This window comes from Oncorhynchus mykiss, chromosome Y, assembly GCF_013265735.2.
Source record: "Oncorhynchus mykiss isolate Arlee chromosome Y, USDA_OmykA_1.1, whole genome shotgun sequence".
Lineage (NCBI taxonomy): Eukaryota > Metazoa > Chordata > Actinopteri > Salmoniformes > Salmonidae > Oncorhynchus > Oncorhynchus mykiss.
This window is the reverse complement of record NC_048593.1, coordinates 37,797,877-37,942,055: the sequence shown is the minus strand read 5'-3', so window position 1 is coordinate 37,942,055 and position 144,179 is coordinate 37,797,877. Positions and strand designations below refer to the sequence as shown.

The 144,179-nt window shown below is 42.9% G+C and overlaps 3 protein-coding genes and 1 long non-coding RNA gene across 9 annotated transcripts; 1 reads left to right on the top strand and 3 right to left on the bottom strand.

The window, feature by feature from the left end:
• Positions 1 to 45,941: 45,941 nt before the first annotated feature.
• On the bottom strand, positions 45,942 to 78,337 carry LOC110510239 (globoside alpha-1,3-N-acetylgalactosaminyltransferase 1). 3 transcript variants are annotated; one of them, XM_036968217.1, is made up of 9 exons: positions 78,188 to 78,337; positions 59,786 to 59,857; positions 59,426 to 59,461; positions 54,141 to 54,275; positions 51,599 to 51,650; positions 48,909 to 49,064; positions 48,162 to 48,286; positions 46,765 to 46,927; positions 45,942 to 46,544 (listed from the first exon to the last, which is right to left on the bottom strand). In XM_036968217.1, exons 3-9 carry the CDS (start codon positions 59,434 to 59,436, stop codon positions 46,344 to 46,346), a joined length of 843 nt encoding a protein of 280 aa, XP_036824112.1. In that variant the 5' UTR covers positions 59,437 to 59,461; positions 59,786 to 59,857; positions 78,188 to 78,337; the 3' UTR covers positions 45,942 to 46,343. The 3 variants fall into 3 exon arrangements, with proteins under 3 accessions (XP_036824112.1, XP_036824111.1, XP_036824110.1); XM_036968216.1 differs by lacking the exon at positions 78,188 to 78,337 and adding an exon at positions 76,191 to 76,274; XM_036968215.1 differs by lacking the exon at positions 78,188 to 78,337 and adding an exon at positions 75,454 to 75,582.
• Positions 78,338 to 88,208: 9,871 nt separating this feature from the next.
• On the bottom strand, positions 88,209 to 95,045 carry LOC110510237 (zinc-binding protein A33). 3 transcript variants are annotated; one of them, XM_021591626.2, is made up of 6 exons: positions 93,785 to 95,045; positions 93,523 to 93,609; positions 91,299 to 91,529; positions 91,175 to 91,197; positions 90,699 to 90,817; positions 88,209 to 90,438 (listed from the first exon to the last, which is right to left on the bottom strand). In XM_021591626.2, exons 1-6 carry the CDS (start codon positions 94,172 to 94,174, stop codon positions 89,882 to 89,884), a joined length of 1,407 nt encoding a protein of 468 aa, XP_021447301.2. In that variant the 5' UTR covers positions 94,175 to 95,045; the 3' UTR covers positions 88,209 to 89,881. The 3 variants fall into 3 exon arrangements, 1 of the variants encoding a protein (XP_021447301.2); XR_005040411.1 differs by having other exon boundaries at positions 90,223 to 90,438; positions 90,699 to 90,845; XR_005040412.1 differs by having other exon boundaries at positions 90,223 to 90,438; positions 90,699 to 90,842.
• On the top strand, positions 94,104 to 96,009 carry LOC118945300. The gene is made up of 2 exons (XR_005040413.1): positions 94,104 to 94,237; positions 95,019 to 96,009. It is a non-coding gene; the product is annotated as an uncharacterized LOC118945300 (long non-coding RNA).
• ovca2 (OVCA2 serine hydrolase domain containing) lies at positions 95,838 to 99,510 on the bottom strand. Of its 2 annotated transcripts, none has more exons than XM_021591628.2 (2): positions 99,125 to 99,510; positions 95,838 to 96,675 (listed from the first exon to the last, which is right to left on the bottom strand). In XM_021591628.2, exons 1-2 carry the CDS (start codon positions 99,291 to 99,293, stop codon positions 96,155 to 96,157), a joined length of 690 nt encoding a protein of 229 aa, XP_021447303.2. In that variant the 5' UTR covers positions 99,294 to 99,510; the 3' UTR covers positions 95,838 to 96,154. The 2 variants fall into 2 exon arrangements, with proteins under 2 accessions (XP_021447303.2, XP_021447302.2); XM_021591627.2 differs by having other exon boundaries at positions 95,838 to 96,678; positions 99,125 to 99,505.
• Between the last annotated feature and the right edge of the window lie 44,669 nt (positions 99,511 to 144,179).

Here is a 144,179-nt window from a genome sequence, read left to right as displayed (position 1 = left end):
GTCTCTCTCTCTCTCATGTGTGTCTCTCTCTCTCTCATGTGTGTCTCTCTCTCTCATGTGTGTCTCTCTCTCTCATGTGTCTCTCTCTCTCTCTCTCGTGTCTCTCATCCCTCTCTCTCTCTCTCTCTCTCCCTCATATTCTATTCAAAGGGCTTTATTGGCATGGGAAAAGTATGTTTACATTTCCAAAGCAGGTGGAATAGAAAATAAACACAAATGAAATACACCATAAAAAAATTGCCGGTAATGAATGGAGACATTACACTCACAACAGTTCAAAATGAATGGAGACATTACACTCACAACAGTTCAAAATGAATGGAGACATTACACTCACAACAGTTCAAAATGAATGGAGACATTACACTCACAACAGTTCAAAATGAATGGAGACATTACACTCACAACAGTTCAAAATGAATGGAGACATTACACTCACAACAGTTCAAAATGAATGGAGACATTACACTCACAACAGTTCAAAATGAAATGGAGACATTTCACATGTTATATTATGGCTATATATAGTGTTGTAACAATGTGAAAATAGTTAAAGTACAAGAGGGAAAATACGTTAACATAAATATGGGTTGTATTTACAATGGTGTTTGTTATTTACCGGTTGCCCTTTTCTTGTGGCAACAGGTCACACATCTTGCAGCTGTGATGGCACACTGTGGAATTTCACCCAGTAGATATGGGAGTTTATCAAAATTGGGTTTGTTTTCAAATTCTTTGTGGATCTGCGTAATCTGAGGGAAATATGTGTCTCTAATATGGTCATACAGCCAGGTCTGCCTTTCTCAATAGCAAGGCTATGCTCACTGAGTCTGCATACAGTTGAAGTCAGAAGTTTACATACACCTTTGCCAAATACATTTATACTCAGTCAAAAGGCATGTGGGAGACTCCCCAAACATATTGAAGAAGGTACTCTGGTCAGATGAGACTATAATTGAGCTTTTTGGCCATCAAGGAAAACGCTATGTCTGGCGCAAACCCAACACCTCTCGTCACCCCGAGAACAACATCCCCACAGTGAAGCATGGTGGTGGCAGCATCATGCTGTGGGGATGTTTTTCATTGGCAGGGACTGGGAAACTGGTCAGAATTTAAGGAATGATGGATGGTGCTAAATACAGGGAAATTCTGGAGGGAAACCTGTTTCAGTCTTCCAGAGATTTGAGACTGGGATGGAGGTTCACCTTCCAGCGGGACAATGACCCTAAGCATGCTGCTAAAGCAACACTCGAGTGGTTTAAGGGGAACATTTAAATGTCTTGGAAGTGCTTAGTCAAAGCCCAGACCCCAATCCAATTGAGAATATGTGGTATGATTTAAAGATTGCTGTACACCAGCGGCACCTATCCAACTTGAAGGAGCTGGAACAGTTTTGCCTTGATGAATGGGCAAATGTCCCAGTGTGCCAAGCTTATAGAGACATACCACAAGAGATTTGGAGCTGTAATTGCTGCAAAAGTATTGAATTTGGGGGGCTGAATAGGTATGCACGCTCAAGTTTTCTGTTTTTTTGTCTTGTTTCTTATTTGTTTCACACAAAAAAATATTTTGCATCTTCAAAGTGTTGTGTAAATCAAATTATACAAACCCCCAAGCAAATAGGGTGCTGCCAGGGTTTGTTTAGGAGGGGGGGTCTTGGCTGGTTGGGGTGGGGATGTGGCTGGTGATGCTGTGGTCTGTGTGTAGGTCCTCTTGGTGCAGGTCTGGGAGGGTGTCTTGCTGGTCTGGCCGGGGTGTCCATTGCTCTGTTGCTCCTGTGTGAGGTGCTGGGGCTACGGTTGAGGGTGACTACCTTTAGGGTCCTGGTAAAAGTTGTAGAGGTGGACCTAGATGAAAGGCTGTTCAAGTCCAGGATGGAATGGTGGGCCAGGTAGAAATTAGGTTTTGAGGCACAGTCCCGGGAAATGCTTGCATCCACCCGCTGTATGGTGGCAGGGTGAAAGTATTTCCGTGGTATTGTCGTGGTAATTTCCTGTATTACTAAATGAGGAGAGTTTACAAACCACACACCAGTCAGAGTTATACTTAAACGTAATCTTTAATTATATGAGCTTCACCATAGCCCTTTGACTCTCAGATCAATTCAGTGTCTATAAATGAATTCTGAGAGTGTTTACAAAATAATTATAGTATATTTTATAGCCAAGATACACCCCTCTCAACTCACATGACGAACCACAGATCTTAGGAACTTCACAAAGGGCCTTTTACTTGAGAGAGGAGTATCCCATAGCCAGATAGCATTAGCTATACATTATCGTTCAGTTTGGTCTCTAAGACGAGGTTCTAATCTCGTTCTTGGTACTTCATAGTACCAAAACATTACCTCATCCAATGGCATATATCAATTGTCAATTCTAGATACTCCCCTCTCAAGAACAACCAACTCCTGGACAAGCTCACGGAGGCTAGGTCATATACTAGGTCAAGATAAGGGCAACATCAGAGGGGTAATACAATGGTTCCAGAGACTGCCATACTCCTTCCCCCAATGGGAAAAGGAGGGAGTGACTGGCGTCCAGACATTGTGGAGCCCTTCACATGGTTTAACAGATACATTCACATATGAAGACAATGTTAAATTCTGACTTCTACCTTTCTGATATTCTGCATATTACCAGACATGTAAAAGACAAGCCTGACCTCTCCCCTCTCTGGGCCCCAAGTGACATTTCCCTAGAGAAGAAAGGAAAAATGCAACTGCCAACAGTATAGTCCAAAAGGAGACATTCTAATGACAAGTATCTCACATAAGCATATTATGAAAGTAAATAAAACCTCTTATTATTCTATGTTATCCAACTAATTCTGATTCAGCTACGACAGTATCAGGGTAGAGATGACCACTTTGGGGAAACAGGAAGAAGCTTTTTCAATCACTCTCTTGAGTGCTGTGACCACCCTTTCCTGTTGGGCCCTGAGGCCATTTGTGCCGATGTCAATTATGATGTGGCTGAGGGACATTAGTCTGTCCTCTGACAACAGCTTCAGGGCACGCCTAGTGTTTGGCACCAGAGTTTAGCCACTTGGTGTTCCCTCTCTCGCTACCTCCTGCTTCACTCTCTCTCTCCATCTCTCTCTCTCCCCCTCTCTCTCAAATCAATGGGGTTTTATCAGGGGTGTGGCGTCAGGGGGGTTCTATGTACAGTGGACGAGGATGGGGGCTTGGTTCTAATTTAGGTCTGTTAAATGAAGTAAAGTTTGTGCTTTTAATGATGTAACTATCAGGTTAATAAAGGTATTTGTATTATCTCTCTCCCTCGGTCTCTCTCTCTCTCCCTCGGTCTCTCTCTCTCTCCCTCGGTCTCTCTCTCTCCCTCCCTCGGTCTCTCTCTCTCTCCCTCGGTCTCTCTCTCTCTCCCTCGGTCTCTCTCTCTCTCCCTCGGTTTCTCTCTCTCTCCCTCGGTCTCTCTCTCTCTCCCTCGGTCTCTCTCTCTCCCTCCATCGGTCTCTCTCTCTCTCCCTCGGTCTCTCTCTCTCCCTCGGTCTCTCTCTCTCTCCCTCGGTCTCTCTCTCTCTTTGGAGGTATAGGACTAGCTGCTGCAGTCCCCAGGCCTCAGAGGTTGAGCCTGAAAAACAGGTTGCGCACACACACACACACAGCAATAGAGCTTAGCCCTACTACGTTACCAGATCTCTCCCTCCATCTTCTGCCAGGCTGAAAGCATCTGCCTTGTGTATTACTCAATGTTTCCACCTCTGACATTTACTCCATTACTATTCCCCGGGTCCCCAACACACACACACAAACTCCATACAATACAGACCAAGACAACAGCTTCTCCCCTGAGTATCAAGCAACACACAAGCACACTCTCTACTTTCTCTCTCTCTCCCCTCTCCTCCCTCCCTCCGACCTCTCTCCCCCTCCCGCTCCTCCCTCCTCTCTGGTGCTGTACTGTGCAGTGTAATCAGAGGTGAAGTGGTTAAGCCTCTTTCACTCTCTTCATGGGGAGGAAACAGTAAAGCCATGTTTAATTGAGCTGCTCAACAACCGGCTATCAATAAGACTCTCTCTGTGTGTGTGTGTGTGTGTGTGTGTGTGTGTGTGTGTGTGTGTGTGTGTGTGTCAGCATGTGTGTGTGTGGGTGGGCCTGCATGTGTGTGTATCCTGCCTATGGAAGCAGTTTGACCAACGACCCACTATTGTGGAAAGGCTCCAGAAACACCCAAATAAACCTTTTTCAGGACCCTCTCTTTCAAAGATAATTTGTAAAAATCCAAATAACTTCACAGATCTTCATTGTAAAGGGTTTAAACACTGTTTCTCATGCTTGTTCAATGAATCATAAATAATTTATGAACATGCACCTGTGGAACGGTCGTTAAGACACTAACAGCTTACAGACGGCAGGCAATTAAGGTCACAGTTATAAAAACTTAGGACACTAAAGAGGCCTTTCTACTGACTCTGAAAAACACCAAAAGAAAGATGCCCAGGGTCCCTGCTCAACTGCGTGAACGTGCCTCAGGCATACTGCAAGGAGGCATGAGGACTACAGATGTGGCCAGGGCAATAAAAATGCCCGTACTGTGAGACGCCTAAGACAGGCTCCAGGGAGACAGAACGGACAGCTGATTTCCTATAAATCACATTGGCTATGTATGGTCTGTCTGCAAAGAACTTGCACATTGTATCAACTATTTATTTATTTATTTATTTTTTATTTAACCAGGTAGGCTAGTTGAGAACAAGTTCTCACTTGCAACTGCGACCTGGCCAAGATAAAGCAAAGCAGTGCGACACAGACTACAACACAGAGTTTAACATGGAATAAACAATAAACAAGCCAATAACACAATAAACAAGTCAAAAAAGAAAAAAGAGTCTATATACAGTGTGTGCAAAAGGCATGAGGAGGTAGGGAATAAATAGGCCATAGGAGTGAATAATTACTATTTAGCAGATTAACACTGGAGTGATAAATGATCAGATGATGATGTGCAAGTAGAGATACCGGTGTGCAAAAGAGCAGAAAAGTAAATAAAATAAAAACAGTATGGGGATGCGGTAGATTGGGTAGGCAGATGGCTAATTACAGATGGCTATGTACAGCTGCAGCGATCGGTTAGCAGCTCAGATAGTTGATGTTTAAAGTTGGTGAGGGAAATAAAAGTCTCCAACTTCAGCGATTTTTGCAATTCGTTCCAGTCACTGGCAGCAGAAAACTGTAAGGAAAGGTGGCCAAATGAGGTTTTGGCTTTGGGGATGATCAGTGAGATATACCTGCTGGCGGAGCTTTACCTAGCATAGACTTATAGATGACCTGGAGCCAGTGGGTCTGGCGACGAATATGTAGCGAGGGCCAGCCGACTAGAGCATACAGGTCGCAATGGTGGGTGGTATAAGGTGATTTGGTAACAAAACGGATGGCACTGTGATAGACTGCATCCAGTTTGCTGAGTAGAGTGTTGGAAGCTACTTTGTAGATGACATCACCGAATACCACTATCAACTGGGCCGAAACTTGCACTAGCAAACTAGCAAACTTCAAACATTGTTTAAATTATCCTGGGCCCACAGTGTTTCCCGCGCCAGACACAGCTGTAGGCTATTTGTGCAAGGGATAAGAAGTAATCAGGTATTTTATGACATTTACACTGGACCAGAGCACATATTTCCCTTTCATGCCAAATGGTTATCAAATATTTGAGGAACTATTGTCACTCTCAACTGATTCTAAAAACAGACTTAGTTTAATTGCTGTTTGAGGTGAAGAAAACCTTATTTGAGAAGCTCCACACTTCATTAGTGGTGGTGAGTTAAGACAATAAGAAATACTATCAGACATCCCCAAATGGAAACATTTTATAGGTCTACATTTGCATGCAGGCCAGGTAGACTAGTCCTACTGCTGTATGGTAATCAGGTGCGTGCCCTTACTCAACATTGACAGAAGCGTTTCAAACAAAACATGATGAATAAATTGACAAATCTCAGAAATGGAATGAAAAACAAAAACTTGGAGCTCACTAGTTTAGCATAGGTTGTGAGTTCTGCAAACAACGTGTCCACTCCAATAATGAAAACGACTGTAGTGGTAGTAATACATTGAATGCCTTAACATAAATTACCACAACCAAACAAACATTGCAGATTAGAAATGATTAGGGGCAAATGTAGGCTACTACTGGTGATGTATGCACTGGGCAATTGACAGACACAGCAAACAATGCACACAATGAAGTTATGAAACAATGAATATGCACAAAATGGCTGGAGAGAGCACATTCTGGAGAGAGACATGCCTTGTGCAGCTGAGCCACACTTCCTTTTTACTTGGACAGTGGCACCCCCGCGGCCTCCTCAATGGATTAGTCCACTGAGACAGGCACCAATCAGACAGGTGTCTCGGGTGCCATTAAAATATATATATAATCTTTGCCACTGCTCGCCCCCAAAAAAATCTTGTTCGACCAATAGCCTATGGACCAAACAATCAACTAAATGGGTTCAGCCCTACTTCCTAAGTAGCCAGCCTCACAAGTGTGTAGCTAGCTATTTTCAGGTTGTCTTGTGCTTTGCTATTGTTATATAATTCTACAAAACATGTATTTTCATAACATTAGATGGCTTATGGTGCTTACACGTAGCCCCTGTATGACTCAGATCCTCTAGCTTTGGTTTAGGTACCTGATCGGCAAGGTCTAGCTATAGCTAGGTCTATAAAGCATGAGTGAAATGCAATATTGTACCCAAACGTTGCTGCTACTATTGATTTTTTTATCCTGCTGCTCAGCCACTTTACCTCCTATCACCAGTATCACTGATATGGTTATTGATAATGTTCTTGCACAAACTGTATATTATTTTGTTCTTTCTCTACTAGCATTGACACTTTCTATTTTTGATATTGCTACTATTCAAGTATGCAAGTAAGCGTTTCACTGTACCGTTTACACCTTCTGTATCCCCTGCATGTGACAAATGAACGTTGATGTGATGTAGTGTGTATTTATCAGAGACAGTAATGTGAAGAACAACATGACCTGCACCAAAGTCAGATTAGTATATAGGCCAAGGACTAGATAAAGTGTATTCTAACCTGGAGTTTTTCCTTATTGTAAGCTACTACTTTTACCTCTTCTAGTCTTGAAATCTGTCGTTGTTTACTACACTACTCACTCTGTTTAAAACGTAGCTTCACATGTGAATCCTTAAAGAGATAGGTGGGGCTAAGGATTAAGGGCTAAGGCTAAAGAGGTTGTGGACGATGCTGAATGGGTGTAGACGAAGAAGAGTTATCCAGTAGGTTTACCAAAACATTCAAGGGATATTTTTTCAAAAGTGGGGTTACAAGTTGATAAACTTCCAAAGCAGAATTACTTTCCCATTGTTCGGAGGGCCTGTTGTACCTCCGGCAGTCTCTATGGGGGTGCCACAGGGTTCAATCCTCGGGTCGACACTTTTCTCTGAATACACTCTGTATACATCAATGATGTCGCTCTTGCTGCTGGAATTTCTCTGATACACCTCTATGCAGACGACACCATTCTGTATACTTCTGGCCCTTCATTGGACACTGTGATAACTAACCTCCAGACGAGCTTCAATGCCATACAACTCCCATTCCGTGGCCTCCAACTGCTCTTAAGTGCAAGTAAAACTAAATGCATGCCCTTCAACCGATCACTGCCCGCACCTGCCCGCCCGTCCAGCATCACTACTCTGGATGGCTCTGACTAAAAATGTGTGGATAACTACAAATACCTAGGTGTCTGGTTAGACTGTAAACTCTCCTTCCAGACTCACATTAAGCATCTCCAATCCAAAATTAAATCTAGAATCGGCTTCCTATTTCGCAACAAAGCATCCTTCACTCATGCCGCCAAACATACCCTCGTAAAACTGACTATGCTACCGATCCTCGACTTCGGCGATGACATTTATAAAATAGTCTCCAACACTCTACTCAACAAACTGGATGCGGTCTATCACAGTGCTATCCGTTCTGTCACCTAAGGCCCATATACCACCCACCACTGCGAACTGTACGCTCTCGTTGGCTGGCCCTCGCTCTACTCTCGTCGCCAAACCCACTGGCTCCAGGTCATCTACAAGTCTCTGCTAGGTAAAGCCCCGCCTTATCTCAGCTCACTGGTCACCATAGCAGCACCCACTCATAGCACGTGCTCCAGCAGGTATATCTCACTGGTCATCCCCAAAGCCAATTCATCCTTTGGCCGCCTTTCCTTCCAGTTCTCTGCTGCCAATGACTGGAACAAACTGCAAAAATCACTGAAGCTGGAGAAGTTGGAGACTCATATCCCTCAGTAGCTTTAAGCACCAGCTGTCAGAGCAGCTCACAGATCACTGCACCTGTACATAGCCAATCTGTAAACAGCCAATCCAACTACCTCATCCCCATTCTGTATTTATTTATTTATCTTGCTCCTTTGCACCCCAGTATCTCTACTTGCACATTAATCTTCTGCACATCTACCATTCCAGTGTTTAATTGCCATATTGTAATTACTTCTCCATCATGGACTATTTATTGCCTTAACTCCCTTATCCTACCTCATTTGCACTCACTGTATATAGACTTTTTGTTTTCCTTTTATTTCTACTGTAATATTGACTGTATGTTTGTTTATTCCATGTGTAACTCTGTGTTGTTGTATGTGTTGAACTGCTTTGCTTTATCTTGGCCAGGTCGCAGTTGTAAATGAGAACTTGTTCTCAACTAGCCTACCTGGTTAAATAAAGGTGTTCTCAACTAGCCAACCTGGATAAATAAAGATACAAAAATACATTTAAAAAACTGCAGTTTATGATATACTATCTCTACTTTTTTTCCAATGTAAAAAAAACACAATTTACAATTGTTCTACTTAAGAACAAATCGAGGCAGTGAGTCTTAAATGGTAATCAAAACCGGTTTAGGCCAATGTGGATTAATTTTTGTATTTACAGAATAGTAGCAAACTACTCAAGTCGATGTGGCACACATCAAGTTTCACGTTTTTAATGTCAAATGCACAAGTACAGTGAAAAGCCTATGTTATCCTAACAACGCATGAATCATTATCAATGTAGTACTATAAAATCAAATATGGTATGGTAGGTATGGTAGAAATATGGTAGAACAAAAACACAAGACCAATAGAAATAATAACACGAGTAGGTAAGCTTCATACAGCGTCAATTCCAATACCATATTTACAATGTGCAAGGATACTAAAGTGATGGAGGTAGATATGTAAAGAGGTAAGGTGACTAGGCATCAGGATATATGATAAACAGAGCAGCAGCAGCTTACATGATGATTGAAGTGATTGTGTGTGTGTTGCAGTGTCAGGGTGAGTGTGTTGTTCACAGGAGACTTGTTAACAAATATTGCCTTCTGTCAAGATGAAAGCTGTCTTTTTCCATACATCACACACACAACCAATGCTACTGCACCAATACCTACGCAACAACTACCTCTTACTTGACTCAACTGATGATGTGGAAACCGGTCACTAGGGGCAACAGTGAGTCCTGTTACCTTCAAGTAGGTTTCGGTTTTGCTAGGGTGTTGTGGACGGCAGCCTTAATGCCTAAACTTAACCATAACCTTAAAACTTTGTAGGTAATGCCTAAACCTAACCTTACACTTAGAAATTTGACATTTACCTTGTGGATTGGGATTGCAGTTGGGCATAAGCATCTGCCTCTGATTCCAAAGTTTGCAACTTAAAATCCAGTGATAGGAATGTGTTTAAGATTTATGTTTTAAGCCTATCCCAAACCTTAACTATTCTGAGTTAATGCCTAACCGTAAGAATTATCAGTTAATGCCTAAACTTAACCTTAAACACTGTGCTGCACTGACACTGCAGAGAATCCCCTCTGAACACTCTCTCTCTCTGACGCTGGGAGTGAGAGAGAGTTTGACTATCTCTGGAACTCTCCCAGAAGGCTCCCTAGTAACCTCCCTAACGATGGAGGTGTGAATTGCCCTCTACTGCAAGACAATAGTCAGGCTCCGGTTGGGGGATGGTAAGCTACTTGATGCAGCCTGATAATCCCAAACTCCCAGGGTCAGAGAGAGGGTTCAGAGAGGATTTGCAATAGATACTGTCAATATATTACTATGTATTTCATGTGTGAAATGAAATGAAACAAAGAAAACAACATTTCCGAATGAGAAAATAAGGGAAGGTGATGAGCCATCGGTGGAAGGTTGTTCGTCATCTGCCTCCTTAAATCCAGCGTGGACACATGTGGGTGAGCGGTACTTGTTGCGGACGTTGCTGACGACATAACTGGGTAACACTTGTCTCTGATCACGGCACATGTCGTTCGCATTTTAATCCCCATTCCATGACCGCTATGTAAGTTACAAATCTATATTGACAAGAAAATAAATGTAAAAAAAAACAAGGCAGCTCGCTGTGCGGAAGCAGAATTACACTGTGTCGCCCTACTGATTAACATGTGAGTGTTCTGATGACATATTTCACACAGCATATGAATACTGTAATGCTGGGGAGTGTATTTATCACACAAACTACCTGTACTTACTTTATTGACAGCTGGCCATTAGGTCGCTCTGGCCGAGGTCTCTTCTTCCAGTTTATTTTTGGCACATGGAAAAAAGTTTCTACAACTGCTGGGATTAGGGGGACTGGAAAATCATTGTCACTGGTTACACAGAGTAAGGTGGGCTCGTGGGTCAGCGGTGTCTTGACATCAGACATTTCTAGCTTTTCCAAGGTTAGCCAAGATAAGCAGGTCCCACTTCGCGCAACAAAGACACTGGTCTTCAGTGGGCATCGCTTGGTATTGCCCACAGGTACAGAACAAGTTCTGAGATGACCTGAGTCGGGTCTCATCTGCTGGTTGAATATCTGCCTCAGCCTCTGCCTGCTCCGTTTCTCTATCTCCTTTCTCTGTCTTCCTGTCTTCCTCCATCTATTGAAGCTCGACATCTGTGTATTCCGGTTCAGATCAATAAGGCTCGTCTGCAAATTCAAACATTTTCTCCTCGTATTCGTAGTCACACATGTTGGTTGCGTAGTTGTTCGAAATAAAAAACGAATTAGCTAGCTTGGAAGATTAGCGACCGGCAGCTAGCTAGCAGCTCTGTGTTTACAGTGGACACATTTGTTGTGGACTGACTAGTGTGCTTCTGAAGTATACACATGCAAGCCAATATACGCGCGTCAGAAGTTATCGCTCGAGTTCAAACAAAAACGTTGCAGATAAAGTTCGGTATGACAAAATGTCATGTGTCAACTTCTAAAGAACTGAATCATGATACTGAGAGCTTTGTCGTTTGTAAAAAGGATGCAATTGGATTATTTCTGGAGTCTTTGTTCACCTCTACGCACACGACACCATTCTGTATACATCTGTATACATCTGGCCCTACAACACTCCTTCCGTGGCCTCTAACTGCTCTTAAACGCTAGTAAAACCAAATGCATGCTTTTCAACCGTTTGCTGCCTGCACTCGCCCGCCCAATTAGCATCACTACACTGGACGGTTCTCACCTAGAATACGTGGACAACTACAAATTCCTAGGTGTCTGGCTAGACTGTAAACTCTCCTTCCAGACTCATATCAAACATCTCCAATCCAAAATCAAATCTGGAATCAGCTTTCTATTTTGCAACAAAGCCTCCTTCACTCGCCGCCAAACATACCCTAGTAAAGCCGACTATCCTTCCGATCCTCGACTATGGCATCTACAAAATAGCTTTTAATACTCTACTCAGCAAATTGGATGCAGTCTATCACAGTGGCATCCGTTTTGTTACCAAAGCCCCTTATACCACCCACCACAGCGACCTGTATGCTCTACTCTACTCTGCTCTACCCTCGCTACATTCGTCGCCAGACCCATTGGCTCCAGGTCATCTATAAGTCTATGCTAGGTAAAGCTTTGCCTTATCTCAGCTCACTGGTCACTATAACAACACCCACCCGTAGCACGCGCTCCAACAGGTATATCTCACTGGTCATCCCCAAAGCCAACGCCTCCTTTGGCCACCTTTCCTTCCAGGTCTCTGCTGCCAGTGACTGGAACAAATTGCAAAAATAGCTGAAACTGGAGACTTACATTTCCCTCACTAACTTTAAACATCAGCTATCTGAGCTGCTAACCGATCGCTGCAGGTGTACATAGTTCATCTGTACATAGTCCACCCAATCTACCTACCTCATCCCCATATTGTTTTTATTTACTTTCCTGCTCTTTTGCACACCAGTATCATTACTTACACATCATCATCTGCTCATCATCCTCTGCTCATCTATCACCCCAGTATTAATCTGCTAAATTGTAATTACTTCGCTACTATGGCCTATTCCTTGCCTTACCTCCTCACGCCATTTGCACAAACTGTATATAGCCGTTCTTGTGTTATAAATTGTACGCTTGTTTATTCCATGTGTAACTCTGTGTTGTTGTTTGTGTCGCACTGCTTTGCTTTATCTTGGCCAGGTCGCAGTTGTAAATAAGAACTTGTTCTCAACTATCTTACCTGGTTAAATAAAGGTGAAATAAAACAAATAAAAAAAACTTTATGGACGCCCTGGCTCTCCAGAATGAGACTCAGGAAATCCATTGTCGTTTGGGTGTAAGTTTCTCAAAAACAAGTGAAATAAAAAAAATAAAAACACTGCTTCTTGACACGCTGCCCACTCCGACCAATGTGTCGGAGGAAACACAGTAAAAAAAAACCATGCAATTCACATATATAAAAATAGAGATTAGGGCCTCCCGAGTGACGCAGCGATCTAACATACTGACCACACAGCTCCCGTCGCGTTGCAATATAAATACATGTAATTCACCCACGCTGCTCACACGCGTCAATGAGCGTCTGCATTGTCAAGCGCTAAAATAGAAGTTGCTTCCATTTGTGGCGCAGAACGCGCTGCAAGTCCTACCTCTCCCATCTCCTCATTGGCTTTTAGAAGCATACACCCACGTGCCATCTCCTCATTGGTTATACCCACGTGGGTGATTGAAAGATGAACTGAGGTCGGTTGGTCGTGGTAATACACCGTTTTGTGAAAGTTAGATGACAATCGCCATATAAAGTCCAAAAAAGAAAAAGCCTAGAAGGAGGAGAGATGACTAGAAAATATTATCTTGACTGTTTAATGTGTGGATGAATTGTCGGAGTAGAGGACCTTGTGCATTTCAGGTAAAATAACAACTCAACGTTTATATCCCAGGACAAATTAGCGAGCAACAGCAAGTTGGCTAAATAGGACAAATTAGCTAGAAACTGCAAGCTAGCCAGTTAAATTGCCATAAATATTTAATACTTTTTGACCGGTCCAAATTAATATAATTGGTTCAGAGTTTGTTTTGATATTTCAACCTGCATGTCGTGGTATGAGGGGACAAAATCTAGTTGCGCACAATGGCGCATGCGGACGGTTTGGGCATGCACGCGCGTCCGTTTTGGGCATGGTGTGAGGCACTGCATCACAGTGCCAGAGGTGTCATTACAGTCCAGCGTCGTCAGGGTTAGGGGAGGGTTTGACCGGATGGGATGTCCTTGTTCCATTGCGCTCAAGCGGTTCCTTGTGGCGGCCAGGCGCATGCACGCTGACTTCGGTCACCAGCTGTACTGTGTTTCCTCCGACACATTGGTCGGAGTGGGCAGCGTGTCAAGAAGCAGTGTGGCTTGGTTGGGTCGTGTTTTGGAGGACGCATGGTTCTCGACCTTTGCCTCTCCTGAGTCCGTATGGGAGTTGCAGCGATGGGACAAGACTGTAACTACCAATTGGATATCATGAAAAAGGGGTTAAAATCCCCCTCAAAACAAATATATACAGTATATATACAGTACCAGTCAAAGGTTTGGACACACCTACTAATTACAGGGTTTTTCTTTATTTTTACTATTTTCTACATTGTAGAATAATAGTGAAAACGTCAAAACTATGAAATAACACATATGGAATGCCAAGAGTGTGTAAAGCTGTCATCAAGGCAAAGGGTGGATACTTTGAAGAATCTCAAATATAAAATATACTGTATTGTACCACTTTTTTTGGTTACTACATGATTCCATTTGTTTTATTTCATAGTTGTAATTGATGTATTCTCTATTATTCTACAACACCCGTGCAAATATATCCTCCAAACACCGGCATGAATTATTACTTTCAGATTGTCCCTCCTCATGAGGGAGAGGAAATGAGAGAATATCTTAAAGATATGTGGTAACAGAATTACAAGGCAATGTTTTTTTAAACCTACAGAAGGCGAATCATTTCTGCAAAACTAAATATAAATGATGATATGTGTAGGGTGTAGGGGTAGGGGTCTTCAACATTACTGTGTTTCCATGTATTTGTTATACCTTTTCCATCAGTGTGACCAGAAATCAAAACCTTTGCTTATGTCTTATATTGTTTATGATGTAAAATGGTTGAAAAAAATGTATCTATGCCTTCATTTCCCCAAAATATATTCTCTTAGCTTTCATCTGACACCAAATTTGATATGCTCTTATGAACTTCACATGTTGGTGCTCATGGGTCATTTTACATGGAAATGACCTTGTCCCATCTCTCTTTCTCTACCCTCTCTCAATACAATTTCAAGTCAAGTTAAGGGCATTATTGGCATGGGAAACATATGTTAACATTTCCAAAGCAAGTGAAATAGATAATAAACAATAAACAATCAAAATTAACAGTAAACATTACACAGAAGTTCGAAAATAATAAAGACATTCCAGATGTCATATTATGAACATATACAGAGTTGTAAATGTGCAAATAGTTAAAGAAAAAAATAAATAACCGTTGTATTCTCTCTCTCCCTCATTATTTTTCTCCATTCATGCCTCCCTCCCTCTCTCTCTCATTATTTTTCTCCATCCATCCATCCATCCATCCATCCATCCCTCCATCTCTCATTATTTTGCTCCCTCTCTCTCCCCTCCCTCCCTTCCTCTCTCTCTCTCTCCCTTCCCCTCTCTCTCTCCCTTCTCTCTCCTCCCTCTCTCTCAGTTTTCTCCATCCATCCCTCCCTCCCTCTCTCTCTCATTATTTTGCTCCCTCTCTCTCTCCCCTCCCTCCCTCTCTTTCTCCTATCCCTCCCTCCCTCCCTCTCTCTCTCTCATTTTTTTCTCCCTCCCTCTCTCATTATTTTGCTCCCTCTCTCTCTCCTCCCTCTCTCTCATTATTTTTCTCTATCCATCCCTCCCTCTCTCTATCATTATTTTGCTCCCTCACCCCCCTCTCCCCTCCCTCTCTCTCATAATTTTTCTCTATCCATCCCTCCCTCTCTCTATAATTATTTTGCTCCCTCATCCCCCCCTCCCCTCCCCCTCCCTCTCTCCCTCTCTCTCTCTCTCTCCTGCCTCTCTCCTCCCTCTATCATTATTTTGCTCCCTCACAGCCCCCCTCTCTCCCTCTCTCTCTCTCTGTGTGTTAGTAGTGAAGTAAAGGTGACAGAGAACTGTATCATAGACAAACCACCTCAAACATTACACCACATTTCATCATTTCTACTGACAGACAGCATGCATATTCAGCAAACACACAGCTATACGGACATTTATCATATTTGTGTGTGTGTGTGTGTGTGTGTGTGTGTGTGTGTGTGTGTGGGCTGGAAGAAACTCAGCCGGAATTGTAAACAAACAAGCACACACACCAGCCCACACACACAGCCACCGCCCCCCCAGTCCAGTGCAGGCCCAGATGTTTTCATTAGTAATGAGGATAGAGTCCAGCTTGAAGATGGGACAAACCAAGTGGCCTAACCGATAATGATCTGTGTGTGTGTGTGTGTGTGTGTGTGTAGTGTGTGTAGTGTGTACAGTGTAGTGTGTGTGTGTGTGTGAGACCCAGGTTATTCTCTCCATCTACTGACGTTAAGCAGACCTTTTCCATTCCATTCAGTGCAGCTCATTCAGCAGTACAATACATTTGTCACCCAACAGCTTCTTTCTGAATAATTGCCTGTCAGTCTATTTCAGCATGAACATGATGATGACTCACCTAATTTATGTGCGCGTGTGTGTGTTTGTCTGTGACAGAGAGATATGGTTCCACAATTGCAAAGCTGCTGTTCATCCAGACAGACACACACGTGTACCCTTTAAATAGCGTGCTGAAGTTGGATTTGAACCGGATGTAGGCTGGCATTACAAATGTCAATTTCTTTCTAGCAACATTGGAGCTTTACAGAAACCTACATGCGTCTCTGTCTCTCCCTCTCTTCCGCTCTCTCTCTGTAAACAGTCCCGGCCCCCCGGACTATCTTGGCGCCTGTTCCTCGCGCCACTGTCTCATCACCCGCTGGAGAATGTAAGAAAACATGTCAGAAAGCTTCTGTTGAGGCGCACGCATGCCCACACGCACATACACACACACACCGATAACTGTAAACTGCAGTGCAGCAGCAGTCTTCTATTTTAAAGAATACTATAAAGTGATATGGATAAATATTTTATTTCCGCCGAACGGCGCCGAGTGGACCAGGCCTTGGGAGAGACAAGCTGAAGCTAGAGGTTTTACAGATGTAGGATCTTAATTTGAGCCAATTTGATACAGCAGGAAAATACTCCTACAGCAACAGGAAATGTGAATTATTATAAAGATTATAATGAATGGACATTTTTGTAGGAGTTGATACACGTCTGAAATTTCAAATTGAAAATTACAAACTTCAGATACCTTTTTAAACCTCAAATACACGACATGTTTTAAATGTCTTTCATTGCAGGAAAGTTATCATGCAACAGGGTGATCAAATGAATGTCCTACATCTGTATGTTAAAGGGATAGTTCTGGATTTAGCCAATGAGGCCCTTTTTCTACTTCTCCAGAGTCAGATGAACTTGAGGATACCATTTTTATGTCTCTGCCTCCAGTATGAAGGGAGTTCCTATCTAGAGTGTATGCAATTGTCTACTGGAGATTCCAGTCTTTGTGCTAAGCTGCAGCAGTTAGCATTTTCTCGTAAAACTACCTCTAACTTCCTTCGTCCTGGACGCAAATAAAAATGGTATTCACAAATTAATCTTACTCTAGGAATAAAGTCCAGAATTTCATTACCAAAATCCCAAACTATCCATTAAACTGGTATCTCATCTAATGACACTAAGACAGTCCAAAACGCTCCAGGAGTTGACGGTATATTTGGAACCCAGTCAGCACATAATGTTCTGAGAACCTTATGTTTCTTAGACCTTCACACAACTTTGTTGGAATGGTGTGCAGGATAATTGCTTGGCTTTGGAACATTCTCAGCACATTTAAGGAACTTTTCTTGGTATTTCATTACTTTCACATAACGTTTCCTAAAAGTTAAAACATGGTTTCCTTTGAAATGGGGTCTGTTTGAATAGACAAAACATTTACAGCTTTATATCTGTAAAATAATTGGCATGCTAGAGCCATCCTTGGAGGCGAAGTGGACTAATTCCATGGATAAAGAACAGAAGATTATAGATTGGAATCTCACTGATGCCGTGTCACAATAAAAAAAATACATGTTTGCGTGATTAATCTCAAGGAAATACATTTCTATGAGTCCTATCTGTGCTTGGAGTAAAAAATAAGTAAAAAATAAGTTTACCCAAAATAAAGCTATCAGTGTTACTAAAAGTTTTATTGAAACATTTAGCTAAAGTTTAATTAAGGAGGGTTTTTTTAGATTTTTTACTTGAAATATCCTGAAATTTCTCTTCTCAGAGCGTTAATAAAACCTCCCAGGAAAACCTTCAATGAGCCAGAGTGAAATGTTCTCAGAACCTCTCTGGTACCAGAGTAAAATGTTCTCAGAACCTCCCTGGAACCAGAGTAAAATGTTCTCAGAACCTCCCTGGAACCAGAGTAAAATGTTCTCAGAACCTCCCTGGAACCAGAGTAAAATGTTCTCAGAACCTCCCTGGAACCAGAGTAAAATGTTCTTAGACCCTCCCTGCAACCAGAGTAAAATGTTCTCAGAACCTCCTTGCAACCAGAGTAAAATGTTCTTAGACCCTCCCTGCAACCAAAGTAAAATGTTCTCAGAACCTCCCTGGATCCAGACTAAAAATGTTCTCAGAACCTCCCTGCAACCAGAGTAAAATGTTCTCAGAACCTCCCTGCAACCAGAGTAAAATGTTCTCAGAACCTCCCTGCAACCAGAGTAAAATGTTCTCAGAACCTCCTTGCAACCAGAGTAAAATGTTCTCAGAACCTCCCTGCAACCAGAGTAAAATGTTCTCAGAACCTCCTTGCAACCAGAGTAAAATGTTCTCAGAACCTCCCTGCAACCAGAGTAAAATGTTCTCAGAACCTCCCTGCAACCAGAGTAAAAATGTTCTCAGAATTTTCCTGCAACCAGAGTAAAATGTTCTCAGAACCTCCTTGCAACCAGAGTAAAATGTTCTCAGAACCTCCCTGCAACCAGAGTAAAATGTTCTCAGAACCTCCTTGCAACCAGAGTAAAATGTTCTCAGAACCTCCTTGCAACCAGAGTAAAATGTTCTCAGAACCTCCTTGCAACCAGAGTAAAATGTTCTCAGAACCTCCTTGCAACCAGAGTAAAATGTTCTCAGAACCTCCCTGCAACCTAAAAATAAACCTTCCTAGAACAGGCGACATTTTCACTTAAAATGTTTTTTAAACCTTGATTTAACTAGGTAAGTGAGCAACAAATTCTTATTTACAATAAGGCCTGCTGGGACGGGGGCTGGGATAAGAAAATAACAACATTAAAAAAATATATGGCAAAACACATCACGAAAAGAGAGACACCACAACAACACATAAAGAGAAACCAAACTTCTGTTCTCAGAATGTTTTAAAAACCTTCAGTTTTACTGGTCAGAAAATTTACTGGCTTCTTCCCACAACCAATGTGAAGCCAAAAACATGTTTCCCACAACTTCCAAGGAACCAAATGTGCTAGCTGGGAAGCTATACACACACCTCTATGCAGACCTTTCTGTGGACTAGACACAAGCGCGCAGGATATACACACACAAGCGCGCACATACACCTGGATATTCGAGAAACACTGTAGTCGACAGTAGAGCCTACACATATACCTACCACACAGAAGGGATACACATAATCCCAAATGCATATCGTGATAGAACGCTAGTCTACTGTAGGTTGGTCATCAACAACAGATATTCCCAAAACTGTCGTAATCCATGCAGCAACATATCATAGTCAAAGACATTCCCAATAACCCACTGTAAATGTGACAAATTCACAAGAAACAAAAAAACAAATGGCAGATTAAACACTACAGCGATATAGGCTCACAAAAAATATTTGTTTTACCTCTTCCAAACATGACGGCGAGTGTTCTACCGGTCTAGTATCCCAGTTTGAGTTCCATCCTGCTTGGACGTCTCGGGGAGAATGTAGGTTTCTCGTCTGGTACTCCGCAATAAAACTGCCAGTTTGATTTTTGAACCGTTTTGGATGAATCCTTTGATCGTTGGTGATTTCGTCGTCCCTCGCGAATCACTGTTACATTTCCTCTGGTCTGAAATGAACAGTGTTGACAGGCAGAGTTGAAAACACACCCGCAGATATTCCGATATAGACGAAGTTAAATCATCTGGAAGAATCTATTCAAGATGCCCTATCTATCCATAAACACACTGCAGGCGCTTCTGTTTTGCCGGTGTCGCACGCTGTAAACTCGGCTCTTTATGGACACCTGAGCTTTTTAATTCTAGCCCACTGTAGCCTAGTCTTTATTCAAGCAATTCGGTTGAAAAGAGAAAGCTATAACTTTCTCGCTGTCGTCTGAATGTTATGTGGCACAAATAGATGAATACCCGTTATGGAAGACCGTTTACCTTTGCCATTCCGAGCTTTTAGCTCTCGAAATTGACAAAACAATATATCCATTCCCCAAAAAGCACTTGTTATTGGACAAGGCAGGAAAGCGGAATGGGTCAGTGCCTTCTCCGGTCTCCGTTACTGGCTGGCTCGCGGCAGCCCTTTCAATCTCCCTTCTCTCGAGGAGATGATCTGACGGATGACGAGAACAGACCGTGGAGCGTGCGCCGCGTCTCTCCCCATAGCACTGAGATTTTCTCTCTCTCTCTCTCTCTCTCTCTCTCTCTCTCTCTCTCTCTCTCTCTCTCTCTCTCTCTCTCTCTAAATAAGCATAAATATGGGTTGTATTTACAATGGTGTTTGTTCTTCACTGGTTACCCTTTTCTTGTGGCAACAGGTCACAAATCTTGCTGCTGTGATGGCACACTGTGGTATTTCACCCAGTAGATATGGGAGTTTATCAAAATTTGATTTGTTTTCGAATTCTTTGTGGATCTGTGTAATCTGAGGGAAATATGTGTCTCTAATATGGTCATACGTTGGACAGGAGGTTAGGAAGTGCAGCTAAGTTTCCACCTCATTTTGTGGGCAGTGAGCACATAGCCTGTCTTCTCTTGAGAGCCAGGTCTGCTGACGGCGGCATTTCTCAATAGCAAGGCTATGCTCACTGAGTCTGTACATAGTCAAAGCTTTTCTTAAGTTTGGGTCAGTCACAGTGGTCAGGTATTCTGCCACTGTGTACTCTCTGTTTAGGGCCAAATAGCATTCTAGTTTGCTCCGTTTTTTTCGTTAATTCTTTCCAATGTGTCAAGTAATTATCTTTTTGTTTTCTCATGATTTGGTTGGGTCTAATTGTGCTGCTGTCCTGGGGCTCGTTCACAGCTTTGTGGAAGTTACCTGTGGTGCTGATGTTTAGGCCGATGTATGTATAGGTTTTTGTGTGTTCTTGTGTGTTCAATTTGTATTTGTGGTCCTGGCGACTGGACCTTTTTTGGAACGCCATTATTTTGGTCTTACTGAGATTTACTGTCAGGGCCCAGGTCTGACAGAATCTGTGCAGAAGATCTAGGTGCTGCTGTAGGCCCTCCTTGGTTGGTGACAGAAGCACCAAGCTGCATCCCTGTCTCACCCCACGACCCTGTGTGAAGAAATGTGTGTGAATTTTGCCCATTTTAACCGCACACTTGTTATTTGTGTACATGGATTTTATAATGTCGTATGTTTTACCCCCAACACCACTTTTTATCAATTTGTATAGCAGACCCTCATGCCAAATTGAGTCAAAGGCTTTTTTGAAATCAACAAAGCATGAGAAGACTTTGCCTTTGTTTTGGTTTGTTTGGTTGTCAATTAGGGTGTGCAGGGTGAATGCATGGTCTGTTGTACGGTAATTTGGTAAAAAGCAAATTTGACATTTGCGAAGTACATTGTTTTCATTGAGGAAATGTACGAGTCTGCTGTTAATGATAATGCAGAGGATTTTCCAAGGTTACTGTTGACGCATATTCCACGGTAGTTATTGGGGTCAAATTTGTCTCCACTTTTGTGGATTGGGGTGATCAGTCCTTGGTTCCAATTATTAGGGAAGATGTCAGAGCTAAGGATGATGTTAAAGAGTTTTAGTATAGCCAATTGGAATTTGTTGTCTGTATATTTGATCATTTCATTAAGGATACCATCAACACCACAGGCCTTTTTGGGTTGGAGGGTTTTATTTTGTCCTGTAACTCATTCAAGGTAATTGGAGAATCCAGTGGGTTCTGGTAGTCTTTAATAGTTGATTCTAAGATTTGTATTTGATCATGTATATGTTTTTGCTGTTTATTCTTTGTTATAGAGCCAAAAAGATTGGAGAAGTGGTTTACCCATGCATCTCCATTTTGGATAGATAATTCTTCGTGTTGTTGTTTGTTTCGTGTTTTCCCATTTTTCCAGAAGTGGTTAGAGTCTATGGATTCTTCATTTACGTTGAGCTGATTTCTGACGTGCTGTTCCTTCTTTTTCCGTAGTGTATTTCTGTATTGTTTTAGTGATTCACCATAGTGAAGGCATATACTCAGGTTTTCTGGGTCTCTATGTTTTTGGTTGGACAGGTTTCTCAATTTCTTTCTTGGATTTTTGCATTCTTCATCAAACCATTTGTCATTGTTGTTCATTTTCTTCGGTTTTCTATTTGAGATTTTTAGATTTGATAGGGAACCTGAGAGGTCAAATATACTGTTGAGATTTTCTACTGCCAAGTTTACACCTTCACTATTACAGTGGAACATTTTACCCAGGAAATTGTCTAAAAGGGATTGAATTTGTTGTTGCCTAATTGTTTTTTGGTAGGTTTCCAAACTGCATTCCTTCCATCTATAGCATGTCTTAATGTTACTCAGTTCCATTGACTTTGATGCCTCATGATTGAGTAGTGCTCTGTTCAAGTAGACTGTGATTTTGCTGTGGGCTGATAGGGGTGTCAGTGGGCTAACTGTGAACACTCTGAGAGACTGGGTTGAGGTCAGTGATAAAGTAGTCTACAGTACTACTGCCAAGAGAGGAGCTATAGGTGTACCTACCATAGGAGTCCCCTCGAAGCCTACCATTGACTATGTACATACCCAGCGTGCGACACAGCTGCAGGAGTTGTGACCCATTTTTGTTGGTTATGTTGTCATAGTTGTGCCTAGGGGGCATATGTGGGAGGGAATGCTGTCACCTGCAGGCAGGTGTTTGTCCCCGTGTGCTGAGGGTGTCAGGTTCTTGTCCGGTTCTGGCATTTAGGTCGCCACAGACTAATACATGTCCCTGGGCCTGGAAATGATTGATTTCCCCCTCCAGGATGGAGAAGCTGTCTTCATTAAAGTATGGGGATTCTAGTGTGGGGGATATAGGTAGTACACATGAGGACATTCTTCTCTGTTAAGATAATTTCCTTTTGAATTTCTATCCAAATGTAAAATGTTCCTGTTTTGATTAATTTAATGGAGTGAGTTAGGTCTGCTCTATACCAAATTAGCATACCCCCTGAGTCCCTTCCCTGTTTCACACCTGGTAGTTTGGTGGATGGGACTACCAGCTCTCTGTAACCTAGAGGGCAACCAGTGGGTCCATCTCTCTCTCTCTCTCTCTGCCTGCCTGTCTGTCTACCTGCCTCTTTGTCTTTCAGTGTATCTATCTAGATGTCTGCCTATCTAGATGTCTGCCTCTCTGTCTGACTATGTATCTGTCTGTCTGTCTGTCTGTCTGTCTGTCTGTCTGTCTGTCTGTCTGTCTGTCTGTCTGTCTGTCTGACTGCCTGTGTTTGTCTGGCTGTCTGACTCTCTGCCTCTCTGCCTCTCTGTCTGTGTGCCTATCTGCCTGTCTGTCTCCCTTTCTGGCTGTATATCTGCCTGTCTCTCTGCTCCTCTGTATGACTGTCAATTTGTCTATCTGTCTGTCTGTCTGCCTGTCCGTCTGTCTGTCTGCCTGCCTGCCTCTGCTCCTCTGTATGACTGTCTGTCTGTCCTTCTGTCTGTCTGTCTGTCTGTCCTTCTGTCTGTCTGTCTGTCTGTCTGTCTGTCTGTCTGTCTGTCTGTCTGTCTGCCTGTCTGTTTGTCTGGCTGTCTGACTCTCTGTCAGTCTCTCTGCCTCTCTGTCAGTCTGTCTGTCTGTCTGTCTGTCTGTCTGTCTGTCTGTCTGTCTGTCTGTCTGACTGCCTGTCTGACTGCCTGTCTGTTTGTCTGGCTGTCTGACTCTCTGTCAGTCTCTCTGCCTCTCTGTCAGTCTGTCTGTCTGTCTGTCAGTCTGTCTGTCTGCTCCTATCTGTCTTTCTGTCTGTGTGCCTATCTGCCTGTCTGTCTCCCTTTCTGGCTGTATATCTGCCTGTCTCTCTGCTCCTCTGTATGACTGTCAATTTGTCTGTCTGTCTGTCTGTCTGTCTGTCTGTCTGTCTGTCTGTCTGTCTGTCTGTCTGTCTGCCTCTCTGTGTATCTTTCTGCCTATCTGTCTACCTCACTCTGCCTGTCCGTCTGTCTGTCTGCCTGCCTGCCTCTTTGTCTGTCTGTCTGTTTGCCTGTCAGTCAGATTATCTGTTTGTCTTTATGCCTCTCTGTCTGCCTACCTGCCTGTCTGTCTGTCTACCTGTCTCTCTCTCTGTCTGTCTGTCTGTCTGTCTGTCTGTCTGTCTGGCTGGCTGGCTGGCTGTCTGTCTGTCTGTCTGTCTGTCTGGCTGTCTGTCTTTCTGCATCTCTGTCTGCCTACCTGTCTGTCTGTCTCTCTCTGTCTACCTGCCCACCTATCTGTCTGTCTGTCTGTCTGTCTGTTTGCCTGTCAGTCAGCCTACCTGTCTGTCTTTCTTCCTCTCTGTCTGCCTTTCTGTCTGTCTCTCTGCCTGTCTGTCTGTCTGCCTGCCTACCTATCTCTCGCTATCTGTCTGTCTTTCTGCTGCTCTGTCTGTTTATATGTATGCATGTCTTTCTGCCTGTCTATCTATCTAGCTGTCTGTCTGTCTACCTACCTACCTCTGTCTGCCTCACTGTCTTTGTCTGCCTGTCTGACAGCTTTCCTCTGTCTGCCTCTCTGTCTGTCTGTCTGTGTCTGCCTACCTATGTCTGTCTGTCTGTCTTTCTGTCTCTGTCTAGATATATATATATATATATATATAGTCTGTCTATCTGCCTCTCTGTCTGTCTGTGTATATATAGTCTGTCTTTCTGCCTGTCTATCTATCTCAATGTCTGTCAAATTCACGAGAATTTGTATCCCAATGGTTGAACTCAACTATCACCATAGCTTTGACCAATTCCCAGAAGTTTGTAAGACCCTGATTAATGAAGAATTAGACAAAGCCCACAGTCTGCAATAGATCAATCCTTTATTCAGAGAGTACTCTGAAGTCGAAAATGAGAACACAGTCATTTTATACTTCCCACACACACACACACACACACACACACACACACACACACACACACACACACACACACACACACACACACACACACACACACACACACAATCTTCTGCAAGTCTAGCCATTTCTAGCTGTTCCTCTCCTCCCTAGATTAAAGGGGCCTTGGAAGGGGCCTCTTTTCAGTTTTCAGAGTTGTCTCACCTACACTCACCTTGCTACATAGTAACACAATGTTTTTTGTCTTAACTTGCCTTACATACACATTATTGGATTATAGTCTTATAATTCTAATACAGTTCACACAGTTAAATACGTTTCAGGGGGGAATTCTCTAGTCATTACTTTAAACATACAAATTCCTTTATCAACCTGTCTGTCTGTCTGTCTGTCTGTCTGTCTGTCTGTCTGTCTGTCTGTCTGTCTGTCTGTCTGTCTGTCTGTCTGTCTGTCTGTCTGTCTGTCTGCATCTCTGTCTGCCTATCTGTCTGTTTTTCTGCCTCTGACTGCCAGTCAATATGTCTGTCAATATGTATGTCTTTCTGCCTGTAAATCTGTCTGTCAGCCTATCTGCCTGTCTGTCTGTCACTCTGGCTATCTGTCTGTCTGTCTGTCTAACTATCTGTCTTTGTGCCTCTTTCTAACTGTCTGGCTCTCTGTTTATCTATGTGTTTGTTTGTCTGCCTATCTGTCTGTCTGTCTGTCTGTCTGTCTGTCTGTCTGTCTGTCTGTCTGTCTGTCTGTCTGTCTGTCTGTCTGTCTGTCTGTATCTGTCTGTCTTTCTATCTGTCTGTGTGCCTATCTGCTTGTCTGACTGTCTAGCTGCCTTTCTAACTGCCTTTCTGAATAGCTGCCTGTCTGTCCACCTGTCAATTTGTCTGTCTGCCTATCTGTCTTTCTCCCACTGTCTCTCTGTCTGCCTGGCTGTCTCTGTCTGTTTTTCTGTCTCTCTCCCTGTCTGCCTATCTGTGTCTGCCTCTCTGTCTGTTAATATGTCTGTCTGTCTTTCTGCCTGTCTATCTGCCTCTCTGTCTGTCTGTCTGTCTGTCTGTCTGTCTGTCTGTCTGTCTGGCTGGCTGTCTATCTATCTAGCTGTATGTCTACCTACCTACAGTTGAAGTCGGAAGTTTACATACATCTTAGCCAAATACATTTAAACTCAGTTTTTCACAAATCCTGACATTTAATCATTTTAAAAATTCCCTGATTTAGGTCAGTTAGGATCACCACTTTATTTAAGAATGTGAAATGTCAGAATAACACTAGAGGGAATGATTTATTTCAGCTATTATTTCTTTCATCACATTCCCAGTGGGTCAGAAGTTTACATACACTCAATTAGTATTTGTTAGCATTGCCTTTAAATTGTTTAACTTGGGTCAAACGTTTCGGGTAGCCTTCTACAAGCTTCCCACAATAAGCTGGGTGAATTGTAGCCCATTCCTCCTGACAGAGCTGGTGTAACCGAGTCAGGTTTGTAGGCCTCCTTGCCTCCACATGCTTTTTTCAGTTCTGCCCACACATGTTCTATAGGATTGAGTTCAGGGCTTTGTGATGGCCACTCCAATACCTTGACTTTGTTGTCCTTAAGCCATTTTGTCACAACTTTGGAAGTATGCTTGAGGTCATTGTCCATTTGGAAGACCCATTTGTGACCAAGCTTTGACTTCCTGACTGATGTCTTGAGATGTTGCTTCAACATAATTTTCCTCTCTCATGATGCCATCTATTTTGTGAAGAGCACCTGTCCCTCCTGCAGCAAAGCACCCCCACAACTTGATGCTGCCACCCCCGTGCTTCACGGTTGGGATGGTGTTCTTCGGCTTGCACGCATTCCCCTTTTTCCTCCAAACATAACGATGGTCATTATGGCCAAACAGTTCCATTTTTGTTTCATCAGACCAGAGGACATTTCTCCAAAAAGTATGATCTTTGTCCCCATGTGTAGTTGCATAACGTAGTCTGGCCTTTTCTTTGCTTCCTTCCCGAGCGGCCTTTCAGGTTGTGTCAATATAGGACACGTTTTACTGTGGATATAGATTCTTTTGTACCTGTTTCCTCCAGTATCTTCACAAGGTCTTTTGCTGTTGTTCTGGGATTGATTTACACTTGTCGCGCCAAAGTACGTTCATCTCAAGGAGACAGAATGCGTCTCCCTCCTGAGCGGTATGACGGCTGCATGGTCCAATGGTGTTTAAGCTTGTGTACTATTGTTTGTACAGATGAATGTGGTACCTTCAGGCGTTTGGAAATTGCTCCCAAGGATGAACCAGGCTTGTGGAGGTCTACAATTTTTTTTCTAAAGGTCTTGGCTGATTTTCCTATGATGTCAAGCAAAAAGGCACTGAGTTTGAAGGTTGGCCTTGGTACACCTCCAATTGACTCACATGATGTCAATTAGCCTATCAGAAGCTTCTAAAGCCATGACATCATTTTATGGAATTTTCCAAGCTGTTTAAAGACACAGTCAACTTAGTGTATGTAAACTTCTGACCCACTGGAATTGTGATACAGTGAATTATAAGTGAAATAATCTGTCTGTAAACAATTGTTGGAGAAATTACTTGTGTCATCCGCAAAGTAGATGTCCTAACCGACTTGCCAAAACTATAGTTTGTTAACAAGAAATTTGTGGAGTGGTTGAAAAACGAGTTTTAATGACTCCAACCTAAGTGTATTTAAACTTCAGACTTCAACTGTATCTATCTGTCTGTATGTCTGTCTTTCTGCATGTCTATCTGCCTCTCTATTTAGATGTCTGTATGTCTACCTGTCTGTATGTCTACCTGCCTCTCTGTCTCCCTCTCTGTCTGATCACTCATTCACCAGTCAGCCAGGCGGGTAAACCAGTCGGTAGGACTGCAATAACCTGGCACACAGGACTAGTCCCCTAACAGCCTTAAAGTGGAGCTCCAGTCTCCTTTTCACCTCATTTACTTATTTACACATTTACTTACTTATGTCAGGTGTACACTACATAACTTTCAAAATCCTAACATAGCTGTTTTTTGTCTTGCCAACGTAGTGGTGTGCACACAAAACGATGTGGCACTTGGTCTTGAGGATTCTCGATACCACGCTATCTCGCCAAACAATGATGTGATGATGTGAATAGAGTAGCTGGAACTAGCTGTGGCTCAAAGCTGCCTCATAAATGTTTTCAGTCAGACATTCACACTTGCCATACAGCGTTGAAATATCTAGCCAACATTTTGAATTGAATAACGTTGCTTGTGAACTTCAGAGTTAAAACAATTTGACACTGGCTAATGGCAAGTACAAACGCATACTAGTAGTTGTGGCTCCTGCTCCAGAAAAACTAGTCAGGAAAAAGCTCAATAGGAGCGAAAATCAGCTTTTACAAACGGCACATCTCAATAGGTGGTCCAGGTAAGTCATGACATAACTCAAGTGGGGGGGTTAAGTCATGACATAACTCAAGTGGGGGGGGGGGGGGGGGGGAGTGAGTCATGACATAACTCAAGTGGGGGGTTAAGTCATGACATAACTCAAGTGTGGGGGGGGGGGGGGGGGGGTAAGTCATGACATAACTCAAGTGGGGGGGTTATGTGTATTTGCCATATGTAATAAATACATTGGAAATCTAATCTTACTCACGTGATTGCTAAGGGGGGTTAAAACTGTATCTTGCCCATGGTGCTGATTGGCTAAGAGGCATTGATGGGTCTTGTCCATGGTCCTGATTGGATAAGAGGAGTTGACTGGGTCTTGTCCATGGACCTGATTGACTAAAATGAGTTGATTGGTTCTTGTCCATGGTCGTGAAAAGGTACAGTATTTATTACAAATGGCAAATGAACTGGAACTATAATATCCTTGTCGTTATGGTCTTGTAAGACTAGGTACATCTGAGAGTTTGAATAACAGGTGATCTGACCGAGGCCATTGTGACCTGTTTAACCTTCAGATGACCTTTCAATTACCTTTTAATGACCTTCTGCCCAGGTGATTAGGGTCCAGTTGTGTCTCGCACTGATTGGTCGAAACGAAGGCCAATTGGGTCGACCTTTTCATTGGAAAGGTCCACTCCACACCCTCCTAACTCCATCATCCCTTCTTCCTCCGGCTCTTTTCTCCCTCTTCCCACATCCTGCTCTCTCTCCTTCTCCTCCATCTCTCCTTCCCTCCTCACCCCTCACCATTCTTCATCCTGCTTTCCCCTTTTCTCTCTCTCTCCCTTCTCTTCCTCTCTTGCTTCATCTTGCTCTTATCATACAGTACATCATTGCTAACATATATATTCCTCCCACTGATACTAACTCTAAATGGAGGACAGAATTTTGCTCTTTCTCTTCCTAAATATCAATTTTTTTCCCCCTCCAAATCTCTTTATTTTCCTCCATGTCTCTTGCTTCTTCTCTAGTAAATCTCTCTTTATCTCTCCATCTCTTTATCTCTCCATATCTTTGTCTCTTCATATTTGTATCTCTTTATCCCTCCATCTCTTTCTTTACATCTCTTTATCTCCCCTTATCTGTCGATCTTTCTCTCCATCTCTTTATCTCTCCATCTCTATATCTTTATCTCTTCATATTTGTATCTCTTTATCTCTGTATCTTTCCATATCTTTATCTGTCCATTTATTTCTGCCCATCTCTTTCTCTCCACCTATTTATCTCTCAATATCTATCTTTTAATCTCTTTATCTGTCCATCTCTTTATCTCGCCATATTTGTATCTCTATATCTCTTTATCTCTCCATATCTTTATCTCTTCAGATTTGTATCTTTCTCTCTTTCTTTCCATCTCTTCATCTCTCCATCTCTTTCTCTAAATCTCTCAATCTTTCCATATATTTCTCTGTCCATCTCTTTTTGTCCATCTCTCTCTCCACCTCTTTATCTTTCAATGTCTTTCTCTTAATCTTTCCATATCTTGTTCTCTCCATCTTTCTCTGTCTTTATCTCTCCATCTCTTTGTCTCTCATTACCTGTCCATCTCTTTCTGTCTACTCCCTTCTCTTTATCTTTCCATAACTCTTTCTGTCCATCTCTTTCTCTCCTTCTATTTACCTCTTTATCTTTCCATATCGTTATCTGTTCATCTCGTTCTGTCCATCTCCATCTCTTGATCTCTCCATCTCTTTATCTTTTATCTGTCCATCTCTATCTCTCAATCTCTTTATCTTTCCATTTCTTTATCTGTCCATCTCCTTATCTCTCCATCTCTTTATCTATCCATCTCTTTTTGTTCATCACTTTCTCTCTCCATCTATCTTTCCATATCTTTATCTGGCATCTCTTTTTCTCTCCATCTCTTTATCTTTTTATCTCTCAATCTCTTTATCTTTCCATCTCTTTCTCTCCATCTCTTATTCTCTTTGTCTCTCCTTACCTGTCCATCTCTTTCTGTCTACTCCCTTATCTCTTTATCTTTCCATAACTCTTTCTGTCCATCTATTTCTCTCCTATTTACCTATTTATCTTTCCATATCGTTATCTGTCCATCTCGTTCTGTCCATCTCCATCTCTTGATCTCTCCATCTCTTTCTTTTATCTATCCATCTCTTTTTGTTCATCACTTTCTCTCTCCATCTCTATCTTTCCATATCTTTATCTGTCATCTCTTTTTCTCTCCATCTCTTTATCTTTTTATCTTTCCATCTCTTTATCTCTCCATCTCTTATTCTCTTTGTCTCTCCTTATCTGGCCATATTTTTAAGTCCATCACTTTATATCTCCATCTCTTTATCTTTACATATCTTTTTCTGTCCATCTCTTTTTCTCTCCAACTCCTTATCTCTCCCTATCTGTCCATCGCTCTCTACATATCTTTCTCTCCATCTCTATTTCTCAATATCTTTAATCTCTCAATGTCTTTATCTCAATCGCCCTTTATCACTCTCCATCTTGTTGAGAGAGAGAGAGAGAGAGAGAGAGAGAGAGAGAGAGACACTATGTTATCTGTCCTCCCCAGCGCCTAAGGGAAAGGTGTGGCCACTGCTCCCAGATACACATTCTGGTACTGATGGTTTGGAAGCAGAGAGATAGCTATCAGGTAAGGATACGAAATACAGAGATAGATATTGGACAGATATATGAGTCCTGAAAATGATTTAGGAAATACAATGGGTATCAGTAAAGATGGGACAGATATAGATCTTAAAATGATATAGAAAAGGATTTAGATAATTTTTAGATCTGATTGCTGCTTGGGGGATATGGAATCTATAAAGAGTTTGGTGATCACAGACATGTCACATACATCATCTGCTTCTGTTTGTTATTTAAGCAATAAGGCCTGAGGAGGTGTGGTATATGGCCAATATACCATGGCTAAGGGCTGTTCTTGAGCACGATGCAATGTGGAGTGTTACGACACAGCCCTTAGCCGTGGCATGTTGGCCGTATATCACAAACCCCAGAGGTACCTTATTGCTATTATAAACTGGCTACCAACATAATTGCGTTGTGCTCTCAGCCATGGTATATTGGTCATATACCGCAACCCCTCGGGCCTTATTGCTTAACTATACAACACCACATACTGCAGGTTCCACTCATTGGTGGTGTTTGTTATCTCTTCGTGTGAATTAGATAGGGCAGATTTTTAAACTGACTGACTCTTGCCTTTTGGACCATGACATTTGATAGAGAGAGGACATAGAGAGAGTGGTGGGTCAGGGGGTGATGGAACGTTCCTATCACTATTTGTTGTGAGACAGAGTGACAGAAGGGATAGAGGGAGACAAGGTTGAGGTCAAAGCCATTTTAACGGCGCCAATTCAGAAAGGCAATTGAAATTCAATTCACTAATTGAAATACGCTTGTAGAAATCAATGGACTATTATTCATTCATTCATTGAATCTTAATTAATTTATTAGATTGACTGAATTGAGATAGCAGTGACCCCCAAACCCTGGTTGGAGAGACAGTGGAATTGAGAGGTGGAGATAGTGACTTCAGAGAGAGGGATGACAGAGGAATGGAGGAGTGGAGATGGTGACTTCAGAGAGTGGGATGACAGAGGAATGGAGGGGTGGAGATAGTGACTTCAGATAGAGGGATGACAGAGGAATGGAGGGGTGGAGATTGTGACTTCAGAGAGTGGGATGACAGAGGAATGGCGGGGTGGAGATAGTGATCTCAGAAAGGGATGATAGGAATGGAGATGGTGACTTCAGAGAGAGGGATGACAGAGGAATGGAGGAGTGGAGATGGTGACTTCAGAGAGTGGGATGACAGAGGAATGGAGGGGTGGAGATAGTGACTTCAGAGAGAGGGATAACAGAGGAAGAGAGAGGGCGAACTGAGGGGTGTGGACAGATAGATGACAGAAAGAGAGTCACGGGATGGAGAGAAAAGTGACAAGAATGAGAGCAAAGGAATTCCTAATTAACTCACAGTATAACAGATGTATAAAAACTTAACTTAGAAATTAAGAAAATTCACAATCTGAGGGATTTTTTGTGTCCTGCATATCCTTGTGTTGACACATACACTCACTCCATTCATGCACCTCCCTCTCCCTCTCTCCCTCCCCCTCTCCTCTATCCCGTTCTCCCTATCCCATTCTCTCTCCTCCATTTCACCCTCTCCTCTATCCCTCTCTCCCTCTCTCTGTAGATGTATTGTGGTGTTTGATCACGTGACACATGATTCTCCCTTTCCTCTTCTTTCAATGGTAGAATTTTTTTATGTATTACAGTATATCTTGTAAAATGTCACATTTAGATGCAATTACATTACAGAGAAGTTGACGAGAGGGCCTATCTGATAGGAATATCTAAAACAGGAGAGAATAGTATTTTTTCTGGTTTTCAGGGCTCTCTCTTCATGGTCATTTTTTTTTTCTGCCAGTATTTACAAAAAAAATCCGAATGGATTGTATGATTGCGGCATCCCTATGATGTTCGAAAGCCATTTTCATGAGTGGATAACACTTATAAATGATCTGTTGCTTTTTAGAGGGTTCAAACTTTTTCAAAATGTTCCTTCAACCTTTTATTTATTTGATTTATTTCACCTTTATTTAACCAGGTAGGCTAGTTGAGAACAAGTTCTCATTTACAACTGCGACCTGGCCAAGATAAAGCATAGCAGTGTGAACAGACAGCAACACAGAGTTAGTTACACATGGAGTAAACAACCTCTTCTGTTAATTGTACGCAGTTTTACAATGTTTTCTCATTTATTCTTGACTTTATAATAATTTCAAACTATGAGTCGTAGGTAACAGAGGCCTGTTGGATGTACCAAAAAATAGATATCATTTAATTGTCATGCTTTATCTGTTCATTAACTTTTTGTCAGAAATTACTAGACACATTCCATGTTCATGGCAACCAACTGTGGATATGTTATAATTTTTTTTAAACACTGAAGATAATCTTTAAAAACCTGACCCGTAACCCTGTTTTACAAAATGACCTCAAACTATATCTTAACAGTATCATTGTAGTCTAATATTGATGTATATGCTAGAACATGCTATTGCAAAGTATGTAAAGTATCAATGACAAATATTTGTTTGTTTTGTTTTAAGATAGTCATACATTTACATCCCAATAGGGCCTCTTTGAAACATTCTGACACATTGTCACTTAGCAACTACAAACTTCTATCTATAACCGCATTTTTACTGTGGAAATGTAAAATTATTGATACGGCAATTGGCCCTTTAAAAATGTTCCATTCATCCATATTGAACGACCACTGACCTCTGTGTAAAATATGAAGACTTACTGGTAGAGACATGTGCTTTGGATATGTCAACTGGGAACTAGTCCTGAAATGGTGTTTAAAGAAGCTTAACGGTATCTTTCTAAGCTCAAGATGTGTTCAAAAATCTACTAATTACTCATCGTCTCGTAGGGGATTTATTGCAGGAAATCGGGCAGTTTAAAGGACTGTATTTCTGGAGTGCATTAGTCCACAGCCAAATCCTTTTGCATGCACACTGTACCTAGAGTGATAACACCTTGCAAAGGAGAAGAGTGGAGGTCAAAGCCTTGGGCTGTAGTACTTTGAAGTGGTGTGGTGATTTGGACCAGTAATTAGTAGATATTTGAACATATCTTGATCTTTGAAAGAGATAGTTAAGCTACTTTGAACACAATTTCAGGATGAGTTCCTGGTTGACATGTCCAAACCACATGTCTCTACAACTAATTCTTCATTTTTTTTTATACAGAGGTCAGGGGTCATTCCATATGGATGAATGGAACATTTTGAGGGACCATTTGTCAAATCAATAACATGTTGACTTAAATTACGTTTTTCTAGCATTAATGGTTCACATGGGATTTGCAAATAGACATGAATAAATCACGTTACAAGGAAGCACTTTTGGTGAAAATGTTACAAGGAGGCCCTATAGAGTTATACGGCCCATAGATCTCAAGAGAACGCAAAATGCAAGGAGGCCCTATAGAGTTATATGGCCCATAGATCTCAAGAGAACGCAAAATGCAAGGAGGCCCTATAGAGTTATATGGCCCATAGATCTCAAGAGACCACAAAATGCAAGGAGGCCCTATAGAGTTATATGGCCCATAGATCAAAGGAATGCAAAATGCAAGGAGGCCCTATAGAGTTATATGGCCCATAGATCGAAGGAATGCAAAATGCAAGGAGGCCCTATAGAGTTATATGGCCCATAGATCTCAAGAGAACGCAAAATGCAAGGAGGCCCTATAATTCTTCAATTATCAAGACACCTTATCAAGTAGCAGAAAGGTCCTATCATGGTAGCAGAGAGGCCCTATCATGGTAGCAGAGAGGCCCTATCATGGTAGCAGAGAGTCCCTATCATGGTAGCAGAGAGGTCCTATCATGGTAGCAGAGAGGCGTTATCAAGTAGCAGAAAGGCCCTATCATGGTAGCAGAGGCCCTCTCTCTCTCTCTCCTCTAACCCAATCTGATAGCAGTTAATGAGAATGATTAGAGCTTGCTAATTCCTTTAGCTAAATCGCTGCTCTTCCCCCGTTCATTTCACTCCTTCACTCTCCCCTCAACTCACCAGCCACGGCTTTGTAGGAGGCATCAAGGCTGGGCCGTGAATGACCATGTGTCCACCTGCCTATCCATCCTCAAGAGCTGATATTTGGTTTGAAACTCTCAGTGTGTGTCTGTGTGTCTGTGGTGTGGTGTGTGGTGTGTGTCTGTGTGTGTGTACACTAGTGTGATGGCCACATACGTCCGCAACACAAATATCATCAATAATCAGCCAGGACCACCCCGTGATAGAAGCCAGTATTCGACATCCATGTCTGAGGACATCAGGAGATGCCGTGAAAACCGAGCACTAAGGGTAACAGTGAGCTCTGTAGATGTCGGTTTGATGAGATGACATGAAAACCGAGCACTAAGGGTAACAGTGAGCTCTGTCGGTTTGATGAGATGACATGAAAACTGAGCACTAAGGGTAACAGTGAGCTCTGTAGATGTCGGTTTTGCTAGGGTGTTGTGGATCGACGGGGATGGCAGATTGGTGTAAGCATGTCTCTGATTCCAAAGGTTGTAAGTTTGAATCCAGCTGTAAAACAAATAGTTTTTTAAGCCTATCCCAAACCTTACCAGTTCAGAGTTACACATCAACGTGCTTAAGGTTACGTGTGCAACAACCTGAAAATGGGATGTTTGAGAAACAGATGAACGTATAAATCTGACGTGAGACTGGGAGAGTTGGTTGTAGTTGTCAATAACATGCCTGTGTCTTAATGCAAAGCATCATTATAAGGGATACTAATAAACCAAAGTAATAAATATTGTAATATTTGTGTGTGTGTGTGTGTGTGTGTGTGTGTGTGTGTGTGTGTGTGAGAGATGAGGGCAAATTCTGATTGAACAACGAGGAAAGGAGAGTTGCTCCATGCAAACATTTTCTCTTTCCCCTCCCTCTCTTCCACCTTATTTCCCACTCTCCTCTCCTTCATGTGGCTCTACTGATAAAAGGTAATTAGGGCCATCATCAGCAACACACACACACACACACACACACACACACACACACACACACACACACAGGTCAGGACTTAGGCACTGTGTATGAGTGATGCATACTGGTTTGATTTACAGGGATTTGTGTTCGGTATTGGCCTAAATATTTTCAGCATTACCTCTGTTTTTCTTTTCCATTCCTTCTCTGCATCGACACCTCTCCCTCTCCCTCTCTGCATCGACACCTCTCCCTCTCTGCATCGACACCTCTCCCTCTCCGCATCGACACCTCTCTGCATCGACACCTCTCTGCATCGACACCTCTCTGCATTGACACCTCTCCCTCTCTGCATCGACACCTCTCCCTCTCCCTCTCTGCATCGACAACTCTCCCTATCGCCACCTCTCCCTCTCGGTCTCCGCATCGCCACCTCTCCCTCTCGGTCTCCGCATCGCCACCTCTCCCTCTCGGTCTCCTTTCCCTCTCCGCATCGCCACCTCTCCGCATCGACACCTCTCCGCATCGACACCTCTCCGCATCGACACCTCTCCGCATCGACACCTCTCCGCATCGACACCTCTCCGCATCGACACCTCTCCCTCTCGGTCTCCTTTCCCTCTCCGCATCGCCACCTCTCCGCATCGCCACCTCTCCCTCTCCCTCTCCGCATCGCCACCTCTCCCTCTCCACATCGCCACCTCTCCGCATCGCCACCTCTCCGCATCGCTCCCTCTCGGCATCGCCACCGCTCCGCATCGCCACCGCTCCCTCTCCCTCTCCGCATCGCCACCTCTCCCTCTCCACATCGCCACCTCTCCGCATCGCCACCTCTCCGCATCGCCACCTCTCCGCATCGCTCCCTCTCGGCATCGCCACCGCTCCGCATCGCCACCGCTCCCTCTCCGCATCGCCACCGCTCCGCATCGCCACCGCTCCCTCTCCGCATCGCCACCGCTCCCTCTCCGCATCGCCACCTCTCCCTCTCCGCATCGCCACCTCTCCGCATCGCCACCTCTCCCTCTCCGCATCACCACCTCTCCCTCTCCGCATCGCCACCTCTCCGCATCGCCACCGCTCCCTCTCCGCATCGCCACCGCTCCCTCTCCGCATCGCCACCTCTCCCTCTCCGCATCGCCACCTCTCCCTCGCCGCATCGCCACCTCTCCCTCGCCGCATCGCCACCTCTCCCTCTCCGCATCGCCACCTCTCCCTCTCCGCATCGCCACCTCTCCCTCTCCGCATCGCCACCTCTCCCTCTCCGCATCGCCACCTCTCCCTCTCCGCATCGCCACCCCTCCCTCTCCGCATCGCCACCTCTCCCTCTCCGCATCGCCACCGCTCCCTCTCCGCATCGCCACCGCTCCCTCTCCGCATCGCCACCGCTCCCTCTCCGCATCGCCACCGCTCCCTCTCCGCATCGCCACCGCTCCCTCTCCGCATCGCCACCGCTCCCTCTCCGCATCGCCACCGCTCCCTCTCCGCATCGCCACCTCTCCCTCTGTCTCGCCACCTCTCCCTCTGTCTCGCCACCTCTCCCTCTCCGCATCGCCACCTCTCCCTCTCCGCATCGCCACCTCTCCCTCTCCGCATCGCCACCTCTCCCTCTCCGCATCGCCACCTCTCCCTCTCCGCATCGCCACCTCTCCCTCCGCATCGCCACCTCTCCCTCCGCATCGCCACCTCTCCCTCCGCATCGCCACCTCTCCCTCCGTCTCGCCACCTCTCCCTCCGTCTCGCCACCTCTCCCTCCGTCTCGCCACCTCTCCCTCCGTCTCGCCACCTCTCCCTCTGTCTCGCCACCTCTCCCTCTGTCTCGCCACCTCTCCCTCTGTCTCGCCACCTCTCCCTCTGTCTCGCCACCTCTCCCTCTCTGCATCGCCACCTCTCCCTCTCTGCATCGCCACCTCTCCCTCTCTGCATCGCCACCTCTCTAACTCTCTAACTGCCAACTTTGTTTATCACATTTCCTCCCCCTTCGTCACCCCCTCCTCCTCTCCATTTCTTTCCCTTTCTCCCTTCTTGCTCTTCTCTTCTTCCTCCATCCTCTCCCTCAATGTATTAGATATGTTTTTCTCTACCTTGCTCAAACATGCATAAATAAACACACACAAATGCAATACAGTAACAAAAACATTGTCATTTCCAAAATGCAGTATTTTTGAACACTTGTGTTTTGTATGTAACACTTTCCAAACCCAACAGGAGAAAACCAGGAAAAAACATTCAGTCAGATAAAGGGTTTTCTGTACAAAAAAATAAAAATGAAACTGGCTCATTCTTTCAAAACTCTAAACACAAAAAGACAAACACACATGCAAAATGTAAGATAAAAGACATTAGGCTGCATCCTGCCTCCTATTTTGGTCTGGCCACAGCACCTCATCTACATCACAAGCCATGTTCTCCCTGGCTCAACAGCACCTCATCTACATCACAAGCCATGTTCTCCCTGGCTAAACAGCAGGGAAAGAATCTTCTGGAGTGACAGATCCAGCCGCCGAAAGCCCCACATCAACTTCACCACATGCATCTTCCATTGCCTGGAGAAGAGACAGGCGTGGGAGGGGATGGCGGTCATACACCTTCCATCGCCATGCCGGAAAAAAACTATTGAACCAGGTTTAGGAATGGGGAAAATGGTGGGAGGTATAGAACCAATCATTGTGGGTGGTCGATGAACCAGTTGCGGACCAGAGCAGCCCGGTGGAAACTCACGTTGTCCCAGATGACAACATACCTGGGCTGCTCTGGTCCACCCCTCTGCTCAGCTGGAAGGAGGAAGCCATGTAGTGTCCAGGAATGTGAAGAGAAAGCCGGTGTTGTAGGGACCAAGGTTGGCATGGTGAAGGAGGACGCCTCGCTGGCTAACGGCTGCGCACATGGTGATATTCCCTCCACGCTGTCCAGGGACATTCGCAATGGCACTGTGGCCAATAAGGTTCTGTCCTCGTCCCCTTCTTTTGGCAAGATTGAAGCCAGCCTCATCAATGTAAATATAAACGTGCTGAATTTCAGCGGCATCCAGCTCCAAGACTCTCTGAAACAGACAAGACAATATGTGACATAGACCCAGAGCAGTCAATATGGTGAGGCACAATACACTGGATTACAGTACTGTGATGTGTCTATACAGTGCTGATATGATAGTAGATTCACAGTATAGTACTTACTTGCACATATTCATAGTGCTGTTCTTTAACCCTCTCTGAGTTCAAATGGCACCCTGTACACCTGTTTCATCTGGCTTCGGTTGCGCTGTAACACACGGCCCAATGTAGACACGCTCACCTGGTGACTGTTATTGAATATTGTGTTGTCTGCAATTATGTGGTTCAGGATTTCTCCTAGTCTAATGGTATAGTTTGCCACCATCATGTTCACCATTAGCCGGTCTCCTGTTCTGGTGCGAACGGTGTCTTCCACCACGGCCTGGCCGTCTCTCAGTTCTGCAGAAGATCCACAATTAGGATATGATTGATTACTGTAAGCTAAAATAATCTATTTTCTTTCCATGTGAAATGACATTACTGTAACATTGGCCAACCATCACTGAGTAACAAAGGCCTACTGATATGTCAGACTGCAGTATACTACAGTACACATACATAAAGAGCATAGTGTAGATGGTAGGTAACTTACCGGTTCTCATTTCTGAATGTACAGACGATAGATGCAACCGTGTAGCGGCTCAGGTTGGGCTGAACTCTCTGCCCAGCCTCCCTCATACTCAATCCATGGTTGAGCACATGGTCAAACAATGTGGCCCTGATCTCATCTGAGACAACTGTCCTCGTCTCACTCCTTCACCTCTAGCTCTTGCTTCACCATTGACTTCCATTTTCCTCCAAAACAGGAGAGCTCATCTGTGGCCTTTTTATAGTGCTAAAACTCTGATTTCTAAGTGAACAATTCAGCAACTAGTGTTTACACCAGTGAGGAGTGGAGAGTTGGAATATGCAAGAAACACATTTTTTTAAAATACAAAACATACAAAGAAACAACAACATTATACAAACATCAACTACATCACACTTGCCCAGGCGCACGCGCACACACACACACACACACACACACACACACACCAGCTCCACTTTCAGCCACATGGCCTGAATCTTGAACCATTTTGTTTCTCTCCGTAGCCCACACACTTTCAATATTAAATCATTAGATTTTTCCATTGTGTTAATGATGGCAGATTGATTGATTTCCATTATTTAGTATACATTTTTTCAAGATGAGCCCATTGGGTATCTCATTACAACCCCCCACATGCCATGTCTTGGAATATGCAGACAGACGGATTAAAAGTATGTTTACATTGTAATACTTCTGACAGACAACATTCTAGCTCCGCCCACAACTTCAGGATTTTATAGTGTTCCCAGAAAGCATGGATTATGGAGTCTTTATTAGTTGTATACTGCCGTTGTGCTATAGAATGTGTGAATTTAGTCTCGTCTCATTAATTCTATACATTAGCTGATACTGGAAGAAACACATTTCCAATACACACTTTTACAAATATAACAACGCCACCAAATTATATTAAAAGCCTGTAGTGGTCAGTCTTGCCACAGTAGAGCAGGACAATGTCTCCCCCTGCTGTCTGTCTGCTTGAATTGCACTCCTGAACTCTCTTCTAACACACACACACACATACATACATATACATACATATACATATATACATATATACATATATACATATATATATATATACATACATACATACATACATATACATATATATATACATATATATATATATATATATATATATATATATATATATATATATATATATATATATTTAATTATAGGCAAGTCAGTTAAGAACAAATTCTTATTTTCAATGACGGCCTAGGAACAGTGGGTTAACTGCCTTGTTCAGGGGCAGAACAGATTTTTACTTTGTCAGCTTGGGGATTTGATCTTGCAACCTTTCGGTTACTAGTCCAACACGCTAACCACTAGGCTACCTGCCGCCCCAATAGGTCCACAGACGATGCAATCGCCATCACACTGCCCTATTCAACCTATATAGTCTACATTTCCATATAGTTGACATTTCCAGTAGCTAGCTCACAAAGGACATTTTCAATTAGTGTATTTCGAAAGTGAGTCATTTGCATGCACCGAGACGGTAGCGTTACAAGCTTACATCTGACTTGCTGTGGCTAATATTAGCATAGCTATCCTAAAAAAAATCATGGAACTACATTCTGCCACACTGATTCCAGACCTGCTCTCTTAGTTGTACATAGAGGATATGGGGAGGGACGGTAGGGTAAGTAACTGATCTTGACACAGGTCTTGGTTGTGGTGGTCAGCTAGTGAAGAGGTCCCTACATAATCACGTCACGTAGCCTAGTCGTCTCCCTACTGAATTTGAATCTTGGGAAAGACACAAAAATGGATAAGAAACTGCAATCGAGTTTGACATTTTTCAAGTCCAAAAATCCAGAGAAAGATGGTGAATCGAACCCAGAACGAGCCAGAGACTGTCAGTGACGGAGGAGAGGAGTGTGGGGCAAACTGTTCCTGATGGCAATGCCTTAGCTAGCAGCGCTGCTAATCCCACCAGTTCAACATCACCACCTCCACTAGCTAGTAGGTCTACTGGTGAGTCAGACTCAGCGGGAAGGAGTCGGGGAGCTGGGGGGGGGGGGGGGGGCAGTGCATCCACCAACAAAGTGCTCGGAGCAGGTGCAATTTGCAGTTCAAGAACAAGCAAACGTTTGGCTTGTCATGCAGAATTTAAAGTTGGGCTGTACAACATGTAAAAAGGTTGGGAGTTTGGGTCTAGAAACGACTGGAGGGATTAAACTAGCAAAAGAGTGGGTGGAATGTACATTAAATTAACATCCTATGATTGAGATGTAAAAAAACCAACAAAGAGCTCTCAGGAAAAAAAAAATGTTTTTTGAACATGCGTGAACCAAGGCGCATTTGGTGGCAACAAGCCTGGTAGACAAGGCTAAAGAAGACACCCAGGTTAACACTCAAAATGAAGAAAAACATAGATACTTTTTATTTTTTACACTACAGCCAGTCTTCAGAACAGCTTTAGAAGGAGGCTAATCACAGCCACATGCCCAGTCAGTCTTTAGAACAGCTTTAGAAGGAGGCTAATCACAGCCACATGCCCAGCCAGTCTTCAGAACAGCCTTAGAAGGAGGCTAATCACAGCCACATGCCCAGTCAGTCTTCAGAACAGCTTTAGAAGGAGGCTAAACATCACAGCCACATGCCCAGCCAGTCTTCAGAACAGCCTTAGAAGGAGGCTAATCACAGCCACATGCCCAGTCAGTCTTCAGAACAGCCTTAGAAGGATGATAATCACAGCCACATGCCTAGCCAGTCTTCAGAACAGCCTTAGAAGGATAATAATCACAGCCACATGCCTAGCCAGTCTTCAGAACAGCCTTAGGAGGCTAATCACAGCCACATGCCCAGTCAGTCTTCAGAACAGCCTTAGAAGGAGGCTAATCACAGCCACATGCCCAGTCAGTCTTCAGAACAGCCTTAGAAGGATGATAATCATAGCCACATGCCTAGCCAGTCTTCAGAACAGCCTTAGAAGGATAATAATCACAGCCACATGCCTAGCCAGTCTTCAGAACAGCCTTAGAAGGAGGCTAATCACAGCCACATGCCCAGTCAGTCTTCAGAACAACCTTAGAAGGAGGCTAATCACAGCCACATGCCCAGCCAGTCTTCAGAACAGCCTTAGAAGGAGGCTAATCACAGCCACATGCCCAGTCATGGCTTTGAGCAAGAAGTTGACTCTCAGGAGTTAAATTGACTTTACATGGGGAGAGTCATTGGGGGAGGTTTATTTTAGGACATTTTTTTCTTTCTTTACCTTCACAGAACAAGTTTGTAATCTGAAAATGTGCTTCATATTATCACATAGGCAGGAGGTTTATATATTCTCATGTGTGTGTTCTGCTGTAGCCTACATTGATTTATTTTATTTCAAGTTATATCCCGAAACTGTGATATTTGCTCTACTGTTACATTGTCTTGAAAATGACATAAAATGTGGGTCTTGTAAACCCCACAGCTGAGTATGTGTGCATATGGCAGGTGTTCTGCAGTGTCGTCTAAAATTGCTGTTGTACATTGATGTCTAGAAAATGAAGCTATGAGAAATTCAGACTTGTGTAAAGCCCTGCAGCTATACTTAAGCATGTGGGCATACTGCAGTGATGTCTAAAATGTTTTGAATTAATCAGCACCTTGGAGAGTGCTGTCCGGTTCACCACCATAGATGGTAGGCTACTGGGCTGTTATGTTGTGATGGACACTTTTTTTCCCCTCAATGTGTTCCGATATCTCAGAGCTCAGACCCCGGATAGACCCCCCCCCCCCCCCTCCCTCCCCCTCTCCCCTCCCTCCCCCTCTCCCGCCCATTGTGTGTTCCGGATGGATACACTTTCTGACTGTGGGCATGATTGTTCATGCCGTGAAACTGCAGGAGCAAACCAGCTGGGTACAGGAATATACATCATTTTTTTTACATGGTATTCTGATTGCATAGAGAGTTTGATTTTTGAAATCAGCCTAAATTTAACTTCCTAGTTGCTTTGTTCCTTCTGAGTGCTAATCAGGCACATTTCTGGGGTACAGCTCTAGCCAGGGAAAGGTCACCAGAAATCAGGGATGTCTGGTCACCTTACCCGCCTACCCAAAACTCGTGATTTGTTGGGAGAGTTGACTGTCTGAAAAGGACCCTCTCCAAACTGGCCACGGAAATCAGACATGATTCCCAGATCTAGTGTCGTTGCCCTCGGTCTGGGATTTCACCGTCATTCTAAAGCCCTAGTTATTTTTATGAAGATTGATTTATTTCATCTGATTAGTGATTCATTGACATCTGCCCCTCATTTTAAGGTCAACGCTTACATGAACTGAACTCTTCTTAATGGTGAAACTATTCCTTTTTTACATAATTTTTTTCAAAGGAAACAAACATCTAATTATCCAAATCCTAGTGTAAAAACAGATCAGCTCCTTCTACTTAGATATATATCTATCTATAAAGGCATTTACAAAATAAATCCTCAAAATACTTACTTTGGCACAACTCCCATTGTTAGGGTGGAGACAAGACCATTTCATCATTAAATATTGTAACGTTCGTCGTTGGGAGAAAGAGAGAAGGACCAAGGAGCAGCGTGGAAAGTGTTCATCTTGTTTTAATAAGAAATACTGAACAAAACAATAAAACGGCAAAACGAACAGTCCTGAACGGTGAAACAAAACACAGAACAGAAAATAAACACCTACGAAACAAAGGGTGGGAAAAGGCTACCTAAGTATGATTCTCAATCAGAGACAACTAACGACACCTGCCTCTGATTGAGAACCATACCAGGCCAAACACAAAACACAACATAGAAAACAGAACATAGACAACCCACCGAACTCACACCCTGACCATACTAAAACAAAGACACATCAAAACTAACTAAGGTCAGAACGTGACAAATATAGTATCTCTGGTTAAGGAAGGATCACATAATTCCACCCAGGTCATCAGGAGGGCTAAGCTAATGGGCTTGTTGGACATTGCAGCCGACAGAGCAGCCGATGTTTCAGCCGACAGAGCAGCCAATGTTTCACCCGACAGAGCATGCGACTGCCAACTGGCTGATCTTCAAATCACCTTACATCATCAATAAAGACTCGTTATAATTATTTGTAGATCAGTCAGCCACAATTTACCCATGATACATCACAGTTTTGATGCTCAAACATTCTATGGCTGCGGTTTAAACTCATTATTAAAGACACACCCTCGTCCACTTACCCTCGCCTTATGCCCTTGGGGAATCCCCATCACCATCTTGGAGGGAGGTCCAAATGATTAGCCAAGCAAGGGAAGTTTGCAACGTAAGGCCGTCAGCCCTCGTTTAGTCGGCGTTGCGAGTGTACAATTATGTTCACTTCGTGGCCTGAAACTCCCCCATGATTCAATTTGCGAGGATTGGCAGTAAGGATGCGTTCAGTTTGTTTACCAACTCATACAAGTAGTAGAAGAAGAAAATGGACTGCTTCAAAATGGCCGTGGCCTCAACACGGCTTCCAGTGTGCTCACAAACGCCATAATCTGACAGATGAATTTAGAATAAAGAAGAAGAAGAATTTATTAACTAGGAAGGTATCTTGGCTGCGTAGATAACCTTTTGATTTTGTAAAGCAAAGTTTGAAAAACATTCTACACATTTTTTCATTGAACTGAGAGAACATTTTGCATGTTTAAAGCTAATTTCCAGTAATTCTATGCATTTTGCCATGGCTAATGCTGTGTTCCTCGGCTCAAACATTAGAACAAAATCAATGGGCATGTTTCCTGAATACCCAGGAATGTTCTATTCTCCCTGACTGTCTAGCTTATATTTTTATTTGTATTATTAAAATTATTATTTATTATTATTGATTGTTAGTTCTCAAAGATGGAATTATTACAAAATATATAGTTAAATATATTTTCTGCATGCTATCTATCTGGTTATAGTTGTTCATGTTAACACAAACTGTTTTTCCATCCTGAAAATGACCACTTAGACGACCATGCCGAATTTTCTACACAGAGAACACCCTGTAATGGGCTCCAATGACTGTAATTTCCTCCGTATTAAAGAGATAGTTCAAGTTTTTGGCAATGAAGCCATTTAACACACAAAAGTATGTGGACACCTGCTCGTTGAATATCTCCTTCCATTTGACTACTTAAAAATGGTGGAAGCATGGTGGGAGCCCTCAATGGCGCTGCCGTTGCTACAATGGCTTTTTGGCCACTAGAGCTATCTATCATTCTCTATGGCTAGAACATAACTTTAGCACACAGGTGAAACAGGTATACCTTTTTACAGATGGTCCCTCCCTATTGGAGCTCTGCTCCCTGACCCTGACAGACCCCAACTCTATACATCAGGTTAGTGCCTGGTCTTTCATCAATAACTAGGGTATGGGCAGGGCATCACTAAATTGATCACTAACATTTTGAAGCCGAGCCATTTGCTCGTGCTCTGCTGCGCAGTACAGTCATGTCTGACTAAGATCATAACATGGTGTCAGAAGTGCTTCAACATTGCCAGAGTTAACAGGAGAGATTATTTCACAGACAATAATAACACTCCTTGAGTTGTTGGTGTTCACAGTGACGAAAAGTAGCTAGCTAACAGTTAACTGCTCTCCTAAGTCCATTGAGTAGCCCAAGACAAAGCCATTGATACGCATACTCACCTCATTAACATCAGGATAGAATTCCGTTGGCCATACATCATTTTCAAGCAGTCTTGCTCCGCTACTGGTTGGACAATGTGAGACACGACGACCACGATGCCAGAGAAATAAATGTAATTTCATGTATAAAATGTCAACTTAATAATAATAAACTTTATTTGTATAGCGCTTTTCAATACAAGTATTAAAGGGCTTCACATCATAATAATTGTAAAAACTGTTCACAGATCAGGGGATGCTAACATGTCGCTGTTAGGGTGGGCACCAACAACACGCTCAGTTGTCTTGAACATCATTATTTTGTTGTGGCAGATCTTAGAGATGAGGAAGACTCAAGAGCTTAAATATAGTTAGCTCTTGAGTCTTTAAAACTCTAGCGTCAATGTCATCACCTCTGGTGGAAGTCTAATTAGCATATTAAAACATTCCTGATCAAAACCTGTCTGTTTAAGCTATCGAAATCTGTCTGTTTAAGCTATCGAAATCTGTCTGTTTAAGCTAAAGATATCTATCTGGGTTTTGCATGGGCTGCATCTCATGGGTTCTCCCTGACCTCTGCCTTGTTCTTGATGACAGAGGAGAAGCGGACGAGTTTTATCTCCTTGGTGTCCCGTCCTCTAGCGTCGTCCCACACATATTCAGGTGACAGCAGCTTGGTGGGCTTATTCTTCACCAGGTACCAGTTCAGGTGACTCTCCTCCTGCCACACAGCCTCAACACCCACAGACTTATCCACCTAGAGGGGGGGTGGGGGTTGGGGGGGAGAAGGGCGGGTGGAGAGGAGGAGGAAGAGGGAGGGAGGGGTGGATATAGGGGGAGAGAGTGAGTGACTGCATGCCTGCCTGCATGCGTGCATCTGTCTGTGCGTACGTCTCGGAATGCATGCCTTTCTGTCTGCATGACTGTCTGTCAGGTATGAATGTGTGAGTGTGCGTTTTGCCTGCCTGAGTGCCTACCTCCAGGTGCTCCCTGCACGTCTTGGTCAGCCTATGAACATCCTCCAGCACTCCTCCGAATATGTTGGCCTGGTAGTAGAAGTCTCCCTGGTCCTGAGGTACAGAGGCTGTGGACACAGCCCGCCGCTCGTAGGGGTACTGGCTCCGGGGGTACATATAGAACCTGCAAGATACAAGACCATTTTGTATTGTTACTTTATTTAACCAGGAACATACCCTTACTAAGGTCACGGTAAAACTTTATTTGGATAGTCTGTAGAGCATCTACAAATGTACTATCAGTAACATTTAAACTAACTATCTACTAACCCTAACCCTGATCTTAGCCCTTACCCTCACCCTAAACATAACCCTTACCCTAACCTCAACCCTTGCTTAGCAACAGATTTTTTGATAGTTTGACCATCTGTAGAGCATCAACAGATCGAAAATCTTGTTGCCAATCCGTGTCACATTTTCTGGCCTTTTCCAGACAAAGAATCGATTTCAAACTGCCTCTGAGCGATGAGCCCAGCCTAGGAGACTGTATATTAAAGGGGACAGTCTAGCGAATTCAGCAATTGTGGTTCTATCTAGCTGTGGAATTCCCAGCTGGATTTAGAGCTCTCAACATGAAAAAAATCTGAAATAATTTAGTAGATTTGAAACACAACCACAATTCTCGTGGTCACAGAGGGACGAAAGCTGAAGTTGTAAGGAGTCTGCAGACATACAAATGGTGTTTCTGCGTCGCTCTGAGGACTCTGGGTAGAAAATGCTCTGTCGTCAGTTATATGAAATAGGGACTAATTTGTACTGTTACTAAATATGATCATATTTGTATATGCAGTTATAAGAATGATCTGAAGGGTTGTCCACATATGTTTGTATATACAGTCATAAGAATGATCTGAGGCGTTGTCCACATATGTTTGTATATACAGTACATTTGGAAATTATTCAGACCCCTTCCCTTTTTACACATTTTGTTACGTTACAGGGGGAAAAAATATATTTTTTAAATAAAATAAAAATTCCTCTTTAAGTAACTATTAAGTGTTTAAGTAAGTATTAACAGGTGTAGACGCTGGCCCTTTAAGTAAGTAAATAAGTAAGTAAGTAAGTACATTTTACCAGGGGTGGATGCTGGCCCTTTAAGTTATTAAATTAGTAAGTAAATAAGTAAGTAAGTAAGTAAGTAAGTTTTACCAGGAGTGGATGGCGGCCCTTTAAGTTATTAAATTAGTAAGTAAATAAGTAAGTAAGTAAGTAAGTAAGTTTTACCAGGAGTGGATGGCGGCCCTTTAAGTAAGTAAGTAAGTAAATAAGTAAGTAAGTAAGTAAGTAAGTAAGTAAGTAAGTAAGTAAGTAAGTATTACCAGGGGTGGATGCTGGCCCTTTAAGTAAGTAAGTATTACCAGGGGTGGATGGCAGCCACCAGTCTCCCCAGCGCCTCGGATCCCACACGGCCATGGAACCTCATGTCTACGTCCAGGCAGAAGATGTAGTGCGCCTCCTGGTGGATGTGATCCTCAATGGCAGTCTGCTTCCAAATAGATGGTTGGTGGATGTTCAGTAGAACTTCAAGCAATCAAACAAATCAATCAAAGTTGATTGTCCTCAGATGTAAATTTGGTTTGCAGGCAGGGTTAAAATTATTTAAAAAATACACAGTCCATACAATCTACTGTCAACAATATTTAAACTAACTGGTATGCACTAACCCTATAGGTATAACCTCTTAACTGTAACCCTAGAAATATGTTGCCTATTATCAACAGTTGATATTTTGTTGATAGTTGGGACATCTGTAGGGAGTTACTACTATATTTTCACATTTAGTCATTTAATGCCTAGTTAAATAAAGGTTCGAATTTTTATTAAAATAAACTTTAGCAGACGCTCTTATCCAGACCAACTTACAGGAGCAATTAGGGTTGTGTGCCTCGCTCAAAGGCACAGACAGATTTTTCATGTAGTCGGCTTGGGGATTCAAACCAGTGACCTTTCAGTTACTGGCCCAACGCTCTTAAACGCTAGGCTACCTGCCGCCCTACTACTACTAATAATAAATAATAATCTAATAATAATAATAATAATATTAATAGTTATTAATAATAAACTAAAGAACTCATAATGTAGTAATGATATGAATAAAGTGTGACCTGGATGAGCTCCATGCGGCGGAGGGATATCTCCTGCCAGCGGTCGAACTTCGGCACGCTCACGATGCTGAGCAGCCTGCCGACACCAAGAGTCACGTTGCTAGGCACATCGCCGGGCAGGTCGGTGAACACGTAGTAGTGCACATCCAGCCCCACCTGGAATCACATTTCACTTCAATTGAAAGGGATGGAATTTGTAATGAATTGAGTTACTTTTAGTACATTTAATGTAGTCAGCCAGCAATTGTACAAGTTCTCCCACTTAAAAAGATGAGGCCTGTAATTTTCATCATAGGTACCTTTCAACTATGACAGACAAAATGAGGGAAAAAAAATCCAGAAAAATCACATTGTAGGATTTTTAATGCATTTATTTGCAAATGATGGTGAAAAACCATTAATAACACAAGTCATGGATTAAAATCCTGCAGCGTATGCAAGGTCCCCCTGCTCAAGCCAGCGCATGTCCAGGCCCGTCTGAAGTTTGCCAATGACCATCTGGATGATATAGAGGAGGAATGGGAGAAGGTCATGTGGTCTGATGAGACAAAAATAGAGCTTTTTGGTCTAAACTCCACTCGCTGTGTTTGGAGGAAGAAGAAGGATGAGTACAGCCCCAAGAACACCATCCCAACCGTGAAGCATGGAGGTGGAAACATCATTCTTTGGGGATGCTTTTCTGCAAAGGGGACAGGACGACTGCACCGTATTGAGGGGAGGATGGATGGGGCCATGTATTGCGAGATCTTGGCCAACAACCTCCTTCCCTCAGTAAGAGCATTGAAGATGGGTCGTGGATGGGTCTTCCAGCATGACAACGACTAGAAACACAGCCAGGGCAACTAAGGAGTGGCTCCATAAGAAGCATCTCAAGGTCCTGGAGTGGCCTAGCCGCCAGGAGTGGCCTAGCCAATAGAAAATCTTTGGAGGGAGCTGAAAGTCCGTATTGCCCAGCAACAGCCCCGAAACATTTTGGAACACAGGAGTGATGGCTGCTGATAATGGGCCTATGTAGATACAGTGGGGTGAACAAGTATTTGATACACTGCCGATTTTGCAGGTTTTCCTACTTACAAACCATGTAGAGGTCTGTAATGTTTATCATAGGTACACTTCAACTGTGAGAGACGGAATCTAAAACAAAAATCAAGAAAATCACGTTTGATTTTTAAGTAATTAATTTGCATTTTATTGCATGACGTAGGTATTTGATACATCGGAAAAGCAGAACTTAATATTTGGTACAGAAACCTTTGTCTGCAATTACAGAGTTCATACCTGTAGTTCTTGACCAGGTTTGCACACACTGCAGCAGGGATTTTGGCCCACTCCTCCATACAGACCTTCTCCAGATCCTTCAGGTTTTGGGCGTGTCGCTGGGCAATACAGACTTTCAGCTCCCTCCAAAGATTTTCTATTGGGTTCAGGTCTGGAGACTGGCTAAGCCACTCCAGGACCTTGAGATGCTTCTTATGGAGCCACTCCTTAGTTGCCCTAGCTGTGTGTTTTGGGTAGTTGTCATGCTGGAAGACCCAGCCACAACCCATCTTCAATGCTCTTACTGAGGGAAGGAGGTTGTTGGCCAAGATCTCGCAACACATGGCCCCATCCATCCTCCCCTCAATACGGTGCAGTCGTCCTGTCCCCTTTGCAGAAATGCATCCCCAAAGAATGATGTTTCCACCTCCATGCTTCACGGTTGGGATGGTGTTCTTGGGGTTGTACTCATCCTTCTTCTTCCTCCAAACACAGCGAGTGGAGTTTAGACCAAAAAGCTCTATTTTTGTCTCATCAGACCACATGACCTTCTCCCATTTCTCCTCTAGATCATCCAGATGGTCATCGGCAAACTTCAGACGGGCCTGGACATGCGCCAGCTTGAGCAGGGCGACCTTGCGTGCGCTGCAGGATTTTAATCCATGACGGCGTAGTGTGTTACTAATGGTTTTCTTTGAGACTGTGGTCCCAGCTCTCTTCAGGTGATTGACCAGGTCCTGCCATGTAGTTCTGGGCTGATCCCTCACCTTCCTCATGATCATTGATGCCCCACAAGGTGAGATCTTGCATGGAGCCCGAGACCGAGGGTGATTGACCGTCAACTTAACCTTCTTCCATTTTCTAATAATTGCGCCAACAGTTGTTGCCTTCTCACCAAGCTGCTTGCCTATTGTCCTGTAGCCCATCCCAGCCTTGTGCAGGTCTACAATTGTATCCCTGATGTCCTTACACAGCTCTCTGGTCTTGGCCATTGTGGAGAGGTTGGAGTCTGTTTGATTGAATGTGTGGACAGGTGTCTTTTATACAGGTAACGAGTTCAAACAGGTGCAGTTAATATAGGTAATGAGTGGAGAACAGGAGGGATTCTTAGAGAAAAACTAACAGGTCTGTGAGAGCCGAAATTCTTACTGGTTGGTAGGTGATCAAATACTTATGTCATGCAATAAAATGCTAATTAATGACTTACAAATCATACAATGTGATTTTCTGGATTTTTCTCACGGTTGAAGTGTACCTATGATGAAAATTACAAACCTCTACATGCTTTGTAAGTAGGAAAACCTGCAAAATTGGCAGTGTATCAACTACTTCTCCCCACTGTATAAACACACACACACACAGACATTGTTATCCCTGGACCTTCTTTATATTATACCAGTCAATCCATTTGATAGATAGTTCTGGATTCTCACCATGAAGTGCTTCTCAGATGACTCTAAGAAGTCACGGAGAAAACGAGTGTATCTGTAAGGAAGAATAGAGATGAAATACATATACAGTACCAGTCAAAGGTTTGGACACACCTACTCTTTATTTGTACTATTTTCTACATTGTAGAATAACAGTGAAGACATCAAAACTATAAAATAACACATATGGAATCATGTAGTAACCAAAAACATTCCCAGGACATGGACATATCTGATATTGGCAGAAAGCTTAAATTCTTGTTAATCTATCTGCACTGTCCAATATACAGTAGCTATTACAGTGAAAGAATACCATGCTATTGTTTGAGGAAAGTGTACACTAATGAACTTGAAAAGTTATTAATAAGCCAATTATGCACATTTGGGCAGTCTTGATACAACAATGTGAACAGAAATACAATGGTTCATTTGATCAGTCTAAAACTTTGCACATACACTGCTACCATCTAGTGGCCCAAATCTAAATTGCGCCTGGGCTGGAATAATACATTATGGCCTTTCTCTTGCATTTCAAAAATGGTACAAAAAAAAATATTTAAAAAAAACATGTTTTTTTCTTTGTATTATCTTTTACCATATCTAATGTGTTATATTCTCCTACATTCATTTCACATTTCCACAAACTTTAAAGTGTTTCCTGTAAAATGGTATCAACAAAATGCATATCCTTATTTCAGGTCCTGAGCTACAGGCAGTTAGATTTGGATATGTCAATTTAGGTAAAAATTGAAAAAAGGGACAGATCCTTAGACATGAAGGTTTGTCAATCCGTAAAATTTCAAGAACTTTGAAAGTTTCTTCAAGTGCAGTCACAAAAACCATCAAACGCTATGATGAAACTGGCTCTCATGAGGACCGCCACAGGAAAAGGAAGACCGAGTTCTCTGCTGCAGAGGATAAGTTCATTAGAGTTACCAGCCTCAGAAATTGCAGCCAAAATAAATGCTTCACAGAGTTCAAGAAACAGACACATCTCAACATCAACTGTTCAGAGGAGACTGCGTGAATCAGGCCTTCATGGTCGAATTGCTGCAAGGAAACCACTACTAAAGGACACCATTAAGAAGAAGAGACTTGCTTGGGCCAAGAAACACGAGCAATGGACGTTAGACCGGTGGAAGTGTGCCCTTTGATCTGATGAGTCCAAACTTTAGGCTTTAGGTTCCAACCGCCGTGTCTTCGTGAGATGCAGAGTAGGTGAACGAATGATCTCTGCATGTGTGGTTCCCAATGTGAAGCGTGGAGGAGGAGGAGTGATGGTGTGGGGGTGCTTGTTGGTGACACTGTCAGGGATTTATTTAGAATTCAAGGCACACTTAACCAGCATGGCTACCACAGCATTCCGCAACGATACGCCATCCCATCTGGTTAGCACTTACTGGGACTGTCATTTGTTTTTCAACAGGACAATGACCCAACACACTTCCAGGCTGTGTAAGGGCAATTTGATTGAGAAGGAGAGTGATGGAGTGCTGCATCAGATGACCTGGCCTCCACAATCATCCAACCTCAATCCAAATCAGATGGTTTTGGATGAGTTGGACCGCAGAGTGATGGAGTGCTGCATCAGATGACCTGGCCTCCACAATCACCCAACCTCAACCCAAAATCAGATGGTTTGGGATGAGTTGGACCGCAGAGTGAAGGAAAAGCAGCCAACAAGTGCTCAGCATGTGTGAAACATTCAGGTTGTAAATAATTAATAATTTGAAAGGTTCAGGTAGGACAAGCAAGCGTGCCTGCAGGGGGAAATGTGTATGTAAAAAACACAGCTAGAGACAGACTGCATTCTTGTGACATGAGATGGCCTTATTCGGAAATATGAATTCCATGTTGAGTTGTAGTGTGTGTCCCAAACATTAACCTATTCTCTATATAGGACTTGGGTCAAAAGTAGTGCACTGCATAAGGAATAAGATGCCAGTTGAGACACAATCATAATCCCCACTTGCGAACGGTTTGAAAAATGGAGACAGGCAACATAAATGAGGTTATGATGTAGATAACATCAACCAAAGATATTAACACATGAGGTGAATGCATGTGGAGAGGTGCATGTTGAATATGCATGTGGAGAGGGAGGTGCATGTTGAATATGCATGTGGAGAGGGAGGTGCATGTTGAATATGCATGTGGAGAGGTGCATGGTGAAAGCATGTTGAATATGCATGTGGAGAGGTGCATGTTGAATGCATGTGGAGAGGTGCATGGTGAATGCATGTGGAGAGGTGCATGGTGAATGCATCTGGAGAGGTGCATGGTGAATGCATCTGGAGAGGTGCATGGTGAATGCATCTGGATAGGTGCATGGTGAACACTTGTGGATAGGTGCATGGTGAACACTTGTGGATAGGTGCATGGTGAACACTTGTGGAGAGGTGCATGGTGAACACTTGTGGAGAGGTGCATGCTTGTGTTAGTGGCAGCAGTCTTGACATTTCTTGTAGGTGATACATACACACAAAGGAAGTGATGTAAACATTGCCTTGGCAACAGGTTTCTACACATGGAATCTGTGACTTACTTCCCTACAGCAAACACAGTGGTGGCAATGGTGAGGTTGTGGGACCTGAAGGCCTCGTCTATGACCAGGGGGTCGAAGGTCCCCTCCCAGACTATAGGAGCCAGCCATGGGGTTACAGTCAGCACGTCAGTCCTCCTGAATAGTAATAATAATAATAATAATCATCATCATAGTAGTAGTAATAACAGTAATAATAACTAGAATATTACATTTCCTGAAGAAACTGTGCTTACTACCTTGTTTTAAAGTATTTATGGATTTGCAATAAGTTATAGTAGTGGTAGTGACTGCAGTAGAAATGATAGTTGAAAAAGTAGGTTAATGAAAACATTAGTTGATTGATTGATTGGTTGGTTGATCAGAAATTATAGCCTGAACATGTGAAAATTGGTTTGGTGTCTAGCTTCCCAGTTTAAGAGTGACAATTATTGATGGTGGGTTTATATGCTAATTTACGCACATTTAAATAGTTATAATTATATAGTTTTGAAAATGTTGAAGCAGTAGCATTCAAAATGTCTACCACTGTGTTCTTATGTTTAGCATTGAATCCATGAAATGACATGATCATTTATGAAAATGTACATTGTTTATAATATTTAAAGTTTAGGATAGCCTGGATATTTTAAAGTTGGTGTTGTAGCTTAAATGGCCAAGGAGCATTTTAAATGGTTATATTTGAAAAGGTATAGATAGATGGAACACTTGAACAGTGCAAGAGTTACCATTACCAGCGGGGTATTGAATGCAAATCTGAAGTTTGTTTGGAGCTTTTGGAGGTATAAAAATCTCATGCTTGATGTTTAGGTGGAGACTGGTTGAGCTGCTCAGTTAGATTGTATGGACAAAAACAAATTACCAGTTTCCCCCGCTTCAGATAATAACACATTCTTGACCAGGAACGGATGTCGCATTATCAAGGACCTCAGCCACCCGAGCCACGGCCTGTTCACCCCGCTATCATCCAGAAGGCGAGGTCAGTAAAGATGCATCAAAGCTGGGACCGAGAGACTGAGAGACTGGCCATCAGACTGTTAAATAGCCATCACTAGTCGGCATCCATCCAGTACCCTGCCCTGAACAAAGTCACTGTCACTAGCCGGCTACCACCCAGTTACTAAACACTGCACCTTAGGACAGGGTTCCCCAACTCGTGGCCCACGAGCCGAATTTGGCCCGCAGGTTTTCTGAGAAAAATAAATAAATAAATAATTTTTTACTTTCATTGTTGGACATAAAAAACAAGAAATCAGCTCGAAGTGATTTTAATTTAAGAAATCTGATCCCAGGTATTCCCATGCTTTAAACCTGTTGGGGCTAGGGGGCACAAGGAGTTCCCTAAAGGGAACACCCCCCTCCCATTCAGCTGAAAAAAATATTATTTTGAAATATTTAACTTTCACACATTAACAAGTCCAATACAGCAAATGAAAGAAACATCTCGTTAATCTACCCATCGTGTCCGAATTTTAAAATGTTTTACAGCGAAAACATGTATTTATGTTAGATGACCACCAAATTCAAAAACACACAGCGATTTTTCAGTCACAAAAGCATAAATATAGATAAAATGAATCACTAACCTTTGATTATAGGACATCATGTCATACATGTATTGTGTGTTTTGTTCGATAATGTGCATATATATATATATATAAAAAAAATCTCAGTTTACATTGGCGCATTACGTGCAGTAATGTTTTGATTCCAAAACATCCGGTGATTTTGCAGAAATACTCACAATAAACATTGATAAAAGATGCAAGTGTTATTCACAGAATTAAAGATAAATGTATCCTCTATGCAACCGCAGTGTCAGATTTTTTTTTTTAAACTTTACGGAAAAAGAAGCATCAATGGAAGCTACAAAAAAAACACTATAAATATTCACTTACCTTTGAATATCTTCATCAGAAGGCAGTTCCAGGAATCCAAGTTCGACAATAAATGACTGATTTGTTCCATAAAGCCCACCATTTAGCCACTTGTTGTTAGCTTGTTCAGCCCAGCATTCAATCCTCAAAAAGCACGAGCAATTCCTCCAGACAAACTCAAAAAGTTCCGTTACAGGTCGTAGAAACAAGTCAAATGATGTATGCAATCCATATTTAGGATGTTTTAAACATTAAATCAGCAATAAGGTTCCAACCGGAGAATTTCATTGTCTGAAGAAACGCATTGGAACGCAAGAACTCTCTCGTGACCACGCGCAATGAGACCGAGGCTTTCTGCCAGACCACCCACGCAAAGAGCTATTATGAGCCCCTCCTTTATAGTAGAATCATACAACCAGAATCTAAAGACGGTGACATCTTGTGGAAGCCCTAGGAAGTGCATGCTCATCCATATCTAAGATGGACATCAAATGGCACTGTTTTCAAAATTGAGTTCTCACTTCCTGTTTGGATTTCTTCGCAGGTTTTTGTCTGGCATGAGTTCTGTTATACTCACAGACATAATTCAAACAGTTTTAGAGACTTCAGAGTGTTTTCTATCCACCAGTAATAATAATATGCATATATTCCCATCTGGGAAAGAGTAGGAGGCAGTTTACTCTGGGCACGCCTTTCATCCAAAAGTGAAAATGCTGCCCCCTAGCCCCAACAGGTTTTAATAGAGAGACACGTGATTGTATACAAATGTAAGCAAGGTTTGAAATTATTGTGTTTTAGTCAAACATGATATCTGCTTGGGCTTCTTGCGGTCAATTTGCAGTCTACAAATGATTTATTCCACAGAAATCTACACACAATACCATATAACAAAGCAAAAACGTTTGTTTTTTTTGCAAATGTATAAAAAAAAATATTTTCAGCAGCAGGGATCGAGGGAAAGATCTCTCGTGACCACGCGCAATGAGACCGAGGCTTTCTGCCAGACCACCCACGCAAAGAGCTATTATGAGCCCCTCCTTTATAGTAGAATCATACAACCAGAATCTAAAGACGGTGACATCTTGTGGAAGCCCTAGGAAGTGCATGCTCATCCATATCTAAGATGGACATCAAATGGCACTGTTTTCAAAATTGAGTTCTCACTTCCTGTTTGGATTTCTTCGCAGGTTTTTGTCTGGCATGAGTTCTGTTATACTCACAGACATAATTCAAACAGTTTTAGAGACTTCAGAGTGTTTTCTATCCACCAGTAATAATAATATGCATATATTCCCATCTGGGAAAGAGTAGGAGGCAGTTTACTCTGGGCACGCCTTTCATCCAAAAGTGAAAATGCTGCCCCCTAGCCCCAACAGGTTTTAATAGAGAGACACGTGATTGTATACAAATGTAAGCAAGGTTTGAAATTATTGTGTTTTAGTCAAACATGATATCTGCTTGGGCTTCTTGCGGTCAATTTGCAGTCTACAAATGATTTATTCCACAGAAATCTACACACAATACCATATAACAAAGCAAAAACGTTTGTTTTTTTTGCAAATGTATAAAAAAAAATATTTTCAGCAGCAGGGATCGAGGGAAAGATGAACGCTTTCATCCTTGATGAAAACTTGCTCCAGAGCACTCAGGACCTCAGACCTTCCAACAGGACAACAACCCTAAGCACATTTTTATTTTACCTTTATTTTACATTTAATTTAACTAGGCAAGTCAGTTAAAAACAAATTCTTATTTACAATAAGAGCCTTGTTCAGGGGCAGAATGACAGGTTTTTACCTTGTCTGCACTGGGATTCGATCTAGCAACCTTTCGGTTACTGGCCCAACACTAACCACTAGGCTACCTGCTGCCCCCATAGGCAAGATCATGCAGGAGTGGCATCGAGATGAGTCTCTGCATGTGGCCCAGCCAGAGCCTGGACTTGAACCGGATCAAACATCTCTGGAGAGATTAAAAAAGTGAAGGGGTCTGAATACTTTCTGAATGCACTATATATACAGTCATGTGATAAAGTAACTACACCCCTGGAAAGTGGTGTTGTTGTTTTTTACATATTCCAAGCAATTCGAAGTACATCATTCCACTGTCTGACGGATCATCTATAAATTGAGAAAATTCCAGACCACACGCAATCTACCTAGGACAGGTCATCCTACCAAATTCAGCCCCAGAGCTGACCAAAAGATGCTCACAGTAGTCTCCAAGAACCCCAGGGTAGCATTAAGTGATCTATAGACTATCTCTTGCCACAATCAATGTCGAGTCAACTGTCAGAAAGAGACAAACTTGGCCTACATGGGAGGTCAGAAAGGAAGAAGCCTCTTCTCTTCAAAAATAATATCAAGACAACTGGCGTTTGCCAGACAACACCTGGGTAAAGACAAACTACTGGAACAATCTGGACAGATGAGACAAAGGTGGTGTTTGGTCACAATGCCAGATGCCATGTTTGACGAAAATGAAACACTGCCTTTGAACAGAAGAAACTCATACCAATCGTAAAGCATGAAGGTTGTAGCAATATAGTTTGGGGCTGCTTTGCTACCTCAGGGCCTGGCCAACTTCCCATCATTGAGTCAGCCATAAATTATATATTGATTGATATGAGCAACTTTTCTTACTCCAATGAAATGAAATGAAATGTTATTGGTCACATATACATGGTTAGCAGATGTTAATGTGAGTGCAGCAAATTGCTTCTGCTTCTAGTTCCGACAGTACAGCAATATCTAACAAGTAATCTAACAATTCCACAACAACTACCTAATACACACAAATATAAAAAGGGGTGAATGAGAATATGTACACTGCCGTTCAAAAATTTGGGGTCACTCAGAAATGTCCTTGTTTTTGAAAGAAAAGCACATTTTTTTGTCCATTAAAACAACATCAAAATGATCAGAAATACAGTGTAGACATTGTTAATGTTGTCAATGACTATTGTAGCTGGAAACGGCTGATTTTTAATGGAATATCTACATAGGCGTACAGAGGCCCATTATTAGCAACCATCACTCCTGAGTTCCACATGTGTTAGCTAATCCAAGTTTATCATTTTAAAAGGCTAATTGATCATTAGAAAACCCTTTTGCAATTATGTTAGCACAGCTGAAAACTGTTGTGGTAATTCAAGAAGCAATAAAACTGGCCTTCTATTTAATGAAGCTGCCAGTTGAGGACTTGTGAGGTGTCTGTTTCTCAAACTAGACACTAATGTACTTGTTCTCTTGCTCAGCTGTGGACTGGGGCCTCCCACTCCTCTTTCTATTCTGGTTATAGTCAGTTTGCACATTCAGGGCTCGAAGCACCCAGTTTATAATATAATATAGAATTCAAACAATAGAATACAGCTCTATTGTAATGCTGTATTCTGCATGTGCTGCCACTTACACTGGTTCCATAAGCTTGGCTTGATTGCTCTGTAATCTGAAAAACACGGAGAGCACGTTTACTTTTTGCAGAGAACAGACTGGCACTGATATAATAATAAAAATGTTGAAGGCTAAGACTCGTTTGGGGTACCAGTCTGTTTGTGCCATCATGCCACTTCTTGTCATGTTTGGGATGAAAAGGAGTGGCACGATTGCACAAACAGATCACGGACCAGGCTATGGTTGGTTGATGAAGTAAAGAAATGTTATTAATAGTATAAAGAGTACAGTGCAGTATGGTGCAGTATGGTGCAGTATGGTGCAGTATGGTGCAGGTTCAACAGGTGTTTACAGTCAGTATCCACACGTACTCACTCACCTGTGATTCAGCACAACCTGGTGATTCACCTGGCGCCATGTTAACCCCTCCACATACTCACCGAGACCCTCACTGAAAGACAGACAGCAGAGAAAGGAGAGAGAGAGAGAGTGGTTCAGTTAGTAGAGCATGGCACTTGCAACACCAGGGTTGTGGATTTCTCCCATTCATCTCTGCAGATCCTCTCAAGCTCTGTCAGGTTGGATGGAGAGCGTTGCTGCACAGCTATTTTCAGATCTATCCAGAGATGTTCGATTGGGTTCAAATCCGGGCTCTGGCTGGGCCACTCAAGGACATTGAGACTTGTCCCAAAGCCACTCCTGCTTTGGTCTTGGCTGTGTGCTTAGGGTCGTTGTCCTGTTTGAAGGTGAACTTTCAAACCAGTCTGAGGTCCTGAGCGCTCTGGATCAGGTTTCCATTAAGGATCTCTCTGTACTTTGCTCCGTTCATCTTTGAACGGAGGGTAATTACAATTACCCACCCTTGACATTGAGGGTTATGGTGTAGGGGTTACTGACCGACCATCATCAACATCGCTGCCTTTGGAGTCAAGCAAAAGTGACTGAATGGAGGTGGCGATGCGAGTCAATGCAATGGAGCCTGAGGTAACGCTAACCAGTCATGACTGTTGTTGACGAGGCTAGCGTTAGACACTGGACAACTTTGTTTCAACTCTAGTTGAAGGTAACTAGCTAATTGCGTCTGAGGTGTTTTGTGTAACACCTCCCAGCAAATAACGTTGCTAACTGCAACACAATTTATCCGTGTACCCCTGTTATTAGGTAACATTAGTTTACAGATGTTTTTTTGTATTGTTTTGTTAACTCCACCTCGTTTAGTTAGACTGAAGTTGACATAGCTGTTTGCTGAAAAATAAATGAGCCTGTATTTGCTGTGTGTTGTGTGTGTTGTGTGTGTGTGTGTGCAAAGCATACAACAGGTAGCCTGTTTATGACAACTGATATATTTGGGTTCAGTCGTCTTAACAAAACGTGTGTTTGTTTTCAGGATGACGTCTCCATCTCGGAAAATGTTTTCATCCTGGAGGAGACTGTGCAGGAGGCAGGTGATACATGCCAATCCATGTTATTTCTAAGACTATTGTTTATTTCAAGTATATGCCGTGATTATTGAATATAACTATAGCGTAATTGATGCCTTAATCGTGTTCTACCAACAGGAAAGAACGGTTAGTACAGCATGCCAAACTGACCCCTAGGTGCCAGAGTGTTCCTGTGCTGCAGTGGAGAAGAGGTCCACTTGGACCATCACTAAAGAGCTCAGGGCCCAGCTAGATTGCGCTCACGACCATCAGTATACAACCGAGTCCTGCCCCTATACGCCACAGATGGAGCTGACGGAGAGTGAGATCAGTGAAGACCAGAACTCGCTGTATGAACCTGAGAGCTCAGAATCACAATCATCACAGGTCGAGTCAAGATACACTATTGATCCCTTTGGGGGAGCGGGCTGGTGTTCCCAAAAATTGGAGAAGGAGCAGGTATTCAACAGCGAAATCAAAGATTCACCCTCCCATAAAGGGAATCGGAGTGGAATGGTTTTTCCATAGATTTGTTTTTTTACCTGTTTTAATGCATGTCCTACCTTGTCCGGGTTCTGCTGTTTTAATGGATGTTCTACCTTGTCCCGGTTCTGCTGTTTCAATGGATGTTCTACCTTGTCCCGGTCCTGGTGTTTTAACAGATGTGCTACCCTGTCCCGGTCCTGGTGTTTTAACAGATGTGCTACCCTGTCCCGGTCCTGGTGTTTTAACAGATGTGCTACCCTGTCCCGGTTCTGGTGTTTAAACAGATGTGCTACCCTGTCCCGGTTCTGGTGTTTAAACAGATGTGCTACCCTGTCCCGGTTCTGGTGTTTAAACAGATGTCCTACCCTGTCCCGGTCCTGGTGTTTTTCGAATCTCTCTCAACCTATTAATGCTCAGCTATGAAAGGACAACTGACATTTTCTCCTGAGGTGTTGAACTGTTGCATCCTCTATAACCACTGTGGTTATTATTGTGATGTAAAAAGGGCTTTTGTAAAATATGATTTATTGTTTGCTGTGCTGGATGCTGTGTATTCACTAACTTTCTGAATGTTGGAAATGTTTATAGTATCTGTAACATATTTAGGTGTGTATTTAATCTGCATCTTAACTTATTAAAGTGACAATCAGCAGTAGAAACAATAACAAGGTGTCTCCTTGCTCCTCTTTCGGTAAAAAGCTGAGGGATGGGCCTGGATAAATGTAACCACTCTCAAATTCATAGACTGAGATATAGATGCAAGGACTGACCATCCATAATATCAACATTGTAATCCTGTTTCTATGATCTGTTTCTGCTACCATGTACCCAATTCTCCTTGGATAAAGGTGTCTTCTAAATGGCATATTATTAAAGTCTACTTTGACTCTGCCAACTAGTTGCCCGTGTGTGTACCATTCCTTTCCAATAGATGGCAGCCAAAGCCAGTTGAAGTCACTACTCTAGCGACAGGGACATGGGATTAGTGCGCACCGAAAGTAGTTCACTTCGAAGCAAGTTTATCTGGTTACACTTGAACCTGTTGTAATAGTGGACAAGCTAACGAACACTGTTTTTTACATAGATCAAATGCCTGGGTTGTATGTTTTAGGCTAGGCTAGATTTACTAAATAACTTTTATTCAGTGCCTTTGCTTCTGGCTATCAGCGCCTTGTGGAAGAAACGGCACACGCAGTGATGAGACGCCGCACACCTCGTCCAATTATCCCTTGTGCCGATAGGTTGAACTAGCGATAAACTGTCAGCCTGGATGCTTTGCAAAAAAAATCATAAGAAAAATGTGTCTGATACCGAAACTAAATCACAATGTATTTATAATGAGCACGCCCCACTATTGTTTAAAATGAGATTTCATTAATCATGATGCTGTCTGCGATTCCAACTCTGGTAACACATTTACGTTTAGACGACCAAAGTGCCAAACAGCGCTGACGATAAACATCTTTATAGGATATATATAAAGATGTTTATGTTTGTACAAAATATATATATATCCTATAAAGATGTTTATCGTCAGCACTGTTTGGCACTTTGGTAACACATGTACGTTTAGACGACCAGAGTTGGAATCGCAGACAGCATCATGATTAATGAAATCTCATTTTAAACAATAATGGGGCGTGCTCATTATAAATACATTCCTAGGGCCTAGGAACAGTGGGTTAACTGCCTTGTTCAGGGACAGAACGACAGATTTGTACATTGTCAGCTCGGGGATTCAATCTAGCAACCTTTCGGTTACTAGTTCAAACAATAACATGTTCACCAATTATTTAACTGTCATATCATCTGCTGACTGGTTGTGTAACCTCTTCTGCCAGGAAGTCCTTCATAAGGATTAGTAACAATACATCGCAAAACAGACTGACAGGAACCTCTGACTGGATGTAATACGGCTACCATATCTCTCCAACACACACACATACTCTAGCCATTACCTGGCAGTATCCCCACTCACACCATTTTGTGTTTACCTATGCCAACCCTCTAGCTGAGGTGTTTCATGCGGCATATCTGTGTTGTGACTGCTAGGAGAACGAACTCTGATCTGGGGCAACGATCAAAAATGAACGGCTTCAGTAGGTTTATTGGCTCCCTAACTAACAATTATTTCATTCTCTGTAATAAACTCATTCTCAGACTTGGAGCTACTCTGTAAATTCAGCCATTTTGTGGTGTTCCAAAATGCTCTCTCCTGCCAGTGACGCAACAATGCCAATATGGCGATGTACACTTACAGTTAGCTGGCGTTCTATATCATAGTGTTTCCATTCCCCTTTAAAGACTGTTTGTACATAGTCCCCCATTTTAGGGGAGAAAAAAAATATTGGGACAAATTCACTTCTGTGTATTTAAGCAGTATAAAGTTATGTATTTGGTCCCATATTCATAGCATGCAATGATTACATCAAGCTTGTGACTGGTAGCATCCACATTAATGTAGAAGTGTTTAGAAACAAATTATACTCTTATTTATCATAAAAGTGACTCCAAAATGACACAGCACATTATTTACCATTCATTTCTATTGGGCACAAAATAATCTGAAACACAATTAAAACAGCTAATGCATCCAGCAAATGTGTAGAACTTTAGCCACGCCTTACAGCACAGCATCCACCCAGCTTTAGCCACACCTTACAGTACAGCATCCACCCAGCTTTAGCCACACCTTACAGCACAGCATCCACCCAGCCTTAGCCACACCTTACAGCACAGCATCCACCCAGCTTTAGCTACACCTTACAGCACAGCATCCACCCAGCTTTAGCCACACCTTACAGCACAGCATCCACCCAGCTTTAGCCACACCTTACAGTACAGCATCCACCCAGCCTTAGCCACACCTTACAGCACAGCATCCACCCAGCTTTAGCTACACCTTACAGCACAGCATCCACCCAGCTTTAGCTACACCTTACAGTACAGCATCCACCCAGCTTTAGCTACACCTTACAGTACAGCATCCACCCAGCTTTAGCTACACCTTACAGCACAGCATCCACCCAGCTTTAGCTACACCTTACAGTACAGCATCCACCCAGCTTTAGCTACACCTTACAGTACAGCATCCACCCAGCTTTAGCCACACCTTACAGTACAGCATCCACCCAGCTTTAGCCACACCTTACAGCACAGCATCCACCTAGCTTTAGCCACACCTTACAGCACAGCATCCACCCAGCCTTAGCCACACCTTACAGCACAGCATCCACCCAGCTTTAGCCACACCTTACAGCACAGCATCCACCCAGCTTTAGCCACACCTTACAGTACAGCATCCACCCAGCTTTAGCCACACCTTACAGTACAGCATCCATCCAGCTTTAGCTACACCTTACAGCACAGCATCCACCCAGCTTTAGCTACACCTTACAGCACAGCATCCACCCAGCTTTAGCTACACCTTACAGCACAGCATCCACCCAGCTTTAGCTACACCTTACAGCACAGCATCCACCCAGCTTTAGCTACACCTTACAGTACAGCATCCACCCAGCTTTAGCTACACCTTACAGCACAGCATCCACCCAGCTTTAGCCACACCTTACAGCACAGCATCCACCCAGCTTTAGCCACACCTTACAGCACAGCATCCACCTAGCTTTAGCCACACCTTACAGCACAGCATCCACCCAGCCTTAGCCACACCTTACAGCACAGCATCCACCCAGCTTTAGCTACACCTTACAGCACAGCATCCACCCAGCTTTAGCTACACCTTACAGCACAGCATCCACCCAGCTTTAGCCACACCTTACAGTACAGCATCCACCCAGCTTTAGCCACACCTTACAGCACAGCATCCACCCAGCTTTAGCCACACCTTACAGTACAGCATCCACCCAGCTTTAGCAACACCTTACAGCACAGCATCCACCCAGCATTGTAATACATGTTTTCTTACTTGACAGAGACAGATGCGCAGCGTGAGAAGACAAGCCTTTGATGAGGAGAATTAAAAAAATTAAACAACAACAATAGTGATGACAATAAAAACGTTTAAAAAGTTCAAATGTAGACTACAGCTTCTCAAATGTCATTACCAGCAGAGAACCATTCCCCCAGCAATTACTAAAGCAGGTAGCCAGTGTTCACGCTCTGGAGAAGAAAAAAATACTGTCATTAACAACCAACAATATTAATTTCTGCTAAATAAAAGTACTGTAACTACAGTACCAGTCAAAGTTTGGACACACCTACTCATTCCAGAGCTTTTCTTTATTTTTAATATTTCCTACATTGTAGAATAATAGTGAAGACATCAACTATAAAATAACACGTATGGAATCATGTAGGGAATCACATATGGAATCATGTAGGGAATCACATATGGAATCATGTATGGAATCACGTATGGAATCATGTATGGAATCACATATGGAATCATGTAGGGAATCACATATGGAATCATGTATGGAATCATGTATGGAATCACATATGGAATCATTTGACATTTTTCAAAGCAGCCACCCTTTGCCTTGATGACAGCTTTGCAGCTTTAATAGTGAATTGGTGGAATTTATTTTCTTATTAATGCGTTTGAGCCAATCAGTTGTGTTGTGACAAGGTAGGGGTGGTATACAGAAGATAGCCCTATTTGGTAAAAGTCCAAGTCCGTATTATAGCAAGAACAGCTCAAATAAGCAAAGAGAAACGACAGTCCATCATTACTTTAAGACCGGTGAAACTCTGTCCTTTGGTCTGATGGGTCCAAATTTGAGATTTTTGCTTGCAACCACCCTGTCTTTGTGAGATGCAGAGTAGGTGAACAGATGATCTCCACATTCACCACAGTCGAGAGTGGATGATGGATTAATGTTACATGTCAGTTACAATACTAGCTCAGCACTGCGAATATACCCTAATTTAGTTGTTTTCTGTTAAGTTAAACAGCATTTATCTTGCCAGTTACATCTGTCATCTAAATAGTAGCCAGTTTCTGCTCTGCTTGCTTTTACAACTCAGTGATCGAATGCACTGTATCTGTTGCTTTCTGAAAGTATTCAGACCCATTGACATCTCAAATTTACTTACAGCCTTCTTTGTTTTTCCCCCTCATCAATCTACACACAATACCCCATATTGACAAAGCAAAAGCAGGTTTTTCTAAATGTTTGCAATTTTTTATTTGATTTATAAAAACTGAAATATCACATTTACATATGAATTCAGACCCTTTACTCAGTACTTTGTTGAAGCACCTTTGGCAGCAATTACAACCTCAAGTCTTCTTGGGTATTTCCTATTTGTTTTATGTAACCTTTATTTAACTAGGCAAGTCAGTTAAGTACAAATTCTTATTTACAAAGACAGCCTACACCGGCCAATCCCGGACAACGCTGGGCCGGATGTGATGCAGCCTGGATTCTAACCAGGGTGTCTGTAGTGACGCCTCTAACACTGAGAGGCAGTGCCTTAGACCACTGCGCCACGCGGGGGCCCCATGACGCTACACGCTTGGCACACCTATGTGGGCTGTCATGTGCCTTTTACTGAGAAGTGGCTTCAGTCTTGCCACTCTACCATAAAGGCCTGATTGGTGGCGTGCTGCAAATATGGTTGTCCTGATGGAAGTTTCTCCCATCTCCACAGAGGCACTCTGGAGCTCTGTCAGAGTGACCATTGGGTTCTTGGTCACCTCCCTGACCAAGGACCTTCTCCCCCGATTGATCGGTTTGGCACGGGCAGCCAGCTCTAGGAAGAGTCTTGGTGGTTCCAAACTTCTTCAATTTAAGAATTATGGAGGCCACTGTGTTCTTGGGGACCTTCAATGCAGCAGAAATATTTTGGTACCCTTCCCCAGATCCTGCCACAGAGCTCTACGGACAATTCCTTCGCAACATGACTTGTTTTTTCTCTGACATGCACTGTCAACGGTGGAACATTTTATAGACAGGTGTGTATCATATCCAATCAATTGAATTTACCACAGGTGGACCAATCAAGTTGCAGGCACATCAAGGATGATCAATGGAAACAGGATGCACATGAGCTCAATTTTGAGTCTTATAGCAAAGGGTCTGAATACTTACAGTACCAGTCAAGAGTTTGGACACACCTACTCATTCAAGGGTTTTTGTTAATTTTTTTGTATGTTATACATTGTGCAATAATAGTGAAGACATCAAAACTATGAAATAACACATATGGAATCATGTAGTAACCCAAAAAAGGGTTAAAGAAATCACAATATATTTTAGATTTGAGATTCTTCAAAGTAGCCTCCCTTAGCTTTGATGACAGCTTTGCACACTCTTGGCATTCTCTCAACCAGCTTCACCTGGAATGCTTTTCCAACAGTCTTGACAGAGTTCCCACATATGCTGAGCACTTGTCTGCTTTTCCTTCACTCTGCAGCCCAACTCATCCCAAACAATATAAATTGGGTTGAAGTGGGGTGATTGTGGAGGCTAGGTCTTCTGATGGAGCACTCCATCACCCTCCTTCTTGGTCAAATAGCAAAGCCTTAGGTGTGTTGAGGTGTGTTGGGTCATTGTCCTGTTTGAAAAACAAAATGAACATCCCACTAAGCGCAAACCAGATGGGATGGTGTATCACTGCAGAATGCTGTGGTAGCCATGCTAGTTAAGTGTGCCTTATTCTATATAAATCACTGACAGGGTCGCAAACAAGCACCATCACCTCCATGCTTTACAGTGGGAACCACATATACGGAGTTCATCCGTTCACCTACTTTACGTCTCACAAAGACACGGCGGTTGTGACCCAAAATATCAAATTTGGACTCATCAGACCAAAGGACAGAATGTCCATTGCTTGTGTTTTTTGGCACAAGCAAGTCTCTTCTTATTATTGGTGTCCTTTAGAACTGTTTTTTTTTGCAGCAATCCGACCATCTATTCTTCCACCCTAGAAATCTGCTCATTTTACTCTCTATTCCGAACACACTAGACGACCAGTTCTTATAGCCTTTAGCCGTACCCTTATCCTACTCCTCCTCTGGTGATGTAGAGGTTAACCCAGGCCCTGAAGCCCCCAGTATTAATCCCATTCCCCAGGCGCTCTCATTTGTTGACTTCTGTAATGGTAAAAGTCTTGGGTTTCATGCATGTTAACTTCATTGGGATAGGGGGCAGCATTGGGAAGTTTGGATGAAAAGCGTGCCCAGAGTAAATTGCCTGTTACTCAGACACAGAAGCTAGGATATGCATATTCTTGGTAGATTTGGATAGAACACTCTAAAGTTTCCCAAACTGTTAAAATAATGTCTGAGTATAACAGAACTCATATGGCAGGCAAAAACCTGAGAAAAATCCAACCTGGAAGTGGGAAATCTGAGGTGTGTAGTTTTTTTGCCTATCCAATATCCTGTGTCTATGGGGTCAGATTGCACTTCCTAAGGCTTCCAGTAGATGTCAAGTCTTTAGCAGTTGTTTCAGGCTTGTATTGTGAAAGGGGTTCGAATAAGAGCTGTTTCAACAAGTGGTCAGGCTTAAAGCCTTTAGTCTCACACGACAGTCGTTTTCTTTCCTTTCTAATGACAGTGGAATTGTCCGGTTGGAATGTTATTGAAGACTTATGATAAAAACATCCTAAAGATTGATTGTATACATCGTTTGACATGTTTCTACGAACTTTAATGGAATTTTGACTTTGTGAGCGCTCTTTGTGCATTTGGATTACTGGACTAAACGCTCAAACAAACAGGAGGTATTTGGACATAAAGATTAACTTTATCGAACAAAAATAACATTTATTGTCTAACATGGAGACCTGGGAGTGCCATCAGATGAAGATCAAAGGTGATTCATTTTAACGCTATTTCTGACTTTTGTGACACCTCTCCTTGGTTGGAAAATGGCTGTATGGTTTTCTGTGGCTAAGCGCTGACCAAACATAATCGCATTGTGTGCTTTCACGGTAAAGCCTTTTTGAAATCGGACACTGTGGCTGGATTAACAAGAAGTTTGTCTTTAAAATGGTGTATCATACTTGTATGTTTGAGGAATTTAAAATTATGAGATTTCTGTTGTTTGAATTTGGCGCCCTGCAATTTCACTGGCTGTTGGCGAGGTGGGACGCTCACGTCCTGAACGATCTCAGAGAGGTTAACATTAGAAGCCTCCTACCTAAGTTTGCTTTATTCACTGCTTTAGCACACTCCGCCAACCTGGATGTCCTAGTCGTGTCTGAATCCTGGCTTAGGAAGGCCTGCACCCTCCCGCCCGCCTAACATCACTACTCTGGACGGTTCTGACTTAGAATATGTGGACAACTACAAATACCTAGGTGTCTGGTTAGACTGTAAACTCTCCTTCCAGACTCACGTTAAGCATCTCCAATCCAAAATTAAATCTAGAATCGGCTTCCTATTTCGCAACAAAGCCTCCTTCACTCATGTTGCCAAACATACCCTCGTAAAACTGACCATCCTACCGATCCTTTGTGTGTAACTCTGTGTTCTTGTTTTTGGTCGCACAGCTTTGCTTTATCTTGGTCAGGTCAAAGTTGTAAATGGGAACTTGTTCTCAACTGGCCTACCTGGTTAAATAAAGGTGAAATAAAATGAAATAATATATATATTTTTTTTTAAATGAAGGTCTAATTCACGCAGTCAAATCAAATTGTATTTGTCACAAGTGTAGACCTTACAGTGAAATGCTTACAAGCCCTTAACCAACAATGCTTTTAGAAGTTAAGATGTATTTATTTTTTAAATTAAGTAAAAAAATAGATAAGAAAACATTTTAAAATAAAAGTAACAAATAATTAAACAGCAGCAGTAAAATAAAAAGTGAGGCTATATACACGGGATACCGGTACAGAGTCAATGTGCGGGGGCATCGGTTAGTTGAGTTAATATGTACATGTAGGTAGAGTTAAAGTGACTATGCATAGATGATAAACAGAGAGTAGCAGCAGCGTAATAGAGGGGTCTGGGTATCCCTTTGATTAGCTGTTCAGGAGTCTGATGGCTTGTGGGTAGAAGCTGTTTAGAAGCCTTTTGGACCTCGACTTGGTGATCCGGTACCTCTTGCCGTGCGGTAGCAGAGAGAACAGTCTATGACCAGGGTGGCTGGAGTCTGACAATTTTTAGGGCCATCCTCTGATACAGCCTGATATTTTTTTTATTTTTTATTTCACCTTTATTTAACCAGGTAGGCTAGTTGAGAACAAGTTCTCATTTGCAACTGCGACCTGGCCAAGATAAGGCATAGCAGTGTGAACAGACAACACAGAGTTACACATGGAGTAAACAATTAACAAGTCAATAACACAGTAGAAAAAAGGGGAGTCTATATATACATTGTGTGCAAAAGGCATGAGAAGGTAGGCAAATAATTACAATTATGCAGATTAACACTGTAGTGATAAATGATCAGATGGTTATGTACAGGTAGAGATATTGGTGTGCAAAAGAGCAGAAAAATAAATAAATAAAAACAGTATGGGGATGAGGTAGGTGAAAATGGGTGGGCTATTTACCAATAGACTATGTACAGCTGCAGCGATCGGTTAGCTGCTCAGATAGCAGATGTTTGAAGTTGGTGAGGGAGATAAAAGTCTCCAACTTCAGCGATTTTTGCAATTCGTTCCAGTCACAGGCAGCAGAGAACTGGAACGAAAGGCGGCCAAATGAGGTGTTGGCTTTAGGGATGATCAGTGAGATACACCTGCTGGAGCGCGTGCTACGGATGGGTGTTGCCATCGTAACCAGTGAACTGAGATAAGGCGGAGCTTTACCTAGCATGGACTTGTAGATGACCTGGAGCCAGTGGGTCTGGCGACGAATACGTAGCGAGGGCCAGCCGACTAGAGCATACAAGTCGCAGTGGTGGGTGGTATAAGGTGCTTTAGTGACAAAACGGATGGCACTGTGATAAACTGCATCCAGTTTGCTGAGTAGAGTGTTGGAAGCGATTTTGTAGATGACATCGCCGAAGTCGAGGATGGGTAGGATAGTCAGTTTTACTAGGGTAAGTTTGGCGGCGTGAGTGAAGGAGGCTTTGTTGCGGAATAGAAAGCCGACTCTTGATTTGATTTTCGATTGGAGATGTTTGATATGGGTCTGGAAGGAGAGTTTAGAGTCTAGCCAGACACCTAGGTACTTATAGATGTCCACATATTCAAGGTCGGAACCATCCAGGGTGGTGATGCTGGTCAGGCGTGCGGGTGCAGGCAGCGAACGGTTGAAACGCATGCATTTGGTTTTACTGGCGTTTAAGAGCAGTTGGAGGCCACGGAAGGAGTGCTGTATGGCATTGAAGCTCGTTTGGAGGTTAGATAGCACAGTGTCCAAGGACGGGCCGGAAGTATATAGAATGGTGTCGTCTGCGTAGAGGTGGATCATAGATAGAGGTTCTGCATGGCAGGAAGCTTGGCCCCAGTGATGTACTGGCCTCTGTAATGCCTTGCGGTCGGAGGACGAGCAGTTGCCATACCAGGCAGTGATGCAACCAGTCAGAATGCTCTCAATGGTGCAGCTGTAGAACCTTTTGAGGATCTGAGGACCCATGCCAAATCTTTTCAGTCTTCTGAGGGGGAATAGCCTTTGTCGTTCCCTCTTCACGACGGTCTTGGTGTTGTTTTGGTGTGTTTGGACCATGATAGTTTGTTGGTGATGTAGACACCAAGGAACTTGAAGCTCTCAATCTTTTCCACTACAGCCTGATGAGAATGGGGGCGTGCTCGGTCCTCCTTGTAGGAAGCAGGAATCAGGAGAATATAATTATGGTCAGATTTGCCAAATGGAGGGCGAGGGAGAGCTTTGTACACATCTCTATGTGTGGAGTAAAGGTGGTCTAGAGTGTTATTCCCCTCTGGTTGCACATTTAAAATGGTGATAGAAATTAGGTAAAACTGATTGGAGTTTTCCTGCATTAAAGTCCCCGGCTGCTAGGAACGCCACCTCTGGATTAGCGTTTTCCTGTTTGCTTATGGCCGTATACAGCTCATTGAGTGCAGTCTTAGTGCCAGCATCGGTCTGCTGTGGTATACTGACAGCTACGAAAAATATAGATGTAAACTCTCTTGGTAAATAGTGTGGTCTACAGGTTATTATGAGATACTCTACCTCAGGTGAGCAAAACCTTGAGACATCCTTTGATTTCATGCACCAGTTGTTGTTTACAAATATACATAGACCCAGAAACGGGGACTGAAAAACTCCTTATACCCTGCCGCGTTCTGGATTACTGTGAGGTTCACTACATCGATTCAGAGACCCAAAGAAGTGTGTCGCGGACAGCAATGAGGCCAAACAATCTGAGTAGTGTGGTAGGCTATGGAGGATCCACATGATGGTGGTGGTTCATCACGGATAGACCATTTCTCTAAGCTAATAGAACTTCCTATGTTGTGAGTAACAGTCTCACGGAGTGTTTATGCTACAAATGTTGCCTACAATTTATCTTTCTGGTTTACAGTTAATATCATTATCGTCCTAGATTGAGCAGATTTATAGTCCAAGTTCATCATTCTGTTTTCACTTTTATAACCGCAATAGTTGGTCATTATAGGCCTCAACAGGTGTGTTCGTGCCATGCGTGATGGGCACAACCCAAAGTGTTACTTTGGTATAAATCATAATAATGATGACACAAGCTGTCTCCCTTTGGTGTTTATTCTCTGCGTATATTCCTGCTTTGTGGAATTAGACAGTTCATGAGAAAAGGTAATCTCTTCTCTTTACGAGTATAATGATCAGCCTGTCTTTGATGTTTTTTGTTGCTCTGTCATGTATGACATGTCATCGCTGTCGTATCAAAATGTATATGGTCATGGCTATATTTGGCGTTGGTAAAACGTTCTTATTCTGGTTGGAGCGTCAGTGCTCGGAAGGACCTCGGGACACTTCACACGGATGAAGGCCTGGTTTAGGGAGGAGGGAGATTTTATTATTTGATCAACTTTGTTCTAAAGTTTAGTGTTCTATTTGGGGTGCACTACCAGCCGTTCACTTTATTTGATTCGATAAGCCAAGACTATACGAAACGCATTGATTTAAAATATTCTGACAGTCGTCACGTTTTGGTCATAGTATATTTAAAAGATTTCAGACATAATGTAAGTAAAATGACCTAGTAGAATGTGAACGGATTGGGTTCATGGTCTAAAAGACGGAAGGTATTGAATTATCTTAAAAACACTCAAACGTAATTATGCTCCAAGATACCCGCCTGTTGGAAAAGGAGGCTTCGTGGGTGGGAGACAGATAGGTATGCCGTACTTTCTATAAAACATAACAAAAAAAATAGGTGTATTCTATTTTCCAAAAGTATACATGTTCAAGTTGAAAAAGACTTAAGACAAATAGGGACCAATCTTGATTTTACTTGGAAAGGTTTCGGGACAAAATATAATATTTGGAAATATTTATGCTCCGAATGAAGAGGACCCAGACTTCTTCCTTCAATTTAACAAAATAATATTGGATTTCGGTTATTTTCCTTTGATTCCTTTGGTCCCTGATGCAATTTTAGATATATCATAAAGACAAGTTTTGGATCTATGGACTGATCAATCCAACCGCTGGTTATTTTCGAATAGGCACACTGTTTATTCACGCATCGAATATTGATATAAAAACCATCATATCATTATAGGGGCGGCTGGTAGCCTAGTGGTTAGGGTGTTAGGCCAGTAAACGAAAGGTAAAAATCTGTCGTTCTGCCCCTAAACAAGGCAGTTAACTCGCTGTTCCTAGGCCATCATTGTAAATAAGAATTTGTTCTTGCCTAGTTAAATATAAATAAAATATCGAAGTAAACTTGGAGTCACGCGATGATACGGTATTTGCTCCTCCCTCTATGACTCGGGAAAACATGCAGTTTATTAGGCTACAGATCAAATAGTTATGATGAACTTTACAAGGCGGGAAAAGTGCACGGTGATCTTGATGCTCCTTTCCAATTAATATCGAGGGTGACATATTGTGACATGATGGTCAGTGCTTGACTGCCGTTTGACACTTAGCCATAATAATCTCATCATGTAGACTAGCCTACCCACACTGTATCTGCAAACTGTTGCACTCTAGTCATGTGCCAAGACCAGCGTGGGCACATTTGCTACTTAATTCAGTAGAAATTAAAATGCGACGGAAACCCATTGAATTTAAGATTTTTATTCGGTAGGCTACATGTTGTGTGCCACGTCATCAAGCTCTGATTTATATCCGCAACATGTCCATTTGGTGGAAACACACCACTAGTGGTATAATGGCAAGAACAACAAACGTATGCGGAATTTAGAATATTCGTATGAAAATATGTTGCCAATTGGATGGAAGCCTACCTACAGTCCCAATACTTTTGGAACTCACTGTATGACTCTGGTCGTGGCTAAATCTGGTGTAAACAATGCACGTTCATGAGATTTGATGCTTCATAATCATGGTTGCTTGCCAGCGACCTTTGCCAGGCTGTGTAGATTATTTTGCCCTTCTCACGTAGTAGCCTATCCCGACCAAAAGCCCTTCACCTGTCTAATCATCAATCAATGTGATTTTGTTTAACTGAATCAGTCTCCGTCGGTATATTTCGTTATTTGATCTCTGCCTGGGCAAATAAGTGAAAGTACGAGGTAGCTAATCTATTCGTTTGCTAATGCATCACTGATCAGACACATTTATCATGCTATATGTAGCATATATCAAGTGTATTATTTTACTATTGATTTGCGTATAGACAACTCGAAAAGCCCCGGAACAAAATACTTAAATACTTTTGAAAATATAGATTGCAATTATTTTCGGTGCCCGTCACCCTACGCCTGATCCCTACTAAGCGTAGAATAGGCTATACGCCCAGGTGTAGCTCATTGAAAAGAGTTTACACCCAGATGGTTCCTATTTGCACCAAACCTGAAATATATTTACTTGTATAATATCTCAATTGTATTATGTACATTTAATAATATTATACGTGTTATTGATACCTAATTAGCAGACAATAGGGTTAACAGACATGGATTTCTGAAATAAACTATTCACTGACCTCGATACATGAATGTAATATAGATTTAATAAAATACATTCAATTAAATAGATAAACACTCACTCATTAAACTTCTCTTCACTAACTTATCTACTCAAACGTATCATATCTACATGTAAGGACATTAAATATTTATTTTTCAATTAATTTGTACTCACTTCGCATCATTTTTACTGTCTCTCCTGAGAATCACCTGGTCCCAGTTGTCTGTATAGTATAAGGTGCAGATAGCCATCTATACCTCACTTTATACAAACTCTATATTTCCATTGAGCTCCCACCGTCTCCAGGAGTGTGCACTTGTTCACGCCCCGTTATGCATTTAGAAGCATTGGATTAGTGCAAGCATGGCTGGAGGAAGGTTCCACCATATTCCTCAACTCTCACACCATTCAGTTAATTTAAAATTCATGGGGGGGGGGGGGGGGGGGAGTGTGCAAAAGGATAGAATGTCGTTATAGAGCCTATGGTGCAAATAGTCACTTGTAGAGTTGTTTAATTTAGAATGTAGATCAACCACAGACAATGAGTTAAAGACTATGAATGAAATGACTGTTCCACTAAGATGTGCATATGAAAATCATAACTGGCACGCAGATTGGTAGAAGTGGTAAGATAAATTGGCACTAGGAATGGACAAAGTTTCCGAACCCTGGCTAATACCGGCAACTTCAGGAGCATAAAGGTAGAATCTGCGAAGGCCAGCAGAAGGAGGGTCAGGAACAGGTATTTTTCTTCTGGTTAGGCTCTCTTGAGCTCTGGCTCTGTAACGTGTACGCTAATAATCGGGAAGCAAGTACAAGGAGTGAATTTAATAAATAATGGAATGAAACACGAGTAGCAAACAGACAATGGCTGCGTTTCAAACTCATCGGACACAACCTCGTCCACTTACCCACGCCTTATGCCCTTGGGGGGGAATCCCCGCGGCCTCATTTGTCGACGGTCCAAATGATTAGCCACGCAAGGGAACTTTGCAACGTATATGCCCCCCAGCCCTGTTTTTTTTAATGGAGTTTGCGAGTGTACAATTATGTTCACTTCGGGCCTGACAAATTACTCAAGGGCTGCATTCCAAACACTTAAAATACACACACACCCTATCCCTTCAGCCCTCAAATTAAGTGGACACTTCTGATGAAGTATCATTACGTCTGACGAGTATATACTTGCAGGGCAAGGGAGGAATGAATGCATTTTAAATGGACCGCCCTTGCCCGGAAATTCATCACTCGTTCGTACCATGGCGATTGTGTTTTCAGGTACAGGTAGCATATTGTTGCTTTATATGCACTATACAGGCCACGAGGTGAACATAATTGTACAATCGTAAACGTTGCAAACGTTCCTTGCTTGGCTAATCATTTGGAACTTCGCCAAATACATTTAAACTACTTTTTTTTTTTTTTTTTTTTTTTTACAATTCCTGACATTTAATTCTAGTAAACATTCCCTGTCTTAGGTCCGTTAGGATCACCACTTTATTTTAAGAATGTGAAATGTCAGAATAATAGTGATTTATTTTATATTTTATTTCTTTCATCACATTCCCAGTAGGTCATAAGTTTATTTACACTCAATTAGTATTTGGTAGCATTGCCTTTAAAATGTTTAACTTGGGTCAAATGTTGTGTAGCCTTCCACAACAAGTTAGGTACATTTTTGGCCATTCCTCCTGACAGAGCTGGTGTAAGTAACTGAGTCAGGTTTGTAGGCCTCCTTGCTTGCACATGCTTTTTCAGTTCTGCCCACAGATTTTCTATAGGATTGAGGTCAGGGCTTTGTGATGGCCACTCAAATACCTTGACTTTGTTGTCCTTAAGCCATTTTGCCACAACTTTGGAAGTATGCTTGGGGTCATTGTCCATTTGGAAGACTCATTTGCGACCAAGCTTTAACTTCCTGACTGATGTCTTGACATATAGCTTTAGAAGCGCAAAAGATATGAGGGAGGACCCCCTGCCAGGTTAAGTTGGTTGCGCCCCTGTATTTTACATTCAGCAAACAAAGAGCAAGCCTACATCTCACCCCCAATAAGCTATTAGTAATTAAAATATGTCGAAATAAGTGTCCAACAAGTTTTTGTAGTATGGCTTTTCCTGGGACTGCACAACATTTAAGAGGAATAGCCGAGGCAGCGGAGAGACCAGGTTCCTATACAAAGTGGAAATGTAGTTTCCATCAACCTCACTCATGCTGCGCGCAATGTAATTTCAGAGAACAACGCCGTTCGTAGGCAGAGTAGTGAGTGAAACCATTCCATTCAGAAACGGGTGTGATGTTTATTTTCCTTATGTGTTTAATTTATAAAACAGATTTACTCCCATTGTACTAAGGTTGGCAATACCTAAAGTCTTCAGACATTTTTTTTAGATTATTTTCCCAATGATTCATTTGTAAATTGGTCGGTGCCGGAACAAAAAGTGAGCCGTTAAGGGGGTGACCTGGGAGGCTATGAGGTACACTACCTGAATGCATATAAAATATATATATTATAATAAAGCATTGCATGCATTATCATTGCTTTTGTGTACTGGCATAGAGCAGTAGAGTAGAGAAAGAGGCGCTTGCAGAAGTTGCGCGCGCACACACACAGGTGGGACATTTCTTTCAGCCTATGGTCCTGGAAGAAAATGTTCCCTTTAGAAACGCATTTCATGTAATTCTAAATACTTTTAGATGACTGGAGACTTTAGCAGAATAGTTTTAATACCTCACAAATTATCTAAATGACAGGCTATACTTTGACACTGACAAACTGAGATCAATAAACACGACCTTGTCTTGAATCCATCAATAGTCCAGGCCTAGGTGTGTGGAGAAACACATATTGTACAATATGAGGAGGAAGTTATAGTCCTAAAAAAAAGCTTTTCAGTTTCACTGACTCACCCAATGATGCCTTTCGGCGATGACCGATGCGCTCATGCAAAAACCTTTAAAAACAACGCTGTTCGCTCAATTGGTCTATTTGGAAGTTGATAGCTTCGTATCCTATAGACAGACTCGTGATCTCTTTTCAACAGGATCTGTGTTTTCCCACGATTGTATTTGAAACCACGCGAAAGGCCTGGATTGGCTGCATGCTGTTCGCTGACAGATTTGCCGCACCTTCATGACTGTAGCCATGCCTTGTGATTGGGCTACAGACAATCCACAGCTAGGCAATTAACAAAAACAAGGATAGGCCTACTCCAGGTGTATTATTCGGAATTATTTAATTTATTTCTAAACAGACAGCTGCAATTCTATAACTTTGGCAAATGTATTCACATTAATAAAGGATGCTGCGGCACCTCCATCACGCTTCACGCGGCTATGATTTTATAAGAAAATCCATGATGACGTGCAACGCTGGAGAGATGAAGGTTGCACGCTCATGTCTATCAGAGCCGGGAGCGAGAGAGATCATAGAAAGTGAACCCCATTCTAGTTCTGTGATAGTTACCGGCGCGCTTCTGGTTGGTCTATATAGGCTCAAATATTCCGCAAACCATTTACTCGGGCCAGTACAATACGAATACATTTTAAGAAAATCAGGCACTGTTTTCAAATTACGTTTTTTAAGGGGCAGCCAGGAGTAAAGAGGAGTCAACTTGAATTAACTCTGATTGATTGCTTTTATTATAATTTTTACATTGCAAACATTGACAATTCTTTTTCATGCCACTTTAAAATAACAATTAGTGGGTTCTGAGTGCTTCTCCCCTATGTGCACATTGGCCACAAAATGAGGTGGAAACTGAGCTGCACTTCCTAACCTCCTGCCAAATGTTACTATATTAGAGACATATATTTCCCTCAGATTACACAGATCCACAAAGAATTCGAAAACAAATCCAATGTTGATAAACTCCCATATCTACTGGGTGAAATACCACAGTGTGCCATCACAGCAGCAAGAATTGTTACCTGTTGCCACAAATGTGCAACCAGTGAAGAACAAACACCAGTGTAAAGACAACCGATATTTATTTTCCCTTGTTTTACTGTAACTATTTGCACATCCTTTACAACCCTGTATATATATGTAACGGATGTGAAACGGCTAGCGCGCTAAATAGCGTTTCAATCGGGACGTCACCTGCTCTGAGACCTTGAAGTAGTAGTTCCCCTTGCTCTGGAAGGGCCGCGGTTTTTGTGGAGCGATGGCTAACGATGCTTCGAGAGTGACTGTTGTTGATGTGTGCAGAGGGTCCCTGGTTCGCGCCCGGGTATGGGCGAGGGGACGGTCTAAAGTTATACTGTTACATATACATCCTGTCTTATTCTTTTGGACCTTTTGTGAGAGTAATGTTTACTATTCACTTGTTATTGTTTTCCACTTTTGTTTATCTATTTCACTTGCTTTGGCAATGTAAACATATGTTTTCCATGCCAATAAAGCCTGTTGAATTGATATTCTGAGAGCAGGCTCATGTCTCCTTTCTCTATACATAAAAACCGTATAACACAAGTGTCTTTTGAAAACTGGTTCATATATCCCAAAATTATTAGTGAAGGCTTTAAAGACATTAACGGCAACCTACTTCGGCAAGTTAATCAAGTGTTTGCTGGCTTAGCTAGCCATGTTAATGACGCCCTAACTAGCACCATCAGTCAGTGCACTTTAATGTCACGCTAGCTATTGCTAGCAGGTGATTTATTTGTAATTCAAGCCTTCTTTAATTAATTATTAAGTGAATGTTTATTTTCTTACTACCTTAAAAGGTTTATATAAAAAGGGTTGTACTTGAGCGCTGTGTTTATGGATTGATGTCACAGTATCATTACTGTTGCTCCTATCTAACCAGTGAACGTGTGGCTCTGACCATCCTGTCAATGCCTGTCGTCAGTTTTTGGTATTTTTTTACTGCGGGTATACTTTACTGTAATTTTGTTATTTTCTAAAATACAACGCATTTATACTATGACCTTGTGCATTGAGCCCGAAAGTGAGATTCTGAGACAAGTGAATGTCCTGTCAATGCCTGTCATCACTGTTTGATAGCTTTTACTGCAGATAACAAAACAACCAAGTCAACCTGAAGGGTGGGTGTCCGTGTGCCGTTCTTCTGGGTTGCTATAGGAAGTTGGTTACACGTCATTGCGCAACAGAACAATAAACATTTCTTCTTATCTACTAAATCATATCACTTATATGTACATGTAGTGACATTAAATTAGTATTTTTTTAATTGACTTGTAACCATTGTGTAGAGTTTTGACTGCTGTTTCTGAAAATCACCTGGTCCCAGTTGTCTGTACAGTATAATGTGCACCTACAGTAGCTGTCTATACCTGTCACTTTCTACAACATGTTTCCATTTAGCTCCAACACCCCTCTGCATGCAAAAGCACTGGAACAACAGCACAGTAACACCTGTCTGCCTATCCCTCTCCTGCTGCTGCTTTGTCTCTAAGGAAATATTACATCCACTGTGTTCCCAACCAACCACTCCCAGTCCCTGCATGCAAATCCACAAGATGCAATTCCTCCCCTACCAACCAACCACTCCCAGTCCCTGCATGCAAATCCGCAAGATGCAATTCCTCCCCTACCAACCAACCACGTCTCCTACCAACACAACAACAACACCCGCCTCCCTGATCTCAAAACCCAGAACCAAATCTTGCAGATGCTGGGAGTGGGCGACTACTGCCTCCCCAAGGACACGCTGCAGGCAGGGCCTCTGTTTATCAGTCTCATCTTCTTGTCTTCTACTTTTTGTTTCTTCTTTAAACTGCTCCAATGATTATTCCTCTATGGTGGTGTTCTCCATGCTGTACATCTGCATAGCCCTTGAAAGGGGTTCACCTAGGGGTCATGATAGGGGCTGTACCAAATGTTTGCTGTATTATAATAACTGATTATGCTTATGTGGATTAATAGAAGGGGAGGGGTTATAAGACCCCTCCCTCCTTACATTTATAGGGTCCTAGACTACAGGTGACCAATATATATACACTATGGGGTTTAATATTGTCCCACAGTACTTTTCTAGGCTCTCTGCCTCTTATGAAGAAACTGTCTGAGCAATGTGTGACTGTGAAGACAGAACTCTGCAGGGGAGTATAAGAGATAGGAGACTAGTTAGACATTCCACTACAAATCAACTTGAACATTTACTGCTAAGCGTTTAGATGACACAGTAAAAGCCTTACTCGGGAAAAATGCGTGCCATGTTCCTGTTGTCAACTTCTGTCTGCAATTGCATTAATAAAGGTTTTTGAATGATTTAATTAAAGATATTGTCATAATGCCAATTTCACCAAATGAGCCAATGATTGACAAGGAACAAGGAAACAAACACCAATACCCTTTATGTCATATTTCCTTGTGCTACAGGCTACTGCTGTATAAATAGACTATTGTTGATCTGTGTTACTTCCTCTACACTGAATGAATTTAGTCAACAATCAACATGTTCTGCGTTCCTTCATAAGACTGCGGTGTATTCACTAGGAACCAAACCGAAGCAAACAGCCAAAACAAGGAGGGATTCATCTAAACTTGTCCAATAAGAAACACTTGTTTTCGTTCCAAAAAATGTTTTACTACAGTGTGCACTAATGAATACACCCCTGCTGTAATATGACCCAAATATAGAGTTTGGATGACCTATTTCCCTTTAAAGATTTGTGGGGTTCAGTCTGAGTACAGCAGGACAACGTCTCCCCCTACTGTCGGTCTGTGTGAACTGCTTGCTCTCCTGGACTGTCCTCAACCACTGTTATCGTTATACCACTCTAGGACTAGGGCCAGTTTCCCCAGACACAGTCACAGGTTAAACCTAGTCCAGGTCAAAAAAGCATTCTCCATGGAGATTCTGTATTGAAAGAGCTATTTAGTCCAGGACTAGGCTTATTCTGTGTCTGGGAAACCGACCCATTGAGAATAAAACCCGGAATCATTTAAATGTCAGACGCCACGACCACAGATGTAAAAGAAGTATCATCATTTTAATGTATAAAATGTAAACTGATGTAAAACACGGCCAAGGTTTTAAACCGGGGATGGACAACTGGTGGACCGCGGGCCTCCTTTTGATTTCAACTAAATGTTTTTGATTTTTAGGAAGTCAGTAGGGGTCTCAAGTTACTGTTGTGAGTTAGAATAGTAGAATACACAAAGTGCAATTTCAAAATGTGGTTGTGCATCAGCAGTTTCTCCTCTTTATGTCAGTAACGGATAGTCAGTCAATTAGCCCATGTCAGCATATATATATTTTGTTATATTGCTATCTTAGCTGGACCCTAAACTATCTAAACTTGTTAACATGGTCAAATTAACAGCCCTGGGGTCCCAAGTGATTTTTGTTAGTCAATCACTCAGATATAATATTAAAAACTGCAAACATTTCTCTCTAAAATGTGTAGAGATGCAGGAAATTAGTCATGTGGGGCCACAGTTGCTTGGGTCTGCATGATGAGTGAATGTTTTGTGTCCCCCACCCCCATCAAAGTTGCCCTTCACTGTTTTAAACAACGCAGCAACACCGAATTACACTAGAATGCCATAGCACACTTTACAGACAGATACAGCAACCGTCTGAGCGGTTGGCTTCTGAGTCCTCACCCGCTACGGACTTATACCGACTCTACTTTAGTCTGACCCACTACAGGCGGTCAGGCAAGAACCAGGCAGACGTGTTCACATCCAGAGTTTTGTCCTCTGGTTTAATTCACACATTACCACACACATAGAGGAAGTGATCTTTGTGTTCCCTAGGATGGACTTGAGGTTCTAAAGGTATTAAACATATACACATGACAGTATTAATATACTTGTACATGCAATAGAAATATATATAACAGGAATGAAAAGGACATTCACATAGCAGCATATACACATCAACATATGTATATCACAGGAGATTGGGGAGAACGGCCTGGTGGTAATGATTGGAGCGGAATCAGTGGAATGGTATCCAATACAAACACATGGTTTAATGCCATTCCATACGCTCCGTTCCAGAGATTGTTATGAGCAGTCCTCCCCTCAGCAGCCTCCAGTGATGGAGAGAGAGAGAGACAGACTGACTAATTACTTTGACAGGCTAGCTGTATGATCCTCTCTCCAGCCTGGTGGTTATCTGATCTGTGTCTGGTGCCACCCAGGAGTACATCTTACTGTGCATGCTAGAGCTCAGAGGACCATCTCCAAGACTTCTAGCAGGTTCTAGACCGCACCATGTCATAACAGTAGAGGCTATACAAATAACCGTCTCCAAATAATATCTACTGTGCAAATAAATACTCATGCAATTAATTAAGGTAATGCTGACACAAGACAATATTAACAACATGCACAATCTAAAATATACACAAACCTGCAAGATAACAGTACCATCAACAATACAGTTACACTTGTAGGAAAGTAGCAACAAGTACTATTAGTAACTAAGCATCGTTTAGCAGCACAAACACCCCAACTGTAGACCCCACAACTCACACTCTTAGATGCATGCACAATCTTCCTAGTAAACACAATCAATTTGGTCACCAGCCAAAACTTGCGTCTTCTTCTTCTGACCAATAGGACACTCTGACCTGGGGTGGAAGGGTCAGAGTCCAAATGCCCATTTGGGCACGCTGGTTGGTGAAAACCAAGACGTTAATGAAACGGAAAATGGAAATAAAAAACATTAAGATGAGATATGGAAATCAGAATCAAAGCAGTTCTTTGCTTGGGAGGCAGTGGGATATTGTGTTACAGCCAGGTAGTAGATGTAATATGGTCCTGGTCAGTTCTTTACTTGGGAAGGAGTAGGATCTCTGTTACAGCCAGGTAGTAGATGTAATATGGTCCTGGTCAGTTCTTTACTTGGGAAGGAGTAGGATCTCTGTTACAGCCAGGTAGTAGATGTAATATGGTCCTGATCAGTTCTTTACTTGGGAAGGAGTAGGATCTCTGTTACAGCCAGGTAGTAGATGTAATATGGTCCTGATCAGTTCTTTACTTGGGAAGGAGTAGGATCTCTGTTACAGCCAGGTAGTAGATGTAATATGGTCCTGGTCAGTTCTTTACTTGGGAAGGAGTAGGATCTCTGTTACAGCCAGGTAGTGGATGTAATATGGTCCTGATCAGTTCTTTACTTGGGAAGGAGTAGGATCTCTGTTACAGCCAGGTAGTAGATGTAATATGGTCCTGGTCAGTTCTTTACTTGGGAAGGAGTAGGATCTCTGTTACAGCCAGGTAGTAGATGTAATATGGTCCTGGTCAACATTAGTGACCCCTCCTGTCTCAGCCTCCAGTATTTATGCTGCAGTAGTTTGTGTCGGGGGGCTAGGGTCAGTTTGTTATATCTGGAGTACTTCTCCTGTCCTATTCGGTGTCCTGTGTGAATTTAAGTGTGCTCTCGCTAATTCTCTCTTTCTCTCTTTCTTTCTCTCTCTCGGAGGACCTGAGCCCTAGGACCATGCCCCAGGACTACCTGACATGATGACTCCTTGCTGTCCCCAGTCCACCTGGCCGTGCTGCTGTTCCAGTTTCAACTGTTCTGCCTTATTATTATTCGACCATGCTGGTCATTTATGAACATTTGAACATCTTGGCCATGTTCTGTTATAATCTCCACCCGGCACAGCCAGAAGAGGACTGGCCACCCCACATAGCCTGGTTCCTCTCTAGGTTTCTTCCTAGGTTTTGGCCTTTCTAGGGAGTTTTTCCTAGCCACCGTGCTTCAACACCTACATTGCTTGCTGTTTGGGGTTTTAGGCTGGGTTTCTGTACAGCACTTTGAGATATCAGCTGATGTACGAAGGGCTATATAAATACATTTGATTTGATTAGTGCACTATATAGGGTGCCATTTGGGACACGGTAAAGTCTATATTTCTTCAGAAAGGCGTTGAAAGGATCATATATTTCCTGATGTAGTCATCGCAGTACAACGGTGCAAACAATGCAGCGATGACTCATTCACTAGACTGCCGTAGAACACTTCACAGACTACATGCGTGGAGGATCATCCATAGAAGATTTTCTCTTGCAGACTGGACATTCCCGATTTCCATTTTTTTCTCCAGTATTCCTTTAGACAGGCTTTACAGAAGCAGTGACCACAGGTCAGTTTGACAGCCTCCTTGAAGTTACAACGGCACAGAGTACAGTTTGCTTTAGTCTGTGGATGTGGGTAATTACAAAAGACTTGAGGTGGGTTTGAACGAGATTCTTCACCACCCATTTTCTCATCCAGTCACGATCTCTTCTCTATAATAGACTGAGGTTAGACGCAGTACTTTCACTTTCTAAAAATACAGCGTGTTCTCTTCAGCTACACTTTGGACGTACTGTTTTTCAGTCCTGAAATGCTATCAAACTTTCTTTTTAAGTATAATAACTTAAATGATTCAGGAGACACGTATTTTGTGCTATTGATTTCAAATCTAACCTTCTAAAAATCTTTGCCCGCACCCAAGTGTGTCTTACTTCCGCAAACAACTTCCTCTTTCGGTTTTATGGCGACAAAAGGTGTACTATCGCCACCAACTGGACGGAGGTAAACAAATATTTCAAAATAAAAATAAATTCCTTACAGGGAAGGGGAATTTAACATGAATCCCCAAACACTAAAAACACATTTTTATATATATACATGCCCACTCCCTCAGTCCTTCAAAACCTCAAATAACTTGCTCAGGCACTGGGGCTTTATTCTTTAGAGATATGTATACATATATATATAAAGAAATATGACATTTACATAAGTATTCAGACCCTTTACTCAGTACTTTGTTGAAGCACCTTTGGCAGCAATTACAGCCTCGAGTCTTCTTGGGTATGACTCTACAAATTACGTTTTTGCAAGAAGACTGATTTTTGGAATGTCCAATGGTCTGACAAACATCGCTCTAGCTCTGCCACCTTTCACCGCAGATGCGGAAGTGCGACATCGGCGGATGGGGTCGATTGAGAAGCATCCAAAGCAGATATCTTTATCTTAAACTGACAGACTTTGATGGCGATTGTTAAATAATGTGAATTCGATTGATGCTCCAATCGACTCTAGGTTGGGACCGCACGAGACAGTACTCCATGAAGCTCTTCAGATGTAAAGTATTTTAATCCCAGAAAGATCTTTCTTGACTTCCTTTCAATTTGTCCAGTTCCATTTATCACCATTGCTATAAAGGATACACTTTCTTCACATGCAGAATTTCTGTCCTGCTGTTGATACTCAGGCTGTGGTGGAGGCTACATTGTAGGACTACTGGTCTTCACTACCACTGGACCTTCAAAGCTATTCGATCGGTCTACCGACAGACAAACTCTTCTCCTTCCTGACATTTACCAAATGATTCATCCTTCGTGCATCGACCACTCCTCAAATTTCCTTTAATAGAGCAATGTCAACATCCTCAGAGACTCCAGAAATCTCACTTGACAGGGGCCCTGCTCTGTAGCTCAAAGCATGATACATTATATCATTCAACTCAACTCAACTTGATATCCAACACACATTTTTTCTGATCCGCAAACACAAGAAATCAGAACTATTGCACTTCTCGTGATTTTCACAGATTTTACTTTAGCCATAACTTTCTCCATAACTGTGGATGTTTCGAACGGGTTCCACAAGGGCTGTAAACATTTTGGCCAATTGTTTTCCAAAATAAACTTTAAAATATATATATATATATATATTGCAAAAACTGAAAAAAAAGCTTGCGTCATAGTTCTCGTTATTGCAAGTTAATCCAAAAAACAACTTCATATTTCGATTTTCAGAAGTAGGTGGGATTAAATGTGGAATGCCTGTGTCACGAGCTGGCTCAAAGCCCGTAACAAAAGGGAGACAACGTGGAGATAAGAAGTAACAAAATATATATTTATTAAATAAAGCAACTTAAATACAATAGTGCGTGTAATCAATAGTGAGTGTTTTGCATGAATGTGATAATGCAGGGTGTTGAAAGGGGCTAAAGCAAACAACCAAAAAGCCACCAAGAACCACAACATCTATAAAGGTGTCTGCATGGAGAGAGTCTCCTCCATGAATGGGGAAGTGGTGTATTTATCCTGGGACACAGCAGGCCCAGGTGTTTCCCATGTAGCTGACAACCCTCCCAACTCCACCAGCATCCTAATAAGGAAACAAGAACAAAGAGAGAATACGGCAGACAGAGTGGGAGGGTCGTCACACCTGTCATTGGCCAAATGCACAACCAACACTTCCTGTCCCTTCAAAGTAGGAGTTCACCATTCACACTTAATTGTATACTATGTTGTCTGTTAATAGCTATTAATTAATCTATTAATTCCCAGATGGTGATATTTTTCCACTTATACTTTATATTTTAAATTATAAGTGACAAAAAATATGTTTATTGACCTATTAATGAAATGTTCCTGTAAATTGCTAAACTGATATCCTAGCTCCCTAGTTAACCATTTGTAATCTGAGCATCGTAGACTATATATTTTCTGAAGAGTTGTCATTTCAGAATGAGGGGAGCTGTAGCTCTGCTGGTGTTGCTATTCTGTCTGTTGAAGGCATGAGCTCAGGAAAGGAGGAGTGGTCAGAGAACGACATCCTTCAACAGAGAGACAGTGAAGAGGTAGAGAGCAGGATGCGTTTCAGATTAAGAGCTAAAGGACTGAGGCTACAGAGACGCCCCACAAATGACTGGCCGGGCCACCACAAACACCTTCAGTACACTCCTCTCCCCACCCGCCACCTACTCACACACACACCTACAATTTAGGGAAGATCTAAACCCGTATTCACAGTGTCTCAGAGTAGCATTGCTGATCTAGGATTACTGATCAGGGCCCCCTTGTCCATGTGATTAGCAGCAAGCCTATCAGAGGGTTAGGTGGTGCCCTCACCATGTCACCACCCATCAATCACTCTCAGGCTAGGAGTTGTCTGGACAGGTCCTGGGTATCACGGCTACTCACTCATACATATCCATAAAACACACTCCTATCATAAACCATGGGGTAACATCAGAACTATATGTTTATTATATTTGCCCAGGGTCTGGCTATGACAGACGACATCCAAGCAGAATCCTAGATCTGTAACACAGAACAGACAATGACTCCCCCTGCTGCCTGTCTGTGTGAACTGAACTCAGTCCTCTACTACTGCTGCCTGTGTGTGAACTGAACTCAGTCCTCTACCATTGCTGCATGTCTGTATGAACTGAACTCAGTCCTCTACTACTGCTGCCTGTCTGTGTGAACTGAACTCAGTCCTCTACTATTGCTGCCTGTCTGTGTGAACTGAACTCAGTCCTCCACTACTGCTGCCTGTCTGTGTGAACTGAACTCAGTCCTCTACTACTGCTGCCTGTGTGTGAACTGAACTCAGTCCTCTACCATTGCTGCATGTCTGTATGAACTGAACTCAGTCCTCTACTATTGCTGCCTGTCTGTGTGAACTGAACTCAGTCCTCTACTATTGCTGCCTGTCTGTGTGAACTGATCTCAGTCCTCCACTACTGCTGCCGTTATACCGTTCTAAAGGGCTGGTTTCCCAGACACAGGTTAAACCTAGACCAGGACTAAAAGTCATTCTCCATGGAGATTCTTCACTGAAAGAGCGTTTTAGTCCAGGACTAGGGTTAATCTGTGCCCGGGACACCGACCCATTGAGCACAACAAACCGTTAGATTTAAATCTGGAAGTCCCATTTGGCTCCGTTGGTAAAGCAGGGCACTTGTCACGCCAGGGTTGGGGGGTTTCGATTCCCAGAGGACCAGCACAAAAAAAAAAGTTTGAATAATGATTAATTCACTACTGTAAGTTTCTCTGGATGAGGATGACTGAAATGTAATGTCAGACACACAGATTTAAATGTAATTTGATGTATAAAATGAAAACTGACTTAATACATGAGAGAGGCTGTAAAACATGACCATGGTATTAAACACAGCAGCAATTACTCAACTTACATTACATATAATTACACTAGAATGGAGAAGCACACTTCACAGACAGGAAGACCATTACTGATAGAGAAGAAACCTCAAAGCGCTTAAAAAGGCTAAATAACGAAACAGTAAATTAAAAAAACAGAAGGATGAATTCAGGAAGTGAGAGGGAGTCAGATCTTTGGAGAGGAAGTGGGAGAGAGAGGGGGAGTGGGATCTCAGTCACAGCCAGGCTGAGTCAAAGGTAGTGTTGCATCAACTAATTAATGCATGTCATTGACTGACAGATTGCTGTATCATACTTGGTTAGCGGATACTTCACTAGAAGATTAACTGAACAACAGTAACATTTCCCTAGACAAACTGTTCAAAAGGCCAACGAGGATATCTGTGTTCAATACACCTGGCATTCAAAATGGAACCCCCCCCCCCCCCGATATATTCCAAATCTGTCCCATTAAGTCGATGTTGAATGAGATTCAGCAGCAGGCACAATCACTGAAAAACAGCAAACAGAACTAAACCTGCAGTTCTCATGTCTATCAGACAAGGGTTTACTGATATTAAGACACATTAAAATTAACAAACTGATTCGTTTCAATTAATGCATTTTGAAATTGGTCAACAATGTTCCCACAGCAATCGTTTGTGTCCATTGCCTTTTAGCCTGTAGTTTTATTTTCACAGGAACCCCGACTTGTGTAATTATCAGCTCTCACTGTGCTATACTGTTACAGAGGCCTTCACTGGCATAACCCTGACATAGTCCCCACTGAGGAACGGAAAAATTCTCTCAGTGAAACTCAGTGAAAATATTTGAGTGTTTTTGAAGAAACACCCAATGCGTTGGTTATTGACAGGATCAGAAAGTGACAGTGTTTCTTTGTCCCAGTCCAGCTGCACTCGGATCCTCTGGGGTTTCACTTTAAAGGGTTCAAGACAGTAACATGCATTCGGTGACACTTGGTCAATATAGTCACTCCCTTCTCTTGAGAGTACATACCAGACTCCACTAATATGCCACCGAGACGTCTCCTTCCTATCGCAAGACTCTATGGCTACACCTACTGCCCACTCTTTGCTGTCCCCAACCTCTACGTCCCAACTGTGTGTTCCCGAGCTGAAGCCCTCGGAGCCCAGGACAGCATAGCGGTGTTTAAACCTCTCTGGGTTGTCAGGAAGCTGCTGTTGGTCATCACTGAGTCTGCATGTGAAGCTGGTCAGGTTACCAGACAGGATGAGATCTGGGTGAGCAGTGTTGGGATCCAGAATCACAGGAGCTGAGAGGAGAGAATACAGATTATTTTAAAGTGGGAACTCGTAGTAGTAGGAGCAGGTCATGTTTATACAAAACAGATGACTTTTTTTCCCCTTCAATGTTGAGTCCCGTGATTTACACATATTGAAATAAGTGTGATTGTTTATTTGTTGTTTTACCTTGTATATGTTATTCTATACAATTGTAAAGCGTCTTTGGGTCCTTGAAAAGCTCTATATAAGTCCTATGTATGTATTATTATCATCATAAAATGGTACTCACTGTACTCAACAATTTCCTGCATGTTCTCCCAGACTCTGAACTGCAGGTTGCCAAGGTGTCTGGCCACATCAATCAGCGCCCCTGAAACCCTCTCTGGATCTGGCAATATGCACTGAACTCTGGGAGAACATTAAGGAGTCAGTGCTGCTGTAGGGTTGGGTTCAGAACCACAGAGGGGAGAGAACATGAAATCAAATCAAACTTTATTTGTCAAGTGCACCGAATACAACAGGTGAAGACTTTACCATGAAATGCTGAATACAAGCCCTTAACCAACAGTGGTGTTCAATAAGAGTTAAGAAAATATTTACCAAATAAACTAAAGTAAAAAACTAAAAGTAACAATAACGAGGCTATGTACATGGGGTACCGGTACTGAATCAGTGAGCGGGGGTACAGGTTAGAGGTAGTCAGTGCTGCTGTAGGGTTGGGTTCAGAACCACAGAGAGGATAGAAACAAGAGGAAGATCCCTTACCTTTTCTTGATGACCTCGTAGTCCTGCAGGAGAACAAAGTGTCAGATTAGACATGACATTATCAAGATGTAGACGTTTCATCTCTACTTAAAACAGAGGGAGATATTTCTTTTTTGTTTGTTACCTGTAGCAAAGAAATGTTTTCAGCCCCTAGCTCTTCCTCTAGGGTTTGGATGGTGTCAGAAAGGGACGATATCTCTCTGTTCATCTCCTCAATCTTCCTCATCATCATTTGACTCTTGTTGTCTTCGTCCTGCTTCAGGGCAGCTATCCTGACTACCGTTTCATTCCGTAGAAACTGGTGAAGCTCCTCAAACTGTTCCCTTATTTTCCTCTCTGTGGACAGGGCCTGGCTCTGAAGACAAACATCCAGAGCTTGAATGAGTTTTAAAGTTTATTCACCATGTGCACAGGATACAACAGGTGTTATACAGCACAATGAAATTCGTACATTGAGAGCTCGTTCCCAACAATGCAGTGATGATGATAATAATAATAATTTAGATACTAATATAAAACTACTAATAAAATAGATAAGACAATAATTTAGATACTAATAATATAAATAAAGATAAAAGATAATAATTTAGATGCTAATAATAAAAATACAGATATGGAGATAAATAATTTAGATAATTCATAAAATACTAATAGATAATAATGAAGATGATTAGATATGCGAGTTAAAGAAACAAGAATGCAAGTATATACAGGTCAGTACCTTATTCAATGTTCAGGGGAACTGGAGTGGTTGTGTATACATACTGGTAGACTGGTGGGATATACATGTAAACAGGGCTGAATAGTGACTGGTAACAGGAATATATACACGCACACTTGAAGTTGGAGGTTTTCATTCACTAATTTTGGAGTCATTAAAACTCGTTTTTCAAACACTTCACAATTTTCTTGTTAACAAACTATAGTTTGGGCATGTCGGTTAGGACAATTTAATCTAATTTGTGTATAACAAGTTATTTTTCCAACAATTGCTTACAGACAGATCTTTTCACTGTATCACAATTCCAGTGGGTCAGAAGTTTACATACCCTATGTTTACTGCCTTTAAACAGCTTGGAAAACTCCAGAAAATCATGTCATTAAAAGTTTCTGATAGGCTAATTGACATCATTTGAGTCAATTGGCGGTGTACCTGTGGATGTATTTCAAGGCCTACCTTCAAACTCAGTGCCTCTTCGCTTGACATCATGGGAAAATCAAAAGAAATCAGCCAAGACCTCAGAAAACAAATGTAAAAAAGTAAAACGAGTCCTATATCGACATAACCCGAAAGGCCGCTCACAAGGAAGAAGCCATAGCTCCAAACCGCCATAAAAAAAGCCAGACTACGGTTTGCAACTGCACATGGGGACAAAGATCATACTTTTTGGAGAAATGTCCTCTGGTCTGATGAAACAAAAATAGAACTGTTTGGCCATAATGACCATCTTTATGTTTGGAGGAAAAAGTGGGAGGCTTGCAAGCCGAAGAACACCATCCCAACCGTGAAGCACATGGGAGGCAGCATCATGTTGTGGGGGTGCTTTGCTACAGGAGGGAGTGGTGCACTTCACAAAATAGATGGCTTCATGAAGCAGGAAAATTTGGTGGATATATTGAAGCAACATCTCAAAACATCAGTTAGTTAAGTTAAAGCTTGGTCGCAAGTCGGTCTTCCAAATGGACAATGACCCCAAGCATACTTCCAAAGTTGTGGCAAAATGACTTAAGGACAACAAAGTCAAGGTATTGGAGTGGCCATCACAAAGCCCTAACATCAATCCCATAGAAAATGTGTGGGCAGAACTGAAAAAGTGCGTGCGAGCAAGGAGGCCTACAAACCTGACTCAGTTACACCAGCTCTGTCAGGAGGAATGGGCCAAAGTTCACCTAACTAATTGTGGGAAACTTGTGGAAGGATACCCAAAACATTTGACCCAAGTTAAACAATTTAAAGGCAATGCTACCAAATACTAATTGAGTGTATGTAAACTTCTGACCCACTGGGAATATGATGAAAGTAATAAAAGCTGAAATAAATTGGTTGTGACACAGCCTGGGATCGACCCCGGGTCTGTAGTGACGCCTTAGACCGCTATGCCACTCGGGAGGCCTGGCTCTGCGGTGTCTTAATCTACACAGGAAGCCTGTCTGACCGTTGCACAGAAAGTCAGTTATTCAGTTATTTTTTTATTTGACCTTTATTTAACCAGGCAAGTCAGTTAAGAACAAATTCTTATTTTCAATAACGGCCTAGGAACAGTAGGTTAACTGCCTGTTCAGGGGCAGAACGACAGATTTGTACCTTGTCACTCTTACCGTGATAGTATCTGCCTCCCAGCTCTTACCGTGATAGTATCTACCGTTTGAACACAATTTCGACTGTCTGCCTCAAGGACCTCCAGTTTGTTCTGTAGGAGCTTCAGCACAGACTCCTGGAATGAAACGGTAACATTTTAAATATATCAGGTTACTGAGAGAACATTTTCTCTAAAGGGCATCAGCACCTACACTAAGCAGTGGTGTTCAGTAATTGTTGCTTGTTGTAGGAAAAAGCTAAATGTAACAGGCATTTATTCTATTGCCACACAGTTTTTATTTCTCACTCACCTTATATTCTTTGGCAGCTTCGTCCATGGGGCAGAACTTGTGGTTTGTGTGTAACTCAGAAGTCTGGCACACCAGGCAAGCAGGTTGTCCGTGGTCACGACAGAAAAGTTTGTATTTCTCCCCATGCAGACTGCAGAGGACACCTGCAGATGCTTTCTCCTTTGAGTAGGCCTCACAGAGGTTCTTCAAAGCCCGGTTGAGGGGTGCATCACTGAGTTTTGATCTTTTCCTACAAACTGGACATTCCTTCACTTCTCTCTCCCTCCAGTAGCCATGTATACAGTCTTTACAGAAGCTGTGGCTACACAACAGGATGACTGGGTCTCTGAAGATGTCTCGGCATACGGGACAAGTGAGGTCCTCCTCTGGAAGAGAAGATGTGGTGGCCATTTCCCCCCTCAAATCCCACGTCTTCCTTCGGGAAAAAGAACAACCGTCCTGGCAAACCTTCACGTGAGTTTCGCTGCTAACTCAAACAAGCACTTACTTGCTGCTTCGTTATTGTTTCTTGACGTATTGTTTATAACACATGTAGCTTACACTTGCAACGCATTGAGTAATACAATAAAGTGAACTTCTTTGCTGTGAAGGCAAGTAAGCTGTGTTGTTATTGTGACTCTTCTTCTATAATGTTATGGCCATAAGCAAACAAACGATAGGAGTGTTATCTCATACTGCCGTGACGCATGCAAGAATAACTAAGTACTTCCGGTTCACGGATTTTTGGAATCCTTCAGAATAAGACTTTTTCTTCTACGGTATATTGACGATCACACATCCCGCTATCTACTATGCGGGATAGAAACATGATTCACTCAAAAAAACGTACCTTCCAAAAACAACTAAAAATGTATGTTAAAAACAAATAAAACAGATCTGATCCATACACAGGCTCCAGTTGAACCTGGGAGTGCGGGTTTTCCGACGCCAGTACTCCTTGTAGGTCTTCATTTTCAAAAACGTTTCTGCCACAGCCACAATAATGTCCAGTTTCTTCGACCTCTTTGAGATTTGTGCTGTACAGTTTATAACTGTGGCAATGAACGCAACAAAATCCAACTTTTTAACACGCATGGTATTTTTTGTCTGGCGGCAAACATTTACTACAGGCTGTGGTGTATCCACCACCATATCTTCACTAGCATCACTTGTTTTCTCAAATATTTTAATTGCCTCGGCATAGGAGATTCGATTGACCGCGTTAACGTTTGCCTCCTCAATTTCACCCTTACAGGGCACTCCATGAACTCAGGATGATGATCCCCACCACAACTGCAACTGTCCTTCTACATACGGTTCTTCCGTGAACTCTGTTCGTCTTCAAATAGGCACATTCTTCTCTGCTTCCCTGGGTCCTTAAAGTGTACAAGACAGTGGTGCACTGTTTTCTGTCATTATACCTGCTAAAATAATGGTTAATAAACAACTAAGTGGGGGCTCTATAAAATGTGATTTCTTCCCCAAATTATGTTGAATATTTTCCCCCAATTTTCTTTTTTCTGTTTTTAGATTTTGGGGGGGTTTTCACTCTCAAATACCAATTGTTTGTAGATAAACAGCACAATTGGATGTCCTGAGTCAATGTCAATGCTTAAATCACATCAGAAGACCATGGAAGAAAAATAACACTTTTAGATTTTGGACTAATTCCCCTTTAATTGTGCATCTAGCAAGTGAGGAATTTTCCATCTAATGTGCAGGTCTAGTGATGGTTCTGTACTGCTGCTGCTCATTTCATAGCAAAGTTTGCAAGACAACTTTGCAGTTAACATTTACTTGAGAAGGTTTTAGGGAAAGTATTTCTGTCAACCCACAAGACAGTTATAACATCAACTGGCATCAGTCTTTACTGTGAGACGTCGATGAATCAAATGTTATTTGTCACAATGCAACAGGTATAGTACACTTTAGTTTGAAATGAACCACAGGACTTCATGCCATGCATTACATAACACTTAGATTTACATTTTGGTAAGTGATGGCAGGGTTGGTGTTGGTGAGCGGATACAATTATCAAGAATCTTGTCATAGAATGCAACACAATCAGGCAAAATAAATGTCAATGGTTATTGGAATTTATTTTTCAACAAAAATGTTATACCCCCCCTGAGAATGACAATAGAATTGTTATGGAGTCATTTTGTTACTGTGGTAGCCTTACTAACATTGTATGAAAATTAAAGACACTTTCCAATAAAATATTTTTACAATTTCTGGATACACAAGATAACTGTGTTAACTTAAATCAACATTTTCGTTACTTGCCGTCTTTGGATGAGCAACATTCACATGAAGTTATGCTCTCCATTTTCAGACATTTACCTCCTCTGAAACTTCTAGGATGGAATAGTTTCCATGCTTCTCCTTCCCCTACTGAAACCTCTTGAGAAACTCCTGATAGGTCTGTCTGTGTGCCGAGGCCGCTGGCACAAAATGGCCACCAGGATGAGTCAGCACCTGAGGCTCCTGGAACAGGGGAAGGAGCTCCCGGCTCATCCTATCAGAAATGACCTGGTCTTCCTGTCCGAAGACGTGCAGGGACGGGATGGCGAGAGGAGCAGGGCTGCCGTAGAACCCCTGGTGTTCTAAACAAGCACTCCGGAACCCGGCCACCAGGATAGCGAAGCGGAACTGGAATTGTGGTTCTAGATTCTGCTCCTGTATAGAACAGAGCATGGCAACTAGAGCAGCGCCCTGGCTGAACCCCAGCACACCGTCAAACGGGCCCAGGTCCTTCACTGCTGTCCTCACAGCCTCCACACTCTCCTCAAGCCCCAGGCTCGCCTGACACTGCTGCCCGGCGTCAAAGCTCCGAGCCTGGGTGTCAGAGAACCACCATCCCCTGGGGGCCTCGTCACCTCCAGGGCCCACTTCATTCTCCTTCCCTTGGGCTGCTGGAGTCAGAGAGAAGAGAGAGAGAAAAAAGAGAGAGGTAGAAGGGCGAGAAAGAGAGTATTAAACTAAGTTGATATTGCATTTAGTTGAAATCTGTATGTGATCACCCTGATAGGTACCAGTCAAAAAGCAAAGGTTGGTAACGCAACAATCCCTATCCTCACAGCACTGTTCAGGCAGAATGTTCACGGAGTATCCAAACATTAAGAACACCAGCTCTTTCCATGACATAGATTGACCAGTGAATCCAGGTGAAAGCTATGATTCCTTATTGATGTCACTTGTTAAATACACTTCAAATCAGTTTAGATGAAGGGGAGGAGACGGGTTAAAGAAGAATTGAGACAGTGTGTGTGTGCTGTTCAGAGGGTGAATGGGCAAGACAATAGATGCTGGGTTTTTCACGCTCAACAGTTTCCCGTGTGTATCAAGAATGGTCCACCACCCTAAGGACATCAAGGCAACTTGACACAACTTTGGGAAGCATTGGAGTCCACATGGGCCAGCATCCCCGTAGAATGCTTTCCACTCCTTGTAGAGTCCGTCCCCCTGATTAATTGAGGCTGTTCTGAGGGCAAATGGGGGGGTGCAACTCAATATTAGGAAGGTGTTCCTAATGTTTGGTTTACTCAGTGTGCTTTCAGAAACTATTCATACCCCTTGACTAAATGTTGTTGTGTAACAGATTGAATTTAAAATTGATTTAAGTGTTTTATTTATTTATTGTCACTGGCCTACACAATACCCCATAATGTTAAAGTGGAAACATATTGAGTCAATAAGTTCAGGAGTAAAAATGTCACATATGTTGGACACGTGCAATAATAGTGTTGAACATGATTGAATGACTACCTCATCTCTTATCACATGCGACTCAGTTGGCGATTGCAACGCCAGGGTTGTGGGTTCGATTCCCACGGGGGACCTGTACAAAAAGGTATGCACTCACTACTGCAAGTCGCTAAATGACTCAAATGTAAACATTATCAAGATTATCTGTAAGGTCCCTCAGTCGAGCAGTACATTTCAAACTCAGATTCAACCACAAAGACCACGCAAAGAAGGGCACCTATTGGTAGACGGGTAAAAAATAAATAAAAAAAGATATTGAAAATCCCATTGATAATGGTGAAGTTATTCATTCAAATTAATTGTTATTTGTCACATGCGCCGAATACAACCTTACATTGAAATGCTTACTTACAAGCCCTTAACCAGCAATGCAGTTAAGAAAATACCCCCCAAAAAAGTAAGAGATAAGAATAACAAATAGTTAAAGAGCAGCAGTAAATAACAATGTACTGAGGTAATATGTACATGTAGGTAGAGCTATTAAAGTGATTACGCATAGATAAGAGAATAGCAGCAGTGTAGAAGATTACACTTTGGTTGGTGTATCAATACACCCAGTCACTACAACGATACAGGCGTCCTTCCTAACTCAGATGCCAGAGAGGAAGGAAACCGCTCAGGGATTTCACCATGAGGCCAATGGTGACTGTAAAACAGTTACAGAGTGTAATGACTATGGTAGGAGAAAACTGAGGATGGATCAACAACATTGTAGTTAAGCCACAATAGTAACTAGTAATGCACAGATATCCAATATTTTCCCTGCCACTACAGTCCCTGGTTCGATGATTGGGAGTCCCATAGGGCAGCGCACAATTGGCCCAGTGTCGTCTGGGCCGCCATTGTAAATAAGAATTTCCTCTTAACCGACTTGCCTAGTTAAATAAAGGTTACACACACACCAAAAAGTTATTTTGTTGGCATTTACGCATGTCCCCACTACCAGTAAAACATCATCAAAACCTATTTATTGCAGTGCTGTTTCGGTGTTCATTTGTTCAGTCATTTCATTCTCAACCTGGATTTCTATGGATCGTGGTTAGGGTCTTTGCGTGTCAAATAACACTATTTGACATGTCAAATAACACAACATAATCTGTTTCAGTGGCTATATAGTTAGCTAGCTAAAGTTCTGTCAAATTGGTTATTGATCAAGACAACCATTTGCAGGACTCGCCAAAGATTTTCCAGCAGATTTAAGTCAAAACTGTAACTCGGCCACTCAGGAACATTCACTGTCTTCTTGTTAAGCAACTCCAGTGTAGATTTGGCCTTGTGTTTTAGGTTATTGTCCTGCTGAAAGGTGAATTCATCTCCCAGTGTCTGGTGAAAAGCAGACTGAACCAGGTTTTTCTCTAGGATTTTGCCTGTGCTTAGCTCCATTCCGTTTCTTTTTTTATCCTGAAAAACTCCCCAGGTCTTAACCATTACTGAATCACTGAAGCTGGAGACATATCTTCCTCACTAACTTTAAGCATCAGCTGTCAGAGCAGCTTACAGATCACTGCACCTGTACACAGCCCATCTGTAAATACCCCACCCAACTGTTAACTGTTATGTCATGTTGACATTGGGGATCAGAATGTGACCCACCGTCGCCTGTTTGCGGTACCCGGTGAGGCGCACTCATGTAAACCAGCTCCACATACTTCTTCAGGAGCTTCCGTAGGGCCCCAGTCTTCTCGCGAAACGAGCCGCTGTTCTGTCGGTAACCGTGTATGCACAGGATCCGGAGCGGTGCTGCCCGAGTTACAGTCGCCATGTTTGCAGGAAGTTAACGACAGCTAGTTAATTAAACTGACTGGTTAGGCATTATTATCTTACAAATATTGGTACTTTTACCAATTAAGTTAGCTCCACACTATGGCACTTTGATTTGTAGACTGAATTTATTTTTGGAGTTAGTTTCCTTGTCAAGTGAAAACTTGTTTCATCCGGTAGTACAGGTCCGTCTGAAAATAGTGGTCGTTGGAAACAGAAGCTAAGTTGATGGTTCCTAGGCATAGCATAGTTCCGAGCTAACACAGGAATCATCGTTGCATTGGCCAGGTGATACACCTCTGAAAAGCCAGATCTATCTGTGTCATTAAAGCGTCTGTGACAGCATGGGACGTACCATTGAGGCTATTTCCATTTTAAAGCAGTCAATTTTCTAAATCGTTGGCTGATTGCTCCCAACTCATAGGAAGCCCAGATGACTACTTTAAAATTATATCCACGATGAGTCCTCTATCTCTATGACAGCCACAACTTGTTTCAAAGTTACAGAAATGCCAAGTGCGTCCACTTACATCAGTGCATTCAGAACAACCTAACCATTCCGAAACTTCTATTCGAATAAAACAAGCCTCACGTAGCAAATTGGGAATAAAAAATGTTGTTGACCAAATTCGACACTGGACTGCCTTCCATACTAAAATTCCTCACTCCGGCGGCTTATTTTCGTGGATGGATTTTGGGCGTAGAAAAAGCTCTCGCTTCACCTCTTCGATATTCACTGGTAAGACATAGCAAAAGCCCGTGACTTCAAAATAAAAGTATCGCAATGAAGACGGTAAAAAACAATACTAATTGTTGAAATTCCTTCCATTTTATTAGGAAATGTTAGAGAACTTTGTTTAACAATATTACAAAAATAATAATAAATAATAGCCTTAATTGCACAAATAATATTATTAAAGGTAATGATTACTAGATAGTTATTATGGTAGCAACAGTAATACAAATAACAAAACATTATTTATGCTACTATTAAGAGGTAATAACTATATTAATATTATAACTATAATAATCAACTTTAGAAAATACATTTAAATCCTATTGTTATTTAGCCCATTTGTATTACACGGTGTTCATATGTTGTTCATATTGGACATGCACAATTTTCTCCACATTGTGTCACCCGGTAAAAGGGGGTCCATTTTTACTCAGGAGCACCTTTAGTTTCCAAATTCACAGAGTTTACTGCTCTTTTTGAAGGCCTTAAAGAGTGGCCCATCATCATAAATGCAATATTTTTTTCATATTGGACAGGCATATTGCACTGTTCATAAAATGAGCAATGACGCTCCACTGGGTGTAAACTCGATGGATTTGTACACGAGACGTGCTCCCGAGTAGAATGCGACATAACACACAGGCAATTATGTCTGCTGTAATATTTATGTCCAGTCTAAAAAACGTACTACATTTAAGCTGATGGGACACTCTTTAACGACCACAAAATGAGCAGTGACGCTCCTGTGGGTGTAAACTATAGAAAGTAGAATGGACCACCTTTTAATGTTACAAAACATACAGGACATTCTGTGTGGTGCAATAAATGATAGGGGTACCCACTCAAAAAAAACATTGTTTACTGTTTACCCATGACTGCATGGCCACGCACGACTCCAACAACATTAAGTTTGCAGACGACACAACAGTGGTAGGCCTGATCACTGACAACAACGAGACAGCCTCACTAGAAGCACAAGCATTTCGCTACACTCGCATTAACATCTGCTAGCTATGTGTATGTGACCAATAAAATTTGATTTGATTTAGTGCGTACTGCCCAGTACATCATCGGTGCCAAGCTTCCTGCCATCCAGGACCTCTATACCAGGTGATGGCAGCTGGAGGCCCCAAAAAATTGGCAAGGAGTTTTGATGTCTTCACTATAATTTTACAATGTAAAAAAAGCTCAAAATAAAGAAAAACCCTTGAATGAGTAGGTGTTCTAAAACTTTTGACCAGTTGTGAATGTCAATATTTTTTTTTCTTAAAGCTGCAGTGTTGGTTAAGGGCTTGTAAAAGTAAGCATTTCACTGTAAGGTCTACCTACACCTGTTGTATTCAACGCATGTGACAAATAACATTTGATTTGACCATTTAGGCTTGAGAAATGTTTTAAATATACACAAATATATCACAATATCTTATACTTTAAAGTATTCTTTCTATGATAACTAGTATAAATCAATAAATTCTAAATATTTTCCCATCATTTTCACCCTAATAATTAAATTACAAAGTATACAGGACAGGAGTCTTATTCTGATTTTATGGCGATGTGAAGATGGCGGAAATGGAGGCTCGAATTCAGCAACGCGTGGACCAAAGTTGGTGAAGACGATGTTCTGAATGGACAACGGTAGCATCGGAAACTGGAAAAAAGGAAATTGTCAAAAATTGTAGCCGGAGGATACGTGTGTAAATGATAATGAAGCGCTTCTTGTTGGCATGCATTTGCTGAGTAAGGATGCATATTGTATGTAGGATACCCGCTTGAGGTGTCGAAAAGTGTGAAGTATGCGCTTGTAAAAGTGGGAGGCTATCAGAGTGACCAGAAGTGGTCTTATTTTGATGAATTGTATTTCTGAACAGTAGAGTAAGATAGCAATGGGCCTCAAAATTATCCGGACAACAGAAATGTTGTGTTTTGAACGTCGAAGTAGAGCTCCCTGTCACGATCGTCGTAAGGAGCGGATCAAAATGCAGCGTGGTATGTGTTCATGATGATTTTTTAATTAAAGAAAATCACTGACCACTGAATACAAACTTTACAAAACAATAAACGACTGTGAAGCTATAATGAGAACTGTGCTGACACAAGCAACTAACATAGACAATCACCCATAACCCACAATGACAAAACAGGCTACCTAAATATGGCTCCCAAGCAGAGACAATGACTAACACCTGCCTCTGATTGAGAACCATATCAGGCCAAACACAGAAACAGACAAACTAGACATCCAACATAGAATGCCCACTCAGATCACACCCTGACCAAACAAAACATAGAAACATACAAAGCAAACTATGGTCAGGGTGTGACACTCCCGTCAAAGGAGTCATCTCAGCGTTAACGACGTCCAGGCTGAATACATGAAGAAAATTCCTGGTGTGGTTGGTGCCCGGCGTCGGACCCGCTGGGTGAAGGGAGGAAAAAAAGAAAGTGTCGGTCCTGTTGTTTTTTGATAAAGAGCCAATACCTACGCATGTGAAGCTTGGTTGTGTAAAATACGCCGTAAAGCGTGCATCCCCAAACCACTGCAGTGTAGGAATTGTAAAGAATTTGGCCATGTTTCAAGTGTGCGCAGTCTAGAAAAAAATGTGTTGCTCATGACATGTAGATTTTTTTTTTAAAGTAGCTCTCATGCTAGAAAAGTTGTCATATCTGTCACTGATTTCTGACTGCTCGTGTGCATGTGAGAGAGTATGTGTTTGTTGGAAGTGGGCAAGGACTCCGTGTTCTTTGGTAGTGAAAGCTTGTGCGTGTTACTCTCATCATGATTGCTTCCAGATAGGTTGAGAATATCAATCCCTCTTTATTTTCCCCTCCCTTCTCTCTCTTTCCTTCTCCCTCTCTCTTTCCTTCTCCCTCTCTCTTTCCCTCTCCCTCTCTTTTTCCTTCTCCCTCTCTCTTTCCCTCTCCCTCTCTCTTTCCTTCTCCCTCTTTATTTTCCCCTCCCTTCTCTCTCTTTCCTTCTCCCTCTCTCTTTCCCTCTCCTTCTCTCTTTCCTTCTCCCTCTCTCTTTCCCTCTCCCTCTCTCTTTCCTTCTCCCTCTCTCTTTCCTTCTCCCTCTCTCTTTCCCTCTCCCTCTCTCTTTCCTTCTCCCTCTTTATTTTCCCCTCCCTTCTCTCTCTTTCCTTCTCCCTCTCTCTTTCCCTCTCCCTCTCTTTTTCCTTCTCCCTCTCTCTTTCCCTCTTACTCTCTCTTTCATTCTCCCTCTTTATTTTCCCCTCCCTTCTCTCTCTTTCCCTCTCCCTCTCTCTTTCCTTCTCCCTCTCTCTTTCCTTCTCCCTCTCTCTTTCCCTCTCCCTCTCTCTTTCCTTCTCCCTCTCTCTTTCCCTCTCCCTCTCTCTTTCATTCTCCCTCTCTCTTTCCCTCTCCCTCTCTCTTTCCTTCTCCCTCTCTCTTTCCCTCTCCCTCTCTCTTTCCCTCTCCCTCTCTTTCCCTCTCCCTCTCTCTTTCACCTCTCCTTCTCTCTTTCACCTCTCCCTCTCTCTTTCCCTCTCCCTCTCTCTTTCCTTCTCCCTCTCTCTTTCCCTCTCCCTCTCTCTTTCCTTCTCACTCTCTCTTTCCTTCTCCCTCTCTCTTTCCTTCTCCCTCTCTCTTTCTCTCTCCCTCTCTCTTTCTCTCTCCCTCTCTCTTTCCCTCTCCCTCTCTCTTTCCTTCTCCCTCTCTCTTTCCTTCTCCCTCTCTCTTTCCCTCTCCCTCTCTATTTCCCTCTCCCTCTCTCTTTCTCTTTCCCTCTCTCTTTCCTCCCTCTCTCTTTCCCTCTTCCTCTCTCTTTCACCTCTCCCTCTCTCTTTCCCTCTCCCTCTCTCTTTCCTTCTCCCTATCTCTTTCCTTCTCCCTCTCTCTTTCCTTCTCCCTCTCTCTTTCCCTCTCCCTCTCTCTTTTCTTATCCCTCTCTCTTTCCCTCTCCCTCTCTCTTTCCTTCTCCCTCTCTCTTTCCTTCTCCCTCTCTCTTTCCCTCTCTCTTTCCCTCTCCCTCTCTCTTTCCCTCTTCCTCTCTCTTTCACCTCTCCCTCTCTGTTTCCCTCTCCCTCTCTCTTTCCCTCTCCCTCTCTCTTTCCCTCTACCTTTCCCTCTCCCTCTCTCTTTCCCTCTCTCTTTCCTTCTCCCTCTCTCTTTCCCTCTCCCTCTCCCTTTCCCCCTCCCCTGCTTTCATCTGAGAGTGGTCCAGAAGCCTATACTCAAAAGTATCAAAAGTAAATATAATTGCTAAAATATACTTAAGTATCAAAGTAAAAGTATAAATAATTAAATATTCCTTATATCGAGCCAACCAGATGGCACCATTTTCCTTTTTTCTGTTTGATTTATGGATAGTCTGGGGCACACTACAACACTCAGACTTCACTTCACAAATAAAATCATTTGTGTTTAGTGAGTCCGCCAGATCAAAGGCAGTAGGGATGAGCAGGGATGTTCTCTTGATAAGTATGTGAATTAGACCATTTTCCTGTCCTGCTAAGCATTCCAAATGTAATGAGCACTTTTGGGTGTCAGGGAAAATGTATGGAGTAAAAAGTAAATTGTTTTTTTAGGAATGTAGTGAAGTAAAAGTATATATAGTAAAGTCAAGTACAGATGCGCAAAAAAAACAACTTAAGAAGTACTTTAAAGTATTTTTGACTTAAGTTCTTTACACCACTGGTGTATGTAGATTGTGAGTGGGCGTAGATTGTGAGTGGGCGTAGATTGTGAGTGGGCGTAGATTGTGGGTGGGCGTAGATTGTGAGTGGGCGTAGATTGTGGGTGGGCGTAGATTGTGAGTGGGCGTAGATTGTGAGTGGGCGTAGATTGTGAGTGGGCGTAGATTGTGAGTGGGCGTAGATTGTGAGTGGGCGTAGATTGTGAGTGGGCGTAGATTGTGAGTGGGCGTAGATTGTGAGTGGGCGTAGATTGTGAGTGGGCGTAGATTGTGAGTGGGCGTAGATTGTGAGTGGGCGTAGATTGTGAGTGGGCGTAGATTGTGAGTGGGCGTAGATTGTGAGTGGGCGTAGATTGTGGGTGTAGTGGATTTGATTGTGGTGTGGGTTGGTGGTTGTTATATATGTAGGTGCTTATGTATTTATTTTGTTGTGTGTGTGTGTGTGTGTGTGTCCTTTCTCTTCAAGAAGTGGGGGCAGCTGCGTGATGTGGTTGACAGGAAGTACTAAACCATCCGATCCACACTACCTCTTTCCTGACCTCTCTCTCCCTCTCTCTTTCTCTGTCTCTCTCCCTGTCCCGCTTTCTCTCACACAGACACAACCTCCCTTTTGACCTTTCTCACACAAAAATGCTCTCTCTCTCTCCACTCATCCTCTCCATTCTCTTTGTATCTCCTTTCTACCCTGCCAAGCTCTTCTCCTATCCTCCCTCACTCTCATCTCTTCAATTATCCAATTTTTACCTGATGTATCTGCCTGCCTGTCTTTCTCCTCTCTTGTCCTCTCACCTCCCCTCCTTTTTTTCTCGTCTCCTCTCCTCTCTCGTCTCCTCTCCTCTCTCTATCTTTTTCTTTACCCTCTCCTGTCCTCCCATGTGTCCCTTCTGTCCTTCCTAGACCTTAACATGTGCACACACCCACACAGTCACCGACAGACACACACCCACACATGGTTTTGATAACAAGGAGAGAGGAAAAAGAAAAACAGAGAGTCATTGTTGCCAGTAGGTTTTACAACAGAGCTGTGACTCTCTGCTCTGGAATCTGTTCCTTCTCTGTTGCACAACAACCGAGAAATAACGTAGAGAGTGAGGGAGGAGGGAAAAGTTCCTCTCTATCTATCTCTGTATAGAGGTTATGTGGGGAATAGGGAGACAGTCAAGCAGGTTCTGAAAGCAGTAAGTATCAGTATGTTAGGGGGGACAGACCGACAGGCTGTATTTTGATTCTAGAAGCCATGTTGTCATGGGAGGCGCTCTAGAGGGAGGGGCCACAGAGAGAGTATATAAAAGAGGTCCTTCAACTCCAGACTCTTTGGTCATCCTGTTAACTAAAGCATCAGTCTTACCAGGATACTAGCAAACTTCTACTGCTGCTTCTGCTGCTACTACTACTACCATTATCACTACTACTACCATTACCACTACTACTACTATTACCACTACTACTACTACTACTACTACTACTGCTGCTGCTTCTGCTGCTACTACTACTGCTACTGCTGCTGCTACTACTGTTGCTGCTACTACTACTACTGCTGCTGCTACTACTACTATTACCACTACTACTACCATTACCACTACTACAACTACTACTGCTGCTTCTGCTGCTACTACTGCTACAACTACTACTACTACTACTACTACTGCTACTACTACTACTACTACTACTACTACTACTACTACTACTACTACTACCATTACCACTACTGCTGCTGCTACTACTACTAATACACCTACTACTACTACTACTACTACTGCTACTGCTGGTGCTGCTACAGTACTACTACTACTACTACTAATACACCTACTACTACTACCACTACTGCTGCTGCTACTGCTACTGCTACAGTACTACTACTACTGCTACTGCTGGTGCTGCTACAGTACTACTACTACTACTACTAATACACCTACTACTACTACCACTACTGCTACTGCTACTGCTACAGTACTACTACTACTACTACTAATACACCTACTACTACTACCACTACTGCTGCTGCTACTGCTACTGCTACAGTACTACTACTACTGCTACTGCTGGTGCTGCTACAGTACTACTACTACTACTACTAATACACCTACTACTACTACCACTACTGCTGCTGCTACTGCTACAGTACTACTACTACTACTACTACCACTACTGCTACTGCTACAGTACTACTACTACTACTACTACTACTACTACTACTACTACTACTACCACTACTGCTGCTGCTACTGCTACAGTACTACTACTACTACTACTACCACTACTGCTGCTGCTACTGCTACAGTACTACTACTACTACTACTACCACTACTGCTGCTGCTACTGCTACAGTACTACTACTACTACTACTACTACTACTACTACTACTACTACTACTACTACTACTACCACTACTGCTACTGCTACAGTACTACTACTACTACTACCACTACTGCTACTGCTACAGTACTACTACTACTACTACTACCACTACTGCTGCTGCTACTGCTACAGTACTACTACTACTACTACTACTACTACTACTACTACTACTACTACTACCACTACCACTACTGCTACTGCTACAGTACTACTACTACTACTACTACTACTACTACTACTACTACTACTACTACTACTACCACTACTGCTACTGCTACAGTACTACTACTACTACTACTACTACTACTACTACAGTCACTACTACTAGTGCTGCTGTCGCTGTTACTACAGTTACTGCTCCAGGTATTACTGTAACGACTACTACTACCAATACAGACTACTACTATGTTTCTACTGCCCGTACCAGACTGCCTCAGAGCCTCCTGAACCAAAGCATCACTCAATCTTCAACACGTCCTTTTCTCCTCAGCTCTATCTACCACCTTCATCAGCATAATCATCATCATCATATTTTGTGAACTGGGACATTTGGAATGGGATTTGTTTTGCCTTTTTGAACAAGGAGGTATAATCAATGTGAGCATGACTTTACATTTGTGGTGTATGTGTTTCTGAATACTACATGTTCCTGCTTGACAGTGTGTCTGTGTGATCGTGTGTCTGTGTGATCGTGTGTCTGTGTGATCGTGTGTCTGTGTGATCGTGTGGCTGTGATTGTGTGATCTTCTGTATTTGTGTGTATGTGTGTGTGCATTCCTGCATGCCAGCTTGTGTGTGTATATGTGTGGTGAAATCGGTATGCTGGTCGGGATGGCTGTGTTGTTTTGGATGCTGGTCGGGATGGTTGTGTTGTTTTGGATGCTGGTCGGGATGGTTGTGTTGTTTTGGATGCTGGTCGGGATGGCTGTGTTGTTTTGGATGCTGGTCGGGATGGCTGTGTTGTTTTGGATGCTGGTTGGGATGGCTGTGTTGTTTTGGATGCTGGGCGGGATGGCTGTGTTATTTTGGAGATATTTGGCTTCTGTCCAATAACATGTTTCAGTGCAGCACCCAGCTTCCTCTGTGTGTGGGTGTACGCCTGTGTGCATGTTCTGTCGGGCTGATAGAGGGGCTGATAGAGGGGCTGATAGAAGGGTTGATAGAGGGGCTGATAGAAGGGTTGATAGAGGGGCTGATAGAAGGGTTGATAGAGGGGCTGATAGAAGGGTTGATAGAGGGGCTGATAGACGGTTGATAGAGGGGCTGATAGACGGTTGATAGAGGGGCTGATAGACGGTTGATAAAGGGCTGATAGAGGGGCTGATAGAGGGCTGATAGACGGTTGATAGAGGGGCTCAAAGATGGTTGATAGAGGGTTGATAGAGGGGCAGATAGAGGAGCTGATAGAAGGGTTGATAGAGGGGCTGATAGACAGTTGATAGAGGGGCAGATAGAGGAGCTGATAGAAGGGTTGATAGAGGGGCTGATAGACAGTTGATAGAGGGGCAGATAGAGGGGCTGATAGAAGGGTTGATAGAGGGGCTGATAGAAGGGTTGATAGAGGGGCTGATAGAAGGGTTGATAGAGGGGCTGATAGAAGGGTTGATAGAGGGGCTGATAGAGGGTTGATAGAGGGGCTGATAGATGGTTGATAGAGGGGCTGATAGATGGTTGATAGAGGGGCTGATAGACGGTTGATAAAGGGCTGATAGAGGGGCTGATAGAGGGCTGATAGAGGGGCTGATAGACGGTTGATAAAGGGCTGATAGATGGTTGATAAAGGGCTGATAGAGGGGCTGATAGAGGGCTGATAGAGGGGCTGATAGACGGTTGATAAAGGGCTGATGGAGGGGCTGATAGAGGGCTGATAGAGGGGCTGATAGACGGTTGATAAAGGGCTAATAGATGGTTGATAAAGGGCTGATAGAGGGGCTGATAGAGGGCTGATAGAGGGGCTGATAGAGGGGCTGATAGACGGTTGATAAAGGGCTGATGGAAGGGCTGATAGATGGTTGATAAAGGGCTGATAGAGAGGGCTGATAGAGGGCTGATAGACGGTTGATAGAGGGGCTCATAGACGGTTGATAGAGGGGCAGACAGAGGAGCTGATAGACGGTTGATGGAGGGCTGATGGAGGGGCTGATATACGGTTGATAAAGGGCTGATAGAGGGGCTGAGGTGTCATGGTATCATGGAGGGCAGGTAGTTTGCCCTCGGTGATGCGTTGTGCAGATCCTAACTGACCCACCCTCTGGAGAGCCTTGCGGTTGAAGGCGGTGAGGTTGATGTACCAGCCCGACAGGATGCTCTCAATTGTGCATCTGAAAAAGTTTGTCAGGGTTTCAGGTGACTGCCTGTTCACCCCACTACCATCCAGAAGGAGAGGTAAGTACCTCTGTATCAAAGCTGGGACCGAGAGACTGAAAAATAGCTTCTACAGTTGAAGTTGGAAGTTTACATATACTATAATTACTAACAAACTATAATTTTGGCAAGTCAGTTAGGACATCTAATTTGTGCATGACACAAGTAATTTTTCCATCAATTGTTTACAGACAGATTATTTCACTTATAATCTATCACAATTCCAGTGGGTCAGAAGTTTACATACACTAAGTTGACTGTGCCTTTAAACAGCTTCGAAAATTCCATAAAATTATGTCATGGCTTTAGAAGCTTCTGACATCATTTGAGTCAATTGGAGGTGTACCTGTGGATGTATTTCAAGGCCTACCTTCAAACTCAGTGCCTCTTTGCTTGACATCATGGGAAAATCAAATTAAATCAACGAAGACCTAAAAAAAAAAGAAATGTATAGACCTCCACATGTCTGGTTCATACTTGGGAGCAATTTCCAAACGCCTGAAGGTACCACGTTCATCTGTACAAACAATAGTACGCAAGTATAAACACCATGGGACCACGCAGCCATCATACCGCTAAGGAAGGAGAAGCAATCTGTCTCCTAGAGATGAACGTATGTTGGTGCGACAAGTGCAAATCAATCCCAGAACAGCAGCAAAGGACCTTGTAAAGATGCTGGAGGAAACAGGTACAAAACTATCTATATCCACAGTAAAACGAGTCCTATATCGGCATAAACTGAAAGGCCGCTCAGCAAGGAAGAAGCCACTGCTCCAAAACCGCCATAAAAAAGCCAGACTACGGTTTGCAACTACACATGGGGACAAAGATTGTAGTTTTTGGAGAAATATCCTCTGGTCTGATGAAAAACAAATAGAACTGTTTGGCCATAATGACCATCATTATGTTTGGAGGAAAAAAGGGGGAGGCTTGCAAGCCGAAGAAATCGTAAAGAACGGGGGTGGCAGCATCATGGTGTGGGGGTGCTTTGCTGGTGCACTGCACAAAATAGATGGCATCATGAGGCAGGAAAATAATGTGGATATATTGAAGCAACATCTCAAGACATCAGTCAGGAAGTTAAAGCTTTGGTCGCAAATGAGTCTTCCAAATGGACAATGACCCCAAGCATACTTCCAAAGTTGTGGCAACAAAAAAAAAAAATATTGTGGGAAGCTTGTGAAAGGCTACCCAAAACGTTTGACCCAAGTTAATCAATTTAAAGGCAATGCTACCAAATACTAATTGATTGTATGTAAACTTCTGACCCACTGGGAATGTGATGAAAGAAATAAGATCTGAAATAAATCTTTCTCTCTACTATTATTCTGACATTTCACATTCTTAAGATGTAGTGGTGATCCCAACTGACCTCAGACAGGGTCTTGTTACTAGGATTAAATGTCAAGAATTGTGGAAAAACTGAGTTTAAATGTATTTGGCTAAGGTGTATGCAAACTTCCGACTTCAACTGTATCTCAAGGCCATCAGACTGCTAAACAGCCATCTCTAACTCAGAGATGCTGCTGCCTGCACTCACATCTAAGGCCACTTTAATAAATGGCTGACTAGTCACTTTAAACAATGACACTTAAATAATGTTAACATATCTTACATTACTCATCTCATAAGTATATACTGTACCTTATACCATCTGTGGCACCATGCCTATGCCGCTCATCCATATATTTATATGTACATATTCTTATTCCTCCCTTTAGATTTGTGAATTAGGTAGTTGTTGGGGAATTGTTAGAATACTTGTTAGATATTACTCTACTGTCGGAGCCAGAAGCACATGCATTTCGCTACACTCACATTAATATCTGCTAACCATGTGTATGGGACCAATAAAATTTGATTTGATTTACCTGCATTTACATATTCCGTCTAAATAAACATCTTAAACATTCCTGGCTCATACTAAAAACGGGATTTACTTTCCATTGATGAATACAGATTTCATAACAATAATTCTGCAGACCAACAGGCGGCAAAACGTATTACTTATGTAGCTCGCGCGGATTACGCACGGACATGACAGACATGGGGCTCGCGCAGATTACGCACGAACATGAGAGACATGGAGCTCCGAGACACACGAACTTCAAACACAGGCAAAATTACAATATGGAAATGAAGAAACGTATTTCTCGTCCGTGTGGCAAGTGTTCATGTGCACCTGGACATCGCATCCACTGGGAGGATTGCAAAATGGTAAATTACTGCATTTAAATATGAAACTGAAATGCGTCACAATGCAATTTGACTAAAGATTACCTCGACACGTAATTATCCTTTCGCACAGTAAATACCCATGATACTGGCAAGAGAGGAAAATAACAACAGTATACAATATACATGTAGGATAAATTCATTACTAGATATATGGGGAAACATGAACACTAAACAATTTCTAAGGGTAATTAAATAATGCGCGTTCTTGACGAGAACCAATGAGTCAGTTTTGTCACAGGGGCTGATAGAGGGGGTGAAAGATGGGTGATGAATGGAGTGAGATAGACTGTGGATCAGGGGTGTATTCACTAGGAACAAAACGGAACCAAATTAAACCTAACAGAATTAAATTAATCCAAACAGAACCAAATAAAACAGAACCACATGAAAGCCAACAGAACCAAACGGAACCAAATGGAAGCAAACTGAACCAAGTGGAAGCAAACAGAATGAAACAGGGATGTTTGCAACTGTTTGCTATGGTGTGCTAATGATTACACCCCAGATTACTGTGCCCCTTAATTTTGTGTTTGTGTGTGTTCACATTCTTTGCATGTTATGTCCTCTGTGCCAATATTGGTGTGATTTGTGTTTTAACATTATTCTCGCTCTCCTCCTCCATGGTTTTCCTGTTTGAGTGTACTATGGGTGAAGACAACATCCCTCTGTGTACCATTACTTCTGTGTCACCGTCTCTCTCTCCCCCCCATTTCCACTCCCCCTATCTCCCCCTCCTTTATTTCTCTCTCCCTCTCTCTCGATCAGAGGAAATGGTATGAAGCGAGGGCAGAGAGCAGGTCACATGACTGCTGTATGTCAGCATCCACGAGGGTCCTGAGGGAGTCCTGGCAGACACAGCTGTGGTTTGGCCATCCTCACAGATGCTTGTCTGACTCTGACACATCTGACTGGGGTAAGTATTAGTCATCATCAAAATGGGATGGAGGGAATGGGGATGTCTGACTACGCTGACATGTCACATGGTTATTTATCACTGTTTTAGTCCAATCACTGTGTAGTTTATGCCCAAACCATTGTCTGTTGTGTGAGTGAGTATGTTAGAGAGTGAGTGTTTGTATTAATTATTATTCAAACAGTCTCCTATATCCTCTCTCTTTATCTCTTTCTCTCTGCCTTCATCCTCCCTCTTCTCCTTTCCTCCTCTTCTCTCTGCCTCCATCCTCCCTCTTTCCCCCCCTCCTTCTCTTCTCTCCCCCTCTCTCTCAGCCTTGAACAGTAAGAGTTTATGTGCTGTGTTCTCAATCAGCATTTGATCTCTTACAGTACATGGATGAGAGGACACACACGTCTTTTCCTCTCTCCATTTCTCTATCTATCAATTTCTCCATCTATGTAACTACACTGCTCAAAAAAATAAAGGGGACACTGAAATAACACATCCTAGATCTGAATTAATGAAATATTCTTATTAAATACTTTTTCTTTACATAGTTGAATGTGCTGACAACAAAATCACACAAAAATGATCAATGGAAATCAAATTTATCAACCAATGGAGGTCTGAATTTGGAGTCACACTCAAAATTAAAGTGGAAAACCACACTACAGGCTGATCCAACTTTGATGTAATGTCCTTAAAACAAGTCAAAATGAGGCTCAGTAGTGTGTGTGGCCTCCACGTGCCTGTATGACCTCCCTACAACGCCTGGGCATGCTCCTGATGAGATGGCGGATGGTCTCCTGAGGGATCTCCTCCCAGACCTAGACTAAAGCATCCGCCAACTCCTGGACAGTCTGTGGTGCAACGTGGATGGAGCGAGACATGATGTCCCGCCAAATCGGTCATGCTGGAGGATGTTGCAGGCAGCAGAACGTTCTCCACGGCGTCTCCAAAACACTGTCACGTCTGTCACATGTGCTTAGTGTGAACCTGCTTTCATCTGTGAAGAGCACAGGGCGCCAGTGGTGAATTTGCCAATCTTGGTGTTCTCTGGCAAATGCCAAACGTCCTGCATGGTGTTGGGCTGTAAGCACGACCCCAACCTGTGGACGTCGGGCCCTCATACCACCCTCATGGAGTCTGTTTCTGACTGTTTGAGCAGACACATGCACATTTGTGGCCTGCTGGAGGTCATTTTGCAGGGCTCTGGCAGTGCTCCTCCTGCTCCTCCTTGCACAAAGGCGGAGGTAGCGGTCCCGCTGCTGGGTTGTTGCCCTCCTACGGCCTCCTCCACGTCTCCTGATGTACTGGCCTGTCTCCTGGTAGCGCCTCCATGCTCTGAACACTACGCTGACAGACACAGCAAACCTTCTTGCCACAGCTCGCATTGATGTGCCATCCTGGATGAGCTGCACTACCTGAGCCACTTGTGTGGGTTGTAGACTCCGTCTCATGCTACCACTAGAGTGAAAGCACCGCCAGCATTCAAAAGTGACCAAAACATCAGCCAGGAAGCATAGGAACTGAGAAGTGGCCTGTGGTCACCACCTGCAGAACCACTCCTTTATTGGGAGTGTCTTGCTTAATTGCCTATAATTTCCACCTGTTGTCTACTCCATTTGTACAACAGCATGTGAAATTTATTGTCAATCAGTGTTGCTTCCTAAGTGGACAGTTTGATTTCACAGAAGTATGATTGACTTGGAGTTACATTGTGTTGTTTAAGTGTTCCCTTTTATTTTTTTGAGCAGTGTATATGGTATCTCTGACCCTTGATGTACATAAAGGTGTACCACAGGGGTCGACTTTGGGACCTGTTCTCTTCACTATTTATATAAACACCAATGGTCAATCTATTAAAAATGGTAAACTTCATCTATATGTGGATGATAGTATTATGTATGTTATTGCCCTGACTGTTGATCTGGTTGTGTCAAAACTAAAGTCTGACTTTATACCTACGCTGGAATCGCTTGTTGATTCAAAACTTGTGCTTCATGCGGGCAAAACAAAACACATGTTGTTTTCAAACTCTCGTAAGAATGTTTCAGATGATCTACATGTTCACTCATGAGATGGTTCTCCAATCCAACGTGTTCCCGCATATAAATACATAGGCATTTGGATTGATATGGATTTGAGGTTTAAAAAAAACATATTGATGAGCTGGTTAAGAAGCTAAGATTTAGAGTTGTCTTTTTCTACAGAAACAGATTGTGTCTTTCTCTAAGCAGTCAGAAGCAGATAATTCAGTCAACCTTTTTATCTGTTCTTGATTATGTTGATATTATCAAAGTGCAGCTGCTACTCCTCTTGAACCTTTGGACGCCATCTAACATAGTGCTCTTCATTTTGTTAATGGTGACAGTTTTGATACTCATCACTGCATCCTGTATCAAAAGGTTGGCTGGATCGCCTCCCGAATGGCGCAGCGGTCTAATGCATTGCAGTGCTTGAGGCGTCACTACAGATCTGGGTTCAATCCCAGGCTGTGTCGCAGCTGGCCACGACCAGGAGACCCATGAGGCAATGCACAATTGGGCCAGCATCTTCCGGGTTAGGGGAGGGATTAGCCGGCTGGGATGTCCTTGTCCCATCGCTCCCTAGCGACTCCTGTGAGGGCCGGCCACATGCACTCTGACACGGTCGCAGTTGTATGGTGTTTTCTCCGACACATTGGTGTGGCTGGCTTCCAGGTTAAGCGGGCAGTGCGGCTTGGCAGAGTCATGTTTCGGGGGACGCACGGCTCTTGACCTTCGCCTCTCTCGAGTCCGTACGGGAGTTGCAGCGATGGGACAAGACTGTAGCTACCAATTGGATATCAACTTAATTGGGGAGAAAAAGGGGTAAAAAGTTGTCTGGACTTCGCTGAAGACCCGTTGATCTCTACATTACTCCCTTTTTGTATAGACACCTGAGTTGCCTAACCCATTCACGGGATTGGTTAACACTTGAAGTTCCTTGTGTCTCCACCAAGCTAGGTAAATTCGCTTTTATTTTTAATGTACCGTGTTGCTGGAACAACATTTTAAATACATTTCATCTCTGTTCTGGTTCCGTTTGGCAATTTAAGTATGGATTGGAGGAATGTAACTGTTTTTCTGTATGATTTGTAGTGTTTTATTTGTGCTTCACATTGACTATAATTATGTACAGTGGGGCAAAAAATATTTAGTCAGCCACCAATTGTGCAAGTTCTCCCACTTAAAAATATGAGAGAGGCCTGTAATTTTCATCATAGGTACACTTCAACTATGACAGACAAAATGAGAAGGAAAACAATCCAGAAAATCACATTGTAGGATATTTAATGAATTTATTTGCAAATTATGGTGGAAAATAAGTATTTGGTCACCTACAAACAAGCAACATTTCTGTCTCTCACAGACCTGGAAATTCTTCTTTAAGAGGCTCCTTTGTCCTCCACTCGTTACCTGTATTAATGGCACCTGTTTGAACTTGTTATCAGTATAAAAGACACCTGTCCACAACTTCAAACAGCCAAACTCCACTGTGGCCAAGACCAAAGAGCTGTCAAAGGACACCAGGAACAAAATTGTAGACCTGCACCAGGCTGGGAAGACTGAATCTGCAATAGGTAAGCAGCTTGGTTTGAAGAAATCAACTGTGGGAGCAATTATTAGGAAATGGAAGACATTCAAGATCACTGATAATCTCCCTCGATCTGGGGCTCCACGCAAGATCTCACCCCATGGGGTCAAAATTATCACATTTTGAGCAACAACCCCAGAACCACATGGGGGGACCTAGTGAATGACCTGCAGAGAGCTGGGACCAAAGTAACAAACGCCTACCATCAGTAACACGCTACGCCGCCAGGGACTCAAATCCTGCAGTGCCAGACGTGTCCCCCTGCTTAAGCCAGTACATGTCCAGGCTCGTCTGAAGTTTGCTAGAGAGCATTTGGATGATCCAGAAGAAGATTGGGAGAATGTCATGCGGTCAGATGAAACCAAAATATACCTTTTTGGTAAAAACTCAACTTGTCGTATTTAGAGGACAAAGAATGTTGAGTTGCATCCAAAGAACACCATACCTACTGTGAAGCATGGGGGTGGAAACATCATGCTTTGGGGCTGTTTTTCTGCAAAGGGACCAGGACGACTGATCCGTGTAAAGGAAAGAATGAATGGGGCCATGTATCGTGAGATTTTGAGTGAAAACCTCCTTCCATCAGCAAGGGCATTGAAGATGAAACGTGGCTGGGTCTTTCAGCATGACAATGATCCCAAACACACCGCCCAGGTAACGAAGGAGTGGCTTCGTAAGAAGCATTTGAAGGTCCTGGAGTGGCCTAGCCAGTCTCCAGATCTCAACCCCATAGAAAATCTTTGGAGGGAGTTGAAATCCATGCTGCCAAGCAACAGCCCCAAAACATCACTGCTCTAGAGGAGATCTGCATGGAGGAATGGGCCCAAATACCAGCAACAGTGTGTGAAAACCTTGTGAAGACTTACAGAAAACGTTTGACCTCTGCCACTGCCAACAAAGGGTAAATAACAAAGTATTGAGATAAACATTTGTTATTGACCAAATACTTATTTTCCACCATAATTTGCAAATTCATTCATTAAAAATCCTACAATGTGATTTTCTGGATTTTTTTTCTTCTCATTTTGTCTGTCATAGTTGAAGTGTACCTATGATGAAAATTACAGGCCTCTCATATTTTTTAAGTGGGAGAACTTGCACAATTGGTGGTTGACTCAATACTTTTTTTGCCCCACTGTATTTTATTGTGTATATGTTTGGGTATAATGTGTATATTCTATGTTCTATTATACAGGCCACATTTGTAAAAGAGACCTAGGTCTCAATATGTTTTCCCTGTTCAAATAAAGGTGAAATAAAATGGGAAAAAATGTAAACCCAAATATTTGGAACACCCCCAAAAACCAACAGACAAATTACATTTATCCAATATCACTTTATTGTTTATTTTTTTATCAATCACATGGTTTACTGTGCTTTAAATGTTTACAGATTAAAGTGTGTGTTGAGGTACTGTCTCTATATCACATGAGATCCTATCTACCTAAGACATAACTTACTCTATCCAGACGTGGCATCAATGACACACACTGACCTGTTGAGCTAAGCAAACAGCAAGACATTTCATGGCCAAATCATTGCCTAAATGGATTGTGTTGCTCACTGACTTGGTTGAAAGACAATTTTAGATGATTTTGGAATAATATTTAAAAGATGCTAAATGGGGAAATTTGACTGAAATGGAAATTGATCCTAAAAAAAATGCTAATATTAGTAATAATTAATTAATATTAGCTCATATTCATTGACTAGTTTATCAAAATCAGACTGTTTTCACATACACCTGTTTTACAAATATCAAACTATGTAAAAATATGTCTTTATGCAGCAATATAGCCATTGTGTTGCAGAGAGAGAGAGAGAGAGAGAGAGAGAGAAAAGATCCAAATTGCATACTCTTCTTATCTTCCTCTCAAAACTCATTGGAGGAAATGATCCGGGATCTCACGCTCTCTCATCCAATGGCTTTTGAGAAGTAAACGAGCAGAGAGGAAGCGAAGGAGTACGCAATTGAGATCTTTACAGAGGGAGAAAGAGAGCTATGTCTAAAATGAAAGTTAATCATTTTTAGTTTTAAAGTGTTGTGTGTGTATCATTTTTGCCAATGACATATATAGAAAACTCTGTAAAGATCTGTAAATGAGAACTTCCAGCAGTGAATGGCGTCTGTGTCCCTTCGACCTACTAAGAGATAGTAGGAGACTGCAGCAGGCAGCGTCTGGCTCAGAAAGCTGTGTGTTTGCGCATGTCAGATAGCTGGCCTGAGCTCCGGGTTGCCTGCCTGTTGGGAAAACCATCTCTCACATGCCCGCTCTGCTGTCGTCACACACCCACACACACACGCTCAGATCTCTTCTTATTCTTTTTCATCTCTTTCCGTTGCCTTCCACTTTCGCCGTGACGCATGCCCCCTAACGACCATGGCTGTAGACTGTTACCATGGTGCTGTCTCTAGAGTAACAATCTAAAGCCACGGTCGCCATGGAGACAGCAGGGAGATGGAGGAGCGGGAGTTGGCATGGTAACTGGAGATGGTGAAGTCCGATTGGCTGGTGGGTGGAAATGATGTGCGCACATCAGCATAGGGCTCCCCCAATTGCAGGCCCACGCAGGCAGGCTTACTCACACACACACATGCAGACACACAAGACGGAGAGATAGCGAGGTGGTGCAGGAGAAAGACAAAGAGAAAGAAGGAGAGAGCATTGTTGAGTTTCCATGTCCTCTGGAAAGCTGCTATCATGGCATACCATACTCGTACATTACTGAGACATTACCGGCACAGACATTGTTAGGGTCTTCCCATAGCCTTAGTTGCCAATGCCATACCATTGTCATGGTGTTAGGTAACCCTTTACCCCAGACTACAGTTTCCATGGCAGCACTTCCAGGGTGGTGTCTCCGGGACAGGTAGTGTGTTACCACGGTGAGTTGCCAGGCGTCAGTAGCCATGACTGTAGACTGTTACTGTAACTGTGAGACTGTTTCAAGCAGTAAGCAGTCTAAAGCCAAGGTGCTGATGCTCTGGCTGTCATGGGTCAGTGGTCGTAACCATGGTAACCAGAAAGAGGAGGAGGAAGACAACGGACTGGATATATAACACTGCACCTGCAATGAAAAGAAGAGAAGACTTCATAGTGTTAAGAGGTTAATTAATAAGACATGGATCTAAATTAATTAAAGTGTATACATTACAGAGACCCTATTCCGTATATAGTGCACTACTTTTGACCAGTGCCCTATGCCATTTGGGATGCAGTCTTAATGTGAGGCTTTCTTCCTGTGTAGTTCCCTGGTACCATTATGTTAACCAGGACAGCATGACGGTCAGCGTCCCAGTATGTAGATGTTTATCTGGCAATGGGAACGGTTAGAGACATTCAAAAAGGAATGCATCTTATTTTTGAGATAAATCTTTATTAAATATCAAGCAAAACTATGACTATCCCCGTGTCTCTGGCTCTCTCTCGCTGATGACCTGGTTCTTGTGTGTGTGTGTGGTACAGTATTGATTAAACCCAGGCTTATCGCATATCTGTGATATTCCCCATGGAGACCATGTTCTGTCAGAGAGAGAGAGCTAGAGGGAGAGGGAGGGAGAAGGGGGTGGGGGTTCTTAATGTGTCTCCCTGCTACCCTGCATTGACGTACTGGATAGGATGAGGCACTCAACTGTTACGCATCACTGGATCTAAAGAAGTTACACTTCTGATTAAGTGGGCGAGCAACAGGAAGTAAAGAAAGAGAGCGATCCCAAACATTATCATACAATTCAAATCACTGATACATCTTGACATCTGGGAAAGAAGTATACCTATTTAGTACTCTCTCTTTCTCTCACACTCACACTCTCTCTCACACTCTCTCTCTCTTTTGCTCTCTCATCTGCATGCCTGTCAGATTACAATTTATATATCTCTCTCTCTCACCTGCATGCATGCCAGGTTATAATCCCTATAATGCCTGAGCTGGTGTTAGATCTTGTCACTCAGCCCCTCTAACCCCGGCGAGATGTACCGGATTAAACGAGTCCCGGCAGCTCTGGCTGACTCAGTGACTCACTGACCGAGTCTGGAGGCCAGTTTATTAAAGCTACAGACACCGCATGCAGTGTTCATTGTCTTTCGAGCAGTTTTCTCAGGGGGTTTCACAACTTGATGAGAAATTCCTCAAATAACAACTATAAAGTTATACATTTATTTTAGAATCACTAAAGTTACGTTTCTTTATATACTTTCATTGAAGCCCTTTGTAAACTAGAGCTCTTTCTCTGCCGCTTATTTCAGCACCACGGGGAAAGGGACAGTGCCAGCAGCAGAATGGATCGTTAGCTTCCCCAACTGTGTCAACATTTCTGTGTGGCTTTAATTAAGAAATCATATTATATTATGCTTTTGAAATTCCTCTGGAAATATGCTGAGTGAACTGGCAGAGTCAACATATTTTTTGGCCGGAAGAACGGCTAGTGTGTTCTATGTCACACGATGCATGCACATTCAATATCTGTGGAGTGAGCCAATTTCAGATTCAGGTGCAAAACGTTGGGAGTTGTCCATAAAGTTGCACATTTCCTGTATAATCACTTCTGCCTATTCCAGTACCACGCAGAAAGAGAAAGAAGCAGAGAGGGACATTAACGGTGGTAATGTCCATGGGACTGAACTGGCTAAAAGTCTGTTTCAACTGTAGCCAGCTTGTCAACATGGCAAATAATCAACCATGTAACGTTGTTGAATGCCGAAAACTGAGTCTGGTAATCAGGCTATGGTCCTAGGCTACCGTTCTGTATTACTTGGGGTTCACTAGCTGTCCTCTGATATTATGACATCTCAAAATGTAAATTCTTCTACAGGATATTCTCTCTATAAAAGCTAGGCTAGACTTGCTCTGCTAGTTGGCCTATCAGTGTCTAGCCAACTGATGCTGTAGCCTACATTCAGCAAAGAGTAGTATGTACAGCTTCTGTGTGCCTGTTAACATTTATAATCTACTCATCCACCTTCACTGCAATAACAGCTAAGACTAAACAATGATTAACCAACTACATCGCGCTAACTACCTCCCGAACACATTGTTGTTAAGCAGTGTTTGTGTTTTAGCTAACTACAGTGCATTCGGAAAGTATTCAGACCCCTTGACGTTTTCCACATTTTGTTACGTCACAGCCTTATTCTAAAATAGATTCAATAGTTTTTTCCCCCTCATCAATCTATGCAACTTTTTTGCGTGCAAATATATTAAAAATTAAAAATGGAAATATCACATTTACATTCAGTTGAAGTCGGAAGTTTACATACACTTAGGTTGTAGTCATTAAACCTAGTTTTTCAACCACTCCACAAATTTCTTGTTAACAAACTAGTTTTGGAATGGAAGTATAGATTAGCCAAATTGTTTTACCTGAGCATGACCCCAAAACAAAGGACTTATTAGCCAGCATTACTCTGTTGTTTTGTTGTCATGGAGGACTGGCCTATTGTTTACCATTTTGTTGGTGACACTTTGATATCTTGATAATATGCAGCTCTTTAAATGGAAATCCACAGATGAAACAGTAACTATTAACAAACTAGTTTTGGTAAGTCGGTTTGGACATCTACTTTGTGCGACACAAGTCATTTTTCCAACAATTGTTTACAGACAGATTATTTCACTTATAATCTACTGTATCACAATTCCAGTAGGTCAGAAGTTTACATACACTAAGTTGACTGTGCCTTTAAACAGCTTGGAAAATTCCAGAAAATTATGTCATGGCTTTAGAAGCTTCTGATAGGCTAATTGACATCATTTGAGTCAATTGGAGGTGTACCTGTGGATGTATTTCAAGGCCTACCTTCATTCTCAGTGCTTCTTTGCTTGACATCATGGGAAAATCAAAAGAAATCAGCCAAGACCTCAGAAAAAACATTGTAGAACTCGACAAGTCTGGTTCATCCTTGAGAGCAATTTCCAAACACCTGAAGGTACCACGTTCATCTGTACAAACAATAGTATGCAAGCATAAACACCATTGGACCACGCAGCCGTCATACCGCTCAGGAAGGAGACGCATTCTGTCTCCTAGAGATGAACGTACTTTGGTGCGAAAAGTGCAAATCAATCCCAGAACACCAGCAAAGGACCCTGTGAAGATGCGGTAGGAAACAGGTACAAAAGTACCTATATCCACAGTAAAATGAAAGGCCACTCAGCAAGGAAGAAGCCATAGCTCCAAAACCGCCATAAAAAAGCCAGACTATGGTTTGCAACTGCACATTGGGACAAAGATTGTAGTTTTTGGAGAAATGTCCTCTGGTCTGATGAAACGAAAATAGAACTGTTTTTATGTTTGGAGGAAAAGGGGGAAGGCTTGCAAGCCGAAGAAAACCATCCCAATCGTGAAGAACGGGGGTGGCAGCATCATGTTGTGGGGGTGCTTTGCTGCAGGAGGGACTGGTGCACTTCACAAAATGGATGGCATCATGAGGGGGAAAATGATGTGGATATATTGAAGCAACATCTCAAGACATCAGTTAAAGCCTGATCGGAAATGGGTCTTCCAAATGGACAATGACCCCAAGCATACTTCCAAAGTTGTGGCAAAATGGCTTAAGGACAACAAAGTCAAGGTATTGGAGTGGCCATCACAAAGCCCTGACCTCAATCCTGTAGAACATTTGTGGGCAGACCTGGAAAAGCGTGTGCGAGCAAGGAGGCCTACAAACCTGACTCAGTTACACCAGCTCTGTCAGGAGGAATGGGCCAGAATACACCCAACTTATTGTGGGAAGCTTGTGGAAAGCTACCCGAAACGTTTGACCCAAGTTAAACAATTTAAAGGCAATGCTACCAAATACTAATTGAGTGTATGTAAACTTCTGACCCACTGGGAATGTGATGAAAGAAACAAAAGCTGAAATCAATCATTCTCTCTACTATTATTCTGACATTTCACATTCTTAAAATAAAGTGGTGATCCTAACTGACCTTAAACAGGGTCTTCTTACTAGGATTTAATGTCAAGAATTGTGAAAAACTGAGTTTAAATGTAACACACCCCTTTCAACCTACATGACAAATAACATATGTATGGAATGGGTCGCAATGTTAAGATTTGTATGAAAGATACATATAATTCACAGCAGACAGTATCTGACGTGTCAACAGTTTTCAATGTGTAGAGACCAGTGTCTGGCTCCCCGACTCCCTGCCTACAGACAGAAACTAAAACAAGAAGCTCCCGCGCTGAGGTCTGTTCAACGCTGGTCCGACCAATCTGATTCCACACTCCAAGACTGCTTCCGTCACGTGGACTGGGACATGTTTTGTATTGCGTCAGACAACAACATTGACGAATACGCTGATTCGGTGAGCGAGTTCATTAGAACGTGCGTTGAAGATGTCGTTCCCATAGCAACGATTAAAACATTCCCAAACCAGAAACCGTGGATTGATGGCAGCATTCGCGTGAAACTGAAAGCGCGAACCACTGCTTTTAATCAGGGCAAGGTGACCAGAAACATGACCAAATACAAACAGTGTAACTATTCCCTCCGCAAGGCAATCAAACAAGCTAAGCGTCAGTATAGAGACAAAGTAGAATCTCAATTCAACGGCTCAGACACAAGAGGTATGTGGCAGGGTCTACAGTCAATCACGGATTACAAAAAGAAAACCAGCCCCGTCACGGACCAGGATGTCTTGCTCCCAGGCAGACTAAATAACTTTTTTGCCCGCTTTGAGGACAATACAGTGCCACTGACACGGCCCGCAACTAAAACATGCTGACTCTCCTTCACTGCAGCCGACGAGAGGAAAACATTTAAACGTGTCAACCCTCGCAAGGCTGCAGGCCCAGACGGCATCCCCAGCCACGCCCTCAGAGCATGCGCAGACCAGCTGGCTGGTGTGTTTACGGACATGTTCAATCAATCCCTATCCCAGTCTGTTGTTTCCACATGCTTCAAGAGGGCCACCATTGTTCCTGTTCCTAAGAAAGCTAAGGTAACTGAGCTAAACGACTACCCGTCATCATGAAGTGCTTTGAGAGACTAGTCAAGGACCATATCACCTCCACCCTACCTGACACCCTAGACCCACTCCAATTTGCTTACCGCCCAAATAGGTCCACAGACGATGCAATCTCAACCACACTGCACACTGCCCTAACCCATCTGGACAAGAGGAATACCTATGTGAGAATGCTGTTCATCGACTACAGCTCGGCATTTAACACCATAGTGCCCTCCAAGCTCGTCATCAAGCTCGAGACCCTGGGTCTCGACCCCGCCCTGTGCAACTGGGTACTGGACTTCCTGACGGGCCGCCCCCAGGTGGTGAGGGTAGGCAACAACATTTCCACCCCGCTGATCCTCAACACTGGGGCCCCACAAGGGTGCGTTCTGAGCCCTCTCCTGTACTCCCTGTTCACTCACGACTGCGTGGCTACGCACGCCTCCAACTCAATCATCAAGTTTGCGGACGACACAACAGTGGTAGGCTTGATTACCAACAACGATGAGACGGTCTACAGGGAGGAGGTGAGGGCCCTCGGAGTGTGGTGTCAGGAAAATAACCTCACACTCAACGTCAACAAAACTAAGGAGATGATTGTGGACTTCAGGAAACAGCAGAGGGAACACCCCCCTATCCACATCGATGGAACAGTAGTGGAGAGGGTAGTAAGTTTTAAGTTCCTCGGCGTACACATCACAGACAAACTGAATTGGTCCACCCACACAGACAGCATCGTGAAGAAGGCGCAGCAGCGCCTCTTCAACCTCAGGAGGCTGAAGAAATTTGGCGTGTCACCAAAAGCACTCACAAACTTCTACAGATGCATAATCGAGAGCATCCTGTTGGGCTGTATCACCGCCTGGTACGGCAACTGCTCCGCCCACAACCGTAAGGCTCTCCAGAGGGGAGTGAGGTCTGCACAACGCATCATCGGGGGCAAACTACCTGCCCTCCAGGACACCTACACCACCCGATGTCACAGGAAGGCCATAAAGATCATCAAGGACAACAACCACCTGAGCCACTGCCTGTTCACCCCGCTATCATCCAGAAGGCGAGGTCAGTACAGGTGCATCAAAGCTGGGACCGAGAGACTGAAAAACAGCTTCTATCTCAAGGCCATCAGACTGTTAAACAGCCACCACTAACATTGAGTGGCTGCTGCCAACACACTGACTCAACTCCAGCCACTTTAATAATGGGAATTGATGGGAAATTATGTAAAATATATCACTAGCCACTTTAAACAATGCTACCTAATATAATGTTTACATACCCTACATTATTCATCTCATATGTATACGTATATACTGTACTCTATATCATCTACTGCATCTTTATGTAATACATGTATCACTAGCCACTTTAACTATGCCACTTTGTTTACATACTCATCTCATATGTATATACTGCACTCAATACCATCTACTGTATCTTGCCTATGCCGCTCTGTACCATCACTCATTCATATATCTTTATGTACATACTATTTATCCCCTTACACTTGTGTCTAGAAGGTAGTAGTTTTGGAATTGTTAGCTAGATTACTTGTTGGTTATTACTGCATTGTCGGAACTAGAAGCACAAGCATTTCGCTACACTCGTATTAACATCTGCTAACCATGTGTATGTGACAAATAACATTTGATTTGATTTGATACTTTAAGGATGATGTTGTTAACCAGTGTTTGTGTTTTAACTACCTACCAAGCCCGTTGTTGTTAACCAGTGTTTGTGTTTTAACTACCTACCTACCAAGCCCGTTGTTGTTAACCAGTGTTTGTGTTTTAGCTACCTACCGACCAAGCCCGTTGTTGTTAACCGGTGTTTGTGTTTTAACTACCTACCAAGCCCGTTGTTGTTAACCAGTGTTTGTGTTTTAGCTACCTACCAAGCCCGTTGTTGTTAACCGGTGTTTGTGTTTTAGCTACCTACCGACCAAGCCCGTTGTTGTTAACCAGTGTTTGTGTTTTAGCTACCTACCAAGCCCGTTGTTGTTAACCAGTGTTTGTGTTTTAACTACCTACCGACCAAGCCCGTTGTTGTTAACCGGTGTTTGTGTTTTAACTACCTACCGACCAAGCCCGTTGTTGTTAACCGGTGTTTGTGTTTTAACTACCTACCGACCAAGCCCGTTGTTGTTAACCGGTGTTTGTGTTTTAACTACCTACCTACCAAGCCCGTTGTTGTTAACCGGTGTTTGTGTTTTAGCTACCTACCGACCAAGCCCGTTGTTGTTAACCGGTGTTTGTGTTTTAGCTACCTACCAAGCCCGTTGTTGTTAACCGGTGTTTGTGTTTTAGCTACCTACCGACCAAGCCCGTTGTTGTTAACCAGTGTTTGTGTTTTAGCTACCTACCAAGCCCGTTGTTGTTAACCGGTGTTTGTGTTTTAGCTACCTACCGACCAAGCCCGTTGTTGTTAACCGGTGTTTGTGTTTTAACTACCTACCGACCAAGCCCGTTGTTGTTAACCGGTGTTTGTGTTTTAGCTACCTACCGACCAAGCCCGTTGTTGTTAACCGGTGTTTGTGTTTTAGCTACCTACCTACCAAGCCCGTTGTTGTTAACCAGTGTTTGTGTTTTAGCTACCTACCGACCAAGCCCGTTGTTGTTAACCAGTGTTTGTGTTTTAGCTACCTACCAAGCCCGTTGTTGTTAACCGGTGTTTGTGTTTTAGCTACCTACCGACCAAGCCCGTTGTTGTTAACCGGTGTTTGTGTTTTAGCTACCTACCGACCAAGCCCGTTGTTGTTAACCGGTGTTTGTGTTTTAGCTACCTACCAAGCCCGTTGTTGTTAACCGGTGTTTGTGTTTTAGCTACCTACCAAGCCCGTTGTTGTTAACCGGTGTTTGTGTTTTAGCTACCTACCGACCAAGCCCGTTGTTGTTAACCAGTGTTTGTGTTTTAGCTACCTACCAAGCCCGTTGTTGTTAACCGGTGTTTGTGTTTTAGCTACCTACCGACCAAGCCCGTTGTTGTTAACCGGTGTTTGTGTTTTAACTACCTACCGACCAAGCCCGTTGTTGTTAACCGGTGTTTGTGTTTTAGCTACCTACCGACCAAGCCCGTTGTTGTTAACCGGTGTTTGTGTTTTAGCTACCTACCGACCAAGCCCGTTGTTGTTAACCGGTGTTTGTGTTTTAGCTACCTACCTACCAAGCCCGTTGTTGTTAACCAGTGTTTGTGTTTTAGCTACCTACCAAGCCCGTTGTTGTTAACCGGTGTTTGTGTTTTAGCTACCTACCGACCAAGCCCGTTGTTGTTAACCGGTGTTTGTGTTTTAGCTACCTACCTACCAAGCCCGTTGTTGTTAACCAGTGTTTGTGTTTTAGCTACCTACCAAGCCCGTTGTTGTTAACCGGTGTTTGTGTTTTAGCTACCTACCGACCAAGCCCGTTGTTGTTAACCGGTGTTTGTGTTTTAGCTACCTACCGACCAAGCCCGTTGTTGTTAACCAGTGTTTGTGTTTTAACTACCTACCAAGCCGGTTGTTGTTAACCGGTGTTTGTGTTTTAGCTACCTACCGACCAAGCCCGTTGTTGTTAACCGGTGTTTGTGTTTTAGCTACCTACCGACCAAGCCCGTTGTTGTTAACCGGTGTTTGTGTTTTAGCTACCTACCAAGCCCGTTGTTGTTAACCGGTGTTTGTGTTTTAGCTACCTACCGACCAAGCCCGTTGTTGTTAACCAGTGTTTGTGTTTTAACTACCTACCAAGCCCGTTGTTGTTAACCGGTGTTTGTGTTTTAGCTACCTACCGACCAAGCCCGTTGTTGTTAACCGGTGTTTGTGTTTTAGCTACCTACCGACCAAGCCCGTTGTTGTTAACCGGTGTTTGTGTTTTAGCTACCTACCAAGGCCGTTGTTGTTAACCAGTGTTTGTGTTTTAGCTACCTACCGACCAAGCCCGTTGTTGTTAACCGGTGTTTGTGTTTTAGCTACCTACCGACCAAGCCCGTTGTTGTTAACCGGTGTTTGTGTTTTAGCTACCTACCAAGGCCGTTGTTGTTAACCGGTGTTTGTGTTTTAGCTACCTACCGACCAAGCCCGTTGTTGTTAACCGGTGTTTGTGTTTTAGCTACCTACCGACCAAGCCCGTTGTTGTTAACCGGTGTTTGTGTTTTAACTACCTACCGACCAAGCCCGTTGTTGTTAACCAGTGTTTGTGTTTTAGCTACCTACCGACCAAGCCCGTTGTTGTTAACCGGTGTTTGTGTTTTAGCTACCTACCAAGCCCGTTGTTGTTAACCAGTGTTTGTGTTTTAGCTACCTACCAAGCCCGTTGTTGTTAACCAGTGTTTGTGTTTTAGCTACCTACCAAGCCCGTTGTTGTTAACCAGTGTTTGTGTTTTAGCTACCTACCAAGCCCGTTGTTGTTAACCAGTGTTTGTGTTTTAGCTACCTACCAAGCCCGTTGTTGTTAACCGGTGTTTGTGTTTTAGCTACCTACCGACCAAGCCCGTTGTTGTTAACCGGTGTTTGTGTTTTAGCTACCTACCAAGCCCGTTGTTGTTAACCAGTGTTTGTGTTTTAACTACCTACCAAGCCCGTTGTTGTTAACCAGTGTTTGTGTTTTAGCTACCTACCAAGCCCGTTGTTGTTTACCGGTGTTTGTGTTTTAACTACCTACCGACCAAGCCCGTTGTTGTTAACCAGTGTTTGTGTTTTAGCTACCTACCAAGCCCGTTGTTGTTAACCGGTGTTTGTGTTTTAGCTACCTACCGACCAAGCCCGTTGTTGTTAACCGGTGTTTGTGTTTTAGCTACCTACCAAGCCCGTTGTTGTTAACCGGTGTTTGTGTTTTAACTACCTACCGACCAAGCCCGTTGTTGTTAACCGGTGTTTGTGTTTTAGCTACCTACCAAGCCCGTTGTTGTTAACCAGTGTCTGTGTTTTAGCTACCTACCAAGCCCGTTGTTGTTAACCGGTGTTTGTGTTTTAGCTACCTACCGACCAAGCCCGTTGTTGTTAACCGGTGTTTGTGTTTTAGCTACCTACCGACCAAGCCCGTTGTTGTTAACCGGTGTTTGTGTTTTAGCTACCTACCAAGCCCGTTGTTGTTAACCAGTGTCTGTGTTTTAGCTACCTACCAAGCCCGTTGTTGTTAACCGGTGTTTGTGTTTTAGCTACCTACCAAGCCCGTTGTTGTTAACCAGTGTCTGTGTTTTAGCTACCTACCAAGCCCGTTGTTGTTAACCGATGTTTGTGTTTTAACTACCTACCGACCAAGCCCGTTGTTGTTAACCGGTGTTTGTGTTTTAACTACCTACCGACCAAGCCCGTTGTTGTTAACCAGTGTTTGTGTTTTAGCTACCTACCGACCAAGCCCGTTGTTGTTAACCAGTGTTTGTGTTTTAGCTACCTACCGACCAAGCCCGTTGTTGTTAACCAGTGTTTGTGTTTTAACTACCTACCGACCAAGCCCGTTGTTGTTAACCAGTGTTTGTGTTTTAGCTACCTACCTACCAAGCCCGTTGTTGTTAACCAGTGTTTGTGTTTTAGCTACCTACCAAGCCCGTTGTTGTTAACCAGTGTTTGTGTTTTAGCTACCGACCAAACCCGTTGTTGTTAACCAGTGTTTGTGTTTTAGCTACCTACCGACCAAGCCTGTGTTTGTGTTTTATCCAGAGTCATATAGATGTACCATAGTATAAGGCTCTGCTTTTAGCCGCAAAGATGTCAGCTTGTACGTCCTACTCTAGGAGGATATGGTGACGTGGGATCCGTGAGCAAAGTAGTGTCAAAAACACACACGCACACATACACGGAGGAGTAGGAACTGATGAGGAAGAGGGAGACTTTGACCCAAGGGCCTTTTACTTCAGACAGTTTTTCATCATAACACCGTTCACTCAGCGACTACCTCGGCTAATCGCAGCGCACAAGGAGTGCCCTCTGCTGTGGTTGGTTTCCATAGCACCGCTGCGCTCTGCTCTGTTCACGCGACGGTGTGTGTGTGTGTGTGTGTGTGTGTGTGTGCATGTGTGTGAGACCAGTGTGCGTTAATACAGAACACGACAAATTGGCCACATTATGACTGATAAGAAGGAACCCTAAAACCTGACATGAATCTCATAGATACAATAAAGTCCTATATCTGTCCAATGTCCATTCAGAATATAAAACCCCTACAGTTCGTGACTGCATATGAAATATATAAGTAATTCTCATGATCTTCCTCGACTTCTAAAATATCACGGCTTGAGGATAGGTTAGCTCTCCCTCTCAGTCCTCCCTCCTCAGGCTGCTGCGCCCTCAAATGATGAATCAGATCAACGTCAATTACAATGAATGAACAAAGACTTTCATTGAAGCTTAATGCCATTCACACGCCCCCTATATCCTCACCCACTTCTCCACCTCCTTCCTCACTCTCCTCCTCCCCCCAGTGCCCCCTACACACGAGCCACTTCTCACCACCCAGTCATGTTACCACCCAGCACGCTGATCACTGCGGTTGTAAAGTGTGTGTGTGGGTGGGTGTGTTTGTTAGAGCTGTGTGCTTTAAAGGGTTACAGTTGGTGACTGCGAATCATCTGCAATGTGCGCAAGAATGACGCAGGGCTGACTTCAACGCCGAATACACGTCACTGAGCTGAGAATTTAAAAAAAATAAAGTTCAAGAAAACGCCGGACTGAGCGGAAATACACGGAGGCGGGTGGAGGGAGGAGAGAGTCACAGGGGATATGATAATGAAAGAGCAGCGGGAAGCAGCATGGGTTTAGGTGGGGGGGATGAAACACCGTAAAGAAAGGGTGGAGATGCAGTCATCACCACCACAGGAAACCTCCCGGTGCCACGCGCACCCGGGAGTGGAGGAGAGGGGGTGGTAGAGAGAGAGATGAAAGAAATGTGGCTAAAGAGACAGAATGGCAGCCAATTCAGCACCATGGACAGTGACTGTGTAGAAAACAAGAGGGATGTGTTATCCTGGTTTGAAAATATTTCGAAATGAATAGAGAGCGACTCTATCATGGCATAGTCTATGTATCTGACACTAGAAGGAGGTGAGCACCTTCAAAACATTATCCATCCCTTCCAGGTGTTGCGTAATGTATTTGAGAGTCATAAACACGTTGTGCAGATATGTAGCCAACGACCCAAGGACAGTTCCAGTCTGATCTTCCTCTATGCATTAAAAATATTTTGGAGAGAGAATGTCTCGAATGTGGACTGATTTGGCTATTCCAAAAACCAGTCGCAGTCAAGGCGAGTCTGGCCCCATGTTCGGCGTTGTTCGTGTGTACTCGGGTTCGATTGCCGATCCCGATGCCCGTCCCGTCTATAGGCTGCATGCTGCCCACGTGCTAGAGAAAGTGAGTCACACTGCAGTAACTTTCAACCGCCGAGAAGGGACCCGCGATGCCACGGAGACCTAACGGTTTAAAGACTACATACAAACGAGCCTATAGCTCAATTACAATTTCAAAAAGTTACCTTTTAGATAAGAATGTTTTCGAATATAAGTCTATAACTGCACCTGAAATGAGCCCTTTATACCTAGCAATAAACCAATGTAGAAAACAAGCCACGAGAAACAGTTTGAACTTACCTCACACAACCTCCCATCTTAAAGTGTCCGCAACACCACCACAGCTGTCTTGCCAAGTAGAGAGATTAGTTACAGGAAAAATGCTGAAATAGGAACTTCAACAGACTTCTTTTTCGTTTTCCTATTATTTTTCTGCTGTTGCAGGACAGTGGAATATATATATATGTCACACTCTCTCTTTCCAAGAACATCTCTTCTCCTCTTCTTACTCTCCTTCTTCTGTAAAAGTTGTTCGTCTGAGCCGGATCTATGATAGGGTTTTTATAGAGCAGCAGTATTAGGCTAATAGAACCGGAGCCGGGACACCGAGGGGAGGGGACAACCCATTCACTAAAAACCATCACCTACACATCTACGTGCGCGGCCTACGTCATTGACGGAATGTTGTCAACGGAGAGGCTATTTATACAGGCAAGACGCGCGAGGGAGAGAAAGAGCCCACCATACGGTCCGAACACTGCCCAGGGAGATGAAAATAGACTGTTTATACTTTTATTAAAATCGTTCCTAATATATAAAAAAACGAGTTCCAAAATATGCTATATTTTGTGTTAATGTACCCTAATGAATGCGTTTTTTTTATTGATATAGTTTAATTCGCTTTGAAAAAAAATGCAAATAAACAAATAGGAACATATCCGAACGTCAGGATGAGTTGTTGGAGTTGACACAGGCTGTAACGGAGCAGCTATTCGTTCGTTCGTTTGTTCGGTCAGTTGGTTCTAGAGGAAGGACCGAGGCTGAAGTAACAGTAAAATGAATAGTCTACCTGTGTGTTGTTTCAGACAAGCCACATGATGACGTGTGATTAAAGGCTGTGGCCTACAGCTAAATAATGTATCGAATTAATGCAGCACATTATTCAGGTCATTCTGGTATCATGTTGATAATAATAGAACGCTCCATCGGCATACAACGAAGGACATGATTCGTGTCATGGAGTGGGTAACTTCAATGTCAGAGTAAATGCTACAAATGTAACACAGTATGCTATTTCACTAGTGACATTTTCTAATGTTACATCTTCTGCAAGGTTAGCCTACTTGACAGAAATCTCTGCGTACTGTCTCACTACTACCCTCCGAGTGTGAGTATCAGCCCCGCTTGAGAATGAACCGCGTCTGAGTGAAACGTTCTCAGCGGCACTGTCCATGGCGCTGAACTACGCTACGCAATGATCTATTCCTCTCGTCAGTTCCCAAGCCCGGAGCGACACGAAAAAAGCAGGAGTAGCAAGCTAACTGCATGCGGAGTTGTCATGATCAGTGCTTGCTTAGAGACAGCCGACGGGGTTAAACCCCCACTCGAGATATGCTTGCAGTGGAGCGTCGCCCTACTAAACATTATGATGAGCGAGTCTGAGAAGATGATCCAAAATCCAACAGACACTCCAATCACATCACAGCCGTTATGAGTGAGCACTGAGCATGTCCACCAAGCAGGGAGTTACTTTGATTGTCCGTTTATTCAGATAACCATTTCATTATCGTTCGGTTGTAAGAGTGACATACTGTACATCACAGCAGAATTATCATCATAGCTTCACACCACTATATAGGCTAAGCAATTGGTCACAGACGTGTCCAATACAGCCTACTAAAATAAATCGTGATCCGCCGTCATCCATCAAAGTAACACCCACACGCACACACAGAGAGAGAGGTTATATAGGTTATAAAGCACTATGTGGGTAGAATAACCCAAAACCAACCGAGCCTAAATGAGTCTGGAATTAATCCAGGAATTTAACCCAGTTCTGGCTTGGTTGTAATGCGGAATGAGGGGGTTAGAGGGAAGAGGCATAATCATGCGTAAAAAAAAATCCCAAGTTACATATTCATGGTGACTTTTGGGGACTCCTGCTCTGAGAACTGCGTAACAGAACGTGTCAGACGGATGTAGGAGTGAGCCCCGCGCCGTTAATTGGGAGTTGTGGGCGCAAGGAGGAGAGTGAAAGCGAGCTCGAGCTGGTATTCGTTGCTACGCGGTGGCTTCCCTCTTCCGTCTCGAGGGATCAAATTATTGTTTAAGTGTATGTGTAGTGTGTTTCCGTGTGTATGCCTGTGTTTGTGAATCTTGGCGAGTTAACAAACCACAATAACACATTCCTCTTTTTCTATACTGACACGTTCCAATCCGAGTCCATTATCTTTTCCGCCTATTTCAGCACCGCGGGGAATGGGACCGCGCCAGCGGCAGAGAGGGACGTCGACTGCAGTGCTGTCCATGGTTCTGACCTGGCTACAAGTCTCTGGGGGCTCCTTTCCTATCTCCTGAAGTGTAAACTCGTTCACTACTTCTCATAAAACTAAAAGTATTGGATTGCTGTAAAGAGCATGTGAAGAATGGGCTTGTAACGGTAACTTCCTTTTAAATCAGTGAGGGGAGGTGAACAAGTGCACACTTTGGGAGGAAGTAGAGTTAATTGGGACATTCCCACTGTTTCAAAACAAATGTACATGTTTAAAGATTGATATTCATTGAAAATAAGTGACATCTCTCTCACAAACACCCACACAGACACATGCACATCAGGTACACACATGGAAACACAAAGTTGAAGACTGCGCCATGCATGCATGGAGTATCAGCCACGCTGTGTGCTCTATCAGTCATGAGTCATATTGTAAAGACTGTTTAATGTTGTCACTACATGGCCATGTTAAGCAGGACAGAAGGAAGTAGCCCCTTGCTACAGGTGTGTCACGAGATTTGGATGGTCCAGATTGTCATACTCTCAACAAAATATCTGTTGATTAACAAGTGCTTGCTATGGTTAGGGTTAAGTTTAGAGTAAGGGTTAGTGTTACATTTAGATTGAGTGTTAGGGTTAAGTTTAGAGTAAGGGTTAGTGTTACATTTAGATTGAGTGTTAGGGTTAAGTTTAGAGTAAGGGTTAGTGTTACATTTAGATTGAGTGTTAGGGTTAAGTTTAGAGTAAGGGTTAGTGTTACATTTAGATTGAGTGTTAGGGTTAAGTTTAGAGTAAGGGTTAGTGTTACATTTAGATTGAGTGTTAGGGTTAAGTTTAGAGTAAGGGTTAGGGTTAAGTTTAGATTAAGTGTTAGGGTTAAGTTTAGATTAAGTGTTAGGGTTAAGTTTAGAGTAAGGGTTAGGGTTAAGTTTAGATTAAGTGTTAGGGTTAAGTTTAGAGTAAGGGTTAGGGTTAAGTTTAGAGTAAGTGTTCGGTTTAAATTTAGATTAAGGGTTAGGGTTAAGTTTTGAATAAGGGTTAGGGTTCAGTTTTGAATAAGTGTTAGGGTTAAGTTTAGAGTAAGTGTTAGGGTTCGTAGATAGTTGAAATGTTACTGATAGTCTGTGGAGCATGTACATATGGACTATCCAAATAGATTGTTGCCCAGGAATACAGTACCATGTTGCCCGGGACGACAGTACCATGTTGCCCGGGACGACAGTGCCATGTCGCCCAGGGCGACAGTACCATGTTGCCCGGGACGACAGTACCATGTTGCCCAGGGCGACAGTACCATGTTGCCCACGGCGACAGTACTATGTTGCCCGGGACGACAGTACCATGTTGCCCGGGACGACAGTACCATGTTGCCCACGGCGACAGTACTATGTTGCCCGGGACGACAGTACCATGTTGCCCGGGACGACAGTACCATGGTCAAAATCCATTAACTACTAAATGTGTTTTAAGTTGGGTTCCTGGGTTGGACATAAAACTTCAAGGTGAATAGAAAGGACAGGAAGTGAGAGATATGTGAGGTTAGGTTCTAGATAACGATGACAGAAGAGACACAGAGGCCGAGAGAGAGATGACAGGAAATCCAGAGTGGAGGTAGAGAAGGTCACACTTTCATTGCATAGTCCCCTATAGAAAATAAACTAGAAACTAGAGGATGAATGTGAGGTTCAGGACAGAGAGAGGACAATAAAGGCTTTTGAATGGAATGGAATTGAGAGAGAGAGGAAGAGAGAGCGTGTGTGTGTATGCTACATGGTCGTGTGTAAAATGAAAAAAGACTATAAACATGATCATCCTCATTCAAAAGAACCGTACAGTATGTTGTCTTCAAATCTCTGTCATATAAGATCAGTGATGACACATAGCCTGACTTCAATATTTTATTAGAATTAACCGCTGAAGAAAAGTACTGAAAACTGCCTGGAGACACCAGTTAGTAATTTTCTCTCTCTCTCTCTCTCTCTCTCTCTCTCTCTCTCTCTCTCTCTCTCTCTCTCTCTCTCTCTCTCCCCCCCCCCCCCACTCTCTTCCCTTACTCTTCAACATTGTGATCACACACACATATACAATCACACCTCTCAATTCACACGTCATCATTTATACATTGATGCACATCTTGATTTGTAAAAATGTTCCCCATTTCGATATCAACAAATAGACAGACTATACGTCTTTTCTCATATCTGAGAGGGTTTGAAATTCAGAAAATCATCACACATTATCTCCATGCAGTTGTCATTATTTTGACTAATTTCACATTTTCTCTATCTCTTTACCTCTCTGTATTCTGAACAGAGAATGCAGTCGGATCAATAGAGAGAAAACTCTCATCCCTCCTTCCATATTCCCTTCTCTCCCCTCTCACCCACCCACCCACTTCGCCTCCCTCTCTCTGACTCATACTAAAATCCCAGCGTGCCTCCCTCCTCCTCATCCTCCCCCCACACTCTCATTTGTGTTTTCTCTCCCTTTGATTTCCAAGCTGACTGGAATGCAAAGAGCAGAGAGAGAGAATGAAAGGGAGAGATAGTGTGACAGAGAGATGGGAGAGAGAGGGAGAAAGAGAGTGAAGGAGAGGAGAGAGAGAGAGTGAAGAGATGGAGAGTGTGACGGAGAGAGAGAGAGAGGTAATGAAAGGGAGAGATAGTGTGACAGAGAGATGGGAGAGAGAGGGAGAAAGAGAGTGAAGGAGAGGAGAGGAGAGAGAGAGAGTGAAGAGATGGAGAGTGTGACGGAGAGAGAGAGAGAGAGACAGCTCACTGCTGCCTGATGTGCATGTAATGAGGATTCCGTTGAAAGGGAGAGATAGTGTGACAGAGAGATGGGAGAGAGAGGGAGAAAGAGAGTGAAGGAGAGGAGAGAGAGCGAGAGAGAGACAGCTCACTGCTGCCTGATGTGCATGTAATGAGGATTCCGTTGAAAGGGAGCAGAGGAAAAGAGAGCAAGGTCTGAAGCCATTGGGTGTTGATTGGTGAATCCCCTCTCTCTCGCCCCCACACATCTCTCCCTCTACTGTCTCACGCCCACGTCCCTTCCGCACACACACCCACACCCACCCGCACGCATTCACACACAAATATATAAATGACATACCGATACATCCGATAAGGCTTCGTACACACTTGATGAAACACAAACATGCACCCACCCACCCACACACACACACACACACACACACACACACACACACACACACACACACACACACACACACACACACACACACACACACACACAAGTTCTTATGGATGGTCTGTCTGTCTGTCTGTCTGTCTGTCTGTCTGTCTGTCTGTCTGTCTGTCTGTCTCTGTCTGTCTGTCTCTGTCTGTCTGTCTGTCCATGCGTGCGGGTGGGTGTGGGTGTGTGTGCATGCTCATGTATGTGTGTGCGGAAGGGACGTAGGCGTGAGACAGTAGAGGGAGAGATGTGTGGGGGCGAGAGAGAGGGGTTTCACCTGTTACAGCATGAATTTACAATGGATTACATTTATAATTTTGTCACTGGTCTACACACAATACCCCATAATGTCAAAGTGGAATTCTGTTTTTCGAAATTTCTACAAATGAATTAAAAATGAAATGCTGAAATGTCTCGAGTCAATATGCATTCACCCATTTTTTAAGGCAAATCTAAATAAGTTGAGGAGTAAAAATGTGCTCAACAAGTCACAGCATAGTGTTTAACATTTATATTGTAGCAGATACTCTTATCCAGAGCGATTTTCGTACCGGTCCCCCCCGTGGAAATCAAACCCACGACCCTGGTGTTGCAAGTACCACGCTCTACCATACTGAGCCACACGGGACGTTGACTTTTGAATGACTACCTCATCTCTGTACCCCACAAATACAAACATCTGTAAGGTCCCTCAGTCAATCAGTGAATTTCAAACACAGATTCAACCACAAAGACCAGGGAGGTTTACCAATGCCCCGCAAAGAAGCGCACCTACTGGTTGATGGGTAAAAAAAAAAGAGACATTGAATATCCCTTTGAGCATGATGAAGTTATTAATTACACTTCGGATGGTGTATCAATACACCCAGTCACTACAAATATACAGGTGTCTTTCCTAACTCAGTTGCCGGAGAGGAAGGAAACCACTCAGGGATTTCACCATGAGGCCTATGGTGACTTTAAAACAGTTAGGAGGAAAGTGAGGATGGATCAACGACATTGTAGTTACTCCACAATACTAACCTAAATGACAGAGTGGAAATAATATGCCAAAACATGCATCCTGTTTGCAAAAAGGCACTAAAGTAATACTGCAAAAAATGTGGCAAAGTAATTCCCTTTTTGTCCCAAATACAAAGTGTTGTGTTTGGGGAAAATCCAATGACTCCCACTGTCCATATTTTCAAGCATAGTGGTGGCTGCATCATGTAATGGGTATGCTTGTAAATGTTAAGTACTGGGGAGTTTTTCAGGATTTTTTTTTTTTTTTGGAATGGAGATAAGCACAGGTAAAGTCCTAAAGGGAAACCTGGTTGTCTGCTTTTCACCAGGCACCAGGAGATGAATTCACCTTTCAGCAGGACAATAACCTAAAACACAAAGCCAAATCTACACTGGAGTTGTTTACCAAGAAGCCGGTGAATGTTCCTGAGTGGCCGAGTTACAGTTTTGACTTAAATCTGCTTGGAAATCTGTGGCGAGTCCTGCAAATGGTTGTCTAGCAATGATCTACAACCAATTTGACAGAACTTGAAGAAAAGAATAATGGGCAAATGGTGCACGATCCAGGTGTGGAAAGCTCTTAGGTACGTAAAATGTCTCAAAACACGTTTTTACCATCATTATGGGGTGTGTCGATGGGTGAGAGAGAAAAATCAATTTAATACATTTTGAATTCAGGCTGTAACACAAAATGCAGAATAATTCAAGAGGTATGAATACATTCTGAAGGGACTGCAAATCCCCAAAGGATCCATAAACCTGGCTTCTCATGAAAAAGTCACAAGCAGGCAAGGATGAATAGCAACCAGTGTGTGTGTGTGTGTGTGTCGTGTGTGTGGCGTGTGTGTGTGTGTGGTGTTGATGATTAATGTTAGTAATGACAATGAGCCTTCCGGTGGGAGGCTCCCCACACTGCTGTTGTCCTCAATATAATACAACATATGGTGAAAACCAAACAGAGCACTCTCTCTCTCTCATCTCTGCCTTTCTCTCTCTCTCTCTCTCTCTGCCTTCCTCTCTCTCTCTCTCTCTCTCTCTCTCTCTCTCTCTCTCTCTCTCTCTCTCTGCCTTCCTCTTTCTCTCTCTCTCTCTCTCTGCCTTCCTCTCTCTCTCTTTCTCTCTCTCTCTCTCTCTCTCTCTCTCTCTCTCGCTCTGCCTTCCTCTCTCTCTCTCGCTCTCTCTCTGCCTTCATCTCTCTCTCTCTCTCTGCCTTCCTCTCTATCTCTCTCTCTCTCTGCCTTCCTCTCTCTCTCTCTCTGCCTTCCTCGCTCTCTCTCTGCCTTACTCTCTCTATCTCTCTCTCTGCCCCTCTCTCTCTCTCTCTCTCTCTCTCCCTCTCTCTCTCTCTCTCTCTCTCTCTCTCTCCCTCTCTCTCTCTCTCTCTCTCTCTCTCTCTCTGCCTTCCTCTCTCTCTCTGCCTTCCTCTCTCTCTCTCTCTCTCTCTCTCTGCCTTACCCTCTCTCTCTCTCTCTCCTCCCTCTCTTTCTCTCTCCTCCCTCTCTCTCCTCCCTCTCTTTCTCTCTCCTCCCTCTCTCTCTCCCCCCTCTCTTTCTCTCTCCTCCCTCTCTTTCTTTCTCTCTCCTCCCTTTATTTTTCTCTCCTCGCTCTCTCTCTCTCTCCTCCCTCTCTCTCTCTCCTCCCTCTATTTCGATCTCCTCCCTCTCTTTCTCTCTCCTCCCTCTCTCTCTCCTCCCTCTCTTTCTCTCTCTCTCATCCCTCTCTTTCTCTCTGCCTTCCTCTCTCTCTCACTGCCTTCATCTCGCTCTCTCTCTCTCTCTCTCACTCTCTGCCTCCCTCTCTTTCTCTCTCCTCCCTCTCTTTCTTTCTCTCTCCTCCCTTTCTTTTTCTCTCCTCCTCTCTCTCTCCTCCCTCTCTTTCTCTCTCCTCACTCTCTCTCTCTGCCTTCCTCTCTCTCTCTCTCTCCTCCCTCTCTTTCTCTCTCCTCCCTCTCTCTCTCCTCCCTCTCTTTCTCTCTCCTCCCTCTCTTTCTCTCTCCTCACTTTCTTTCTCTCTCCTCCCTCTCTCTCTCCTCACTCTCTTTCTATCTTTCTCCTCCCTCTCTCTCTCCTCCCTCTCTTTCTCTCTCATCGATCTCTTTCTCTCTCTTCATTCTGCATTTTCCCTCCATCTTTCTCTCTCCTTCTCCATCAGTATCTCTCACCTCTTTCTCTCTACCCTCCTTCCCTGCATTTCTCACCTCTCTTCCTCTTCATTCTGCATTTCTCATCCCTCTTCATTCTGTCGTCCTCTGCTACCCCATCCCTCACTCCTCTTTTCTAAGCTAACTACCCCCCTCCATCTGTCCTCCTCTGCTGTCACTTTCAAAAGTCATCCCTCCATCCCACGAGAGAGGCGGAGACGGGGTGCGGGGGTGAGGGGGCAGTGGAAACCCCCCTGGTGTTAAGAATTCACCTGCAAAAAAAAAACCTCCGCCTCCGCTTTCCTCGTCTGTATTCAGTCCCTCCCTTGCTCTTGCTCTTTCTCTCCCTCCCTCTCTCTTTCTCTTTCTCTCCCTCCCTCTCTCGTGCTCTCCCTCTTCTCTGTCTCCTGTCGTTCTGCATTGCTCTTGCTCTTTCTCTCCCTCCCTCTCTCGTGCTCTCCCTCTTCTCTGTCTCCTGTCGTTCTGCATTGCTCTGCCTGCACCAAAGCACTGTACTGACAATCAGAACCTTGCACACATGAGCCATGTCTTCAAGAACAGAGACATCAGATCCCTGTCGAGCTGAGAATCTTCTTGTGCATAACGCAGCAGTTGGTCCTCCGCTGTATAATTTAGTAGAGTGAACACAACACACACACACACACACACACACACACACACACACACCCAGCACTTCCGGCTCCCCCTCCCTCTCACACACAGACACAAAGACAGTACTTCACTGCAGAAACGACACATTCTCCACTACAGCACTGAATCACAGCATATTCACAATCTAAACTGTATTGTACCACAACAAAATAGCTGTATAATCATAACATTAATGCTAACATGTATCTTAACGTCTCTCGAGTGAGTTTAATAAGACAATAATAACTGTAACCTATTGATGTGTTGTATAATTTATACGAATCTCCATTAAGTATGAGCTCAATTCTGAAGCTGTTGGTTCTATTCCATATTCTGAACCTTTGTTTCATCACAAAACTGGAGAGCAACATCTGCCTGGTGAAGTCCACAAAGCATATTGCATGTAACAAAAACAGTTACATGACCTACAGCACGGGCAATCAAGTTAATGTTTCAGACATTTCTGGACTAATAAACAACTAATGATTTAGAACCACAGAGAGTTACCACAAGTCACAAAGGAAACAGGAGCTGCCTCCACTATTCCAGCACCATTTCAACATCAACATCATCTAATCATCTGTGATTCAGTCTAATACAGCGACGAACAAACGGTTACATGACCTTATGTGTGCGTACAAGTAGATAAACATGTTGACTCACCCTACTTGTAGAGAAACACCAATGTCATCCTCCTCTTTTCCATGTTGAGGAAACGGTCTATGACTCCATCATACAGAACACGCTTGTTTTTTGTTGTTGTTGTCCTAGGCTACCTGGCTAAAATGTTTGCTCACTAGCCTAACTTCCATTCAGGGGGAACGTTAGTTAGTTAACATTAGCTTTCTACATCTAGCTACATATTGAAGTTCTATTCTCTCAGGCCAGAGTTACAACAACGTATGAATTAATGGTTGAATCAGAATCGCTGTTATTCCAATCATTGGTCCGTTCAGAGAATTAAGTAAAACCACAAGTCCAAATCCATTTCTCCATCCATGGCTAATTTAGAAAAGGACCACGCTGGCTAGCTGGCCATGGGAGGACAACAACACAACGAGATGCAACAATTCAAGTTTTTCTGTCAATGACGTATGAGCTCAATGAGGCTTTATAGGAGTGAAGCCAAATCCAAGTTGGCTTCCCTTGACACTGTTTTTCTTGGACCATTCACAGTTGAGCTTGCTCAGTTTAGTTCAATGCTGATTGGTACATTTTTGGGACTCTTTTTAAAAAAAAATTATCAAATGAGGCCAAATGCTCTCTTCCCTTGTCTTCAATGCTATGGGCGGCAACAATGTCATACTCGTTTGGACCGGACAGCATCAGATGGCTTACATGTAGAGAAGGAACATTTAAGGAATGTTATGAAACACAGAGAGACGAAAGATAAATGATTTTGTATTTTATTTCATTTTTTCTTGGTCAATGTTTTGGGGGGAAGCCTGGGTTCCCAATGGCATCCATGAACACACGCCTCTGCTAAGAAGAAGACGAAGAAGAAGAAGACAACGACGACGAAATACAAAACTTTGACAAAATAGCGGTTCTGAAACTGAGAAGAGCCTATTCAGATGAACCGTTGAAGTCGAAAGTTTACATTCACACAGTAGATGTCCTAACCGACTTGCCAAAACTATAGTTTGTCAACAAGACATTTGTGGAGTGGATGAAAAACGAGTTTTAATGACTCCAACCTAAGTGTATGTAAACTTCCGACTTCAACTGTAGCTATGCTGATATTGACTTATTTACCAGAGAACTAACATAGTAGAAATAAAATGATGCCAAATACCTATTGAATACTACTTAATAGACTACTAGTTAGGAAACTAATTATTCCAAGTTTGTGCCAGAGTGCCAGCAGTATTTCTCATTCAAAAAGTACCAGGCCACATCTCCTAAATCCAGTACATGCGTTATAGGCTGACCACACTGATTGCGTCGCGAGCGTTGCACAAAATAAATGTAGAGATCTATGTTATTCAATTATTGCACCCACACTGCCCACGCGCACCAACAAGCGTCTGCGTTGCCAAGGGCTACAATAGAACTCCTTTCTATTTCTGACGCAGATCGCACTGAAAGTCCTGCCTTTCCCATCTCCTCATTGGTTTATAGAAGCATGTACCCACGTGCAGTCTCCTCACTGGTTATACCCACGTGGGGGACTGAAAGTTTAGATGCCAATCACCATATAAGTTCAAAGATGAAAAAGCCTGGAAGGAGGACAGATGACTAGAAATGATTTGGTTGACCGTTTTATGTGTGGATTAATTGTCGGAGTAGAGGACCTTGTGCATTTCAGGTAAAATAACAACTCAATGTTTATATCCCAGGACAAACTAGCTAAATTGCCGTAAATGTTTCATGCTTTTCGACCTGTTCCCAGATGAATGTAATTGGTTCAGAGTTTGTTTTGATATTTTAACCTGCGTGTCGTGTAGGGGGACAAAATACATTTATGCACGATGGCACACGCGAGCAGCCGGTTTGGGTTCCGTGTTAGACTACAGCAGTGGTCACCAACCGGTCGATCGCGATCCAAGCCATTCCTAGTCGGTCACCAAACATTTCTGTAAAAAAGGTGCACTTGATTCAGCAGCCCTAGTGCCGGGAAGGCAAAGTGTTCTCATTTTGACCCATTTTGTGTGCCTGAAGGTAGTTTTCCGCTATCTGGCAGACCCAGAGACCAAATCAAGTGCACCTATAGCAAATTGATTTGTATTTAATTTTTATTTAACTAGCCAAGTAAGCCAAATCCAGGCCAATTGTGCACCGCCCTATGGGACTCCCAATCATGGCCTGTCGTGATACAGCCTGGATTCAAGCCAGGGTTCTGTAGTGACGCCTCTAGCACTGAGATGCAGTGGCTTAGACCGCTGAACCAGGGTCTGTAGTGACACCTCTAGCACTGAGATGCAGTGCCTTAGACCGCTGAACCAGGGTCTATAGTGACACCTCTAGCACTGAGATGCAGTGCCTTAGACCATTGAACCAGGGTCTGTAGTGACACCTCTAGCACTGAGATGCAGTGCCTTAGACCGCTGAGCAAGGGTCTGTAGAGACACCTCTAGCACTGAGATGCAGTGCCTTAGACCACTGAACCAGGGTCTGTAGTGACACCCCTAGCACTGAGATGCAGTGCCTTAGACCGCTGAACCAGGGTCTGTAGTGACAGATCTAGCACTGAGATGCAGTGCCTTAGACCGCTGAACCAGGGTCTGTAGTGACACCTCTAGCACTGAGATGCAGTGCCTTAGACCGCTGAACCAGGGTCTGTAGTGACACCTCTAGCACTGAGATGCAGTGCCTTAGACCGCTGAACC

Coding starts and splice junctions, on each gene's coding strand:
- LOC110510239 (XM_036968215.1), bottom strand. CDS start 75,530: ATGGCTATCTGCACCTTATACTATACAGACAACTGGGACCAGGTGATT. Junction 48,287..48,908: donor GCCGCATGGAGCTCATCCAG/GTCACACTTTAT, acceptor ATTTGGAAGCAG/ACTGCCATTGAGGATCACAT. Junction 46,928..48,161: donor GTGGCTGCCATCCACCCCTG/GTAATACTTACT, acceptor TGTATCTTGCAG/GTTCTATATGTACCCCCGGA.
- LOC110510237 (XM_021591626.2), bottom strand. CDS start 94,174: ATGGCCACCACATCTTCTCTTCCAGAGGAGGACCTCACTTGTCCCGTA. Junction 93,610..93,784: donor AAGCTGCCAAAGAATATAAG/GTGAGTGAGAAA, acceptor GTTTCATTCCAG/GAGTCTGTGCTGAAGCTCCT. Junction 90,818..91,174: donor TACGAGGTCATCAAGAAAAG/GTAAGGGATCTT, acceptor ATGTTCTCCCAG/AGTTCAGTGCATATTGCCAG.
- ovca2 (XM_021591627.2), bottom strand. CDS start 99,293: ATGGCGACTGTAACTCGGGCAGCACCGCTCCGGATCCTGTGCATACAC. Junction 96,679..99,124: donor GGTACCGCAAACAGGCGACG/GTGGGTCACATT, acceptor CTCTGACTCCAG/CAGCCCAAGGGAAGGAGAAT.